General features: G+C 53.6%; 2 protein-coding genes across 16 annotated transcripts in view; both read right to left on the bottom strand.

Annotated features, from left to right (window-relative positions):
• Positions 1–5,928: 5,928 nt before the first annotated feature.
• On the bottom strand, positions 5,929–70,699 carry RAP1GAP (RAP1 GTPase activating protein). 12 transcript variants are annotated; one of them, XM_073903223.1, is made up of 26 exons: positions 55,126–55,165; positions 52,842–52,877; positions 33,831–33,924; positions 27,583–27,618; positions 26,541–26,588; positions 25,523–25,561; positions 24,853–25,038; positions 22,683–22,786; positions 22,324–22,402; positions 21,885–21,938; positions 20,734–20,817; positions 20,408–20,508; positions 20,146–20,275; positions 18,936–19,091; positions 18,413–18,484; positions 17,672–17,758; positions 17,090–17,227; positions 15,055–15,186; positions 13,077–13,154; positions 12,010–12,119; positions 10,931–11,044; positions 9,265–9,388; positions 8,177–8,279; positions 7,710–7,813; positions 7,394–7,435; positions 6,855–6,961 (listed from the first exon to the last, which is right to left on the bottom strand). In XM_073903223.1, the coding sequence occupies exons 4-25, from the start codon at positions 27,598–27,600 to the stop codon at positions 7,427–7,429; spliced, it is 2,070 nt and encodes a 689-aa protein (XP_073759324.1). In that variant the 5' UTR covers positions 27,601–27,618; positions 33,831–33,924; positions 52,842–52,877; positions 55,126–55,165; the 3' UTR covers positions 6,855–6,961; positions 7,394–7,426. The 12 variants fall into 12 exon arrangements, 11 of the variants coding, with proteins under 11 accessions (XP_073759321.1, XP_073759314.1, XP_073759322.1 ...); XR_012381353.1 differs by having other exon boundaries at positions 6,866–6,961; positions 7,710–7,844; positions 55,126–55,166; XM_073903220.1 differs by lacking the exons at positions 7,394–7,435; positions 55,126–55,165 and adding an exon at positions 70,553–70,699 and having other exon boundaries at positions 5,929–6,961.
• Positions 70,700–80,182: 9,483 nt separating this feature from the next.
• USP48 (ubiquitin specific peptidase 48) overlaps positions 80,183–102,866 on the bottom strand; it is a 93,528-nt gene continuing 70,844 nt past the window's right edge. For all 4 annotated transcript variants that reach the window (XM_025855974.2, XM_025855973.2, XM_025855976.2 and 1 more), the window contains 6 exons: positions 95,515–95,619; positions 91,249–91,404; positions 86,045–86,170; positions 84,482–84,530; positions 81,808–81,834; positions 80,183–80,724 (listed from right to left, as the gene is read on the bottom strand). In XM_025855974.2, the coding sequence (XP_025711759.1) occupies positions 80,702–80,724; positions 81,808–81,834; positions 84,482–84,530; positions 86,045–86,170; positions 91,249–91,404; positions 95,515–95,619 (486 nt within the window). In that variant the 3' untranslated portion in view covers positions 80,183–80,701. The remainder of the gene's footprint in view (positions 80,725–81,807; positions 81,835–84,481; positions 84,531–86,044; positions 86,171–91,248; positions 91,405–95,514; positions 95,620–102,866) is intronic.

The raw sequence follows: 102,866 nt of genomic DNA, 5'->3' as shown, positions 1-102,866 counted from the left end.
GACGGAGCTGGGGGGGTGGCGTGGCTCCTCAGCTTCAGGCTGAGACAACACCCTGGGATCAAACAGATCTGGGTTCAAATCTGGACCCTGCCGCAACCTAGCTGAGCAGCCTTGGGTAAGTGACTACACTTCTCCGCGCTCCAGTTTCCTCTCTGAAAAGTGGTTTCAGTGGCCCCTGCCTCCCACAGACGTAATGAGATGACCCAGAGTCCTCCAGGTGGAAAGTGCCCAGCTCAGGGCCCGACACACAGTAGGTTCTTGGGAGACATCAGTTCCTGACCCGTCACCGGCTCCGTGACCGCTAGAACAATCCCGGGGGATTCCTGGGCCTGGCAGGGCAGGTCGAGACAACCTCCCTGATTCAGCCCGGCTGCGGGATGGGGAGCATCCGACTCCACTAAAAGCCGCAATTAGAGCCCAATTTAAAGAAACGCTGTGTTAGTTCTTCCCAGGGCAGATGTGATTATAAGCTGGGAGCTAAACCGTTACTAACAGGATGACGCAGAGAAAGGCCCCTTCCAGGGCATGGAAGATGTCCGGCCCCACCCCCTCGCCATCCAACTGGGGAAACTGAGACCCAGGGCAGGAAGAGACAAGCTCCAGCTCACACTGCAGGTTAGAGGGGGCCGGGCCCAAGCCCTGCCTTCCTTCCCATGGCCACTCCAAGCTCCAACCCCACCTCGTGCTTTTCCCCAGAGGCTTCATTGCTGCATCTGGAGGCCAGAGGCACCTTGAAAGAGATGACATTCCCTGAGAAGGAGGGATGGGGGCTGAGTTGATGACATCTCGGTGTGACTCTGGCCATGAAGCCAGGGCCTCGGGGCCAGTGGCGGCTCCCTGCCCGGTACGCAGGGACCTCACAAGGAAGACACTGATAATAATAATGCTGATCAGGATGGCCCCCTGCATCCTGCAGCACTCACTGTGGGCAGGCACCATCTTCCGTCTTCAGCTTCCCCAGCAGGGAGCTGGGGGCCTCATCCCCACTGCAGGGATGGCAAAGCCCAGGTCCTCAGGTGCCTGCTGGCACCTGGCCTGTCCAGATGGCCCACGTCGTGCCTGGACATGGCCCAGCATTGGAACAGGTCTGCTCCTGTTGAGCCCAGACAAGTTGCTGAGGTCCTTTAGCACAAGACCCCAAGCGAGGTCATCTCAGCAAATGGTGACCGTGGGTGAGTCAGCAAGTGAATGAATGAATGAATGAATGAATGAATGAATGAATGAATCAGGGAATGAAAAGGCTATTTAAGGGACTCTGTTCTTGGGGAGGTGTGGGAGAGCATCGTCATCGCCTCCAGGGAGTCCCCTGAGATTAATAACCCACAGGAAAAGGCCCATTTCAGCTCTCCAGAAACAAGGGTCCCCCAACTACCTGGGTCCCAGGAATCCCCCCTGGCTGTCCACGTGCCCCCACTAAGGAGCCCTGAGAACACCTCTGCCCTAGTCTCCATCCCCCAGCACACTCTTGCCTAGGCTGAGCCCCGAGTTGAGAGTGGAGTCTGGGGCGGGGGTGCCATAGGGGAAAACCAGTCTCCTCTCTCCATCCCCTCTGCACTTCACCCCCTTTCTGTGCTCACTTTGGGGAGCCCCCAGGATGGGGGCTCGGCACACACGGGTTAGCTCCAAGGAGCTTGCAAGCTAGGCTGCTGGAGCCCCCTGCTGGCCAAGCATCACCATTCCCCATGGGGGTTGGGAGGAGTCTTCATTCATTCAGCAAATATTTATGAAGCCCCTACTACGTGCCAGGCCCTGGGTTAGGCCCTGCAGCTCAGCAGGGAACGTCCACAGACCCTCCCTTCTGATGCCTGTGGCTCAATATGTGGTGCCTGGTGTCAGGGTCACAGCCCCCCGCCCCCAGGCTCCCCAGGACGGTCCCCACCCCCAGAAAATTGAAATCTCCCTGTGTGCAGGAGGTGTTCCCCCACCATGAGACAGAGCATGGTTGCGCTATCCCCCCCAGGCTGGGGCTCCCACGGGCTATAAAACCTGCCATTCCTGAGAAACCTCTGGACTCACTCCTGGAGCCTCTCAAGGCTAGGGCTGCCAGATAAAATATAGGATGCCCAGTTAAACTTGAATTTCAAATAAACAAGGAATGATTTTTTAGTATAAGTATGTCCCAAATATTGCATGAGGTATACTTAAACTAAAAATTATTTCTTGTTTATCTGAAATTCAAGTTTAACTGGGCTCTGTGTTTCTACTTGCTAAATCTGGGAACCCTACCCCTGGAGCTCATTCCTTCTGCTGGCACCTGGCCTGTCCAGATGGCCCACGTCGTGCCTGGACACGGCCCCTGCCTGCCCCATTATAGCTCCTGTCCGCCTCCAGGACGGCTGTCCTCCCCAACAGGCCCCGAGTTCCCGGGTGGACACCCACTCCCACCTGGTATGCATGCTCCAGCCTATGGCCTGTCAGGAATGCTGTCTGACCTCCTTCAGGATGGCTCCAGAGAGAGGGGGACAGAGCCGCCCCTGCAAAGAGGGACCTCGAGTGTCAGAGACAGACAGAGGCAGAGATCCAGAGATAAAGGGGCATAGAGAGTGAACAATGGAGACAGTGGGAGAGAGCCGAGACAGAGCCAGAGAGCTGAAGGCCCCCTGCCCAGCACTGCTTCATGGAGACCAGCTCAGAGGCTGGAGGGTCCTGAGAGCCCACCAGGGCTTTCCCTGAGTGGATCGGGGTAGAGGCTGGGCCCCTGAGCCCCAACATTGGACTTGGGACTCTGGGTCCTGGATGGGCAGGCCCTGAGAGGCAGCTCGGGGTCTCCCGCCCTAACAGTCAGGGGTGGGAGTCCATCCCCAGTCCCCAGCCCCTGCTGCTCTCCCCTCACCCTGCTTCCTAGGGGCAACACAGGGACATTCAAGGCTTCCCAGAAGGGCCCATGGGGCAGCCAGAGTGGCTTTTAAAATTAGCCTCACTAACCAGATCTGGTTATTTCAGGAGGCTCCATCCCTGGCTGTCCCCTTGGCAGGGCGGGTACAGGGAGGGAGGGAGGGACCTCTACATTCCAGGGTCCCTGGCTAAGTACCCCCTGTGGCCTAAGCAGTAGAGAACATCCAGGTCCCAGTCCCCTGGCACTGGGTGGGCCTGGGCCTGTGGCCGTCTCTTTGGCAAAGTCACCTCAGGGTTAGGCATGGATGTCCATGGACACCCCAGCTGCTACGGGACAGGGGAGAACCCCTCTTGTGGGCATGGGTCTTATGCCAGGCACCTTAGAAGCCGTGACAGCCTCTTCACAGCAATAGGTAAGGCTTTGTCCCCCTTTTATAGGCAATGAACCTGAGACCTGGAGGACAGGTACCAGCTCTAAGGCAGGGAAGTTGGGGGTCGGGTCAGCCAGGCGCCCAAGTCCCTCCACAGGAGGCCTCTTGCCTCCTGCGTCTGGAAAAACCTCTGGCTGCCATTTCCACCACCAGAGTTATTTCTACGTAGCGTCCACCGCTTCCCGGAGCCCGGTGCCCCCCACCCAAGCCCTAATTCCAGCCTCGGGTCAGTGTCCTGGCCCGCCCTCCCCACCTCAGAACCCAGAGTGAGCACGGAGCTGGCGCGGACACAAGAGAAACAGTGTTGGGCACTTTGATCCCGGAGGCCAGATTCGTCCTCGGCCCCACCTTGGAGCCTGGGGAGGTGGGGATGGGCTGGGGCCCAGCCTGAAAGAGCCCAGACGCCGGCCCTGGCCACAGAGAGGGGCTGGCCCAGGCTGGGCAGGCAGAGGGCAAGGGCAGGGTCCGCGTCTGCTGGGCTCAGCTGTGGTGCGCAGTGCACGCGCAGTGCCTGGGGAAGCGCACAGGTGAGGATGCCCAAACCCCTTTATAAAAGGATCATCAGTGCCAGCAAAGCCCAGGAGCTGAGGCTCAGGGGAGCAACCGGCGATCACACGTTCCCAAGGTCTGAACATCTGTGGCAGGGCAGCACCAGCTACTCCATCTTCTACACCGAAAGCCGACCCCACACCCTCTGACGTGGCTTATGGATATGGTCCCCGTTAATGACTAATCACTGCCCCTGCCCCCCAACACGCACACTGTTTTTAGAGCACACCACGTGCTGGAGCCGCACCCCTGAATCCTCACGGCAGGGTACCCAAGTCAGAACTATTAGCCCTCCCACTGTGTGGATGAGGAAACTGAGGCCCAGAGAGCCAAAAGCATGCGCCCCAAGTCACACAGAGAGGAGGTAAAGGCACTCAGAGCTAAGCTCTTGACCTTGGTGCTGAACTGTGGCTGCTGGCCCTTCGGTGGTGCGATGGGAGGAGACAGGGCAAGAGACTGAGGGGAAGATGGAAGATGGGAGGGGGGCGTTTGGGCTAGCGGACTGGGGTGAGGCTGTGCAGGGGAGGGGGGGGGCTCGTAGGGGACCCATGGAGCCCAGGGCAGCCCAGAGCCAAACCAGGCGGGTGGGGTTAGGGACTGGGTGTGAGTCACAGCCCCTGGGTGGCCCCAGACATCCTAGCGCCACTGTCAGGAAAAGCATGGCAGCCCCTGGGGGGTGCTCTCACCACTGTCCTGCGGAGGTCGTGGGGGTTGTGGTAGGCAGTGAGGAGGCCACCAAGCTGTCGAGAAGGCCAAGGCATGTGCCCACCCCAAGCTACTCTTCCTCCTGCACTCCTACCTCAGAGGGGACCCCCTCACCCAGTACCCGGGCTGGACTCCCCCGCCTCAGACCCATATCCCATCATGCTCCTGATGCTCATGATGCTCATGCCCCACAGTCCTTCCAGGCCTGCCCACTGTCCCCAACGACTGCCTCCTCGACCCTCCTTTCCCTCTCTGACACTGCCAGCTGGTCTCCACCAGCAACCCCAGCTTCTCTCTATGGCAATCCGGGTTTCAAATCCTCGATGGCTCCCCGCTGCCCTGAGCACAGACCCCTGACCCCTTGGTCTGGTATTCAAGGCCACATGGCCTCTGGCCTCATCTCTACCCCATCACCTTCCCATCACTCAGAACTGTTTGCGGGGCGCCTGGGTGGCCCAGATGGTTGAACACCCACCTCTTGATTTCGGCTCGGGTCATGATCTCAGGGTTGTGAGATGGAGCCCCATGTTGGGCTCCATGCTCAGTTCAGAGTCTGCTTAAGATTCTCTCCCCGCCCTCTGCCCCCGACCCCTTCTCGTGAACACTAAGTAAATAAATACAATCTTAAAAAAAAAAAAAAAAAAAAAGAACTGTTTGTTACCTTCCCAATTCCAGGCACTCCCCTCCACACATTTGCACCTGCAGTTCCCTGCCCCAGCGACACTTTCCTAGGCCTTTCCAGGATGCTTGGCCACCACTGCTGCTGAGTCTTCTCCATGTCTCCCTCACCCAGGCTGGGCCCCTGGTTTGTGCACACCGGGTCACTCAGTACCCTTTATTGTAACTGGCCAGCACAGGGAACCCTTCTCTGGCCCCGTCGGTCCTGGTAAGCAATCCCTTGGCGCCCCCTGGTGGCCACATCGAGGAAATTCTTGGGCTTCATTGAGCAACAGGAGAGCAGAAGTTGATCCTGGAGCACCCACTGGGCACCAGACATTGTGCCAGGTGTTGGATATACACCAGCTCGAGGAACCCCCATCACAAGCCCTTGGGAGAGATACTACTGCTCCTATTTCACAGAAGTGGAAACTGGCTCAAGTTTCTCAAGGCCACCCAGCTAGTAAGTGATGGCGTCAGGACCCCAACCAAGGTCCGCCTGACTGCAGAGCTGTCTTCCCCCCCCGCCCCTGCAGACGGGGAACGGGGTGGAGGGAAGGGCAGCACGATGGGGAGGAAGCACCCTGGTGGTCACAGAACCCGTGGTTTGGCCGTGGAGATACCACTGGAGCCTAGCAGCAGCTCTGAAGAGTCGGGTGAGGCGGACGGACGGGCTGGTACCTCGGTACCACTGGGATCTGTCTGGAGTCAGTCCGGGCAGAGTGCACACAAAGCCAGGTCCAACCCGGGGTACAATAGCGATAAATAGAATTTATTTTGTACAACTGTTACTGACATACACACAGCCACGGGGGCTTCCAAAATGGGTGTAGGGGCTGGAAGGCTGGCCTTTGGCGTGGTGCCTAAAAAGTGTGGACAGACACACACAAGGATGTGGACTCACAGCAGCTGTGCCTGGCCGCCCCTCCGTGGGAGTTGGGGGGGGCGCAAAGGCGAGGCCCATAACTCTAGGCCAGCTGAGACCCCTCAACCTGGAGTGCCCAGAGCATGGGATGGCAGGGGTTAAGCTGGGTGCTGGCTGAGAAGCCAGGTAGGTCCCTCTTCCCCCTAAGGGGGTCACTTGTCAGGTGGAGGCAGTGGACAGGGCATCGGCAGATCTGTGGGAGAGCTTGAGGGTCCAGGAGGGGCAACAGGCATAGGCAGCTCCCAGTCCCTCAGCCCACCTGGGGTCCCAGGGGACCCAAGAAGCAAGGTAGGGCGATGGGGGACCCCTAGGAGGGTAAGCCCCCATTCTGGGGCAGGTGCATGGAATCGCAGTCTTCAATGACCTCTGAAATAATCTCGTCCATGTGCAACAGAGGTACCCAGAGAGGCACAGTGACTTGCCCAAAAGTCACACAGCAGAACCCAAATTGGAAGCCAGGACTCAGGACTCCCAGCCCAGTGCTCATTCCACCATATTTCACATCCCGCTGCCTCCACGGTAGGCTCTGTATGCACTGAGATTTCTCAATCCGCTCCTCCCAATTTGCTCCCCGAGTCCAGAGGGGTACCCAGGTGTGATGAAGGGCCCGGAGTGGGGACAAGCCAGGCCCAGCGTTCTGCTTCAACTGACGATGGCCTGCCCCAGCTTCAGGGATGGGGATGATGCCAGCAGCTTCCCGCTCCCAGGTCTGGATGGCTCCGCCCCGCAGAGACAGCCCAGACGGGTGGCCAAGGTGGGGGCAGGGGGCAACCCATAGGCTGGTGCTGGCCTTGGGGGCAGAGGTCCTATCCACCTGGACTCGACACAGCATCTTCACCTTGTGCTTCTGCAGCCTCATCTGCAGGGTAAAGGGAGATGAAGACACCATGAAGCAGGGAGACAGAAGTGGGAGGGGCCCGCCCCTGGAGTCCCAGGCTCTCTCTGGGTCTTTTGGGCCCACTGGGAATCAATCCCCCAGGCCCCTCCCTCCCAGCAATTCCCAAGTCCTTGGCAGGCTCCCACCAAATCCTCCCAGCAATTTGTGGGTGGGGGTGAGGCAGCATGTATTGGCCCCACTGCACAGATAAGGAAATGGAGTCACAGAGAGGGGCCAGGGACCTCCCCAAGTCCTACCCAGCATCTGAGTGGCAGAGGATTCGAATCCAGGTACATAGAGGTCTCAGGCCGAGGAGATGGCAGAGGACCAGGAAGGCGTCATCCCCGCTTCCCGCCCACCCGCGCCCTCTCCTGCCCTCTCCCCACCAAACAGGAGCCGAGGACTGGGTCTGACCTGCTCAGTTTCACCTTCAGAGCGGGAGCCTGGCTAACAGCCCTGCACAGACAGAGCGCCGGCGAGGCAGGTGACAGGACAGATGAAGACACGGGAGGAGACACAGACAAGCAGAAGACACGGGTTGTGCCCAGGCCAGACGAACCCAGCCCCTCCTGGCCTCGGGGACCTCTTGGTCTGGCACCCACCCCCGGTCCCCTTGGACACCTGTCCCCTCTCCCCGAGAGCTGACGCCCTCCTGGGGGAGCGTTCCCACCAGGCGGCTTCTAAGGCTGGCCGCACCGGCCCTGGCCAGCCCCCTGGTGGCGGCACGTACCAGCTGGGGTGTGTGCTGCTCAGATGCTTCCAGCTGGATCTTGATCTCGGGACACGCAGGGTCCCCCGACTTGCCGGCGTCGGGATGGGGTGACCGCGAGGGGCCTGGGGAGGGGGGCAGGAGGGAGCCACCTCACTGGCCGCGGGGAGGCACCAGGGAGATGGATGCATGGATGGGCGGGAGGCACCAGGGCTCCGCGGCCCCGCCAAGTCCCTCCGTCAGGGAACCCAACCCTTACCTCCCTTCTTTACTCCTCCTCCATCATCCTCCAAGACCCTTCCAGAAGCCAGCAGCCCTCAACCATCTTAGGCTAGATAATGACCCATCCACTATCCCCTCTGTCAGGGGCAGGCCCATCACACACCCACCACCTGGGGCGTGAGGATGGTCTCGGCCCTCTGGGCCTCTCCCTGCCCCCTCCTGCCACCAGAGGAGCTTGGCAGGGGAAGCCGCCTGTGGCCTGGTACCTGGGGAGCTGCCCCCGCTCGTGGTGCTGACACTATCCTCCAGCCACGTGCTGTAGACGAAGGAGTCCCGTTTGTGAGGCGTCCCTGAGGACGAGACGCTCTCCTGAGGATGGGGGAAGAGAAAAAGGAAGGTCAGCCCTCATCCATGGCACTGGCTGGGCTCCCCTCCCGTCTCCCAGCTTCCTCTGCTTGCAGCAACCCACGACCCCTCACCCTCGCCCCCCCTGCAAAGAGGAAGGGGGCCCAGCAATGTCTGCCCCAGGGAGACCAGAGGAGGACAGAGTGGGAGGCATACACCACACACTCCCATTCATTCATTCGGCAAACATTCACTGATGTTTATCCTGGGCCAAGCTGATGAGAGAAGGCAGGCAGGGTCCCTGCCCTCAGACAGTGAAGTCTAGGAGGCAAGACAGGCTGTGAAGAGGCTATCAAAATCTTAGACTCTGAGCTCCATCGGGCGGGGCCTTGGTCTGCACTGTTCCCTGCTGCGTCTGCACTTGGAACTGGGCCTGGCAAAGAAGAGGGGGCCACTAAAGCTTTGCTGAATGAAGAATGACACAAGGGTGCTAAGGGCAAAGCCCCGGGGGGCCTGTGAGAGCATGAAGAGGGGGATTCCCAACCTACCCTAGGACTAGAAAATCAGGGAAGGCTTTCAGGAGGAGGTGATGTGAGGCTGAGTCGAGAAGGATGAATAGGAGTCAGTCAGACAAAGGGGGAAAGAGGAGGCAGGGAGAGTGCTCCAGACCGAGAAGATGGCAAGCGCCAAGGCCCAGAGGTGGGGTAAGCCTCGTACGCTGGGGGGACTGCAAAGGAGCACAGAATGGCTAAAGTGGTAAGAGATGAGGCTGGGGAGGGCCCGGCTCTTCAATGGAGCCCTCAGAGATGGGGCTCTCTGGGGGCAACACTGGGGAGCCATGGAAGGCTTCCGAGTAAGGGACGGTGAGTCTGCATGACTCCTTTGGGCTGGGTGCCCCCCTCTCATCTCAGCCACACCCAGGCTCATGCTTCTGCCCGGAGTATCTACAGGGACCAAAGGGCCATCCTCCGGGCCGCCGGAGAGCACCACGGCTCCCTGGGCCCCTCACCAGGCCTGTGTCGTCCGCGTCCACGCCCTCGGCCTCCTCCACCACGCTGGCGAAGCTGCTGGCGCTGGACGAGGAGCGGGAGAAGTCCTTCAGCACTTCCGCTCTCTGGGCCGCCGTCTCCGCTCTGCCACAGACAGCACCCCGTCAGCCTGCGTCTGCTCCAGGCACCACACCCCGCTTCCCTGCCCTGGGAGCCCAGCCTGCAGCCACCCAGGCACCTCTGTGGCCCCCACCACAGCTGCCCAGGCCTCGGAGCCTCCCCCCACCACTGTCCTTCCTAATTCATGGATCGGAGCACACCCCTCCACTGAGCAAAACCCTCTTGTGGCTCCCCATCGTCGCAAATAAAATCTATTTCCTTGGCGAGGTATTCAGTAATAACAGTAACTATTAACAGAAAAACTATGGTCCAGCGTATGTTTGCTCTGTGCCAGGCACTGTTTCAAGTGCTTTTACTGGAGTTATCTCACTGTTATCATTAATAGACCCATCTCACAGACGAGGAAGCACCAAGGCTCAGAGAGGGTAGGCACATAGCCCAAGGTCACCCAGCCAGAGGCGGGAGAACAGGGTTTAGGACCCAGGCCTTCCAACTCCACCGTCTACTCTCAAGCCTCTTGGTTTTGTTCCCTGCCCAGGACTCTGCGTCTCCTGCAGTCCCATTCCTTCCCTCAAATCCCCAAAAGCAGATTCATCTTTCAAAACTCAGCCGAGGGTCTCCTCCTCCCTGATTTCCTCCTCTCAAGGTGGGAATGGACCTCCCCACTCTGGGTCTGCAAGCCCTGTCTCTCCCTGTTCCTGTCGTCCATCCCTGGCCCTTCAGGAGAGCACAGTCTGGGAGTCTAGGCTCCCAGAGCCAGCACAGAGGGGGCTGAGCTGCAGCGCTGAAGGGAGGGGTGGCCTCCCCCTACTTCCATTCTTCCCCACGCCACCTCTTCATGTGGCGACCACGGTCAGGTCTGAAAGCATCACTCCTCTTAACTAAAACCCCAAAGGCTCCTGCCTGGCCCCACTCAGGGTAAAATGCAAAGTTCTCATATGGCTTCCAAAGCTGGGATCTAGCCCCTGCCCACCTCCCTGACCTTATCCTCAGCAACACCCAGCACAGCGTCCGCCTGGGCCTAGCCCCTCACTCGCGCAGCTCCAACCATACCACTCTTCTTTCTATCCTTCAAGCACGCCTCAGGGCCTCTGCACTTGCTGTCTTTTTCACCTGGAGCCATCTTCCCTCTGCCATGCCAGTCTTAGCAGGGCTGGCTCCTCACCTGTCTCTCAACTTAAGCCTCCCCCAGTTCTAGATGTCTTTCTTGAGCACCAACTACCCCCCCACCACCCCCCCAGTAAGTCCTCATTGCATCCCCTGCTGTATTGTCCTCTTGCATCACCATCTAGAAATAGCTCATCAGGTCCCGCTGCTCTGGACTGTCAGCTCCACGGGGCAGGGGACATGGACGCCCAGCTCACTGTTGGATTTGGAGCTTGGCCTGGGGCCTGGCATGAATGAAGCTCTCCGTGGGTGTGTGTCAAAGGAGGACCTGTGAGGGTGCCGGGGCCTCCCTGGCGCCCTGGGGTGGCAGGGCCAAAGCTCCCGGGCAGTCCCAGGCCCACAGCGGGACTGGAAAGGGTGAGTCCAAGCCCCCTGGCTCGGCGTGCCCCGAACCCCAACCTGTTCTTGGTCGTGGGCATCTCTGGGGAGCTCTGAGTGGATGAGTTCTCCGACTTGGGCTCCTGTGAGGCGTGCCCGCTGTCTGGGGTCTTCTGGCCGGCGGGGGGACTCTCCCTGCGGGGCACATGGGGGCAGTGGGGGGATTCAGCACCGGGCCTGGCATCAAGGGTAGAACGAGGCCCAGGTGGTGAGGTCACGGGCGCCTCCTGCCTTGTCCCCATACCCTATATTCTCAGGGGCCAACCCCAGAGCTGTCCCTGCAGCGACCCGGCCGGCCTGGCCGAGGGAAGGAGCAGGCGTGCGGGAGCACCTACAGAAGACAGGACACTCCTCCTCCCCTCCTTATCCCTGTCATGCGTAAGGAGACTGCAGTCCAGAGATGGGAAGGAAGCTGCCCCGGGATGCACAGCTCGGTCCATGGCAAAGCTGAGATCCGAACCCAGGCTTTGTAGGATTCTGGGCTCTCGTGGCCAGGAGGAGAGTACCACCTCCACTCCTGAGGACCCAGAGGACCTGCCCTGCATCACGTGCCCCCACCGCACCTCTACAGCCGCCCTGTGTTGTTGGTTGTGTTCTTAGCCTCATTTTCCAGATTGGGACAGTGAGGCTCAGAGAGGTACAGTGACTTTTCCAGGGTCACCCAGCCCCAGGTGGTAGAGACAGGATTCGCTTTCGGGAACTATCCTCCGCTTCCCAGGGGCCGTCCTGCTGCGACTGAGCCGAGCTGCCTGCACCCTGCCCACACAGACGCACCTGTGCAGACCCCCACGGGCCAGGCCGCCCATCCCAGCTCCGCCTCTCCCTGGCTGTGTGACCTGGGCAGGCCCCTGCACCCTCTCACCTACAGCATCTTGCCATGCAAGGTGTGACCCCCGGGGAGCCAGCAGAACCGCAGACAGATGAAGGCGTCCCACGGTAGGTGACGAGCTGGCCCTGGTGCCTGGCACACAGCAGGAGCTTGACTGTCCCCGCAGAGGGACGGGGGCAGAGGAGCGGGCACTCCCTCCTGCTCGCTTAACTCTGCCACTGCATGGGGGCCAGGGAAGGGGCCGGAGGAGACAGGGGAGCCGCCCACCCACCTTTTCTCCTGCACCTCCTGGATATTCTCGATCCCGATGGCACTGCTACGGCGTGAGCCAAACGGGCCCGACTTCTTCCTCGTGGGGCTCTTTCCAGGGACGATCAGTGACTGCAGGGAAAGGCCCCAACTCAGTGCCCACCTGCCCTGGGAGACCCACTGCCCCCCCACATTGCCACCTGGGGCCCTGCTGCCCCGGGTCCTGAAGCAGAGGCAATGGAGCAAGAAAGGACGAGAGAAATGTCCATCTCCAGAAACAGCCCTCCAAGTTCACAGACAGGGAAAGAGGCTTGGTGAGGGCCAGCACCTCCGAGATCACACAGCAGCCTGGGGCCTGGAATCTTAGTCCAGGAGAAGGGCAGGAGCGGAGGGGGCTGGACAGCCACTCTGGGCCGGGATAGGAAGAGGCCAAGACCTCAGAATGGCTCCCAGCCCCCTGCCCCCACGTTGTCATGGGACCTGGGCTCAGGGCCACGGGGAGAGAGTGGACATCGCAACGCAAGCCCCCGCCCCAGCTTGGAACCTCCAAACTGGCTAGGGGAGATTCCGGCCCAGCTGTTGTTCCTTAACACACTAGGGTGGGAGGCCCCAGGCGCCAGAAGCAGGCCCCAGCTTCTCTGGGGAAGCAGGAAGGTGGGCCCCAGGGAGACATGGAGGGGCAGGAAGCCCCAGGCCGGTTCATGGTGTGGGGGTGAGGGGGGTGGGAATCAGGATAGAGGAGAGAGGTGGCGTTCCATGCAGAACTGGCGATATTGGGGGACGTGCAGCTGGGCATAGGGTCTTTGGGTACCAGGTCCTGGCAGGGACTCGGCCGGGGTCCCAAGGGCCAGGGCAGGGCCAGAAGCCCCCTGGCTGGGGTGGGGGGGGGCACTGGCTCTGGCACAGGTACCAGGCCCCAAAGCAGGTGCCAAGTGCCCTCAGAGCTGCCGGCATTCCACCCTGCAGAGCCCCGAGCCCGGCCCAGGGGAAAGAGGGGGCAACGTCCCCAATATGGCCTCCGTCCTGGGAGCGAGCAGAGAACAGCACGTGCAGGCAGCCTCCAGAGCCGGCGGCCCCGCGGACGACAACCTCTTCCACCGTTCCTATGCCTATGGCACTGCCCCGGCGTCCGAATCTACTCGCGCTTTTCCCAGGAATAAGCAATGACTGGCAAGCAAGCAGAGGGCAGGGGCAGAGAGAGACAGACAGACGTGGAGAGAGACAGCGAGAGATGGAGGGGGCGGGAGGGGCGGGACAGGGAAAGGGGGGAAGGACGGACGGACAGAGAGAAACAAAGTCGACAGTGAGGCCGGGGGTTGACAGAGAGGCACGGCCAGGAAAGGGCGGCACAGCGGACGGAGGAGAGAAGTTGGCCAACGGACGGTGACAGGGACAGACACAGGTGGGGGAGCATACGCGAGGTCACGGAGAGAAACACAGACAGACAGAGCCAGGAAGAACAGGGAGGCGGGAAGGAGAAAGCAGGGAGAGAAGAGGGCGGGCCGGGGTGGGAGGAGGGAAGAGACAGGTGTCGGTGGGGGCGGGCAGCAGGGGGAGAGAGGGAAGGTAGAGCAGGGAAAATGCAGATGCAGAAGGAAAAGGAATAACAGCAGAAGAGAGAGGTGTACAAAAACAAAAACAGAAATGGGTCTGGTTACTGCCACGGCAGGTGCTGCTGGCCTGGCCCGGCCCCGGGGCCCCTCGACAGCACCCACAGGAGGCTGGGCCACTCGGTGGGAAGGGAGGGGGTGGGCCTGCTTCTCCAGTGACAGTGGGCTTGGTGACTGCAGGCCAGCAGAGGCCCCGCCTTGTTCCCCAGACCAGGCCAGACCATGGGGCAGGGGTGACTGGGGGGGGGGGACCTCCTGCCCTGTGACACAGCCTCACGGCACTGAGCACAGGGCTTGGCATGCAGCATGTAGTCAGTGAAGGACAGAAGGATGGTGGGACAGTTGGATGGAAGACGGATGGCGGGGTGGGGAGAAGCAGAGTGGCAGGTGCAGTGCCAGGGTGGACACTGGGCGGCGGAAAGCAGATGGGCCCACAGCTGAAGGCCTCATCTGCCCTGTGTGCCCAGCACACGCCACCCCCCCCCCCCGGTCTTAGCAGCAGAATCCCAGAGGCGGGCAGACAGGAAGTAATCACACAGTAGGTATGCACTCAGGAGATGCTCACACAGAAGCCCCGTTCCTGACACACAATAGGCAGCCACGACCACAGAGGCCCCAACACACAGTAGGTGCTCACACAGCAGCCTAGGGCCAGGCCCACAGAAGAAGGGGCTCACAGAGAACACGCTCACACCACAGCTTGCTTCCTGACACACAGTGAAGATTCACCAGGGTCCAGGGCTTAGCACATACATGCACTCAGTCAGGAATCCATCTCCTGACACATGGTAGGTTCTCGCACAAGAGCCCAGGGCTGGGCATACAGTGGATACTTACAGAGCTGATGCCCACACAGCAGCCCAGGACCTGACACCCAGTGGGTGCTCACAGAAACTCGGGGTCAGGCCCACGGTAGATGCTCACACAGTACACGTCCACACAGCAACTGGGTCCTGACCCAGCAGGTGCTCGCATAGCAGCCCGAGTCCTGACACACAGTAGGCGCCCACCAGCATCTCAGGGCCAGGCACACAGCAGGCGCTCACACAGAAACCCAGGTCCTGACACACAGTGCGTGCCTGCAGCCTGACACACAGTAGATGCTCCCAGCAACTCAAGGCTTGACAGTAGGTGCCCACAAAGCAGCCCAATTCCCAGCACATGATAGACATTATGTGTTCAATAAGGAATGTCAAATGGAGGCAGCCCCAGAGCTGACCCGCAGAAAGTCACCTGAATAAGGGACCAGGAAGAGGGACGGGCTGAGGAGCTGGAAGGGGGCTGCAGGCTCTCAGCACCCCACCCACTGTCGTGGCCTGGACATTGGACCCCCAGGGAGAACAGTGGCTAGATTGAGTCTAGAACCCAGGATGGGCACTCAGACGGCAGGGCAATGGGAGGGGGGCAGGCCTCGGAGGTGGGGGAGAGCCGAGGCCTGCTTGCGGGGGGGCACTCACTATTCCAGTGGCCTTGGCCAGGTCGGGGTTGTTGGGGGCAAAGCTGCCGCTGTGGCTGGTGGACACGGTATTGGGCTTCTTGTTGCTTAGTCCCATGGCGTCCATGGACTGGCTGCGGCTCCGGATGACCCGCTGTGAAGGTGGGGTGGGAGTGGAGGAGGCACAGACTTTATGAGGTCCCCCTCCCCCGGGGAAACCCAGGAGCCCAGGCATCTGGTCCCTCCCCACCAATGCCACTCTCAGTAACCCCAGGAAGTCCCTGCCTGCGAGGCCACAGGAGGGGCAAGTCCACATGGTGCCTAAGGGTAGTTTGGGCCTTGGCTCTGCCACCAACTTGCTGGGTGAGGCTGGACAAGCTACCGCACCTCTCTGGGCCTCCTAGGACTCTCAGGTGGCTGTTGTAAGGATTGCAGAAGATGCTGGGGCATGACCCAGAGCACGCACAGAGAGCCCTCCAGAAACCTCAGTTTCTTGATCTTAGGGTCCTGTAGGGCTTTCTCTCCTACTTTCTTCTCTCTCCTCCCTCTCGCCTTTTCTTCCTTGCTTTTCTAGGCCAATCTGTACTGAACATTTCCTATGGGGCCAGATACTTCATGTGCACTCGTTCAATCCACCCTACGAGGTGGGCACTATTATCATGCCCATTTTACACATACGAGACAAGCCTGGAACCCATACACCAAATCACGTGCCCTTAACTGTGGGCTCTGCTGCCTCGGAGAAATTCTTTGACTTAATCCAGGTCTACTGTCCAGCACCTACCAGAGATGTGGGGCCACTGGACCCCCACTCCCCTCAAGGCACCCCAGACCCATGTTCATTCCCCCCCCCCCATTCCCTGTCTCCAGTGGGCAGAGGCAGGGCTCTCCTCAGGCCCCTTTCTCAAAGACGATCTGTTCACCTAAGTCCAGGGCAGGCCCCGGCAGCTGGGCCAATCCCCTTACGCAAACCCACTACAAACCCACATCTCCAGTGTTGCTGCCTGCCCTGGGGTGAGGGTGAGGCCCAGACAGCCTGGCAGGGCCCCTGGAGGATGGGCAGTTCCCCTCCTGTGGGAAGAGGAGAAGGTGGCAAGGAAGCCACGGCCTGGGGACCTGCAGCTTAGGGGAGTCCAGGACCTGTGCGGCAAAGAGGAACTCCCCCTCCTCTGCCTCTTACTTTGGACAGCAACTGCTGAGGTAGATGGGCAGGGTTTTTTATTTTGCTTTTGAACTTATATTGCACTAATCGAACTCCTTTACAAATAATTCTCAACAGTTGTAGGAGGTAAACTGCCATTGCCCTACCCAGTAGATAAAGAAACCGAGGCTCAGGGGTGCTTGGCTGGCTCAGTGGGAAGAGCATGCGACTTCTGATCACGGGCCATGAGTTTGAGCCCCAAGTTGAGTGTAGAGATTATTTAAATAAATAAAACTTAAAAAAAAAAAAAAAGAAAGAAAGAAACTGAGGCTCAGAGCATGCTAAAGCTGGTAAGTGGCAGAACTGGGATTTGAACCCAGGGCGTCATTAAACCAGAGACAGCCAGGTCACAGGGTCACACAGGCCAGGTCCCTCTCCTATGGCCACTCAATTCACATACCGCACCTCAGACTTCTGTTTCTTTCCCTCTGAGGACAGAAACCTCCTCTCTTTTCTGCCTGCTTACCTGGTAGCCACCACCAGAGGAACCTGGTTGCCACCTAGAATGCTCCAACCTTCGCAGAACCCCGATGTAGACTCCACCCCCAAGCCCAGGCCCCGCCTCCAACCATTAACTCCTCCCAAGTCAGAGCCCCACCCTAAAGCCTAGGTCCTCCCTGAGGCTCGCCATCATCCAGACTCTACTTCAGATACTTGCCACCCAGCTCCTAGCTCATCTCACGCCTGTTTATTAACCCCGCCCCTGACTCCACCCCTAGCTCCGCCCCCACTCGACTCCCCCCCCCATGAGAGCCCGCCTCCGGCCACACCCCCAAGCCTTGCCCATAACCCCGCCCCCGAGTCCACCCCAGACAGGCCCCGGCCCCTCCGCCCCAGGTAGACCCCGGCTCTTCACCTTAAAAGACTCGAAGAAGCCGCCGCCACCGCCGCCATTCTCCATCTTGTCCTCGTCACCGCCCAGGCCCATCATGGACTGACTGTGGATGTGCAGTTCCTCATAGAGCGTCTCCAAGAGGGCGGCCCGGGTCCGCTCCTGTGGGCCAGGGGGAGGCCATCAGGAGAGAGCCCGGTGATGGGCCCTTCGTTCCACAATTAGAATCCCGGCCACCTTCTCTGAGTGAGTAGGGAGTGGGCCTGGGCCCCGGGAGCCTACGCTGGCTTCCCCTGGGCTCCTCCGCAGCTCCAGCAGCCCCCAGGGTTCCTCCTGTCCCCGATCACCAGGTATCCCCCTCCCGCGCGCTGTCCTCTGTGCCAGCCTGCCCACCTGCGGGCGCCTCCTGGGACATTCCTCACATATTCCTGGAAATGCCCTACTTCCCCTCCCCTGACCCTAGCCCTGCTCACGCGTAAAGCCGCCCCCACCCCAGACAGTTCTCCCTCAGGCCAAAGTCTGAACATGGCATTTCCCTCCCCAAGGGCAGGGCTGAAATCCTAGGTTGCGGGGAGGGGTTGGTTCAGCCCAACAGCCCATCCTCACCTCCAGTTTGGCAAACTTCTCTGCCTTGTAGCAGGCATATTCCGCATTGATCAGCTTTGTCAGCAAAAATTCCTGGAACTCAGGCCCCTGGGAGCCCCCAGTGTGGAGAGGAGAAAGGGGCTCAGATGAACACAGAGGCAAGGGGCTGAGCCCCAGTGACTCAGGGGCTGGAGTCCCTGAGCCGTGCCCTGCTGGGGCCCTGGGGTCGTCCTCTTCACTCCCAGAAGGGTGCCTCCTTGGCCTCAGCTCCCAGCCTAGGTACCTGTGAGGGCCCCCGTGCCCTTCATGGTTGCCCACCCCTCAAGAGAGCAAACCTCACAGATGTAAGGGGCTGACTGGGGTCTCCTACTGCCTCGGTCTGGGGGAGAAGTGAGGGGTCCGAAGCCAAGGCTCAAAGTGTGGCTTCTGACAGGTGACAGAAACGTGTGCCCCTTTCCAAACATTTTAGGAGAAAGAAGACTGTAATTGTCAAAAGATAATAGCAGTTAGGAAAGGCCACAGAGTCTGCTATGAGAAAGCTAAAACAATGGCGCGGTTTGTTCCGCGACTTTGTAAGTAAAGATCACAGTTTTTATCAATTTGGACTAAAAGCCAGGCCCCAGTTACGTGGTCCGGGGAGCCCAGCTGCCCTGGCACACAGTGGGGCTTTAGGACTTCTTACGGCAGAGTGTGTGCCCCCCTCAGCCCCCACCCATTTCGTCCTGCTCTGTCCATGACTGGGGCTGGGGGCTGCCCCCTCACCTTCCTGAACACAGCGGGGTCCGGGAGGGGGGGCCCGAAGAAGGGCACGTCGTCTCTAGCAGTGACAGAGACCTGGAAGGGAGAGCAGCATTTCCTCTGGAGTCCCCACCCCAGCCAGAGAGCCCTAATTCATCCCAGGCCTGCCCCTTGCTGGGGAAGGTTCCATAACTGCTGACTGGGTGAGCGAACCCCAGGATTTCAGCTCCTCCATCCTTGGTCCTGAATTTGAGTGGTGAGAAGAGGTGGAGGATCTCAGGGGTCATGGAGCATAGTGAAGGGCAAGGAAGCTAAAGGATGGAGGAGGGTAACCAGCTCCATTGAGGGGGATAATCTGGGGGGCGGGCAGAGAAGGCAGGATGGGAATGCTCCATCCACAGAGCAGGAGGGGGACTCAGGGTCCTCTGGACAGTCCCCTTATCTACAGGTGGGAAAACCGAGGCTCAGAGACGTCGCATAGTGACTCAGGGCAGGGCAGGGCCTGGGGTTGCGGCTGATACCCCTGGGAGGCTCCATGATCACCCACCTTGTAGAGCGGGCCGTCAGGCCCCCCGCCCTCGGCCTGCACCACCACATAGGCATGCAGGAAGTTGGATGCGATCATGTCAGGCACAAAGGGTGTGTTCTCGTCCTGGAAGACTACAGCGACAATGTCGTTCCCGATGTGCCGCTTTCGCTGCAACTGAGCACAGGGGCCACAGGCCTTCACCACCTGGCCAGAGAGGGGCTCGCTGGGTGCAGGGGAGGGTGCCCGCAAGAGGGTGGGAGGGTTTGGGGTAGGCAGAGGGCACGTCTAAGGATTTGCTTCCACCCCCAAGAAATGTCAGGAGAAACTTGTCTTCAAATTATTTTCGTTTTCTTGAAATCCTGTGGCAGATGAGGAAGTGGAGGCCGAGAGAGAAGAGGCTTGCAAGGCCCTGCTGTGAGTGAGAGGATCTGAACCCAGGGCTCCCGGGCCCCAGGCTCTACCTCTCAGCCCTCCTTCTGTCTCAATTCCCCAAACACAGCCCCTCGTGAACAGAGAGGTTCCACCGAGCATATACATTCATGTTGCTGAGATAAACAGAGGATCCTCTTAGGAGAAACTTAAAGGACACTAAACACAAATATTTCCATTTTTCTCACACTGCCCTTTTATTCCCCCAGGGCTGGGGGGCACGGGGTCAAATGGACAGCCCTTCAGGAAGCTTGGGATAGGTGACAAATTTCGGAGTTCAGCCCCCAGAATATGCCCTGCACTTTCTCGCCTCCAGGCCTCTGCGGAAGGTGGAAGCCATTTTCTCCACCTGGAATATTCCCTCTCCTTCTCCCAGCTCCTTTGTGGCCTAGAAATCACTTTACCTTAAAAGCTTTTCTTGACTCCTACCTCTGCCAAGTTTAAGTGCCCCCATGTGACCCCACAATGCCTCTCCCTGTAAAAACACTAACTCCCATTTATTGAGCTCTTGTTATGTACCAGATACTGTTCTAGCCACTCAGTATGCATTCCCGCATGTACGCTCACCTATGAGGTCAGTGCCATTATCATCCCCATTGCATGGATGTGGAAACAGGCTTTCCCGACACTATAGCAGCATGTCACCCTGCCCCCACTAGAGCCCACAAGTGGGGGGAATGGATCGTTGCCATGTCTATATCCCAGGGCCCCTTGAACCTGGTGTGGTGAACACTGAACGGACAGGTAGATGGGGGGACGGAGGACAGGTGGGAAGCAGGTGGGTGGGTGCCCAGGCTACCTGCTGGGCGTCCCCTTCTGTGTAGGGCAGCTTGGTGGACACGTGAAACATGATCTCCTTGTTGCGGAAGTTGCAGTACACAGACTCGGTCCCCGTCTGCCCGTGGGTCACGTCCAGGCCTCCTCGGAACCTGCCCCGGGCCCCCCAGGCCACGGCTCAGTCTCCAGCCCCAGCCAGGCCTCCATGGGGCCAGGACAGGGGCTCCCTCCCTGCCCGAGGGCACGGGTCCAATTAAGCGATGCTTTTCCCACCTAATGCTCACCCTTTAAAGTCCTGCAGTTTGACCTTCTGGCCCAGAAATTCGAGAAACTCCACGAAGGCTGGGCTTTCCTCATTGGTGCTGAAGAGCTCTTCCTCGGAGGTCTGGGGACACAAGGAGGGCAGAGGTCACCGAGCTGGCGCCCCGGAGCAGCCGCCGCCCCCCACCCCCCGCTCACATCCAGAGCAGGCTGGGAGGAGGACCTCCGGGCACCAGCCCACCAAGCTCCTGGGAAGCACAGTCCCTGGGCAGGTGCCCTCACTGGCAAAAGTCTGAGGCCCCAGATTCATGGCCAGGCGGGTGGGGGAGGTGGGAAGAGGTGAGCGCACCTGTCCCAGCTTCTGATATATGACTCCAAACTTGAAGTTATTGCTGATAACATGCTCGTCAAAGGTGACGATGAGGCGGGAAGCCTGGGGGAGAGGACCAGGGATGAAATGGGCCGCTTTCACAAGCCGCTGTTTATTGCTCTGACTCCGTGCTAAGCTCCGTACCGGGTACTCTACCCGTGTCCTCTCATTTCATCTTCACGACAAGCCCGTGAGGGAGACACTGCTGCTGTCCCCATTTTACAAATGAAGAAACCAAGGTTCAGAGAGCTTAAGTAACTTGTGACTTGCCTCAGGTCACCTGCCTGTGAGTGGCAGAGCTGGGACTTGAACTCACGACCAAAGCTGAAGCTCACTACCCTTGAGTCTTGCCCACAGGCCCTCACCTGAGTCCACTCTGTAATACCCAACTTGTTCCGTGGCTCCTCTGTAAACCCACAGCATCATTCTCGAATGAGTCAAGTCCCACCAACTTGCTGTGGCGCCTGGAGGCATTCCCCTTACCTTGGGCCTCAGTTGCCTCTTTTGTACCTGAGAGGTAACATCTGATTTCGGAGGCCCCTTCCTTTGGGGGACCCTTCCTGGACCACAGCATCCCCTTGTTCCAGGACTCAGTCAGAGCCACGAGGGCTGACATGTCTTCCAGGAAGCACCCCTGACTCACTCAAGACAAGCCCCGCTGCTTTTCCCCACAAGGCCACAGGGCGTCAAAGCCATCGCCGGAGCTGGGAGCACAGCCGCTGTCTGGGGGGCGGCATTTGTGGAGGCAGGCCCCTGCTTGTTCCCTCTCCCCATGTCCCCTCGGGCCAGAAGGCAGGGCCAAGTGGAGTCCCCTGGCTCAGGAGCACTGAGTGCCCTTGGGAGGGTCCCCAAATGGCATTGAGAGTTCCCGGAAGCAAGGCCTGCCTCCAAGGCGGACGACACTACAGGCAAAGGCGGAACTCCTTCATCTGCTGTGTGTCGCCAGATAAGGCACAGGGCCATTTTGGCCCTCTGCTTCCTCTTCTGCAAAAGTAGACTTTGCACAGTTGTTGTGTGGATTAAATGAGAGAACTTGGGGGGAATACCCTGTGCACAACAGGTGCCCCATAAATGCTCAGTTCCCCAGTTAGCCACCCAGCCCAGGGTGCGGGGCCCAGATGCAGCCATACCTTGGGGTAGAGCACAGGGTAAAATCGATCCACATTCACATCTTCACACACCAGCTGCAGGGAGAAGGGAGGGGCTGAGGGGAGGGCCTCTGGGCCTCTGGGCCTCCCCGGTCATCGTCTGGGGACGACAGCAGCAGAAAGGAGAGGGAGCCGCTGAGTCTGCAGCAGGACTGGGGGCTCACTGCTGCTTAGGAGGTGGTGAAGAGAACTGGGGTCCCCTTATCCGAAGGTGCTCTAAAGTGACCGAAAAGCACACGGGCCGGGGACAGGAGCCCAGAACACACAGCTGCATGCCAGTGTCATGGGACACAGGAGAGGTGGGACCTCAGAGGCAGGGCTGCAGCAGGCAGGGCTAGGACCTGGGGCTCAGGGGGACAGTGTGCACAGGCAAAGCTGCGCCCGGCTGTGTGCCCACCTGGGGTGCCCAAACAGGCCTCACCTTTGCCATCTGGACCACATTGGGGAACTCAGTGAGGCAGGAGATGGGGATGACATCATGGTGTGTCCGGCACTTGGTCCTGGGAGGAGAAAGGCCACGCTGAGGGGCTAGGCAGCGGGAGAGAGAGATGGAAGCCCCTCCGCACAAAGTAAGCCCAGAGGGGACACATCCCAGGGAGAGGGAGGACCAGGGGTGGTAATGGGGCCAGGCCTGGCTTGGGGCAAACTCACTGAGCAACTCAGGCAAATCCCTGCCCTCATTGGGCCTCGATGAGAAGAGTGGGTACAATGAGCTGGGCTTTTAGACTGTTAAGACCTCAGCCCTCCCTACTGTCGCAGGGTCCCCTCAGCCCCCCTCACCTGAGCAGCAGCCGGAGGTGTTCCTGGTCCCCGATGACATCATACTTGAGTGAGAAGACAAGGTGGCCCAGGGCAGTGTCCAGTGAGTAGTAATTGAAATGCTCCTGTGGTGGGAGGCGGGGGCCCGGAGAGAGGGCGGAGCTGAGCGTGGGGCTTCCAGAAACCAGACCAGAAAGCCAACTCACTCCCAGATGGGGGTCCTTCACCAAGCAGCAGGTGCCATGGCTAATGGCAAACTCTGCATCAGATAGACCTGCATTCAAATCCCTGCTCTGCCACTTGCCAGCTGGGTAGCCTCACCTCTCTGCCTCAGTTTCCTACTCTGTAAAATGGGAGGCTAACTACCTTGTGGGATGGTGGCAGGGACTGAAGGACATAAACAGCCTAGCAGAGAGTAGGTGTTCAGTGAATGTTTGTCCTCATCAAAGACAGGACCACACTTGTACCTGCATACCTATCTCCCAGACCCTGCCCTTCTCAGAGCTGGGCACACAGTAGGTGCTCAGTAAAAATCATCTGACTGATGGCTCAGCTTGTGGCTCTGTGGCCCCTGAAGCCAGGGTCCGTGAGAAACAGGAAGTGAAACATCTCATGAACACATGGGGCGCCTGACCGGGTGGGTTCCCACCCTCCTTCCTCACCTGGAGGAGCCACAGGGCTGGGAAGAAAAACTGCAGCAGGCCCAAGGGGGAGCTGCGGCAGGAATCATCCCCCAGAGAGGAGCCCAGGGCTGGCACCTCCGGATGGGGAAGTCCTGAAGTCAACAGCAGACTGGCAGTGCCAAGATATCCCACCCCAGCCTGGCCCCGACTTCCACTGCTGGCCCCGGCCCTGGGAGTGGGGCTGGCTCCTGGCCACACCCGTCCCAGGAGTCATACTGGAAGTTAACACCTGTTAAAATGCGAACACCTGTGCTCAGAAGGCAGGTGGAGAAAGGGGCAGGGGATGTGCCCCACAAATCTGCAGCTCTGGGACACTCTGAGCCGACCTGGAGCCGAGAGTCCCCCCAAGCCCTGCCTCGGCACAGTGATGGAAACCCCCAAATGCTTGGTGCCGACTGCAGATAGGGAGTGGCAGGCGCTTGGTGCTGAGGTCTTCAAGTCCCTTGAGCTAGGAGTTTGAGCCCTCCCAGCGCATCTTAATGGAACGTCAGCCAGAGCTAGGTCCAGTTCCTAGCTCGGTAATTGTGTGACCTTCACCAAGACACTTGATCTCTATGAGCCTCAGTTTCCTCTTCTGTAAAAACTAGGACGATCTTGATCTCATACAGTAATTATGAAGATGTGATAACAGCCACCACTAATTAAGTGCTCACTATATGCCTAGCATGGGTTCTCATGTTTTACACGTGCTTTTATGATCCACGTTTTTACAGATGAGGAAACAGGTTCAGGAAGGTTAAATAACTTGCCCAAGGTCACACCATCAAAAAATGGAAGAGCCCAGATGCACACCCAGGCCATGAGACTCCAGAGCCCACACCACTCCCCACCACCTGGGCTGTAAAATGGCATAGACACCGCACCTGGTACGGGGCCCGACACACCCCGGATCCCAGCATGTGACCTCCCCTCCAGCTCCCACAGTCTCACCCGCTGACCGACAAGTTTTCACAGGGCAGGACCTCTGCTCTGGAGCTGGAGATGGGGCAGGGGTTTGCATCGGTCCACTGCACTGTTCTCCCAACCCTGACCTAAGGGCAGGGCTGGGTCTCTTCTGTTTGCTGCTGCATACCTGGTGCCTAGAACAGGGCTGAGCACACAGCTGGTGCCCATTGCTTGCCAACCTTGACTGAGCACTCGATTTATGCCAGACACCATTCTAAACACCTTACAAGCATTGCTCTCGTTAAAGCTTTGCAGCAACCCCATGAGGTGGGTGTCATCACCATCTCAGTTTTTATGGATGAGGAGACAGAGGCACAGGGAGGGTAAGTGACTTGTCCAGTGTCTCATGTAGCAAGTGAAAGAGCCAGGGTCACGCCATGGTGGAGCCTCTGCTGTTAACCACTATGGCATAATACTGCCTTTTGCAATAAATGTTTGTTGAATGAATGCGTGAATCCACCACAAATGTTTTGAGACCCGGGACTCGGGGACTATCACCCAGCCCCAACCCATGGGTTTGGCTGCCTCCCAGGCCCGGCCCCCATCACTAGTGGACTACCCACCTTGCCAAGAAAATGCTTCCGGTAGATGCGGGCGGTGGGGTTACACTCGAGCTTCACCTTGGTCGTGGGTGATTGCAGTGGCTCTGTCTCCGGGATGCTGGTGATTTCGTGGTTGGTGCCTTCAATCCAGTAGCCCCCGAACTGGGGCAGCAGGATGAGGGGGAAAGGTCCTTCTCGCCCTAGGACCTGAAAGAGGACTCAGCTGAAAGCCACCCACTCTGCACCCTACCAGGGCCCCGGGACACCCCCCCAACTCAGACTGGGCCACTTCTGCCATGGCTCAGGAGTGCCAGGGAACGAGCCAGAGCCTACGTGGGCCTCAGGGCTTGCATCCCCCCCTCTAGCAGACTTGCTCCAGCCCCTCTCCTCCTACCGCAAGCACAGACCCAGGCTGCACGGAACCCCATGTTACAGTCTTCAAGGATGAGGACTTGGGGGAAGGTAGAGTTGGTAGCATGACCTTGGCCAAGAGGCTGGAAGGTTTGGATTAGGGGTCTAAAGGTTCACAGGGGCTCTGAAGACTTGGGCCAGTAAGCTGAGGCTCCGGTGCCCACAGCCAAGGCCTGCGATCAGGCTCCTGGCAGGGAGGAGGACCTGAGAATCCAGGCTCCCTTTGTGGGCACCTCTGGGTCTCAGGGCGGGGATGGGCTCAGGGGGTCCAGCCAGTTACCTCATGGACGCTCGGGTAGGGAATGTAGTCCTCCTCCGTCTACAAAACACAAACAGGGCAGAGACCCAGCTGGGGTGGGGTCTTCACCCTTTACTTACTTCCAGCCTCCCCAGAATGCTCCATCGTTCAGCCAGCCATCTGGGCTGGGAGTGTGGGTGGGGCTGGGTCATCTCCCCAGGGCTTGCCTTGGGGTGACCCCTCAAGGCAGAGGCTGAGGCAAACTTAGCTCCCGGAGTGCTGGCAGCCTCCTCCGGGGCTCTTTCTGCCTTGGGAAAAAGGCTCACTGCCTCCCCAGAAGAAACCTCGGGACCAGTGGTTCTCAGTGCATCAGAATGGCCTCCAGGGCTCCTTAACTACATGGCTGTGCCCCACCCCATTTCCCAGGGTCTGAGTGGGGCCCAAAATTTTACTTTTTTTTTTTTTTTTTTTTTTAAGAATTTACATTCTAACAAGCTCCCAGGTAATGCTGATGCTCCTGGTTTGAGAACCCCTGCTCTGGACAAAGTATCAGGCATATGTCCATGGACTCCCCCTTCAACCCTCACCTTGAAGCCCTGGGCCCACCTCACCCCACCCCATGCCCAGCTGCCAGTCTTCTTGGATTGTTGAGGTCCCAAATAAACCACAGAACCATATGCCTATCTGGAGGGGAGGTGGGACTCCCACCCCAAGAAAATTCTGAGTCTAAGAGCCTCCTCCCAACTCCTTCCATCCCCGGCCTCCTGTCTGTCTCCTCACAGTAGGCATGGGGGAAGGTAGCTGGGAGGGTAGGGGGGCCGGGGGGGGGCAACGAGGCCACCCCTCCCATCTCCTCCTCTCCTCCCCTCCCCATCAGCCTTCCCAGGCAGAAGCCTCCTGGGTCCTGGCTTTGAGTTTTCCTGCAATGGCTGATCATGCCTGGGGAGGGAGTCTCCCCGCCCCTTCCAGGTCCCAAGCCCTTTGGAGAGGCTGCTCAAGAAGCAAACAGCACAGGCAGACAGCCACAGAAAGGTGGGGTGGGGCCATGGTTCCAACCTACTTTGAGGGGTGGTGGGAAGGAGCATCGCTGTTCATCCATCCTGCTTCCCTGCAGAGAGAAGGTACATCCTGTTATACCCCTCCCACGCCTGCTACCAGCACTACCACCCCACAGGAGGCCCACACCCCTGTGAAGGGGAAAGCCCGGCCATGTGGGGGTACTCCAGGGTGCTGGGCGCTTGGTTATCCAGGCCTCTGCAGGGAGAGCTGGGGGCTGTGTGTGGGAATGTGTGCCACTGGGACTGGGGGCAGGGGTGGCCTGCATGCACTAGTGTGTGAGCGTGGGGTGGAGGCCATTGCATCTACAAAGATGTGTGTTTTGAGAGAGAGAGGAAAGGGACAGAGGGGGGGAGAGAGAGCGAGAGAAGGAGGGGAGAGGTAGAGATGGAAAAAGAGAGAGAGGCAGAGAAACAGGAAGGCGCAGAAGAGAGGGTTTGGAGGGCGAACTGACATCGCGGGGAGGGGAAGCTCCTGAGGTTTGTTCAAGTTGCCCCACCCCCCTGCCCACCTCCCAACAGGTACCCATGCATCAGACAGAGGTCTGGAAGACCAGGGCTGGGAGTGGAAGGTAGGCAGGGGTCAGGTAGAGGGGGTGGGGCACATCCCCTTGCCTGTGGCACAGCCTCGGGTTGCCCTGTGCCCTGGCATCTGTCCCTCCTCCCATTCGACACCGGGGTCCTGCGGAGCCTGGGATGCCTCTTGGGGGATGGGAAATGCGTGTGAATGCGTGCGGGTGGGTTAGGATGAGCCACTGATCCCAGCCCTGCTGGGGACCTACACAGGGGTGGGAGCAGGGGAGACACAAGTGGGGCCTGGGCCCATGGGTCAGACAGGGAATTAGCACCCCTAGTCCCCATCCTCTACTCAGACCCCCAGCCCAAGGGCTCAGAACAATGCACTGCCACCACCTCCTCCCAGAACAGTCTGCTGAGGGCCCCTGGCCCATCCTCAGAGAGGAACAGGGCTGGAGATACAGCAAGGGCCCCCACTCCAGCCCAGCCCCCTCTGCGGCTCCCCAAAATGGGCAACAGAGCCAACCTCACCTGCATCTTCTCAATCATCTCAAACAGATCTGTGTTCTGCAACAGAGATGGAGGAGGGCAGGTCAGTCCTCAGGACCGGCCCAGCTGACCTTGCTAAGCCCCTGAAGAGTCTCCACCCACCCCCAGCCCTCCTGGTCCCTCCAACTCTAACCAACCCCCATGGGCCTGTCTGAGAAGCAAGGGGGAGTGGAGAAGGCACTGCCGGAGGGAGCTCAGGGCAGGTGACCGGCAGGGCTTGACCAACTGCTTAGTGAAGTCAGCCCAGGGCCCAGGGCCCTCCCCCAGCCGCCCACCCCACTCAGTCCCCTTCCCAGTGTAAGGAGGCTGCTGCCTCAGACCCGGATGGATGTGACCCTCGGGGAGAGACACATCTCCCCCACGTCACTGTAAGTTTGGCAGTGCCAGGACGGGCCAAGTACCCCAGGTCCCAGCGCCAGAGAGGAGACAGCGGGGATCCTCAGGAGGGTCTGTGGTTCTACCCGCCTCTCCTGGAAGAGGGCCCCACCCTCACTGCCCCTGCAAGCAGTATGAGTCGGGGGTGGGTTGGTATCTGTCGGGGGAGACAGCGCTGGGATGTCCCACTGGCTCAACCGCTGTGTGTGAGTCCACGCGCATCCCCCTGCCCCTCCCACTGCAGCCACTCTCTGCCAAGGGCAGCCAGGGCACACACAGGGTTACTCGGGGCATCTGCCAGCTCGGCTCAGCAGCTCCCGCCTCTCCAGCGCCAACTCCCCGCGAGCCTTCCTGGAAGGCGGCTTCCTAGCCCAACAGAGCGGCTGGGGGCTGGGCCTGGGATGCCCCCCCCCCCCCCCCCCCCCCGGGTCTCCACGATAGTGCCCCTCCCCCAGCACTTCCAAGGCCTCCTACTCATTTGGCTCCTGCCGCCCAGTGGGGGCCCCGCCTGAGCTCACACACATGTGCTATGGGCTTGCGCACCAGGAAACACATACTCTCTCTTTCTCTCCCTCTTGCTTGAACACACACAGCCTTGTGCACCAATATTTAAACACACCCTCACCGTACCAAAGAAAGCAAACACACACATAAACCCCCCCCCACAAACCCAGGGGGTCTGTGCACACCAATTCTGAGCCTCAGAGCCATACGCTAACACACAAATACACATGTCAGTGTCCTAAATTACACAAGAGCTCACCCACTCACAGACACATAGGTCCATGTCCCACAAAGCCAAACACACAGATACCAACCCACCCCTGTGCAGATGTGCACATCAGTAATTGAACACGAAGCTACACAAACACCACAAAACCACTCTCACATCTGTGCGCCGAGAGACACAATAACATGCACTCGCAGATGTCGGCAGCTGTGTTCACAGAAACTGAGCCACGGAGCCCCACTCCCACATAGAAGCTCACCTTTCCCTAACAGAGTCACGCACCCTGGTGACACACATGACAGACCTGACCCCAAAACACTCAGTGAGTTTTGAGGGGGAAAAACGTGCGCAGCCACTGTGGAAGTGGTTCATCAGCAAGAGTGAGGAGCACAGGTCTGACCCTCACACACACCCCCTCACGCCCACTGGAGTACACACTACCCATCACACGCACACACACAGCGTGAGGATCACCGGACACAAACACCCCAGGTGCACACTCAGAGGCCTGCCCCCAGAGGCAAAACCCACCCTGTAAATGCACTCCAAGAGTCCACGGGAGACACTGACCCATGGTCACCTATGGCCACACCCAACACCCTGAGCTTGGAAGAGACAATTCCCCAGGCACCTACAGCAGAAACCACTGACACACCTGCAGTCCAGGTAGACAAACACAACTGTTAACTCAACATCCTGTACAACAGCAACATGGGCATCTGTGCCTGGGTCACACAATCTGAGCCCAGCACAGTCCCAGTAGTGATGTGGGCGCATTACTGGCCTCCAGAGCACCCCACTCAGGGTGACCCGAGGGCCAGGAACAATGCACAGGGAGTCACAGCCACATAAACACTGACACATGGGACTGTCACCCAGAGAGCACACACAGCAACAAGTGACACCCACAGTTACAGCCTCACAGGCGCAGCAGACACCCCGACACATGGCAGACGGTGAGCGAAGTGGCCCAGAGCACCACGCAAAGTTACACGGTGACATTCAGACCCCTCCTAAAGGGGGCAGGGGACGCTGAAGTGGTCCCGAGGCTAACAGACATACGGACTCACGCACGCACACACAGCGCCACGGTAGCCCGGAGCCACGGTGCCACCACGGGCACTCCGATCCGGGGGCGGCTCGAGAAAGAGCCCAAGGCCCGGGACCCCAGGGCAGGGCTGCGCCCTGTGACCCGCCGTGCCCGGGTGTCAGCCCAGAAGCTAACACACCCTCCATGACGGAGCCTCGCACACCGCCCTGGCTAGGGCAGAGCCTGCCCGGCTTCGAGCAAGTCGGGCTGAGCCGGCTCCCGCAGACCCCCCTCGGCCAGGCCGCCCTCGCCCTGGTCCTCACCTGCCAGCCGGCCCCAGCGGGCAGCGAGCCCCTCCGCGGACGGCCGGGGGGCGCCAGGGGCCGCGGCTGCGCCATCCCGAGCCTGGCCCGGCCGGGCCCCCGCCCCGGCGGCGCTTCAGCTGGCCCGGCCGGCTCCCGCCCGCGCGCGCCCCGGCCCGGGCCCCGCAGCGCCGAGCTCCGCGCTCTCGCCTCCGGGCTCCCGGGGGCACACTGCCTGAGCTGGGCTCGCCCGGCTGCCGGGCCCGGAGGGGGCGGGGCGCCAGGTACGGGCGGCGCGGGGGCGTGGCTTCGGAATTCCGGGGTGGGAACACCGGAGGCCCCGCCCCCCGCGCGGCTCGGCCCGCGGTCCCCGGACACTGCGCCTGCGCCCTCGCCCGCCCGCTCTATGCTTTTTCCCCCTGGAGCCCCCAGGCTGTATTCAGCGGGCCCCTACCCTGCCTTTTTCTATCTTCCCAGACTCTGGCTATCCCGCCTCAGGACCGGGGTTCTTGGGACAGGCTGTGAAGCTGGGCAGGAAGAGGAGAGGATTACCTCGTAGACAGAGGGCTCTCCTTGAGCATCTACTTAACGTTGCCCTCCTAGCAAGGATGACCTCTCCCCACAATCCAGGAGGTACGAGCGTCATCCTCATTTTACGGAATAGAAAACTGATTCAAGAGGTGAAATATCATGCTCAGGTTCACACAGCTAGGAAAAGACAGAAACTGGGAATCCAGGGCAAGGCCTGGAGCCGCTCTCCCCTACCTCCTCATCTCCCCCCACCTCCTAATGCCTGCCAGTGACTGGCCTGTTCCCTCCCTTCCCCAGGTGCTATGCCCACACAGGACCCTAACTGCCCTGATCCCGGGAGAGGGCGGGAATAGGGACTGCCAAGACTTCAGGACATGAGGGTTCTAGCACTGGCCTTGCTACAACTTGCTGAGTGGCCCTGAGTGAGCCCCTGCCACCTGCATAGGCTTCAGTTTCCCCATCTGTAAAATATAAGGCCCTCAGTTTTGCCACCTCTGCAGGCCCTTCCAGCTGGCCCTGCATTGTGTCTGCCACTGTACAGTAGGGGCAGGGCCAGGCCCTCAGCATCCTTTCCCCAGACAGGTACTGGAAAGCAGCAATTGCTTCCTGAGCTGTGGCCAAGTCGACACCAGCTGCTGTGGACCGTGCAGGGGCAGGGCTGCCCACCAGCTCAGTGCACAACCTCTCGTCAGCTTCTTGGAGAAGCTGTCAGCGCCTGCCCACCACCCTCCATCTCCAGGGCTAAGGGCTCCTGGAAGGAAGGCAGACCTGGCTCTGGGTCAGGTTGGAGCCTGGGGAACCGGCGGGAACTCTGGAGATGTGTGTTCCAGACACGGTGTAGCTTTGTTTTTAATAATTAACAGGAGCAAATATTGATTTATGCAGGCACTTCCAGGCCTGAGCGCTTCCGGGCACCCATCGAAATGCAGCCAGAGAAGATATCCACTCCCACACCGGGAGGAGGTGAGACCTGCCTGCATCACTGGAGACGTCTGTGTGACAGGCAGAGTGGAGGGTGTAGACACACGTGCATATGTAGCTGTATGTGTGTGACCCTGGGGCCAGGTGTGGCTGTATGTGCATGGACATCCCGGGTATTTGTGTTTGCACATGTGTGTCTGTGTACACATGCTTATGTACACGTGCAAGTCTCTTAATACATTTGCAGACGTGTGAACGTGTCCAGGGACAGAGGTGTGGAGAGACTGTGATGTACACATGTGCCGATGTCTGAATTCCCGAGTGGAGAAAGCCCTATGGCGGGGGGTGGGGTGCGGGGGGGTGGTGTCAGAGTGGAAGGGCCCTGAAGAGCTCAGTGTCTGTACAAATGTGGTTTTCCAATGAGAGGGGAATGTCCCTTCTGGGAGTTCCATCCCGCCCTGGGAACATAACACTGCGCATACAGTTCAGCTTCCTGATTTCTTCTTTCCAAAGTTAGTTTCATAGTCATCACACAGCTGTAAGTGGGCAAGGTGGGTAGAGAAGGAACTGTCACCTCTGTTTTACAGATGAGAGAACTGAGGCCCAGAGAAGAGCAGGGACTTGCCCACTGGCACAGGGAGGTGACTTGCCCCTCAGATTGGCTGCATCCACATGATAAATGTGCACAGACTTGAGGGTACTGGAGGAGGGACGTGGAGAATGTGTCATAGGCCTGACGAAGGCTGAGTCCCCTCGGCCCCACCATGGGTTTGCTGGGCATCCAGGGGGATAACTCAATCTCTCTGTACTCTGGTTTCCCTCCTTGTCAAAGGAGGATGATCCACAGACTAGGTCTTGCTTCTGGAGTAAGGGTGGGCTGTCAGGAGGGAGCGATTTGGAGCCCGCCGTCTGAGCTGCGTTGGCAGAAATGGAAGCTTCTGTCTGACTGGGTGGAGGCCAGGAAGCCCGAGGGGAGGTGGCTTGGAGCTAATCCGTGAAAGGCAGCCTTAGGCTGTCGGAGCAGGCAGGACGTCCTCAGGATGATGGGTTGTTCCTACCCTCATTTTCCTGATAGGAAGACTGAGGCCCAGGGAAGGGAAGCTATGGTCCAAGGGCACACAGCAAGACCTCCTCCTGTATGCTTAGGGGGAGAGGGACTGGGGGCTTCATGAACTCAGGTGCCCTCGAGTGGCTCCCTTCCTGCCAAGCCCCAGGATCCACATGGCCCTGTCTTGGGCTTTTGCCCAGGCACAGGGAGCAGGCAAGGGTCTCAGGAATCCCCTGATGCTACCCTAGGACACCCACTTGGGACCCCCTTGAAGGTGGTGGTCCCCCACAAGGATTAAGGTCCCTGGCCATATGCCTTCCGGGCTGAGGAGAGCTATGTGGCCCTTGGCCGGCCCTGAGTCTGCTCTTTCCTAGCTGTGTGACCTTGGGAAAATCTCTCTGAGCATCTGGTTCCTCATCGGATGAAATGCCCAAGAGGCATGATGTCTATGGACATGCTTTAGAAACCAAAAAGTGTACTGCAGAAGTGAGGGCTTATGACCTCTTCTGTATCAGGGAGGCCACAGGGCCCGGCACTCTGGTCATATAGCCTGAGTTCCGGTCCCGGCCCCATCATATCCTAACCTGTGTGTCTTTAAGCAAGGACCTTAACTTCTCCGAGCCTTGATTTTTCTCATCTGCAAAATGGGACTAGTAACAGTAGCTATCACATAGTACTTATAGTTTGAGGATGGAATGAAATAGTGCCTGTAAAGCATTAAGTACCCACATGGCACATAGTAAATCTCAGTAAATGCTAGTGGTTGCTACGGGTATTCTGCTAAGTTGTTTAGTTACTCCTCTCTCACCTGGACTCTGGCTCCTTGAGGGCAGGGTCTGTGACAGATTGATTTCTGGCCCCGCAGCACCCAGCACAAAAATCTGACACAAATCAAGTGCCGGGCAAACGTTTGATTCTGATGATCTCATTTATAAAGCTCTTGCCCTGTGCCGGATATTGTGCATGGAATGTATTACTGGTACTTTTTCATTTAATTCTCACGATCGCTCTGTGCCGCGCGCTATCATTATGCCCGGTCTACAGATGAGAAGGCCGATGGTGATGTTGATAATGAAGGTGGTTGGCCGGTTTATTCCCAGCTGTTTTGCCCCCTCCCCAGCAGTGCTACAGACCCCGGTCCAACCCACCCAGGGGTGACAAGTGGTGTCCCCTCGGGGAGCCAAACCCTAAGCAGCATCTGCTTGAACATTTTACCCCTGTCCAGCAGTCCTTTTTAATGATCGCTCAGCCCCAGCGGTCCCCAGAGCAGGGGTAGTGGGAGGGGGCACTCACCTTGGGGTAGAGTGAAGCAGGATGGAGGGGAGCCAAGTCTGCGCGTGGCAGGTCTAATGCCTGAGGGAAGCGCTGGTTCTGCCCATCACTCCTCCTGGAAGACAGAAAAGGTCTGTGGTCAGGGAGAGCCCCAAGCTGGGAGATGGGCGAACTTTGGGAGGAAGAGTTGCTCTCAGAGTTGGGGGACAGATTTCATGGAGGAGGGGTCCTGGGTTCCCCAGGAGGAGGGAGAGGAGAAGCTTCTGGAGCAGGGTGGCCAAACAGGCTCTCCTTCCCCAGAGATCAGGGATGTGGCCAGGGTCTCTCCCCAAGTTCTATGTTAACCACCCCCCCACACACACATACTCCAGCCAAGATGATGTATGTCCACAGCCCATTCTGAAGATGGGTAGACTGAGGCAGGGGACCGTGAGGCTTGCTGTAGAGGGCTGAGTCCTCTGACCTCTGTACTAAGCAGGGTGCTCAACCTGTATAGACCTCTCCCTGAGCCTTCAGGGAGACACGGCCTTAGGACTGAGAGAACACTTGGGCTATTGCTGTTCTTAACGACAGTAACAACAGTAGACACCCACTGGGCCAAGCCCCTCTTCCCAGGCCTGAGGGCACAGACTCCTCACCACACTGGTATTCTCACTTAACAGATGAGGACCCAGAGGCAGGCAGAGGTCACACAGCTGGTCAGGGGCAGAGCCAGCATCTGTGTGAGGCCTGACTCCAAGTTCAGCCTCTCTGCCCTCACCCACACCCCTCCCTGAGGAAAGGAAGCAGGTCTGGTGAGGGTGAAGTCAGCTCCTGTCACCCTAGAAAGCCTGCTGGGGAGGCTACCTCGGGGGTCAGGGAGAGGAAGTGCCCAGTGGCTCCTGGAACCCAGGGAGCCCAGGGCCAGGTGAGCAGGCCTGGCTTCCCCTTGCCGCCTGGGGCCACCCTGACGTGGCTGCCCATCCACTGAGGCTGGTCCTGGGAGGGTGAGTCATTCAGGCCACCAAATGATCCTACCTCCTCGGCCCACAGCGGAGGGCTTGGGTCAGGGGGGGCCGGGACTGCCACACCCTGAAAGGGGAAGGGCCTGCAGGAACCTGGCCCAGGAAGGAGGCCCCGCAGCCTCTGAGCCCCGCCTGCTGACTCCTCTCAGCCCAGCCTCTCTGGTAGGAGAACCAGCCCAGAGGAGTGGTCCACAGCCCCGCAGCATGCACCAGATGCCTCTCTGCCTCCCAGGACTGCTAGCATCTTTAAAGCGGGGCCTACACTAAGCAGGGCTTGACCCAGAAAAATAGATATGGTGGCAGTGGCATTTCAAGCAGTGGCATCAGTGTGAGGAAGGTATTCCCAGGCACTTACCTGTTGTGTGACCTTGAGTCAGTGACACACCCCTCCCAGCGTCTGCTTCCAAAAAAATTCATAGAACCTGGACAGCTAGTAGGTTGTTACTCAATCAAGTCTTTGGTATACATTCATTCATGGTAAACTCTGGGTCCCCAAGTTAGGGTCTCATTCGGTATTTGTTGAATGGATAAATAATTGAATGAATCAATGAATGAGTGGAGGTTGGCAGCAGGGAGGCACTGGAGGTTTGTGAGCAAGGAAAGAGCCTGAACTTAGGTCCCTGAAGGTTGCAAGGCATGCTGACCTGGGGAGAGACTGGAGCCGGGGGAGTAGAGAGAAGGCCCACAGAAATGGTCCAGGCAAATTCCACTGAGGTTGCCCTGAGGACTCTTTGTCGAGACCTGGGTCATGTGCCTGGAACTGTGTCAAGCATTTTTACACCCTCATTACACTGCTGGGAGATTGGCCTTATTTATCTCCCTTTTTATAGATGGAGACCCTGAAGCTCAGAGAGATGAAGCCATTTCCCCTAGCAGGTGGGTGACAGAGTCCTGAATGTAAAGCCCACGCCCTTGACTGAGCAAGGCCAGTGCTGGTGGGATGGGGGGCAGAGGCTGCCCGGGGGGCCAGGAAGTGCTGGGGTCGCAACCCCGGGGAAGCTGGCTCCCCTAGTGGTGGGGACATGGGGACAGTGGCCTCGGCGTGGCCCTGGCTGCCCAGTGGAGGTTGTGGCCCATGATCGAGCTATTCAGGCTCAAACAGTGGCTGCTACTGGTCAGTCGTCTGGCAACAGCTCCCTAACACACTCCCCTTCCAGAACCCTCTCACTCTGAGCTTCCCCATGTCCAGGTACCCGTCCTACACAAGACTGCTCATGCTGGCATAGGACTAGGGAGGTCTCTCAAGACAAGGGGGAGTGGGGTCTGACTTCCATCCGGGACCCAGCCCCAAGGCTCTCAACTCTCTAGTTCCTGGCTGGCTAGAGTAGGCCCCTCCCAGTAGCCCCCCACCCCTGCCAGGCAACTCCTCCACCTACAAGGTCACTGCTGAGGCCCTAAAGGGCAGGAGACGGGAGGGACTCCACAATGGGACAGAGCAGGAATTGGAGGCCCTGGGCCCTGCCTGCCCCCATCCATCCCAGCCCTGAGGGACCAGAAGGACAGTAATCACAAAAGCCACAGCCCACCTGTGCCTTGTATGATTTCACTTAATCATCACCCCAACCCACTGAGGCAGGGGCTCAAAAACCGCCTGCTTTTACACATGGGGAGACCGAAGCTCAGCAAGGTATGTTAACTTGCCCAAGGTCACACAGTGAAGGAGGCAGAGCAGGCACCGGAATGCAGGTTTGTCACTCCAGAGCCCAAGATCTGAACTTCAACGCACGGGCGGACCCAGCAGGTCGCATCAGAGGCAACGATGACAGTAATGGCAAGGACAGCTAACGCTGACACTGGACGGAGGTGCCCTGGGCAGGCTCTGCTCTAACTGCTTTGCTTGGATTCAGTCTTTCAAAGGAGGGCACTAAGCCACAGACAGGTTAAGCAACTTGTCCAAGGTCACAATGACAGTAAGTGAAACAGAGGATCTGAACCCTCAACCATCTGGGTCTAGGTGCCCTGATGCTACACTCTATTGACTCTGAATAGATGCTACTTGCTCAATAAATAATTTGGCAAGGATGAAAAAACTCAGCCTGTCTCCTCCCCTTCCCCCTCCAGGTCCCCTTGTCTCCCCTCCCCATCTCAGCCTCCCTCACCCTGTACCCATCTCACCCCCATCTTTCTAGCCCCCTCCATTCCCCTTCTGCCTCTGGCCTCTGCACACCTCCCCCAACTTGGCCGTTTCCCTCCCTCTCGTGAACTTGAACCTCCCCCACTGCGCCCCCCACACCCCGGTCTCTATCCCACCCTCCTCTCCTCCTGGTCTTCACCATTCTGTTCACATGGGGCTGCCCCTCCCCACTTCTCTGCAAACCTTCCTGACCCCATGGCCTGGCTCAGCTTAAAATGCTTTGCATCTCCCTGCACGTGCAGCAGCTGGGAGGTGCCTGGAGCGTGCTGGGCCACAGGGACCTCTCCCCTCTTTTCCCCTCCCCCTGCCATGACCAAAGTTGTATCTGCACAGCACTCTACAGTCTGTTGTCTCATCTGAGCACCCTGACAACTTTGTGAGGTTGAATATTATCCACCTTTTCTCCAGATAAGAAAACTGAGGCTCAGAGAGGTTAAGTGACAAGTCCATGGTCACACAGGGAAAGGGCAGAAGAGAGGTTGCACTCCAGCCCAAGGTTCTTCGACTACACTCATCATAGCTGCTCTCAACCCAGGACCTCAGTCCAGTCACCCAGGCTTGGCTCCCAGTGGCTTCCCTAGGACAGCCCTCCCTGGCTCCCACAGCCACCACCAAGCATCTTCCCTAGGTCCAGATCCGGTCCTGCCCTGTCTGGTCTGGACACCTGCCTCCAGGTACAGGACACCTGGCCATAGGCAAAGGTGGCAGCCAGAGAGGAGGTGACTTGCCCAAGGTCACACAGAAAGCCTAAGCCAAGCTGGCATCTAGGCCAGGCACATTCCAGGGTCACCTTCAGGCCCTAGAGGTGCGTGGCCGTCAGCCAGCTGGCCCCAGCTCCCTACCCTGTTGGAGCACCCATCTCTCCCAGGGAAAGGGCGCAGCGGGGGGGGGGGGGGGGGGGGGGAGGGGCCCAGTGGCCCAGCTCCTGAGTGGGAAGGATGGGCCAGGCCGGAAGCCACCGCTGACAGCTCCTGGGTTTCTTGGCAACTGTCACTGCACCTCCTCCCATCCCTTATCTCCTCATCAAGGTAACAATAATAATCTCACTGTCGTGAGTACAGCTCTTTGTACTTTTCCAAAAGTGCTCTTTATCTGCTCACTCCTGGGAGTCTCACCGGAACTGGAGCGGGAGATAAGGCAGTCGCTAGGATCTCCAATTTCCAGAAGGATAAACCGAGGCTCAGAGTGGTTAAACCACCACCTCGAGGTCACCCAGCAAAGCAGAAGCCAACTGGGGACAAGAACCCAGGCCTTCTGTCAGTCCAGGGCTCCAGGCGCCGCACTGGGGTCGGGGGGCATCTCAGGGGGGTTCCGTCCACTGCCAAACTGCAGGTCAGATCGAGGCACAGTGGAGGGAGTTAGGTTAGGCTGAGGAAGCTGGCCAGATGCCTTCCTGGGTTGCTTCTCCCCTGTTAGCCAGCTGGAGAGTTGGTGGGAGGGTCCTGTCTTTCTCCCCCTCTGCAAAATGAGGGATAATATCCCCCCTTAGAAGGCTGCTGTGAACCGCAGAGTAGAGTAAGCCCTAGAGAAGCATTTGCTATTATTATTATTATTATTAGCCACTCTCCCGGAGAGCTCCACCCTTTCAAGGCCCTAGAGCTGTGGCTGGGCTTTCCCGTGGGTATGACTTGGCCCTGGGGCCACCCAAAGATAGCTGCTGGATGGAGGTCCCCAGGTGGGTGTGGCCCCTGCTGACTCTCCTAGCCTCATCTCCACACACGCCCTTCTTCCTGTCCTGCCCGAGTGGCCTTGTCCTATAGCCTGGCTGGGCGGCAAGCAGTTTTGCAAATAAGACACACTGTTTCACTGCTGAGCCTCTACACAGGCTGTTCCCTCTGCTGGGGGCTCCCTTTTCCTTCTTTGGGGCCTGGTGAACTATTCATGCTTTAAAGTTCATCTTAAACGGGTGAAACTCTGGTGGCCAGAGCAGGTGACATGTGACCATCAAGGCAGGAAGCCTGTGACAGGGAGCAGGGGAGCTGGACAGGTGCTGGACAACACACATACAAGTTGGGAAACCAGAGGGCAGAGCAGGTACTCAGCTAGCCAGAGAACATCAGGCCGAGAAGGACTTGTCGGGGGTTAGCCCAGGACAGGGCCTGAGGGGTCCAGCCCAGCCCAGGGCTGGTCACGAGAGGCCGGGGTCCTTTGAGTCTCCCTGGTCTCCATGAAACCAACTGGTTCTACCAAGCTGACAACTCACATGGGGGACAGCAGAGGGCACAGACCTCAAGGGGAAAAGCGGGTGTGGAGGGCTACTCCTGTGGGCCCTCACCCCCAAGAGAGGCCCTCTGGATGGGGCGTGGGGGCTGCCTATGTCTCCCAGCCGTGGTATCGGGTCTGAGGGGACTCTAATCTCCTGAAACCGGAGACTAGAGACTCCCTGGAACTGCCCCCTCCCCTGTGGGCCACAGAGGCCCATTGTCTCCAGTGCTCAACACACACACCCCCCACCCCCACCCCCCGCCTCATCCCTGGCCTTGCCAAGGTCCCAGGGAAGGTGGCCAGGGGCAGCTTGGTAAGCAAGTTTCTGAAGCCAAGCCCAGGCAGCCTGGCCCCCTCCCCCCAAGGCCCACAGGGAGCGGAGGGACACAGACATGGCCACTCTTGGCTCTCCTTTCCCCGGGCACTTTTGACCTCTACCGGGACTCAGAAGGGAGCGTGTGGGTCGGGGGCCGAGTGCGGTGATGTCACGTAGTCCTTACAACAACAACCCTGATGGAGGGCTGTTGTTACCATCACGGCATCTCAGAAATAAGCTCCAAGCAGAGGCTCAGCGAGGTTGCAAGATGGGCCAGGGGCCCCACAACCACCAAAATAGTAGCGTTGGTGGGGCGCCCCCCAGGGAGTGGGGGGAGCAGGCCTCAGTCTCCAGGCTGGGCAGAGGGGTGATCAGAAAGGCGGCACTTGGGGCCCCCACCCTCACTCCACGTTGGCTGAGCGCCAAGACACCCGGATGCCGGAGCCGGGCCAGGAGGTGGCCTCCTGAGCAAACAACAGGTTGGCAGCCCCGAGAGGAGGTCATGGGACCGGCCCCCACCCGGGGGCACGGCACCTAGGGCCTGGGCCTCCAATCCACCTGCTGCATACCAGCACCTCCTCTGCCCAGGTGGCCAGAGCTCCGCTGTGGCCTGGGCATGACCCCCTCCCCCCCCCACCCCCCCCCACCCCCCTGCACCTCCCTGGGACGGACTCCTCCCTGCACGCGGGGCAGGGGGGAGGAGTGACCCTGAGGTGACCTAGCCCAGGGGCCTCTTCCTGCTGGGATAATGACAACAGCCGCTGACCCAGCCTGGTACTTTGCAGTTTGCAAAACTGCCTCCTTCGCGCTAGACCTTTGTCAACAGCCTCACAAGGCACCTGAGGCAGATAGCGCTATCTCCTCCGTCCCACGGTTGGAAACCTGAAGCCAAGATGGCGGTGGCGGCTTGCCTGAGGTGCCGCGCCTGAAGCTCCAACGCGCTGCTCCACTCTCGGCCCGTGTGCACAGGACGGGCCCCACTGACGGGCCTGCCACAGACTGCCACCCTCAGCACCCAGGGAGGCTGTGAGCAGGGCCCGGCCCGGCGCCCATGGACTGGGGCCCAATGCCACCTACAGCCCCCCTCCCTCATTAACCTCAGTGTCTTTCCCCGCCTCTGCGGCCCGGGCGGTCGGTCTCCCTCTTCTGCACTCCACGCATCTCCCCACTCCCCCACTGGCCCTTCACTCCTACGCTCAGTCACTCATTCAGGATTCACGTCCTGCCCCCTGCTCTGGGCCGGACAGCGGTGTGGGGTGTTGGCATCCGAGCAGGGTGATCCGGGCCTCCCCCGCCTCCAAGCAAAGCCCCAGGGACGCCCACCCGACTGTTCTCTAGCTGTTCTCAGTATTCCTTGGGCCCCAACGCCCAGACACAGCCTTCCCATGCCGAGGCCTAGTTTAATCCATCCCTCTCCCTCCCTAGCTGGTAGGCAGAAATCCCTGCCAGGCCAAGGCGAAACCCCCTCAGAGAGGGACAGGGTTGCCATCTCCTAACCACAGGTGACAAGGAGGAGCCCTGGCTCTGCCTCTAAATCAGCAAGTGGACAGGATTAAGTCACCACGACCTCTCCAAGCAGATTCTATGGGGAACGGGGACTCCGATTAGACGGTGCTCAGGCCCAGCCCTGACATCCTCCAGGAGGATGGACGGGAGGATGAGACACTACGAGCTGAGTCTGCTGAGAACTGGGTGCACCAGGACCCTGGCGGCCTTACTCCGCCTGGAGGGGGGCTGGGGAGGGGGCCTCCGCCTCCTCTGAGCTTCTCTTCTCTGAGCCTGCTTCCTCATCTACAACATGAGATAGTAAGACCTACTTTGCCGGGTGGTTGTGTAGAATAAATTAGAGGCTACGTGTACAATCTGACTAGCCTAGAGCTGAGTATATAGTAAGGGCTCAATAAACCACAGGCTCCTGCCTGGAGGGACAGTGTAGCATCACAGGTGTGGGCTCTGGAACCAGACTGCCTAAGTTTGTATTCTAGCTCTGCCACTTAATGGCTGTGTGACCTTGGGCAAGTTACTTAATGTCTCTGAGCCTCAGTTTCCTTATCTATACAATGGGGATAACAACAGTGCCTGCCTCCAAAGGGTTGTCATGAAAATGGAATAAGTTCATCCATGCAAAGATTATCAACATTAACCCTGAACATTTCCTGGCCTTCCCTTCTTTCCTCCTTTCTTCCTTTTTCTCTTCCTCTGTGGGCTGCTGAGGACTGAGGCAGGATCCCTGGGTGGAAGTTGGGAAAAGGTAGACCGGAACTGCCCAAGAGTAAAACAACCAGCTCGTAAGGTACTGAGCAAAGACAGGCAGAGCCACACGGGGATGTAGTGGGGAGATTTCTAAGGTGCGGGGATGACCTCCCAGTTACGTCCCGCGTTTGGGATCTATGACTCTTGATGGCTCTAGGGTCCCTGTGGCAGGTGGCAGAGGCAGTGGGTAAATCTGCATGATTTTGAGGAAGTAGACTTTTCCAGGTCTGGGGGGGCACATCGGTCGCTACCACTTCTCCGCAGGGGTTTGGGCCGCTCCTGTTACAGATGAAAATGTGTATACTCTTTAGCCCAGCCACTGCATTTCTAGACATTTATACACAAATGCACAAAAATATATGAACAAATGACATTCACTGCAGCAGAGTTTACAACGGCCAACATCTGGAAGCCACCCCCAACATCCATTCAAAGGAGTCTGGACAAATGCATCAAGGCCCACGCAAAGCGTGGACTGCCACACAGTGATCGCAAAGGAGGTCTCTTGTCCAGATGGGAAAAAGGGTTTGAGGCATATTGTTAGGTTAAAAAAAGCAACTTGCCCAACAAAAAACCTCACTTATAAAAATTAAAGATGAAATGTAGAAGTTCACATGGGTTATCTCTGGGAAGCTGGATCACTAGGCACTCCTGCCTTCTACAGGATATATTTTTCTGCATTGTTTTGATTTTTACAATGAACATTTATTATTTTCTGTAATCGGGGGGGGATTTCTTTAAGAAAATCTGAGTACTTACTATGAGTCGGCTCTCCGAGCAGCTGACTCTTACCTTTTTCAGCCATCTTGAGAAGGAGATACTCTTCCCTCATTCCAAGGAGGAGAAGCTGACACGGAGGAAGGTTAAGGACTATGTCCAAAGTCCCCTAGCCAGGAGTGACAGAGCTGGGCTACATCCCCAGTTGTGACTGATTCTGAAGCTTACACTGTTTCCCCTACATTAAGCATTAGGCAGCCTTCTCTGTGGGTCAGGGAAGGGAGAAGGGAGAAGGCAGGAGAAAAGCAGCCCAGGCAGCTGGGCACAGGGCCGTGCCCCGGGACCTCAGCTGTCATGTCCTGGGAGCCAGGTCAGCTGGGGTTAGCCTGTTGGGGGCGGGGAGGGCGGGCAGGGCTGTCTGCCTCATTTGCAAATGCAAATGCAGACTCCACTCTGGGCTTCAGCTCTCGGCCCTGAGCTGCCCCAGGCTGGCAGGAAGGCAGGTGCTCAGCCCCACCACTGACCTTACCCCCCCACCGCCAGGCTTCAGGGTCACTGGGCAGGTGGGCACGCACTGGGGCCCTAAATAACTTTCCATGTTGATCGACCTATTTCTGGAAGAATTTGCCATTGAAGGTTACCTGCTACATTCTCTGCAAGAGCCTGGAAAGGTGACACACACATCCACATGTGCCTGAGTTTGGATGGGCCGCTGAACACATCTAGAAGTTAGATGGACCTGCGTTCAAATTCCGACAATGTCAAACTCTAGCTGCGTGGCCTGGGGCAAGTCACTTGACCTCTCTGGAGCCTGCTTCCCCCGGCTGTAAAATGGTGTTGATGACTGTTTCCTGCAGGGTTGCTGGGAGAATTCAATGAGAGGATACATGCAGAAGTACTCCCTAAGCCAGAAGCCACCTTCCACGTGCAGGGGAGGGTGACGCTCCTGCTGTGTGTGCAGGGGGCAGGCACACGGCCGTGCAGATGTGGAATGGACAAAGGTCCATCCCGGGTGGCTCAGAGGCCCTGCCGCACAAACTCAGCAAGCCAGCAGGGCAAACGTCTGACGCTTTTGCTAGAAGCTAGCTCAGGGTTTTCTGCAGCTCTGCCTGGTGATGCGAAAGGGTGTGTATCTCTGTGGGGGAGGATGTCGATGGAGGCCTGGCAGGAACGCGAAAGGTGGGCGGGAGAGAAAGCGTTCGTGTCTGGGCCAAGTGGAGGTTCGCATCTGAGCGCATCTGTATATGTCCCGTCATCCGCCGGCCTATAAGCCCTCCGCGGCTCCTCACGGCCTGCGGGCCTCTGCGTGTCTGGCCCACCTCTGGGCCTCTGCACACACCACCCCCTCCACCTGTTACACGCTCCCGTCTTCCCCCATCTCACCGCATGTGCTACCCTCTTTTCCAGGCTTTCTGGGACCCCCGCCTCACACTGGGTCAGGCCACCCCCCACCCCCCGACCGGCTTCTCCAGAAGCCTGTCCTCGGCCCTCATGGACTGACCAGTTTGCATTGCACATGTCCCGCTGTGACCTAGATCACTGGCCAATCTCTCCTTCTAGAAATGGAGCTTCCTCAGGTGAGGACCAGATCTGTCTGGAGGCCTAGCACACGGTCGATATTCAATAATGCTCTGCACCAGGAGTGGCCGTGTATGCATATAACTCTAGGTCATGACGAAGCTATCTGGACAAGAGTCAAGTCCATGAGTGTAAGTATGGAAACTGTGTGTGTATGTGTGTGTGTGTGTGTGTGTGTGTGTGTGTGTGTGCGCGCGCGCACGTGCATGTGCATATGAGGGGGTCATCTCGAAGAACCTCTGGCCCCGTGGGTGGGCCAGACCTGGCCAAGGCATCCAGACCCAGGCTGGCTGGGGTGAGAGAGGAAATAAGCATAAGTTCCCTTGCCCCCCTGCTGCAAGCCCCTCCCCAAAGAGCCAGGCCCAGGGCCTCTGTGCCAGATCCCAGAATACTTCTGGGCAGGAGGGCAGCCAGGTGGGCCCAGGGCTCCACCCCTGCCAGCTCAGAGGACGTTCTGCTCACTTGGGGCCCAACCCAAGCCTGGTCTTGCATGCCTGCCCACAATGCCCACCCCCTCCCGCAGACCTGCCCTGTGAGCAGCAGTTCTTGATCTGAGAGAAGGTAGGCCTCCAACGCCCCTGGCTGCTCAGCTGTCTTCCACCTGCTGCCAGGAGAGCATCTGGAATGTTCCAGATTTGGGGTGGGGCAAGGAATCTTGCTCCTGCCTCAAAGCCTTTACACTCACTCACTCTGCCCTCTTTCTGGACTACCCTTCCCATGGCCAGCTCCTTCCCACTCAGGCCTCGAGAGGCCCTCCCTCATAATCTTAGCCAAGGGGGACCCCTTCCCACTCAACCTTGTCCGTCACTCATTACCCATTACCCATCTGAAATTACCTAATTTGTCTGTTAGCTCATTTTGTTTTTTTTTTTAAAGATTTTATTTATTTATTCATTTGAGAGAGCGAGAATGAGAAAGAGAGAGAGCATATGAGAGGGGGGAGGGTCAGAGGGAGAAGCAGACTCCCTGCTGAGCAGGGAGTCCGATGCAGGACTCGATCCTGGGACTCCAGGATCATGACCTGAGCCGAAGGCAGTCGCTTAACCAACTGAGCCACCCAGGCACCCCTGTTAGCTCATTTTGTATCTGTCTTCTACACTGGAAGGTAATCTGCATGAAGTCGGACATCATGTCCGTCAGACTTGCTGCTGTATCCCCCATTCTTAGAGACTACCTGGCACATGGTAGGGACTCAATAGGTATTTGTTGAATGAACAAATGGCTAATGGAAGCCATGAAAGAATCCTGTGAGGTGAAGATTGTCCCTATTTATAAGTGTGGGAACTAAGGTTCAGAGAGGTTAAGTCTCTAGTCCAGGATCACACAGCAAGACAGTCAGACACGGTCAAGGCTGGGGACTCTCTGACTCTGCTAGAAACCCAGCACATCAGAGTGTTTTTGTAGCCCATCTTCCCATTTTATAGGCAGGAAAACAAGCCTCAGAGAATGAGGGTTATGTTTCTCCAGGTTACCTGGGCCCAGAATGTTTCATCCCCCCTAAAGCATGCAGCTTGAAGCAGACGCCCTGGCCAGCCCTTCCAAAGTACCTTGTCATTGTTCTCACTGTCGCTGAGGTAGGGACTATGAACAGCCCCACTGAACAAAGGAAGAAACCACGGATCAGTGGGGGCAGGCACTGTACAAGGTCACCCAGCCTGGACTCAGGGCAGGCCTGTCTGGCTGCATCAGCCAATGCGCTTGGGGCCAGTTCGGGTTGACGCCCACGGCCGGAGAGCATGCTCCTGTGTATGCAGCTCTCCCCCCCAGCAGCTAGTGAGCTTCCAGAGGGCGGAGTTCACACAATTTGCCCCCTCTGCAGGGCCTAGCACATAAGGACGACGTGGCAGTACCCACGATCGCTGACATCGCTCCGGGCCAGGCCCTGGCTTTCCACCTTGGCACACATGATCTCATTTCATCCCCACAATAATCTTTGAAGGAGGTGCTTTTGTTCATTTTACAGGTGAAAAAAAATGAGCCCCAGAGAAGTGAAACTATGCTGCATGCAGCACAGCATGTTCCAGGAGCAGGAAGACAAATGGGTGGTGGGAGCCCTGGCAGGCATCTATCCAGTGATGGCTTGGGGGTTCAGACCCTCTGGAGTACCCATAAGAAGTCCCTCCTGATGGCTACCCCTCCCACCTTCAGCTGCCAGGTCCAGCTCTGTCCTGTGTCCGGCGCAAGCCATCACATGCTTTTCTCCCTCCACAGTGCTGCTGGGCCACTTCCTCCAGGACGCCTCCCCTGATTCCTAGGTGTGGGGGAGGAGTCCTTCTCAGAACTCCCCATATCTTCCCAATCAACGCTTACCACCCCTAGGAGAACCACCTCTTTCCTCATGTCCTGCTCTGGACTGGGAACTCTATAAGGAGGGTGGCCTTGCCTGTCATCTCTGATACCACATTCCCTAGTGTCTGGTTGGCCCTCAGAGGGCATCCCCACACTAAATATTTGTTGAATTAATTTGCTGAATGAATGAATGAATGACTGCCTTGGGGGAGACCCTGAGCAGAGGAAAGCCTTTAGGGGACTTGGGAATATTAGAAAAGTCTCCTTTACAACCACTGCTTCTCAACCAAACCACCTCAATAGTGCCTCAAATTCTAGTACTAAAATCTTAATGAGTCTCTCTTTGGTGTAATGAGGCTTCTCTCTCAAAATGCAAATGCCCAGCAAGAGGAAAAACATCCACTGAGTATACACACTGGACTTATTTCATTCTAAGACTCCTGTGGGGTAAGCAATACAGTTCTCACTGTTATGGACAATCTGAGATTCAGAGAGGCAGACTGGTGTCTGCAAGGCCACACAGCAAGTAAGAAAAACTGAAGTTGGAATCTGACCTCGGGGCTGCCTAAAAACAGAACCCAAACCTTCCCATGCACCACCTACACTACACAGGGACCTGAGGCTGAGCATTGCTGGGATGTAGAGGTGAGCAGGGCCCACCAGACTGAGAACCTTAGACTTGCAAGAGTCCTTATGGACGTCCTCTGTCTCTTCACTGTGCCCAAGGTAGGCATGGGGAAACTAGCCTGAGATGGGGACTCACTGCCCAAGATCACACAGAAAAACAGCAGGAGTCCCTGGACCAAAACCCATCTGGAGGGGATCTTCTCCTGTCTCCTAAGCTAGAGGGGCTCTTTCTTGGAAGAAGGGGTCTCTCCAGTCTGGACTCTCTCCCAGGAGCTCCCCCCATCCCGGGAAGGAAATGGCCTTCTCTAGAAGGGGGCATTGCCTGGCCCCAGAGGACGATAAAGGGCTTCAAGGCCTGCAAGAGTTGAGATGAACAGAGGATGGAAATGAGAAAGGGCTGGGACAAGTAGCTGTTGAGTCCAGAATCAACAGACTTGGAGAGATATGATCCCCGTCCTTAACTCATTAATGGGCCACTGTGGGCAATGGGAGGTCCCAGAGGCTACATCTAGGCTCAGGCAACTGGTTGTAAGTACGGAAGAATTTTTGATATCCAGCAATGGAATGGGCTACTTCGAGGATAGTGAGCCTCCTGTCACTAGGAGTGAACAAGGAAGGGCTAGTCAAGGAGCTGCTCAGAGGTCATCCATGGTCTCAATGAGGGATGGTGGGCTTCAGGAGGTCTTGAAAAATAAAAGTGCCTTTTTCTCAGGAGACCCCCAAAGCCTCATTTTAATCCTCAAAGGGGTCATGAACCAAAGCAAGGGCTTCTTGTTAAGTGGGAGGTCATAGGAGGGTACTTCAAAGGTCTCTTCCATCTCCAAATATTCCAGAAGGCCCAAATTCTCTGATTCTAAGATTTTACAAAGCCAGGAATCTGAGACTCAATCGTTCTACATGTCAGTCACTGACATTATGTCCAAACTTCTAGCAGGACCTGCTCGATCTACCTCCTCCTCTCTCTCCAAACCCACCCCTGACCTCATTTTCCCTCATCTTTCCAGCCATACTGGCTTCCTCCCTGTTTCCAAGACACCCTAAGCTTGTTCCTGCCTTAGGGCCTTTGCACCTGCTGTTCCCGCTGTCAAGAATGCCTCCTTCCCCCGGCTAACTCTTCCCACATCCAGCTCCTCTTATTCTTCAGGTTTTGGTTCAAATGCTACCCGCCCCCCCGAGGAAGGCCTTCCACGCCTCCCTGAATCATCCTCCAGCCGTACAGCACAGGGTGATATGCAAACTGGAGCCCGGCTGCTTAGGTTCAAATCTCAGTCTTGCCAAGAGACCTTGAACATGCTACTTAACCCCTTTACTGCTTCAGTTTCCTCGGCCCTAAACCGGGGGTAATAACAGTAGCTGCCTCATGGGACGGTTGTGAGGATTAAATCCACGAATCTATGGAAAGTGTTTTGGAATACAGCCCCTCATCCAGTGAAGATCTGGGTAAGGATCAGCTCTTGGTAGCAGGAACCCTTGCTTTAAAATTCAGCATAGCCAGGACACCTGGCTGGCTCAGTTGGTGAGCATGTGACTCTTGATCTCAGGGTTGTGGGTTTGAGCCCCACGTTGGGTGTAGAGACTGCTTAAGTATAAAATCCTTAAAATTCAGCACAACCATCGTAGTTCGTTTCTGGTCTATTTATAGACTTTCTCCTCTAGTCCCCATTTTATGGATGAGGAAATTGAGGCTCCAAGAGAGGTGAAGTTCTGGCTGAACCAAGCTCTCTGAAGACCAGGACTGGGCCTGTCTCATTTTCTGCAGTCCCTAGAAATGTGCCTGGCATACAGTAGTTGCTCACTCGTTCCTTGTGGCTGAATTTGAATAAATGAGCACAACTTTATTGCTCTGAGGTCTTGTGCAGCCAGGAGCCTGTGCACCCAAGATTCTGTTTCAGCCTATCTCTGCCCACCCTAGCCCTAAGTGACTCCCAGCACAGTCAAGGTCCCAGCCTCTCTCAGAAGTGGCTGCTGGGATGGGCAGGCTAATGAGTGGGGGATCAACATCCATGCCTCTGTCCACAGTGGGACTCCCTTCCCCAAGCTGGGCCAGGGGGGATGAGGCAGGAACTGCCTTGGCATGCCTTGGGGGGAATCCCTGCCCAGAGGTATGGTGGCAGGTGTGGGCTCAGGAAGCAGCTGCTGGCTCCCCCGTCCTGTGCTCCGCCAGCTGCCCGCCGGGGGCCTGCCCACCAGATGCATAATAGATGAGGAGGCCCAGCAGGCTGTGCCTGCCTGGCATTTCAGAGGCACTAATGAGGCCAGCCTCATGCTTCCTGCAGCAGCACACAGGCCCCCAGGGCTTCCAGCTCAGTGATTACAGAGAGGAGCCACCTGAGGACAGGGGCCACCCACCCCAGCCCCGCACTCAGCACACGCAGCATCCAGGAGAGCATGGGCTAAAGGTACGGGCTCAGGCTGACCACACTGCCAGTCTTGGTTCATCACTCACTATGCGCCCCTGGGCCAGCCCCCTCCCCTCCCTGAACTTCAGGTTCCTCATCTGTAACATGGGGAATGGATGGTAATAGTCTCTCATAGGCTCCACTGTGTAAAGCCAGTACAAGGATGGAATGAAATAATTCAGCTGAAGTGCTTGGCCCAGGGTCTGAGACCCAGGAAAGCATCATATATGGGAGCAGCTGGTACCATTACTGTCAATGGGAGACATGTGGGCAACCAGATGGGCTCTCCCGGTGGGACACATGGGGCTGGGCGGTGACCCCTGTTTTGGGGGTGCTCAGGGTCATCTCGTTCTCCTCCCCTCCCTCGCCCTGTAATCAGAACTTCCCTCATTTCTGTGGCTCCTTCGTCTGGCCAAGGCCCCTTCCTTGGCAGGAGAAAAGGTGGATTCGAACCCAGCCCTTGCCAGTTCCCAGTCTTGGTTTTGGCCTCCAAAATGGGGACACTAAAGGCCAACCTGCAAGACTGTCATCACAACTGAGACCACCTGAGACAGTGCCTGACATGCCACTGGCACTTAATCCTTGCTGGGTCCTGCCCCCCGCCCCAGGCTCCCAGCCTTAAGGTCCTCTTCCAGAACCCCTCCCTTGCACAAGTCTATCTAGCCATCCCCCTGCCCTGACACTCCTCCACCTCCTTCCTTGCCCCACCATTTGAATCCATCTTGAATGTCCAATCCCCACGCGGTCTGCAGAACCAGAGTGACCCCCTGTCCCAATGGCTCCTAATCCTGCCACTGGGCCTCATCCTTTTTTCATACTTGTTCTGAGTTTCTCCGCTGCAGATAACCTGCTGCTGAGGGGCAGGGGGCAGGGGAATCCAGCCAGGGTCACATCTGACCTATACCAGGCCTTGCTGCTCCCTGATCTAAGTCCCAACTTCTTAATCCTTTTTTTACAAGGGGTGGAGGAAACCACATCTCCTCCAGGAAGCTCTCCCAGCCTACCTGACAAAGTTCCAACTCTTCCACTGACTCTGACACATTTAATTCAACTCCACAGACATTTATTAAAGCATTTCCTGGGTTCGGGCTGCTGTATAAGACTGTGTGGAGGACAGAGATGAGAAGAAGAGAGCCCAGCTTTTTGGTGACTCGTGCTAGAAAATGGGCCTACGTCAAAAGTAACTCAAGGAACCCCTGCATTCAAGGACCTCAGAGCCTGCCTTGTACCACAGCGTTATATGGACACATTCAACTCACTGAGAGATCCAGTTTCACACTTACTGAGCAGCAAGTGGGGCTCAGAGAGGGGAAGAGACCTGCCCAAAGTCACACCACTAACATGTGGCAGAGGCAGATTCAAGTCCACATCTGTCAGACTCTGAAGGCCATGCTCTTTCCACTACCCCAGAAATGAGCACTAATGTGGGCTCTACAGGCATGATACGCAGAGGGAGGTATTTTAAGGAGAGAAAGCGCATGGGGATCGGGAAAGAAAACACACAATGCACAGTGATAAAGTTAGGCTGGAGGTGTGGTGAAGGCTTGTGGAAATGGTAAGGGCTTGGTGGAGGGCTCGTGGTGAGGGCTTGTGGAAATGGGAGGGGAGGACATGCCAAGGGGATGGGAAAATGGGAGCAAAGGTACAGAGGTGGTGCTCTCAGGGGCCATGTTCCCACTGATCAGAAATGAAGGTCACGAGAGAAGTGACTGGAAAGGGGAGGTGGATATAGGTCTCGAATCACAGGCTAGGAAGTCGTAATTCATAATCAAAATGACCCCCATTTACAGAGCTGTAACTAAACGCCAGGCACAGGCTGGGAGCTAAGCAATTGGCTTAGAAGGGAGGGCCTTAGGGGTTAGCACCTTGGACAGCATCTCCAAGGAGGAGGGTGTAGGGCAAGGCACTGCGGGCAATGGCCAAATCCCGGTGATTCCAAAATCCTATTTCAGAAGTTTGTCAACTGTGGCCCACAGAGGGGAAGGGATCTGCCCAAAGTCACAGAGCTAGTCAGTTACCATCAGTCCTGGGCCCTCATCTCTGACGCTTCATTCAGGGCTCCCTAGAGTAGGTGTTCCGGGTCACCTCTCCATCTTCAAGTCCTCCCTCAAGTGCTCAGACCCACCGTGTGGTCTCGAGGCCCTGGGACAGAGGGCATGAGATTCTGGGCTCTGCAGTGTCTGGGAGATGAAGGCTCAAATCCCAGCTCTGCCCCTGAATAGCTGTGTGACCTTGGGCAAGTCATTTCCCCCACTCTGTGCATCACTGTTCTCATCTGTAGAGATAACAGTCCCTAACTCAGGGATGTGGTAAAGATGCTGTGAGGTGATACAGTTCAAGCACCTAACGGTACCTGGTACGCTGCAGGTGCTTGACAAGCGGCAGTTGCTAGGATATTATTAATGAAGTCCTTGAAGAAAAGGATGGTATCTTCCTCACTTTATCTGTATGTCCCCTCACCCTGTCCCTGCTCTGGGCTTAGCATATGGTCTTGCACTAGTGGAGGCTCAAATTGACTGGGCACAGCAGCAGGAGATAAAGCCCAGAGAGGGGGAGTGACTGGCCCTAGGTTGCACAGCGAGCATTAAAGGAAGATAAAAGGGCAGGCCCTGGAGCTCAGCTGGGCACCTGTGTGCCTCCCACCCCAGGTGTGGCTTCCTGGGGGGCGCTTTGCAGCAGGTGGGGCAACGGTGCCAGACAGGAGTCATCTAGTAGCTGGGGGCGGCACAATGCTGGGCCTGGGGACCCCGGGAAGCCCCCAGCAGGGGCAGGAAGCACGAACTCTCCCGCTGGAGTTGAAGTGGTAGCAGGAGAAGCCAGCTGGGCCCATGTGATGCTGGTGCCAGGGAAGCTGGGAGGCACCCGCCTGCTGGGCGTCGGGGGTGCTGTGAATCCCGAGGTGAGGTTGCACCTCTGCCCACTGCTCTCACTGCTGGAGAAGCTGCAGACACAGCTGCCCCCTCTTCCTCCAAAGAGAGGGCAGCCTCAGATTTGGGCAATGGGCTGCAGGAGGGGGTTCTGAAGGCTATGTATGGGGTGGAATTAGAGGATGTGGGGCTAAGGGCACCCACAACCCCCTAGGAGCCATGAGGTGGAAAGGAATAGAGAAGAGAAGGAAGAAAGCTCTTTCAGTGAGGGCCTACGGTATGTCAGGCTTTATTTTTTTTTTTTTAGGTGTTTGTTTGTTTTTTACAATTTTACGCTCTGTTAAGTGGGCATTTTAATCCCCATTTCACAGGTGAGAACACTGAGGGTCAGAGAGGTTAGTGAGTCACTGAGGTCACACAGAACTAAGACTTAACCTGATTTGCTGGACTCGAAGTTGGAGCTCGAGGGGAAAACAGGTGGGGGAAGAACTGGTAAGAGGGTCTGTGCACTCCATCACTGGGAGAGGGCAGCTGCAGGGTTGGTGGGGTCTGGTCTGTCATTATAGGGAGTGGAAAGGGTTTGGGGGTGTCCCCAAGGTTCAGCCAAGCAGCGCAGCCCCTCCTGAGAGCTCCCAGTACTCACCACACACTCCGGCGAGGGGTGAAGGACTTGTCCACTCTGAAACACAGCAAGATGGGCAGCAAATGAGGGCGCAGCTCCTTCTCACCCAGCCTTGGCTTGCACACCAGGCCAACCCCAACTCACCCGCCACCCTGCCTGTGGGGCCTGGAGGAGGCATTGTGTCTTGGGTGCCTGATGCACTGTCACCATCCCCCATAGGTTGCAGGGGCCCCAATGTTAGGTTAGGGACGTGGGAAGGTGTGGGTGAAAGAATAAGGGGAAAAGGCAGGATTGGGGCCACAGGGGTAGGGGAGCAGGGGCCCAGGACCAGACTATGGGCTGGCGGCAGAGGTGGGGGTCCGTGTGGGAGGCTGTGGGACAGTGACTACGGCAGTTTGGGGTCAGAGCAGGGATGCAGGGGTACAGCAGAGGCCAGCTTAGAGTGTTTCCAGACAGGATTGAAGGATGTGGGTGTTTATAGTTTATGGGGGGCAGGAAGAACCACTCCCCCCTTTCCTGGTGGCCTGCCTCCATCCCAGAGCTGGAGCTCACTCATATCGACCCAGGAGACACATGCCTGGGGTCTGGGAGCAGGAGATCATGAGGGGCTTCCTCTCCCACCCCACCCCCCAACACACACGCGCACACACACACACACACCCTGCCCGCCCCTCATAGCAGAACCAGAGGAAGAACGTAAGTAAGCCCCTGCGTTCAGGGGCTACCCCCAGGCTTTGTTTTCCCCCAAATCCCTCCAAGTCTAGCGTCAGAGAGAGGTTGCCCTCTGAGGGCACCCTGAGGCTGGGGAGGGCTGGAGAGAGCTCCACCCTCCCGCCCAGTGGGGGGCCAAGAGGCTGGGCAGCTGTTGTGACAACAAACTCTTGCCTCCTGCCCCAAGGCCAGAGGAGAATAGGGAAGGGGCCCCAAACCAGACTCTGCCAGAGGGGGAGGCAGGGCTGGGGTCTCCTGGGGATCAGCTCACGTGGACTCTGCAGACAAGGAAAGGGAGGCCCGAGAGGCCAGGGCTTGCCCCAGCTCCCACAGCAGACCCCAGCCCCACTCCCTGGGCTGCCTCTCTGTGTCAGTGACCAGGAGTCTCGGGACTTCCCCAGCTTCCTCTCATCACCTGGCGGCTAGCAGGGCCCCAGCCAGGGAGGGAAGCCTGTCTCCCACCCCACCTGGCCCCTCTGCCAGGTCCCTTGGGAGGGTGGGCATTCAGCGAGGGGTGGTACCTCCCCAGACACTATCCCCACAGCTCAAAGAGCACCTGCTCCTCACCAGCAGCTTTACATGTGTGCACTTCGATCGCTCCACACTCCAAGGTGGATCCTGTGTGTTTCCCTGACCACAAGGAGGCAGGGCCTGGTGGAAGGTCATCCAGCTACTTGGCTGGCCAGGGAAGGGGCTTGGCCCCCGTCTCTCTACCCAGTCTTCCTTCCAATTTACCAAATCTCTGCCTAAGGCAAAAATCTCGCCAGCCCGGGGCACCTGGGTGGCTCAGTTGGTTAAGCGACTGCCTTCTGCTCAGGTCATGATCCTGGAGTCCCTGGATCAAGTCCCACATTGGGCTCCCTGCTCAGCAAGGAGTCTGCTTCTCCCTCTGACCCTCCCCCCTCTTATGCTTTCTCTGTCTCTCTAGCTCTCTCTCTCAAATAAATAAATATTTAAAAAAAAAAGAATCCCCTTAGCCCTCCTCTGCACTCCTCTGAGGTGGACACTTTGGGGTCAGAAGGGACAGTGACCCCAAGATGGACCAGCCACCACTCTGCCTCGCGGGTCCTAGGTCTCCAAGCCCAGGCAGCCAGTAGCCCTAGGAGGAGGAGGTTTCTGAGAGCCAGGTGGCAGGAGACAGGGGCAGCTCGGATGCCCCGGAGTCGGAGGGGGACCGGGGGAGGTGGGCATGGGCCTGCTGATGGCTTCTGGGTTCTCTCCTTCCAAAGCCTCACTGAAGGGGCCCAGCAACTTCAGAGGCCAAGTAGAGGTTCCTGCAGGGTCTCCCCCTGACCCGGGAGCGCACACACACCGGCTCCGCACGCCAGCCATGTGCAGAGGCGCTGTCACGCACGGAGCAGCCCACCGTGCACTCGTGTGCCCCCCGGTGTCCACGGACAGCCGGCCGGGACCCACAGGCGCGCACGCAAACACCCGGACTCACCACCAAGGCGCTCCGCTCACACGCAAACCCCAACTCGCAAGTACGGAGGCCCCACCCCCACCCCCACCCCCGACTCCGACCCCGACCCCCAGGCGGGCGCGAGCCCGCTGCCTCCGCGCGCACACGGGCGCCCCCGACCGGCGCACCTACCCGCCGTAGGCCCCGAAGGTGAAGCTGCGCTTCCGGCCGCTCATGGTGCCGCCGCCCGCCCGCCCGCCCGCGCCGCGCCGCGCCGGGGCCGCCTTCCCCGCGCCCGGGTCACCTTGGCAACTCGGGCCGCCCCGCCCTGGCCACAAGCCCCGGGATTGTCCGCGCCCCCGCCGGCCGCGGGCCAGCTGCCGGGGGCCGCCGCGCGCAGAAAGGGCCGCTTGTTCGCGCCGCCCGCGGGCCGGGGGCGGGGGCTTCGCGGGACTTTCCGAGCGGGGACCTCGGAGGGGGCAGGGGGGATGCGGGGCGGACGGGGCCTCCGTGCGAAAGGGCGGCGCTGGCCGAGGGCGATCCTCCACCCCAGACCAGGGGCGCACGGGGCTACAGCCCTCTTCTGCAGGCGACACCCCGTTCCAGCCCCCGCTCCCCGGAGCCGTTGGGCGGTGCCGGCGGATCTGTTTTCCGCCCCGCCCCCATCGCGAGGGTGAAGCTCGCAGCGGGCCAGGTCAAGAACTTGGAATCCAGGGTCAAAATGGTCTACACTGTGAGCAAGTCCTTGCCCTCGCTGTACCTCAATATGCTCATTTGTAAAATGGAACTACCGCACCAACACACACACATGGTGATGGAAGGAGTTAATTCATGCAGAGTGCTCAGCCCAGGCTTGGAACACAGTAAGTGCTCAATATATGGCTGCAACATGACTCTTGCACTGTAGGTCAAAAGCTCTGCTTTTCCGGCAAATGGATGAGTCAAGGAAGGAACACAGTCTCCAGAAAGCCCTTCTACTGCCCACTCTCATCCCCCTCTTCCTAGGTGCCCCCCACTGCCCGGTGAGGAGGAGGAGCAAAGGGGCAGGAATGGAGATGCCCCACTAGGTTCCCTCACTCAGCAACCTTCTGCGGAGGAACTGGGCTCTGAGTCCTAGAGCAGGTCACTCACTCACTCAACAAACGCTGTGATGGTCTCCTCTGCATGCTGCTCACCCAGAGCTCCCTGTCCTGTGTTCCACCCTACAGGAAGCTGTCTCTCCCTCCCCCAGCTAAAGATGTGTCAGGAGACACAGGACACTTGTCCTGCCCCCAGGACTCACCCACCCCTTCCAGAATGCCCACTCTGGCCCCCAAAGAGGAAGGGATTACCCCAGGGCGGCCCTTAGAAGCCTTGAGGTTTTCTATGGGGTTTTCTGACTAAGGGAATGCATGGAGAACAGAAGACAGGGGAGGGAGGAGGAAGGACGACCAAGGATACAAGAGGGCAGGGCAATAGGGTGGCAGGGATTCTTCAGAAGGCTTTCAGGCTGTTAGCCCCAGCTTCCCCCGGGGAAATGACTGGTCCGGGTACCGACCTTCACAGTTTGCCTCGCATGAGCAGAGGGAGGTGGTGCACTGGTCTCATTTCAGACATGAAGAAACTGAGAACTTGGTTCACTGCAATTGCTTCTCTCTTGGAGGGTCGGCTCCCAGCTCCCCTCCCTGCCTGCACTCCAGACCACTTCTCTCTCACACACTCTGATGGGCAAAGGAGCCCTCAAGAGCCCCTTGTTCAAAGGCGGGGCAGGGCAAGGGTGATTGCCTTGGGCCTAGAACTATCTGCTCCATTTGTTTAGAGGCGCGTCTGGCTCCCTCTTGGCAGGGTGCTCCAGAACCAGGGCTGGGCCCTTCTCCTCTGGGCAGGGCCTCAGATTCCTGGGTGGAGGGAACAGCCAGGCCAGTGTAGGAAGCCCACTCCTCACAGGGCAATCCAGGAGGCCCTCCGAGGGGCAAGCCCTAGGAGCACGCAGGCTGGCCTGAGGAGGGGGAAGTCTTCCCTTCTTGAGTGATATCAGCACATGGGTGCCCAGAGAGCTGGGGGAGATGGGGGACCAGGAGCTGGGCCTGGGTCATGGTGGGGTATACACAGTGCCAGGACTGGGACCCAAGACCCCAGCCCTCTCCAGGCTGCTGCACCCCCTTGGACATGGCCCTCAGCCTCATCAGTCTGTCTTTTCAGTGAAAATGATTCCTGAGTGGATTCTGCATGTCCACTTGGCAGTGTGGCCAAGTAGTCTCCAATGTTCCAAGTTTCCCAGCCGGGCCTGGCCCCCAGGAGGCCCTCCTGGTGCTAGGACAGTGGGCCCTTGAGAGGGGCTGTGGGGGCTGCAGGATTCCCACCAAAGACAAAGAACCCAGTGTGGGCTCCAGCCTCTTGGGTTCTGACCAGCTGCAGCTGCCTCGTTGGCAAGAGCTGGGGGTGGGGTGGGGGTGGGGGTCACGTTCCCCCAGCGAGGGATGCACAGGACACTCCCCAGCCAGCTTCTGGTCCCTCAAGCAACAGCAGAATTTAAATGTGCTTTCTTAACCTGCAAGACCTCTTCCAAGAATGTACCCTCTGCCACATCACAGCATGTAAGCCTGAAGATGGATGGCCGACGACAAAGGGACAGGGAGGTAGGTGCTTATATCTTCATCCTTCAACTCTCCCAGGGTTCAAATCCCAGCTCGCCCACTTGTCAGCTGCATGACCTTGGGCAAGTCACTTAATCTTTCTGTGCCTCCATTTCTTCATCTGCAAAATGGGGTTGATGACAAAAATAACAGTACCTACCTCAGAGGGTTTTGCCAAGGATTAATCAAGTTCATAGTTATAAAGCGCTGAGAAAATAGTCTTTGAAGAGCTTGTGCCTGTTAAGTATAACACTTGCTGCAGCATCAGTTTTCATTAGTCTGAAGGACATGAAGTCACCATTTTTGTAGAGGTAGGGAAGATTTATTAGTAGGGATTCCAAAACAAACTAATGGCCATCCAGAGGGAACTGGATAAGTAAATTAAGGTCCATTTATACCATGCAGTACCATGCAGCTGTTGGAAAGAATGGGGCAGATCTATGCGTGGGCAAGTGGCACAACTTCCAAGACACACACACACACACACACACACACACACACACATACACACACAAGCAGTGCAGTAAGGGTGTTGATGCTGGACCAGGCTCTGACACTTCTTAGCTGTGTAACCTCAAACACACTATTTAAAGCCCCCCAAACATCTGGCCTCCACTGGGAACTCAATAGTCTCGGGTCAGCACAGAGCCCGTGCTCCCTAACTGGTACTGGGAAGTCCTTGCCACCTCTGGGGTGGGACAGAGCTCCCTTCCTCCCTTCCCTCCAGCCTCTCACCTAGAAACCAGAGCCAGGCTTCCTCCCTCCACAGTTCAGGACCTCCCTCGAGGAGGAAGCTTCCTCTTCTGGGCCTCCTAGATTTGTACCCAAGTTGTTCCAACAGGTGCCAGACTGTGCAAAGGAGGAGGGAAGGGTGCAGGGGTGGAGGGTTGCAGAGCTCCCTTCCCAAGTTCACCCTGGGTTGAACTCTGGGAGTTCCACCCACCTGCCTCCAACACCCCCTCCTCAGCCCTCAGCAGGGAAATGTAAGGGAATAGGGAGGGGCAGACTCCTGGGAAGATCTCTTTCCCGGGCTCCAGATGGAGCTGGTGGGGTCAGTTCTTGTTTCCCATTGAGGATATCTGCCTGGAACCTCCCGGGCAGGAGACAGGACGGTCCTGGGCTTCCTGCCCAGCCAGGCAGCCTCCTGCGTGTCTCTGCATTAATCAGTTTTCCTCCCTGGGCCTCAGTTTGCTCATCTGTTAAAACACCCACTCTCACTTTGATGGGTTAAAGACATAATAATGGAAAAATGCATTTGCCTTGAGAGAATTCCATGGACTCAAGGCATCATTATCCTTAGCTCGTGGTTTTTCTAGCCAAGCCACACCCACCCAATCCCAAGATGCTATAAACCCTGAACTCCCAGAAGAGTCTCCTGGGGGGTCCCCAGGCCCTGGGAAAAGAGGGAAGAGGGTGTGGGACTTGGCTCACACCCTTTCTCCAAGCAGCTTCCCAGTGAGGTTACTGACCCAGCCACCCCCTGTCCTGGCTCTGAGACCCCAGTCTCATTCAGTGGGTTCCTGAGACCTCTGCCTACTCAAAGTATCCTCATCCGAGACCAGGACCATCTGGCCTGGCCAGAATGACCAGAATGAATGCCTCCACTCAGACCCCCACCATTGAGGATGTGTCTCTGTTCACCCTATGGACCATGTGCCTCGAGGGGCCTTGAGAACAAAGCCCTTCTGGAAACATAGACACACATGAAGGTGCTTCTTCCTTCCTTCCTTTAATCATTCAGCAAATACATACTGAGTATCTACTGTGTGACTGACACTGTTCAGGCACCAGTGATAAAGGATGAACAAGACAGATAAGGTCTGGGGTAAATCTGCATGCACACCCGCGCAGAACCTTCACCAGGTCACACATGCCCTTGCCCTTGTACTATGCACAGAGGCAACTAGCTCGCACCTAGAGAGATCATATCAAGATCAAATGCATGCAATCGTGCTTACATAAACATCAGGCTCTACATTGCAAAGCCTCCCCCCCAACACACACACAAAGGTCGAAACACACATACAGGCCCCAAATCAGTGTGCACTCACCTATTGACTATGGCTGCATTTGCATACACATGCATGTGTTTGTGAATACACACCAATGACAACAGATTCATGCACAGACATCACAGGCCCACACACCCCTAGATCACATTATGCTCACACAATATACACACAGACACAGATGCGTGCGTGCGCGTGCACGCGCGCGCGCACACACACACACACACACACACACAGCGTGCCCGGCTAACTACTGGGAAGAAATAGAGGTTGGAGCGAGGATGGCTTCTTGGGGGGAGCAGAAGTGTGCAGTTGCTGCATCCCCAAGGAGAGGGGAGGCCAAGGCCCCTGTCACACATTATAGGCTGGAATCCAGCCAGCCTCCATCTCCTATCCCCCTGCTAAGGGCATTTTCAGGGGCAGGGAGGCTGAACTGGAAGGGAGATTGCTTGATGCCCAGAGCTCCACCCAGGGCAGCTGGGCTGACTGAACCCTGTACCAGGAGGAGACTTGGTTTGTGGTCCCCCAGCCCTGCCTAGCACAACCCCTTCCCAGTTGGGACCTCCGCTGGTCCATCTTTAAGACGGGGGATAGGATGCCCTGATAATTCCTTTAAGTGCCAGCCTTTCCCACCCAACCAGTCTGGGATTCTCTGAACCCCTCTTCACCTGGCTAACGTCCCCACCATGATGGTGGTTTCAACAGGGGTGGCTCTTCCCCCAAAAGGGCATTAGAGAAATACATGAGGATGGTCTTGATCTTTAGCAATTACTAGGGATCACCACTGCCATTCAGTGGGTAAGAGCCAGGAGAGCTTTGTCAGGAGAGTCCCACCTAAAGAAGACCTGTCGTCCATCAAATATCCTTCCAGACATTCATGTGGGTGAAAAGCCTGTTTATCCCATCCTAGAACCTAAGTCTGGTTTACATATGAGATGTTTTTGTTTTTGTTTTAAGTAGGCTCTATGCCCAGCGTAGAGCCCAATGCAGGGCTTGAACTCATGACCCTGAGATCAAGACCTTAGCCGAGATCGAGTCGGACTAATCAACCCAACCACCCAGGTGCCCCTACATTCGAGTATTTTTTAGTGTGGGTTTAATACATACTGAGTCTTCCAAAGATGAAACTACTGAAGCCATTCTGAAGTAGAAATCAGGTATAGCAATAATATTTTCTGCCCTTAAGTGTAAAGGATATATAGACAGTTGCAAGTATTTGGTTACTTCATTAGGTCCTGTGGTGTGATCATGCCAGAGTATTTATCTATGGAAGTAGAGGGCTTTCATTTCTCTTAGGCAGTATATTGTCTGGCTTTTGAAATCAGCTGTGTAGATAGGCTTATCACCTAGGAATACCATTACAAAAAAATAAAGAACGCATTTTTAAATCGTGTTCTGAACGGGGCCTGAGGAGTCCGCCGCGGTCCCGGGCGCCCTCAGCTGGCCATCGTGGGAACTGCAGAGCGAGGGCTAGGCGGGCTCCAGCACCAGGGACAGCGCCCCGGGACAGCGCCCTGGGCGTCTCTCCTGGGGCGAGCGGGGGCCCTGAGAGCGCCCGGAGGAAGCGTCTTGTGTTCTCGGCTGCGCACTCGCCAGCCCCCGCACTCCTCACTCCTCCCCCGGTGCGGAGGTGGCCCGCAGAGACTGCCCTCTCCCTTCTCCCTAGCGCGAACTGCCGCGCCTCTCCCGGCCCACAATGGCACACCTGCGCGCCACAATGGCGGCACCTGTGCCGCCGCCCACCGTGTTCCCGCCGCCCCCTCTCCCCCGGGACCCGTTCTCTCGGTGTGCAGATCACAGGGCCGCACCTACGCGCCCCAGATCATGCAAAAGTTATATGTCAGCCATGACTGATGGGGAAACTGAGGCTTGTAAACAGAGCAGAGCCAGCTTCTGACGCCCCCTCAAGACCTCAGCCCCCATCACATATGCAGGCACCCCAGCTCAGGAGGAACAGCGACGAATTCTCGAGGCCCTGTACCAAGCTCTTTTGTTGGTTCAGTCCTCCTGACCACCCTGTAAATTAGGTGCAATTATCACCCCCTGTTCACAGACCAGGAAACTGAGGCCCTGAGGGGTTTGCCCCAAGGTTAGTAGAAGTAGAAGTGACTGTAAAGGTCCTCTGAGGTCTTTACTCTGAGTCCCGCTCAGGGACTCCTGCCAAGAAAAAAGCCCTTCGAACAGCACTAGATGCTCTGGCATGACACCCTTGGAGACCTGAAAGCCTCCTGAACTCAGGGGCTGGGTGGGGTGGTTGCACAGGAGCTTCCCCCGCCATCCCTCACAGAGGAGCTCCTATCTCCCCATCCTCACAAAATGTAGCCTCACAAAGCACTTCTCCAAGGCACACAGTAGGTGCTTAATAAATACTTGCTGCTTGGCTGAAGCCCTGACTTCCAGGAACCAGGTTTCTAAATGCAAAGCCACACAGCCTGGGCACAGAGCCTGGACACGGAGCAGGGCAGGGTGAGCCATGGGGGATGGGCACAGACATGGGAGCCAGACAGTGGGGCTCCATCCCAGTCCGGAGCTGTGCGACTCTAAGCCTCAGTTCCCACATCCAAAGAATGGAGATACACTAGCCGGTAGCTCAGACAGCGATGATGCTCAGTAGAAGAGGTGATGCCCACAGAGTGGGCTTAGCCCAGTGGCTTGTGCCCACAGAGGGCTTGCACGGTGGTGGATGCTAATGGCATTGTCAGCAGGGTCTTCTTGGGGATGTACAAAGTCCAGAAGCCTCTGCTGAGTCATGCCCCCATTCCCACAGGGTAAATCAGCTGCAACGTACCCCACGGGCAAGCTGGAGAGCAAAGAAAGAGGTTGGAAAATGCACAGTCTGTGGCTGGGTTGGGGACAAGAGCAGGCGCGAAAGGTGGCCATCATGCATGGAGACGGGGAGTTTAGGAATGTCTGGAGACCCACAGCCTCACGCCTCATCTCTGACCCTCAGCTCTCGGCCTTGGACTCCAGATCAGCTCCCTGGTCTCCTCAGCGTGGTAGGTACTCCATAAATGTTCAGTGAATGAATGAATGATGTCCTAGGCTGGCTATTGAACAAAAAGAAAGATAAAATCGATTTTATTCCTATCATATTACATCTGGGGGTTGACATCGGCATGGGTTGGAGTCAGATGGACCTGTGTTTGAACCCTCGCCTCTGTCACTTTCTGGTTTGTGACTCTGGGCCATTTTCACAACCTCCAGAAACCTCAATTTCTTCATCTGTAAAAGGGATTGTAATGATAATAAAAGTACTTACCCTCACAGGGTTGTTTTTTTGGGAATTCAATGTAAAGTGCTCAGCCCTGGAATGCAGTAGGCGTTCAGTAAGTAGGGATTTTATCTTTGGTACAGTTACTGGACGTGTTTTGGCACAGCCTTACACTGAGTCATGGGACCCAGGACTCAGGCCCAGCTCTGCCACTGGCTCAGTGTGACTATGGGCAGGTCCCTACCCCTCTGGGCCCAGTTTCCTTCTCTGTATAATGAGGGCTCTCCAAGGCACCTTCTGTCTGATTTTCTGGGGCAGCCAGGCACGTCGGGCGGGAGGCCTCTAGGAAAGAGCTCTGCCCCTCGGCTCGGAGAAGGAAAGTGTGTTCCCATAACACGGAGGAAGGTGGGCATCACTGATACCTGTCCTGTCCCACGTCCACACATGTCGGAACAGAACCAACCCCCCTAGACACTGCCCCCTGGCCTGCCCCTAATGCAGAACTAGTCCTGCAGCCACACCCCGTGGGCTCTGAGCCTTGGGGGTTCCAGGAGGGTACAAGGGGCCCAGGGGGAGGAGAGATCTGGGTTTGGAGCCCAGGACCAAAGCTCGCTGTGTGCTCTGGGGCCCATCTCTTGGCCTCTCTAAGCCTCAGTTTTTCTCGGCTGCCAAGTGGGGAGGTGAATAACAAGCACCCCCGCCCGAATTCTGCCAGCCCCAAGGGCTCTGGCGTGCTTAAGAGGCAACCCAGATGTGAAAGCCCTTTGTGAATTGCTACCATCGGGTGTAATCATAATAATTATTATCTGTAAAACAAGGGGGTTGGACCAGCTGATCCCATGGGCTCCTCTCCAGCTCTGATGCTGAGGATTTCTCGGTTTCCAAGCTGGGAATTTATGCAGACACAGGCCAGGAGAAGCCAAGGTCTGTGGGATTGTACATCCCCGGGAACCTCTGCAGAAAAACAAAAATCTCTTCATTCATCCTCTTTTCTCAACCCAGCCTGGGCACGGAGCCCCAGGGACAGGCCACAGGGAAGGGGGAAAGGAGAGAGGAGGACCTGGGAGTTTCAGGGCCATGGCCTCAAGGTGTGGGGACAGCCCCAGAGTGTGAACCCCCTCCCTACCCCTGCCCAGAACTACCACCATTCCCTAAGGGCTCAGCCTGTTCCTCTGTATAGCACCCTTCCCCTAACCTCATCTAATTCTGCATGCAGTAGGCCAAAGTGGTTAAAAGTGGAGTCAGACAGACCATAATTCAAATCTCAGCTCCGGCCACACACCAGCTGGGTGACCTTGGGCAGGCCATTTAACCTCTCTGAGCCTCAGTGGGTCTAATAACCGCTCTGAGGATTAAATAAGATCCATGAAAAGTGCTTAGCACAGAGGCCCACATACTCTAAGGACTCAATTCATGCCCCCTACTTGTGTTCTATCACTCAGCCTCTATTCTGCTTCTCCCTTGCCAGAACCTTCCTGGTGGTTGTTATGTCATCCCCGAGCTAGCCAGCTAGTTCCCACCCCAACAATGTGGCACGGGGGCAGGGGCAGGGCACAGGTCCCAGGTTTCTCCTGCCCATCAGACGACGGCAGAAGGCCATACCTCCCCAGCCAGGGAAGTCTGGGGGCCTGCCTGGTGGCTGGGACAGGTGACGGCTCTACCCTAAAGACTCTGTCCAGTCCTGTGTCTGGGGGCTTGGGGTCCTGGGGGGGGGTACTGAAAGGACACCCGTATGCATGTGGAAGTCTCAGGTGGAAGCAGGTGGTGAATGGGGCAAGGCTGGAGCCCACACACACACAGCTTTCAGCCCAGGGTATCCACAGCCTGCTGCCAGGGCTGGCACAAGCTGTCTGCCAGGGGTGGATGGCCTCTCTTTGGACCTCCGAGATCAGGAAGAGGCAGGAAGGTGGGAGGCTTGCCCATCAGCAGGGGGCCTTGTCCTGGCAGACCCTTGCAGGGAGATGACACACCCTACTCTTGAGAAGGGAGGACTCAGGGCTGCCCCAGCAGTTCCCACACGGAGCATGCACGTGGCAGAAGAGAAAAGTTCCCAAGGTCACCTTCCATCAGCCGCCTCCACCCCGCCCCGAAAGCCCTCACTTAGAGGAGTGGGACCTTGAAGAAGGCTGTCCTCTGAGCTGGGGGTCAGGGTGTCTTTCCCCCACAGACTTGCAGCCGAGAACTCAGGAGCAGAGCAGAGAGCTGGACCCACGTGGCTCCCCCTTCCATCTCCCACAACGGCCTGGCTGTGGCAGGCGGTGGCCCCTATGGCCTTGAGCAGGTCACGGCCTCTCTGGCGGCTCAGGAGTCTGTCCTCTCCCGCTATCCACCCCAAATCTCAGCAGCCCCAAATTCTCAGGGGAGCCTGGGGAACAGGTAGTTACAAGAAACGGCGGGATTCCCCCAGAGACACAACACAGCTGAGCCACAGGTAGCTCTGTCTCCCCAGTGAAGTCTCGCACGAGCCACCCTATAAAGGCAGAAACCGCATCCGCCCATTTCACAGATGGAAAGGGGGGCTTGACTTGCCTGAGATCACCCAACTAGTGGGGTGGGGTGAGAGGGGGAACATGGGTCTCCTGATTTCCAGCACAGATGGCAGTCCCCTGCTTCCCCGAGCATTTGGTGCCTCGGTCCTCTCGCTTGTCCCAGAGATAGAAAGATGCTCCTTTGCACACACGAGGAAAACGAGACTCAGGGAAACAGGCAATGGGGCCATTCTTACACAGCAGGGCAGGGCAGAGAACTGTGCCGGGCTAGCTTCTCCTTCTGGACCCAAGGCCTGCCCACAGAAGGTTCAGCCGGTCCCTCGAGGGTCTCCACACTGGCTTTCAGAGAAATGCAAACTCCTTAGTCTGGCATTCAAGGCCCTCCATGAGCTGACTCCAGCTCGTCCCTACACACACCCTCCACTGGAACCAAGCCAGTGTCCCGATGTCCACCTCTCACGCTGAAGCCAGTCACGCCACCAGAAACCCCCTGTCCCTGTGCAGCTCGTAATTCCACGAACAGACCCCATTACCACTTATGACTTCCTGCCATGTGCCAGGCCCTGACCCCTCACGGGGGAAACCACCCATCTCCTGTGATTGCAATGCCAACTGAATTGGAAATGTGAAGTCCTGGGGAAAAGTCCCCACTACTCCAAAACCTTGAAGAAAAGGCTTATTTTTTTTCTCGCCGTAATAAAATATTTGACTTTTTTAAAATAGATTGTTCTTCATGTTTTTCTGGTGTTTGTTTTTCCTTCTGTGCATTCCTCTCTCTGAGTGCAGCTCTGTGTTTTTCAAAGCAGCTCCCAGCCATCATGTCTGATCCGCACAAACAATACTCCCAGGTAGGAAGGCGAACAAGGGCTCATCATCCCTGGTCTATGGAGAAGGAAGGAGGCAGACGGAGCCTAAGTGGCTGGTCCAAAATCACACAGCACAGACTGGACTTGGATCCCTGAGGACTCCCAGCCCATCTCCTTTTAGTCCCCAACAAATCCCTACCATGAGCAGCAGATGGGTGCTGCCTTGGGTACCGGCCTCCATTAGGCTCCTTAACCTTTCACATAGCCCCGTCAGCAAATAAAGTGGGTGATCTGCATTTTATAGATAAAGAAACGGAGGCTCGGGGGGTGCCTGGGTGGCTCAGTTGGTTGGGCGACTGCCTTCAGCTCAGGTCATGATCTCAGGGTCCCGGGATCGAGCCCCACATCGGGCTCCCTGCTCAGTGGGGAGTCTGCTTCTCCCTCTCCCTCTGTCCCTGCTCGTGCTCTCTCTCTCTCAAATAAATAAATAAAATCTTAAAAAAAAAAAAGAAAAGAAAAGAAACAGAGGCTCAGAGAGATGGAATAACTTGCTTAAGTCATATAGCTATTCAGTAGCAAAGTCAGAATTTGAACTCAAGTCTTCCGCTTCCAAAAGGCTGCCCAGGGGTGGGTGGCTCCTGTTGGCAGAGGTATTTACTAGTGGGGTGGGCACATCACTCTACCTCGTTGAGCCTTACTTCCTCCTCTGAGACGTGGTCACAGTAACATCACACTGGGCTGTGGAAGGGGCCAAATGATGCCACACCCAGCTCATCTCTGTTGTCCCCAGTGCCTGCCACAGTGCCTGGGACACACTACAGCTCAGTAAATGCTTACCAAGTGTGTCAACGAGATCCCTGTCATTGTACCAGCTCACAGCACGAGCATCATAGGTTTGGCTCCTTTCTTCCAGTGGGACTCCCCTGTTTTGGGGTGTTTCCACTAGCACCCCTCTGCCTCTTCTCCCTTCCTCCTCTCTGAGTCACTGCCTGTAAGTGTTAGTCTTCAGCCCTAAAAATAGAGCACTTTGGGGGCATAAAAATGCCTACAGATGAGCCCTGCCCTCGAGTCCCCCTCTGTTGGCCCTGGGGTGGCCATCACAGGAAGTCCCAGGGCTGATGGCCCCTGCTCAACCTAGTGTGGACCTAGAGTTCTCAGTCTGCTGGGAGTCCTTAGCCAGCACCCCCCCACTCCCGCCCCATGATGTCCAGCAGAGCCAAACTTCCTTTCCTCCTTGGCAGAAGGGCTGCCACCTCACACCTCACACTCGTGGGCCACGCTGAGCTGCCTCCCAGAGCTGGAGATGGGCCCAGAGACAGGAGATGATTTGCCTGGGCCGCACAGCCAGCAAGAGTGAGGGCCAGGCCCGGACTCAGAACCAACACTCTGGCAAGCCAAGGCTGAGTGCCCGAGTGAGAATGGCAAAGCCCCCTCACTGACCCCACGTAGCATCTGTCTGCCCTGGGGACTTTATCAGAGCCCACAGAAGCATCTCTCGGCAGCTGCTCCCCAGCAACACTAGCCTCTCAGGGGGTACAGCCAGGGTGCTGGGGCACAGCCTGGCAGAGGATCTCAGAGGATTCCCTTCCCTTCACACCAGCTGGCCCCCAGCCTTGCTTGGAGGGCAAAGCAGAAGCCAGGACTTGGCGAGGCCTCCTGGCAAAGTGGCAAAGGAAAGGGAACCCCAGGGCCGCTTGGGCTGGGGGGGTGTCCTGTCTTAGGAGGGGCCCGTGGAGCAGCACCTTCAGGGACAGCAGGGTGGAGAGGCTCCTGTGGCACCCTGGCGGGTGGGGAGGGGGAAGGGGCAGGAGAGGAGGGTACACGGAGGGGGAAACACCAGGCACTTTCCCAGTATTCTCAGGGTCAGCCGAGCGGGGTTCATGTGAGGCAGAAAAGGAAGATGAGGCTTTGCTGGGGCAGTCGGGGGGTCAGAGGGGTCCCTGCCACCCCCTCCCAGGGTGACGAGGAGTTCACGTCCCCCACGCAGGAAGCTGATGTAATGCGCACGTGTGTGCACCCGTGGTGGCCTGGGTGTGGGTGGGTGCGTATCTGCCAGGGTGATTTTTCAGGGCGTGGGGCTTTCTCGTGCTCTTTCCTGTGTGTGTGTGTGTAGGGCTCACGCGTGTGCCCGGGAGGGGTTCACATTAGCAGTTGTCAGTCCGATGAGGGCTTCTGAGGAGGCTCTTCTCGTGACAACCCCCTCCATCTCTGTGTGTCCGCGTGCTGCGTGGGGTATCTCCTGGTGTCTGTAGCGTCGGCCAGCGCTGGAGGCGGGAGTCTTGACCTTTGCATGTGCCTGTGTGTTGCTGTGTCTGGGTCTCAGGGTATTTGTGAGTCGGGGCGTGTTTTCTTCTGTGTCTGGCTGTGCACAGGTCTCGGCTGCTTCTGCATTATGTGTGGCTGCTCGGCAGGACAAAGGCCTCCGTAGACAGACAGGTGGTGTGGAAGACAGACCTGGTCCAGGAGTCCTCAAAGGGCCTCTCAGCTCCGGAACGTGGGGCCGGCTGAGGGGGAGCTAAAGCAGGGGCTTGGGGCTCCCTTACTCCAGGCCTGAGCAGACGCTGCAGGGTCCTGAGGCCTGAGCAGTAGAGACCCCACCCCCAGCCCTCGGGGGCCAAGGAGACCTTCTGCAGTACAAGAGGGTCTCATAGGGGTGGAGGGTGAATAGAGCCAGGAGAAGGGTCTCCTGAGACCCCTGCCGGGTAGGCAACACAGAGAAGACCAAGGAAAGCTGGGAGTCCCAGGCTGGCATGGACTATCGTGGCTGTGGGAAGGGCCAGCAAAGCAAGCACCGGGCTCTGGGAGAGGAAGAAGGTCTGAGTTCTGGCCCCTGAAGAAAGGTGGAGGGGTTCTCCTTAACCTGAGCCAGCTTCCCCACATCCCTCCAGATGCAGCCTCACCTCCCCAAGCGGCACCACTCCACTCGTCACAGACCCCACCCCTCCACCCCCCAAAGATCCACCTAGATCAGGAGTCAGAGAACTGACGCTAGCCCTGACAGAGGCGACTCCGTGACCTTGGGCAGGTTATTTAGCCTCTCTAAGCCTCGGTTTCCTCATCTGTGCAATGGAGAGCTCAGTGTGCATGCACGCACTCACACACCCCACCTGACACACTGCTGTGCATGGGGATGGTGCTCATGCCACCTGGGGACTAATCCTTACCTAGAATCCTTTCTGAGGCCATTAAGTCACCCCTCCACTTCTCTAGACCTCCAACTGCGAGAGGGGAGCTCAGAGGGTGGCTGACGCCTGGATGGAGAAATAGGGGGATTTCTGGGGCCAGCTGGGCAAGACCACCCCCACCCCCACTCCGCTGCTGCCCTCTCCCCATTCAGGAGCAACTTGGCTGATGTTTCCTCCCATTGCTAGAAAACAGACCTTCCCCCCACCCCCAGCTTCTTCTTCCAGACACGATCAGGAAGGAGGGACCACTGCCCCCTTGGCAGGGTGGGCTAAGAGCCTGGGACCCAGTTCCCTTTTGGAAAGAAATGACACCTCCTACTTCATTTTCCCTCTGCCTTTCTCTCTGGCTCTGTCCCGACCCAGCTTCTCTCCGTGGCCCTTCCTGCTGGCCTCTGACTACCGCCAGGGAGGGAATGAAGCACGGGGACAGATGTCAATGTGCCATGTGTGAGGGGTGGGGTGTCCTTCGTGATTCCCACCCCCCGCCCCCGCCCAGGCCTGTGCTATGGCCCCAACAAGGACTTGGGGGTCACGCACAGGTTGGGGTCCGTTCACCTCCTGAGCGGGGGTGTGTGTGTGTGCGCGCGCGCGTGTGTGCGCGCGCGCGTGTGCGCGCCCCCGCGCGCCCGCGCCCAGGAACCCCAAGGCCGGCACCAAAGCGTTTGCGGGGCGCGGGGACCGCCCTGTGGATTCCCACCGAGCCCTCAGATCCTGCGGAGCCAGGGGAGGGAGGCGGCGAGGGGGCGCCCGACTGCGTGACGCGGGTGCCCTGCTCCGCGGCGGGCCAGAGACAGGGGCGGCGGGGGGAGTGCGCTCCGTCCCCGGGGAAGCAAGGACATCACCGCCCTCTCGGCTTAGGGTCGTTGCCCCTGCGGACCCCCACTTCCGTCCTCTGAGGACCGGAGCGCCTCCTCTTGAGGGGGCGTTAAGGCCCGGGGCCCCTGCCCAGGGATCGAGGGAACGCGCCCACTTCTCCGCCGTTCCCTCCTCTGCACCCAAGGCGCCCCCTCCCCAGGCCGAGGGCAAGAGGGACTCCCACCCACGCAGGGGGGTGGGACCCGCGCCCCCTCAGCGGCCGCCTGGACCAAACCCCGCAAGCGGGGAGGGGGTGCTCAGCCGGCTCAGCCCAGGCCTGCCCCCCACGCCCGCCTCCGGCCGCGGCCAACCCTGCCCGCGCCCCCTCCCGCCGACCCTCGGACCCCGGGTCCCCGCCTGCGCGGGGTCCTGGCGGCCGGCCGAGGGGAGCCCGCAGCACTGCCGTCCCTTCCCCGTCCCCGGGCCGCACCCAGGCGGTGCGGACTCACCCGCGGGCCTGGGCCGGGCGTCCTGGGCTCGGCACTCCGGTGCCCGCGGCAGCCGCTGCAGCTCTGCTCGGAAGCGGCTTCGCGTTCGCCGCCGCCGCCGCCGCCGCCGCCGCCGCAGTTCGGGGAGGAAGGGGGGGGGGCGTCACGTGACCGCGGAGCGCTCCTTCCCCGGCGCCGCTCCCCCCGTCACTGCGGAGCCCGAGCCGCGGGCGAGGGAGCGGGAGCGGCGGAGGCCCCCGCCCTGCCGGTCCCCGCGCGCCCGTCGCCCCTCACGGCGGTCCCGGCGGCGGGTGCTCTGTGCCATTTCTCAGGTGGAGAAACTGAGGACCAGAGAGCGCAAAGACTGGCTCAAGATTACGTGGCTAGACTGTGACAGGGCCCGGGAGAGGACCCAGCGATCCGGCCAATAGCGGGGGCTCCAAGGGGAGGGGTCAGCTTCTGGGGCAAGTGGGGGCGACGGGAAAGGTGGGGGACACGCCCTAGGCCCCCATGGGCTCCGCGTGTCTGCAGGGGCGGGGAGGAAGGAAAAAGCGCTGGGTTAGGTGGGCCGGGAGCCTGTGCCCCAACATCGCGTCCTCCGCACAGGGAAGCTTGGTGTGAGTCCTCAAAGCAGCCGCGTCGTGACCACTCCACCCCCAGCCAGGTAGCGGCTCCTGGACATCCTCCCTGGACTGGGCAGCTGGCTCCTCCACTCCCAGCCTAACCCGGGATGGCGGAGGAGTGAGCCCTGGCCTCTAACGAAGAAGTGGAGGGACAGCAGCAGGAGGCAGGAAGGGTCAGGTCCAGAGTTGAAAAGCCGGGCAGAAAGGGACCACAGGGATCACTTTTAGTCTACCTGCTGAGGCCCAGAGAGGGGAAGAGATTTGCCCAAGGTCACGTGCAAGTCCGCAGCAGCAGTTCCTGGGCCTCCCTGAGGGGAACACCATTTGTGTCGCACATCTCCCTTTCTTCTCCCCTGGGCTCCTCTTCCAGGAGCAACGCTGGATGAATGGAGAGGACAGGCAGTGTGTCTTCAGGGCCAGAGCTCTGGGGGACAATGGGTGACAGCGACCCGATGATCATGCCCCGAGTCACATACAACACTGATGTCAGAGGGGATCCTTGAGACTTCTGGATCTCACTCCCTTGCTCTAATAACTGGGGAAACTGAGTCTGCAAAAGGGGTAGAGACAAAGGTCCGTCTCACCAACCATTTAGAATTAGCGGACCAAGCCAAAGGGACCCTCTGAGGTCAGAGGCCAACAGGCCCACTTCACAGACAAGTTAGGGAGGACTCAAGCCTTGTATTCACTTATTCAACTTATTTATCGAGCACCTGCTGTACTTAAGGGATTGTCAGTCCCACCTTCCCCCCACCACCCGCTCCCCATCTTTCCAGCCACAGGCACCGCATTTCATTAAGGAAAAGAACTGGGACCACAGCAACCCTTACATCAGCCTCTGCACTGAGACATGCAGGCCCCGGAGTTTTCAGTCCCCTGGCCCCTGGGACCAGGGCCACGTTTCTCCAAGACTCTCACCCAACCGAGAAGAGATTCGAATTAATAATGAGGACATGCCTCATCCTCATTCCACCTCCAACCCCACCTGCAGATGCAAAAAGGCAGAGGGGAAGTGTGGATCAGCCACCAGTTCTTCCCAGGCCTTGCGTCAAGTTCTCCCTCCGGCAAGCCCTCGCCAGCCATGGGTGGGAAAGAGGCCCCAGCCCAGGGCTTCTCAAATTCTGAACAGCATTGGAGTGGCCTGATCCTGGTGCGGAGGGTCTGGAGCTTGAGCTCCTGCGTTTCTAAGGAATCTCTGCCGTGTGGCTGGTGCTGCTGGACCACAGACAACTCGTCTAGCAGCGCTGGTAGAACGATGTTGTCAGGGCAGGAGGAAGACAACTGCTGGCCCTGGGACTGGGGACAGAGGCCTGGAACATCGCCTGCTTACTCTGTGCCCCCTTCCCCCTCCCCGGAGGACCCTTTGGTTTCCTGCCCAGCACTGGGCCTGGGCCTGGATCCTCCTCAGGATGCACCAGGGCTATATAGCTGGTTCAAAGCTGTAAGGAGACAGAAGTTAAATGAGGTTGGTCGAGGCACTTCTGGGGGATGGTGGCGCAGCAGGGATTTTGTGGCATACCAACTGCCCCAGACAGGTATGTTCATTAGGGCACTGGTCCCGGGAGATGCTTGGTGGAATAAAATCCCATTTGAGACAGGCTGGCTGAACGCCTAAAGGCCTTCCAGGGTAGCATGCGCTGGGCTGGCTGGCTGGCCTACAGCAGGGCTGGGCTTACACATCTCAGGAAGGACACACAAATTCCAGAGTTCTCGGAACTCAGCACCACATCGCCTCCCATCCTCCCGCTCTTTGGACCCTGGGCCAGATGGATCCTTGAATTCGATTCAGATCAGTCCCAGTGTCTTTTCCTGCTTCGACTACTCCCCCAGAAATCCCTCTCCCCCTCCCTGTTGTGAGACAGAGAGGCCACGGGCTCCCAACTCTGGCTAATGGTAATTAGCTAATGGCCAATGGTACCACTCCAGACCGTGAGTGGAGACCAAGGCGCCCCACCTGAGCCAGCACAAGGGGGGCAGGCAGAGGCAGCAGTGGCACAGAAACGCACGAGGTGAGCAGTTGCAGCTGTGACCTTTCATGCTCTGGACTGGCAGACTCCAAGTTCCCCAAGGGCCTAAGGTCCTACTGGCACTGGGGGACTGCATGTGCCCGACCCTGGCTGAGTAGGCCAAGGAACGAAGGCTCTTCTATGCCAAGCCTCTCTATTCCTTCTTTATAATCAAGGAGCTTTCGATTACAGCATTTTCCTCTTTAGAGAAAACCTCAATGCAAGAGGCTTATAATCTCCACTGTGTTCTGGGGGGCACCATTCTGAGACTGTCAGGGCCCCTGGGTTGAAGGCAACACGTGCTGTAGGGGGCTGGGCATGCAGCCTGGCATGGAGCCTGGGGACCGGAGGGAAGATTGGACAAAGACCCCAGAGCCTTACTTTCCCTGGCCTATTTCAATCCAAACCACTCAGGACTGACCGCTCACACACAGCTGCCTCTGGGCACAAGCCTTTTCTTTTTCAAACACTTAATACACTGCAACCTAGCCACCACCCCTGCCCTCCCAACCGCTGAAAAATGAAAGCTGGCTTCAAAACATCTGACATCTAAGAAGGCTGGAGAATGAAAACGTGGGTGGCACAACAGTAAACTCCGAATAAGGCACGAGGGAGTCCTAAAGGAGGCAACTGCCTCCTGGCAAGAACTCCTCTCTCTGTCCCCCCTCCCCGCACCGGATCAAAGGGGAGAAAAGTGGGGACAGGGGCCGCCCAGCAGAAAAAGCAGGGGAAGAAACCTCAAAAGCAGTGGGTCTCCAAGGTGTGCTATCCACAGAGCATGAGTAAGGTCTAGGAGGGGCTGGGAAACCAGAGCTGCAGGGGTGGCTGGGAGGACAGTTCCACCCCAGTGAGAACAAGACAGGATGGCTGGGCGGCTCATGCTGGTGCTGGCTGGGGGGCCCCCACTGTTGTGTTACAGAAGTCTTTGGCTCATGAATGCAAACACAGCTAGGAGTCCCTATTTTGAGGACAAAAGAGACAAGCCCAAAGGTGGGGGGAGCCCTGGTCACATGAAAGCAATAGAAAGCTCTCTGCTGGGATCTTACTGGCACAGAAGAGCTTCTAGCGGATCCTGAGGTGTTCATTCATTTTTCCCAGCTGAGAACATATCATGTGGCTACTGGGGCAACAGTGGAGAGAATAAGGTGGCCAGAGCCCCTACACTCAGGGAGCTAGAACAGTCTAGCACCAAATATGTTGATTCCTTTTCTGGGACGGAGCAGTTTCTGCTGCAGACCTAAGTAAGACCCAGTCCAGCCCTAACTCCCCAAACTCTGGCTCCCAGGAAGACAAATATAAACATTTCCCTTGAGTTCCAGAATCCTGGGTAGTCTAGCACTGCTTGGATGCTCTTTCATCCAGAGAAGCAGTGCACGTTGCGGATGGGAGAATTTGCAGCAAAAACGGCAGCATAAACTAACCAAAGAGACAACTTGCAGGCTGATAAAAGGAGACAAGTCCTTAGAGGCCGCCTAGTTGGGTGGTTTCCCAAATGCACTGCCTAGTGCTTCCTCAAGGGGGTAGGTGGGTGTGGGAGTGGAGCCGAAGAGAGGAGGCCCCCGTTGTCTCTTTCCTAGTTCATGTCTGACAACTTCTACACGTCCAACTTCCTTTCAGAGAGAACACTTGGGCCCGAAGGGGAACACATTTGTCCAGGAACATAAAAAGAGCCGGGAGCAGTTAAGTGATCCCTTAGTTAGAAACACAAATCAGCCAGAGAATAATGGAGGGGAGGAGGGGAACCAAGATACGAGTGTGCAGACTAGCAATGATTTAACCCAGGCAGTGGCTGCCTAGGCCTTCCGGTTTCCCCGGGATGTGCCCCCCACTTCCTGTGGCCCGGGACCTGCCTCCCCTGGCAAAGACTAACACAGATCTGGGACTCAAGCTGCCATTCTGGGTGCTGAGAGAAGCCTGGCTCCTGCTCTGGCTGAGACAGTCTCTCCACAGGCCCTGGCCTAGGGCAGTCTGAGCCAAGTCCTTGAAAACAGGGATTTTTTTTTTTTTTTTTTCTTTTCCTTAAGTGTGCTGGGGGGAGGGGTGGGAGCAGACGAAGGCCTCTCTGTGAGATCAATACAGTAATTATGTTGGACAAGCTCTTCGGACTAACTTCAGGGAAAATTCAGGCCAGCATCATGAATGAGAAAGTGTGAAGACACAGCATGGGAAGAGCCAACATGTCACTTCTGCTTGTGGGATGGAGGCCATTTGGCAGTAGGATCTGCTTCTTCGGGGATCATGCTCTTGCCTCTCCTGGGAGGGATACAGCAAAGGCTTGGGGCAGTAATGGCGGGTCCTGGTACTGAAGGCAGACCAGTGTTACCTAGAAGGTGACATACCACTCCTGGCAAGTCACTATGAGATGAATTCTGCAACCTCCTTCTTCCCCAAATCTCATGAGGCTCAGAAAAGATACTTAAATCTTACCATATGAAGAAATGTCACCAATTCGTCTGAAACGCATGCATTTTTGGAAAAGTGATGTGCTTTGGTTAGCACTATGCTATACTCATTCGATAAAACTGGTCCTGTGGTTTATCTGCTGGGGAAGGGGAAACAGAAATGCCGGCTCCATGTACTTCGACTCGTGAATAATATTTTTCACTAAAGTCTCAAGAGGTAAATAAAAAATGAAAAACACGTGATTCTTCTGCATTGCATCGTGCTCCCTGGTGCCCCCACAGCCCTGCCTCTGAAGCTCACGGCACCTGTTCCTGATGATCTTGGCAATGACAATCAAAACATCGGAAGCTCCCCTCTAGAGCAGGACCTGCCCATCACAAAGACATAAATCTTCAACACACATTCTAAACGTGTTTCAAATACCTTTCAACATGACCCTGCAAACAAACAGAATCGAGGCAGCTTACGGCTTGGCCATTAGCTTCTTTTTCCTTACCGGCCAAGAGGAAAGATTTATGTAACAGGATGATTGAACACCTGTCCAGTCATGATTTTAGCTCTAAGGGCTTCCAGCATAAGGTGCACGCTGAAGTTCTGAGAGAGGGGGTGCGGGGCAGCTTGGCTATGTGGCTGCATGATGCCTTTTATTATTATTTTTTTAAAGATTTTTTAATTTACTTGACAGAGAGACACAGCGAGAGAGGGAACACAGCAGGGGGAGTGGGAGAGGGAGAAGCAGGCTTTCCACTGAACAGGGAGCCTGATGCGGGGCTCGATCCCAGGACCCTGGGATCATGACCTGAGCTGAAGGCAGACGCTTAACGACTGAGCCACCCAGGCGCCCCTCCATGACCCCTTTTAGAAGACTTGTGGAAAAGATTCCATGGCATTCACTCACATAGAGTTTTTTTTCTAATTACAAAGAATACTACAAAGCATTTTACCCCAGTGACGTTTATTACTGCTTGATCTTCAGTGTGGGAGGGTAAACAAGGCAGCAAATACTGCCCCCTTCTAAGAGACGGGGAAACTAAGACAAAGCAAAGTAACTTTGCTTAGTTTCAAGGTAAATGGTAGAATCATCTGGAACCAGGTGACACGACTTCTCAAACTTGCCATTTCAACACCTACCTACACATGTATGTGCTGTACCGACCAGCTGGCAGACTCCTTGGCCCAATTAACAGCCAGACCTAAAAACAAAAGGTCTGGCGTGTAGGAGATGGAGAGGCAGTTTTGTGTGTGTACTAGACTCTTGACCTGGCACGGAGTCCGTGAAATATCTAAGTGCTAAGATGTATGAATGTTTACAGTTTGTATTTTAACGAACAAAGCATCCCAATAATGCTGATGATCAAATCCCCAGCAATACTGGGGTCCACACGATGTCTGGGGCTTGGGGCGGTGAACCGTTAGCCTTCAGAATCAGAGATGTAGCTGGTGACACAACCCTGTGCCTTGGAGGTGGGCGTGGGACACAAGGCGTTGGCAAAGGGGTGATAATCTCCTTAAAATGAAAATGCTGGCTTTTCATCACACTGAACTCTGTTCACAGTCCGCTTTAACACTGAGCAAACAGAACATTACAATGCCAGAGAGAAAGGATGTGATACTCCTCCATGATTCAGTAACAGGAAGGACAGGCTTTAATGCTCATTTCACTTCAGTAGCTTGTTTAGACAGAGATAAATCATCCCTCGGGCATTTGAAAAGGGTTCTTCAGTACCAGAATCAGCTTCAAATATTAACCAGGATCTGATCAACAAGTCCCTGACTGCACAGACCACTCACTGGAGAGTTAAAGTAACAAACAAATTCACTCTGGATTAGGATTTCACGGAAATAAAGGGACACTCATTTCTTTTTAATTTTGCAGAAAGGTAAGAGTAATTCTAAACAAGGCTCATTAATACACAGGAAGATGTCCCCAGGGACTGAAGATGTCCAAATGGCAACTGTATTTCAGGTAATGTCAACAAACTGTCCCAGTGTGGTCTGTAGTACACAGTAGTTTGGGCTTAACGAGTGGTCAGAAATATAAGGGGGACAATCTCAGGCTTCATAATACCTTCTACCAAGAACTGCTTTGATGCACGGCATAAAAAAGCTGATGGAGAGTCTCTGCGCTTTAGTGTGGTCACAGCCCATAAGACAACTGGTCTCCACATATTTGTAAATACAAAGCCAAGAACTGGGTTTTAGATTATACCTTGTACCTGTTTTCTCTGCACAAAGTGTGAGGGTGGCAGTGCAATGACACTAAACACATGCATACATCTCTTTGTAACTCTACCCACTGGGGGTGGGAAAGAGGTCTGAGGTCCCAGGCCCCAGGTCCAGGCTTCTCAACCTCTAAGAGCATAGGAGTGGCCTGTGGGTGCAGATCTCGTCTGTCTGGGGCCCACGCTCCTGCATTTAAGTAATCTCTACACCCAACGTGGGCCTCAAAATCACGACCGTGAGGTCGAGTCACACAATCTACCAGCTGAGCCAGCTAGGTACCCTACCCTGCCTGACCTCCTGCATTTTTTTTTCGCCCCTAAGATTTGAAAGCGAGTGAGCGAGCAGGGAGCCCAACATGGGGCTCAGATCCCGGGACTCCAGAATCACGACCCGAGCTGAAGGCAGATAAGCTTCACTGCCTGAGCCACCCAGGCGCCCGTCCTGCATTTCTTTTTTTTTTTTTTTTTAAAGATTTTATTTATTTATTTGAGAGAGAGAGAATGAGAGATAGAGAGCACGAGAGGGAAGAGGGTCAGAGGGAGAAGCAGACTCCCCGCTGAGCAGGGAGCCCAATGCGGGACTCGATCCCGGGACTCCAGGATCATGACCTGAGCCGAAGGCAGTCGCTTAACCAACTGAGCCACCCAGGCGCCCCCATCCTGCATTTCTAATAAAGCTTCGCAGCACCGCAGCTGATGTGTAGCGCTGGTCGGACAGGGAAGTTGTTGGGGCAAGAGGAAGACCGCTGCCTCCTACTGGACCCAGCCCACTCCCACCCCTGGGCAGTTAATAAGGGAGCCACTACAGAGACTGGCTTGTCATCCTGAAGACTTCCAAAAGGCTGTTATTTTGTATCACTGCGTAAGGGGAAAAGACTCAAGTAATACGTTTTAAAACTGTCATAAACAGCAAATTGGAAAAAAGAAACCAGATTTCTGGGGGCTACAGACATGTCTGTGTCAGTCCCCAGAAAGAACAACTTTCAGCCGAACAGCTTCTTTGTAGGGAAAGGGAAGCTGCTCCGCTGAGCACTAAGTGAACTTGTTCACAAGTCTTTACCTTAGGAAAGAGTAAGTTGCTTGGTGTGTTAATACTTTTATGTTCCAGCTTCATTTCTTTGGAGGGAAATAAAAGACTGGGACTTAAAACTCAGTATTCGCTATCTGCGATCTCAACTCCAAGTCCACTCCCTATGCTGACGGACCTCAAGGCGGGAACAGCTGGTTCCTAGGATGGCTTTCAAGGGTCCTGTGTGCAGCTCTCACTCTCCCACAAAGGCTCATTAAACACCCCCCCCCCACCTTGTCAGGGGGCAGACTGGAGACATTGCAAACACAGAGGGGAAACACAAGCAAGAAGTCATAATTTTACCAAACAGCCATAATTATTCAGATAAAAATAGCCATTCAAAACGGATCTGCCAAGGTTACCAATCCCTACATTGAAACCTGCCTCCCCCATCCATTATTTAGTTTAAATTTTCAGCGAGGAAAGAGGAGAGGGTGGAGCGTAGCACAAACCAAGGATTTAAAAAAAATGTTTGCAATAAAGATGCCTGAGTCAGCATCTCTGCCCCAAACATGTACATACACTCAGCAGAAAACAGTGGAACCCACCCCCCAATATTCTTAAGAATGTTGTTTTGGTTATGTTCTACTAATAATGATAATCCTGAGTTGGATAAAACAACACACCCCAGGGGCGCCTGGGTGGCTCAGTCGTTAAGCGTCTGCCTTCGGCTCAGGTCATGATCCCAGGCTCCTGGGATTAAGCCCGGCATCGGGCTCCCTGCTCAGCGGGGAGCCTGCTTCTCCCTCTCCCACTCCCCCCCCGCTTGTGTTCCATCTCTCGCTGTGTCTCTGTCAAATAAATAAATAAAATCTTTAAAAAAAAAACCAAAAAACACACCCCATCCATGCACTTTTCTTCCCTTGTTTAAACAAAGTGATTTAAAAGCTCCTTTCTGGGCATTTCAGAAGAACGCTTTCAAAAAGAGAAGCAAGATCCAAGAAACGGTAGACTTGGGAGAATGGGAAGAATAAATTTTTATAAAAAACGTTGTTATCCAAACATACTTAGTCCACCATACTCTTCTTCTAAGATGGTCAGATTTGTGAGAAGTGCAAGGTGTACTTGATGTCCCAATTCTGAATGAAGAGCCAAACTGGAGGAAGGTGCTATTGCAGGTACTACACATTCGTCATCCTTTCTGAATGCAGGAAGCCAAGGCACTGAAGCCCAGACACCATCCCTCGCTCCCTGCAGGGGACAGGCAGGTGCCTCGTCCTTGACCCAACACTAAGAGAGGGACCGGTGGACTGTGTGTAGGGTGGGTGTGCTGGAGCCGACGCAGAGAGGAGGCTAATCTGAAGACAATGTTCCACAGTTACAGCAAGTTCTTCACTTTCATGCTTTATTGAAAGTAAAATATGAATCAAAGACAGGTATTGGTAAGCAGGTTATGTCTCTAAAGAATTACTTTTTAGTTCAGAGCAGAATGTTGTCCCATCTACTGTGATACAAATCCTTTATGGACCAATGCATCTGGTATGAAACTCGAGCAAGGAAATATAACAGAACTTTATTCCCTCCCGTGACTATAAATCTCATATGTAAACATGATTTACTGTTACTGCTACTAAACTGGTTCGATCTGTACTTGTCCCCTCCCACCCACCACCCTCCCTTAAATATAAAATTTGAAACATTTCCTTCAAGTCTGATGTCCTTCAGTGCAATCTGCTTTATTTGACATAAGGCATTTGGGACAGTCACTTCGGAATAGTTCTCTGCCTTTTGGAAGAGTCACAGAATGGTTTAATTCTTAAATCCACCTTTTCGGTAATGCCCTAACATGCCAAACTTCTCTCTTCCCTCCTGGTCATTTCTTTAGAAGTCAGCAAGTATTCAAAAGATTAATGTCCAAGAAGACCAGTACCTGGGAAAAGAAACACACGTGGAGGTACAGTTGTGAACTGAAAATTAAGAGTTCATGTATTCCATTTGCCAAGAACGCATCATCAACAGGGAATATCCAATTTAACAAATGAACACAGCAGCCCCTTGACGTTGAAGGCAAGGAAAAATATCAGCAGACTCCAGGCTTTCAGCTAAATCACATTTCTGCTGAAAGCCATGTGTTTCCTACGCGGTATCTTCACACACGTTAATCAGATTTTACTGATGCTTTCATTTGATGGCCGTTTCTCATAAAGAAATTTTTTGCTTTGTTTTGTTTTAACCACATCAGGAGTTTCTTTGTAGTGGTAACGTGTAGACAACAAAGCTGCACTGACAGGAAGGCTTTATTTAGGCCAGTAGCTGCGCTCACTCATTTGCTTTAGCAAAGAACCCCTGGTATCTGATTCAAATTCATTCCTTGGCAGAATCACAAGCTGCCACGGACCTCTGGAGTAAGCCAAAAAGATTCAAGATGGCAACAGTTAAATCTGTAAATATCAAAGGTCTGTATTTGACAAATTAACAAATGTTATTGGCATACACAACTATAGTGGCCATGAGGGGACAACACACCACTGTGTCTCCAACCAAAGTAATAATCCAAGAAATGCCTGGATTCTCAACAGATTGACGAAACCTTTTCACTGAACCGGATATAATGCAGCAAATTCCTTTCCTCTAATTCTTACCAGTGATACACAAACTGTTTTCCTCTAAGACGAGACTGGTAGAAGGAACTGGGAACAGGCAAATATAAATGTCGAAATGCCAGTAGCTAATCCCCCAACCTTGCCACCGGCCCTGCCCCTCCAAATGAGAAAGGGAAAGCAAAATGGACATCTGGCAGGAGATACTGTGAACACACAGGCCCTATCTCAGGCCTGAGTGCTGAAAAAGATAATGAAGCTGCTTGAATAAAAAATGCATTTAACTAAAATTAATTTCAGTCATGAGACTCAGATTGAATTAAATTTTAAAATCAAATTATGGCCTTCGCTTTAAGAGAAAATTACAGTAGGACTCTGACATTCATGAACAAAACATGACAAATGTAACTTACCTTTAAACCCTTCTTCCGGCATACATACTAGAAAAAAAGAAAGAGACAGAGAAAAAAATAATTCCAAAATGAAAAAACTGCTGGGACAGACAACAGTAAGGTCACTTCGATGCCTAAAGACAAAAAGTTTAAAATAACTTCTAATTACCTTACTCACCCATAATGATTACCTTTGAAGTTTTGGGTGAGAATAAAGTCTTTCTGTTTTGTTTTATTTTCAAAGCAATACAGGTCCATCATTTGAAAAGTCAAATATAGTAGAGGAATGGTTGTAACTGGAGAGAGCTTTTGTAGGACACCAGGGGAGGTAGGCCTGGAGAAAGCCATGTGATGCCCTCTGGAGCTGCTCTCCCCCGCCTCCCTCCATTCCCACACTCTGGAACGAACCACCTCAGACTCGGGCAGCGCTTTCTTCTGCACTTTACTTCCAGATAATATGCTTACTCAGTTCACCCTTGGAACAACTCGGGGTTGGAGGCACTGGCTCACTGCATGGTCAAAAATCTACATTTAGCTTTGGACTCCCCCAAAAGTTGCCTGGAAGCTTTCCTGAGAACAGTCATGCAACACAAATTTTGTATCTTGTATGTATTATAGACTGTATTCTTACAATCCAGTAAGCTAATGAAAAAAAAATGTTACTATTCTTTTTTAAACATTGAAGAGAGAAGAGGGCAACTGGGGGAGGGACAGAGGAAGAGGGAGAGAGAGAACCCTAAAGCAGACTCAGCCTTGATCCCAGAGCCCTGAGATCACGACCCGAGCCGAAGTCAAGACAAGCTTAACCAATGGAGCCACCCAGGCGCCCTGAGAAAAATGTAAAAAAAAAAAAAATCTTAAGAGAAAATACATTTACAGTGCTGTACGTACACTTACTGAAAAACAAAAACCATGTATGAGTGGACCTTCACAGTTCAAAGCCATGTTGTTCAAGGGTCAACTATATTGTTACTTCCTAACTTTAGATGATATCTACTAACTTCCTCAACAAAAGATAAACATTTAGTTTGTCTACCAGCTCTTACGTGTCACTGGCCCCCTAACCCATCTGTCATACAGAGAGAGATAATTTTCAAGCCAGTGGGTCTCCGGTATGCAACTCCATGAACAGGGCCCACAGTCGAACCCCTTCATGTACCTTGGTTATATTTACTGTTTTGTAGGACTTTTTTTTTTTTTTTTTTTTGGTCTTGGTAACTGCTACCTTATTTATGACTTCCATTTTCTCTGTACCATCTCCAATTCAAGCAGAAGCTCTTTTAAAAATGTGTAAACCTCGAGACAGCCACCCATCACTTCCATGTTGCCCCACGGACACCCTCCGCCCCTGGCTGTGATCTGGACTGGGGATACTCACGCCACCTGCCACACAGCTTCTCTTCCAGGATTTCCCTTCACCATCTTCTAGGGCATTTTTCCTATGTTGGATCCCTACTTTTTTGTTCCACCACTCAAGTCTTTCTTGACTTACACTCTTGCTTCAGAGGAACACACCCTTCCATAGGATCTTGGCCAACGGTGCACGGGAGAGAAGTGTTTTGAGGCCTCACATGTGTTCACAAAGAGCCATCACATGTGAGGGCAGAATCAAGTCTGTCTAGTTGTAGAATTCTGACTGGAATTCAATTTTCCTCAGAAGCCTGTGGGCACAGCTCCATGCACCTGTCTTCCTGACTCTTTATCCTATGAATGTGACTCATTTTCCTTTGCATCTCTGGATGTTTTTAGGATCCTCCCAACCCTAGATTTTTCTCTTATGGTACCACGCCCTTGGTGCAATCATTTTTTAATTTCATGAATCCCTTTCTGTTCTCTGAATGTTCCTTCTATCTAGCCCCCTGGCTATGTGGTCTCTCTGTATTACGTATACTTAATTTTTAAGCTTCCTTATGCTTTCTGCATCAACTGCTTCCTCTGGGTTCCTTTTTTTTTTTTTTTAGTCTGCTGACAGACAACTTTCGGTTCCATGCTCTCAATCCTCTACTGCATGGTGGTCTGGAGCTGCCCCTCCTACCTACTGAAGTGTGAGGACTCTGTTCAGGGGGTGCTGGGGGGGCTTCCCTGAAGGGTACCTGGAAGATGGACCACTTTATAAAAATAGACATCTGTAGGTGACTTCCTTGAATTGGCCACTATCCCCCGAGTGGGATCGCCTCCCTCCTGTGTGGGAGGTAGAGGTAGCTGCCAGCTTCTGAACAAAAAGCTAGGGGTACTCTCCCTATGTGCTACGAACAGCCTCACTCTCACCTCTGTGGTTTAAGTCGTTCGAAGAGCTGAGACGCACACCCTCGGTGGGCGCATGAGGCACAGGTGGGGGAAGGAGCAGTGACGGGTTGTCAAGGAGGGGCTGTTGAGCGGTCGCCCTCCTTCTGGTCACAGGCTCTGCAATCTGAATCAACTTTGCTTCTTGGCAGACCTCTTCCATCTGCAGACTTACCTGTGAGCCGGTTTCCTCAGGTCAGCTAAATAATTACTACTCTTCTCGGCTTTCCATTTCCCCAATTTTTGTACGCACCTTTCTCTTTCTCTGAGCTTCTAAGATAAACGCTGTAAGATCCCACCCTATCAACACACAGAACTTTTTTCAAAGTTAAAAGTAAAAGCTGCATTAGGTATAATGCCCCCTCATTCTAACAAGTTAAGCAAGAAATTCCTCCAACAAGTTTGTCTTTACCTTGCATGACGTCATCCATTGCGGCATAATCCGCAATTGGCTCATCAGCCTAGGAAGACAAAGAAAAACAATTCAAAACCTCGGGGACCGATAGCCTGGAGCAGGAGCAGGCCAGAACCTCGTCACAAGGGTCGGGCCCAGGAGGCGACGAGTGTCTGGCTACAGACAAAGATGCAAAGCACTAGTAGAGAACAGGCTTCGGGCACAGCCAGCGATGTCCAGGACTAACAGAGGATGCCGCTGCCAACAATGTAGGTCTAGACCCATCACCATCAACACTGTACATTATCTGTGTCACTGTTTTCCTGCTCCTAAAAACACTTTTCGAAATGGAAATGTTTAGATCCCCTGAGATTTCTAAACGCAGATTGAAATGATATGAGCTAGGAAGCCAGCGGTGACGGTGACAGAGTGAGTTAGGTGGAAACCAAGTCAGACTGGTTCCCCAAAAATAGGTTAGCTGAAAAAGACATTTGTATCCATCCTCACACCAGGAACAAAGCACCCCTTGCCTTTTCTGGATGGAAGCCAACACAGAGTGCAAGCCTGCGGCAGGATGAGCTGCACGGGTGGAGGCCAATGACCAGCGTGGACTCTAGCTGCCCGCCTGAAGTGCAAGCCCTTTGATTAAAATGGGCTGTTTCGAGAATTTTGGACCTAGGAGGGTCCTTAAGGACTTGGCAACTTTAGGTTTTCAAAATAATTCCACAGAACCTACAGTTGCAAGACAAGCAAAAGGGGAACAGAAGGAGGGGTGGGCGGTAGGAGGGGGGTGCGCGGATATGTGAAGGAGTGGGGATGGATGTGCCTCCCCGTTTCAGGGCCTAACTGGATCTCCACAGAACTAAGGCTTCAGGGTATGAAAAGCATGCATTTCACAGTTCAAAAACCTGACAAAGCTTCTACCACAGTGGTGTCTGGCACAGTGGGGGTACTTCTAGCTGAGAAACCAAAGAGGCAAAGGGAAGTGATGAAACCCAGCCCGTAGGGAGGGAGTAAGGCAAGAACTGGGCTAAGCGAGGCTGGCTCAATGGCTTTTTTTCTTTGACAACCTCTCGGATAGCCCTCCTTTCTAAAACACTTTCTACCTCTCCTAAATCTACTCCACCCAAAGTCAATCTCCATGGCCTGAACAAGACTCCCATTAAGACAACCAAAAGTATTTTGACTGTTGTGGCCAAACCTCGTGTCTTATATTTGTTTCCTAGCTTGACTGGCTGGTACTTCTAAGATGAAGGAAAAGAGAGGATGCTTTCACAGAAGTATGGTTAAGTAATTCTGCTGATCCCGAAGTTTTGGCAGAGCCTGAATCTGTATCTATTATTTTTAACAAAAATTATGAAAACCCCACAAGAACCAACGACGTCTGGACCTCCTCTCAGTCTCTTGTGGCTCAGCCAGAGCTGGAGAATCCAGAAGCCAGCAAAAACTCACGGCACTCGCTTATTACCACACCCTGCTGAGGCCCAGAGGCAACCTTAACCATTGTCACTAGTAGGTTACACATGGGTGCAGGTCATCAAAACCTTCTAGAATTTCCTCAGGTAAGGAGCCGTTACCTACCTTTAACAAAATAACAGATTCGGGAATGACGCCAAGGGTGCCGAGGGTGGCACAGTCGTCACTTAAAATCTTTCCATCGATTGACAGATTCTGGTCAAAAGGAGCAACTGAAAACGCATGCATGATCTGTGCCAATACAAAAGAAAGTCTGTATAAGGCAAAATACTGAGACTTACACCCTATTTGAATAAATGAACACATGAATTCTTTAAAAAAAACAAACAAACAAGTCTTCAGACTACAAAAGATACTACTCTTTACAGTCAGCCCACTGGCTACACGCCCACTAAGACTATAATCCTAGCATATCTGGGAACACCCTTAGGAGATCTGCTAGAGAACACTTATACCCACAGATCCTTTTGTGTTTTTTTTTTTTAAGATTTTTTTATTTATTCACTTGAGACACAAGAGATACAGAGAGGGCATGAGGAGGGAGAGAAGCAGACTCCCCACTGAGCAGGGAGCCTGATGCGGGGCTCGATTCCAGGACCCTGGGATCATGACCTGAGCCGAAGGCAGACGCCCAACCATCTGAGCCACCCAGGCGCACCCCACAGATCCTTTTGTTGGGCACCTTGCCGCCTCCCCCAGAGGGGGGTGTGGGCAAACTGAAGGAGCAGAGGGTGAAGCACGCTGACAGTTCCTCTGGTTTTAAGTCCTGGGCAAGGAAATCACGGTCACTCTCATCCTGCCCCCAGGTACCACATTCTTTTGTCAAGTCAAGTCCAAATTCTTTCATAAGACCATCTTTAAATTAACCAGCAGGCCATTTGGATTCTTCTTTCGGTTTTAATTCCTTTAGCAAGCCTAGACTGTATAATTCAGCCCTTGAGATTGCTGTATATTCTTAAACAGTCTTGTCTCTGTTTTGGAATCAAAATAGGCATTTCTTAAGGGACCATATACCCCGTCCTACTTCAAGCCAATTGTTAAAAATGAAATACATTCAGAAAAAAAAAAGTAAATACATTAAGAAACACTGTTATGCATAATACACATTTTTTCAACATCACAAAAATGTCTTATTTTCATCATTTCTGGATAGTAATTACCAGTGGGCGGGCAAGGACGAGTTGGCCTTGGACAGGAGCACACAGGCACCTTCAATGAGAGGTTCTAATTTGTAAACTTCGGAGGGTGAGTTCAAGAATATTCATTTTAGGGGCACATGGGTGGCATAGTCTGTTGAGTGACTCTTGGTTTCAGCACACATTTGAGATCTCAGGGTTGTGAGATCGAGCCCTGCATCGGGCTCTGCGCTAAGTGTGGAGTCGACTTAAGACTCTTGTTCTGGGGCGCCTGGGTGGCTCAGTCGTTAAGCGTCTGCCTTTAGCTCGGGTCATGGTCCCAGGGTCCTGGGATCGAGACCCGCATCGGGCTCCCTGCTCAGCGGGAAGCCTGCCTCTCCCTCTCCCACTCCCCCGCTTGTGCTCCCTCTCTCGCTGTGTCTCTGTCAAATAAATAAATAAATCTTAAAAAAAAAAAAAGACTCTCTTGCTCTGCCCATCCCCCCTCTAAATCAGAGTATTCATTTTATGCTTCATAACTTATTCAATGCTTCATATATCTTATGACATGTATGTTTTATTGCTCCAATATCTATGATGTTGTGGGAAAACTATTCCACCTTTATACGCACTCTACTCCTCTACTCTCTGATTCTGGAAAGACAAAGCAGATCTGAGCCAACTGTGTGTATAATAGAGCCCAAGAGCTTTCCAAGCCAAGAAGATCATGACCAGAAATGTGATTTTAATAACGGCATACAGAAAAATAGGAACAAGGACAACAACGCTGGCCTCCTCTCTGTTAGGTCAGAATTTTAACTGGACTTAGCAAAAGGATAACAGCTCCTGGAAAACAGATAGAGATGGATCGGGATATGCCTGGGTGGCTCAGTCGGTTAAGTGTCTGCCTTCGGCTCAAGGTCATGATCCCAGGGTTCTGGGATCAAGACCCGCACCGGGCTCCTTGCTCCGTGGGAAGCCTACTTCTCCCTCTGCCTGCTGCTCCCCCTGCTTGTGTGTGCGCTCGCGCGCTCTGTCAAGTAAATAAATAAAATCTTAAAAAAAAAAACCACACACACACAACACAAAAGCCAGAGATGGATCTGTGGTTCATGTGCACTGATATCATCAATGATCTGCCTGTGCATCAATACACGTTATTTCTGGTGAGTAAGAAGTACTACCAGGACACTTCTACCAAAGCCAGCCCAGCACACAGGCAGAAGTAACCAGCCCCGGGTTAACAAAGGAGACCCAGGAGGAAGAAGGAGTTTCAATGGAGGTGTCCAGGGCCAATTTAATGTGGGCAATGTCACAGCTGCTGGACTGCAGGAACACCTGCTCACATCCCAAAACCCCGTGAGGGTGGACAAAGCAAATACCTCCGGCCACGAGCACACTCACTGAGGGGCTGATGCTCAGTACTTTATGTTTTGAGGACACAGACAAGGACATTTAATGAACTTCATTCAACAACTAATGACGCTTTTGTTAAGAAGCCACATGAGTTGAATGCTTTGCTCCATGCTGGAAATGTAAAAGTGAGTGAGTAATCCCACCCTGGAGGGGTTCAGAGAGCGAGGGCAGAACGATGTAGCCTAGATGGTGGCAGAAAGCACATGTCAGATCTGGGGAGGACAGAGGAAAGAGTCAGTTGGACAGCTGGAGGCATAGACAGGTCTGTAGAAGGGGGCCTATGGGAGATAAACAAGTACTCACTAGTAAGGAGAAAATGCTCTTTCAGAATGAGGGAATGGGACAATCAAAGGCATGGATGGAGGCCTTCGGTACAGTAATTCACAAAACATAAAAACGCCTGAGTATAATCACTCTTATATGGGCCTGTTTATCAAGCAGGTGCAGCATCCCTGATCTACGGAGCACAGGAGGAACAACGAGAGCCCTGTTCCCTAGCGGGGAGTGGCTCTGGACTGCTTGCTATAGGGCTGGGGTGGTTGGGGTGGGGGTTGCTAAAATAAGGAAACCCAGGGACAGTGGTTTCAGCTGCCAGCCATTTAACCTCTGGGCCAACATTTCCTCCTCTCTATGGCAGGCAACATCACCCGCTCAAAACCTATCTTTGGGAAGATGAAATAATACAATTAAACACCAAACATCTTCTGTGAAAGGAGATGAATCAATTGTACTTCCATTTACTTTACGGTATCAGAGGTGGATGAATTAATAATCAGGGAAAGCAAGCTTCTTAAGGTTTTAAGCAACTGTAAATGGGCTTGTCCAGAATAAAACATTTACAATTTTACAAAGGTTGTCCTCCTATTAACTTGGAAATGTAATATCCCTCAGAGGAAAGGCTCCATGAAATATATATATAAAAAAAAAGGGCATTACATACTTAAAAAAACAACTCACGACCACCACTATTGGAAATGTAATATCCCTCAGAGGAAAGGCTCCATGAAATAAAAAAAAAAAAAAAAAAAAAAAAAAAAAACAACAACTCACGACCACCACTAACCAAGGGTCACACTCATGCCCACTACAAATCCTAATGCTGGCCAGACTGCCAGGCAAAACGTCAGGTCTAGTGGAAGGATTCAAAGCCACTACCACTGAGCAGCGAGGAAAAATTACATTTCACTGCCCTTTGTTTTGACTCCGGATCACAGTGCCTTCAAAGCCCAGGTGGGGGGCGCGGGAGGAAGGACACTGCAAAGGACCCATCCAGGAAGAGAATATCGGGGGTTTCATTTGAACTGTGGCTCACTTCAAACAGCAGCTTGGTGCAGGTAACATGCTCCTCTACAGAGGATATTTCTGCTGACTTTTGATTTGTTCTTCAAAAAATGGTAGTCCATAATAAAAGCAGAAAGCAGCACAGGCTTTTTGAATGTCTTTATCCACAGGGGCTCTTTTTGTAATTTAAAGGTTTTGAATGTTCGAGGTTTACCACTGACAGGCAAAAAGCCGGTGACAGAAACAAGTTTTCTTAGATGTAAAAGGTACAATAACAGAGTAAAGATATTATGCCAATACTTTATTTTCAGAGCCGTGGGTTCAACCAAGGGAAATACTGTTCCCAGGACAATCTGGAACATATAACACCCTCAAAGGAAGCCTGTATTTTTGCCTCAATTACAATGATAAATATCAGCAGCAAGAAAAAATGCAGAACCAGTAAACTATGCCACATGAAAGTAGCAAAGAGGGAAGTTTGGTCAACTTTTTGGATATGTATCAGTGCCTGAAACAGATTAGCGGCCAGATTTTCTTCATGTACATCTTGAACTTATCAGCCCCCCTTGCCTAGGTTTTGGGACACACCATTGCCATGCTCATTTATACTACTTTTGTATTGATACCAAGAAATAACAAAATCAAGAAGTATTTTCATAATGCCTACTTGAATTCACTGAACTGATGTGCAAACCAATGCTTGTTTGGGAGAGGGCAGGGGAAGGGATGGGGAGGAGAAGATCTAAAATGAATCTTCAAAAACCAATTTGGAAAACACCACCCCATAAAGAGGTGGTAAAGAAAGGTAACTTTAAAATTTTAGCAAGGAGACTTCTCTAACACCAAAAATATTGTGAGAGAATTCCTGACTCTTTGGAGTGAATCAACAATCAAGTAACTGCCTTTTAATTCCCTTTACGTTTCACAGCACATTCTTGGTAATAGGCTCGAATACCTATCAAGGGGTCAAAGGAAAACACAAGGCATGATAAGGCGAGGGAACGATGATTCTGGAACAACCTCAGCATGCAACAAGTTAAATGGCTCTGTTTCTCATTATGGAAAGCTACTCAGAGCCTGCTCAAGTTTTCACAATCCGAACCACTCTCACCTTCACAGAAATATTCTTGGTTATTCTATCTGGTTTAAAAAACTTTTTAATTTATTTTTCAATTACATGGTCTCTATGCTCAGCAAAGGGCTTGAACTCATGACCCTGAGGAGTCACATGCTCTACCAACTACTGCCAGCCAGGTGCCCCTGATTCCCGGCTATTTTGAAAACTTTATGTCTTTCTAAAAGAAAGAGTTATTTCAATTTAGGCATTATTGTGAAATCAAAAGAATCCCCTCTCAATGCATTGATACTATGAGCATATAGAGGTTAAAATGGCCGATGATGAAAGAAAACAGATGTATATAAACATAGGGGAAAGCAGGAATTCATGAAAGTCGAGGTCCAGAGCATACTTAAACAAAAGTTGTTAATTTTCCTCACCTGAATTTTCAATTCTTTTAATGTTTGATTAGCAGAAACAAGAAGTGCTTTCTCACCACGGACTTTTCTATGTCGCATACTGCGCCGAATGACTTGCTTTTGATAGGCTATATAATTTTGATGGGTTATCTTTTGCCGCTTTGTTCCTCCGTTGCTCTATAATAAAGATCCAAAACAAACAAAGCGCTGAAATTATCCATTCTGTGACCCATGCTCTTAAGTACATCAAGTAGGCAAAACTGGTTTATTTATTGGTTCCTTAACCATTTGAAATTCAGTGTCAACAGTGAGTAGAAACTCCCGGGAGGTCCTTACATAGCAGGCTCACAGAAAACGGGGGGGGGGGGGGGGAATAAGCGAGCTATACCTCTCTCACTGCATGCAAGCTCCAGGATTTAAAAAGAAAAAAATTTTATAGAAAGGACATTTAAGAGCAAAATGGTATGTTTGACCTTAAATCAGAAAAACACACATATGATAAACTAAAGAACTTTAAGATTGCTAAATTTAATTCATAAACAACTGAATTCTAACGTTTGTATTAAACATTTTCTTCCCTTGAGAATGGCATGGAAGCTAAGTAGAAGCAGCTGAGAACTTTAAAACATATTAATAAAGACATCAAACTTCGTTTAACTAAAAACAGGATGACACATTGTGCTTGACAGGATCACGAAATAGCTTTGACTGTGAAATATTCTTGCAATACTGTTACCCCTGAATCTAATCAAACATTTAGATCCTATTTCCAATGGACAGAAAATATAGAGAACAGAGTAACAAAGGAACATCAGTAATATAAGGAGGCAATCAGCTGAATCCAGGATATGGGACAATCTGTAAGAAATCAAATTGGTGTCTAGTCAATGTCAAAGACAAAAAGAAAGGGGGTGAGGAGGTGGGACCAATGTTCTAGATACAGTAAATGTATACCCTGATGGCATGCCAGTTTGAGGGGAAAACATCATTTTGGACATATTTGGGGTACCTTGAAAAATTTGAGTCCGGGTAATAGGACACTGTCTTATTTATGTTGGTTTAAGTATTTAGAGGTGAAAAGTCATGATGGACACCATCTACCTGAACAGAATTTGGCAAAATGTACAGGCATACATATGGGTACAGAATTCATAATGCAGCAGTCTTCAAAAAAAATGACAGATAAGGACCAAATGTCTTTCTACAACACTCCTGTAAAAACCTCATTGAGGAGGTTAACCATCAGGAGTCTTCTGTGAACCAGGCCAAGGAATGAGAGAAACAAGATTCCTTAAACAATTTTTTCCCCTGCTTTAATTAAATCTGGATGAGGTAACCCCCAGGCCCTGGCTCTGGTTTCGGCAGTTGTCACTGAGTGTTAGCTGTGCAAGGGCAGAGCGGTTTAGGGGTCATTATGGACACAGATGCCACATACTCATTACTAACAGAGTTCCAGAGATTTACGAAGCAGGGGAAGATCAGGATGCAAGCCCAGAAAAGCACTGGTTCAGGGGGACACCCGCTGACTAGGTGCCACGCAAAGCGAGGTTCAGCTCTAGCCCCGAGTCTACAGAGATACACAGGTGATTAGTTCTAAGATTCGTGAACAGTAAGTTACGTGGGAAGGGGAGTTAAAAATAAATAAATAAAAAGTTAATCATTTTACCCAATCTCAAATATTCAAAGGAAAGGTCAAGCTGCACCTAAGTCCCACAACTAGGAATAAAAATACCTACAACGAAATAAAATTTTACTTTAGAAATACAAAACACAACCAGATAACAAATCCCTACACACTGAGCAAGATACATATTTTTTTTAATGGCTCTGATTTTAAATGGGTCTAAAAGCTTCTCCCAGAATTTAAAAAAATAAAAATACACATAATTTAAATCCAACTTATCTGACAAAAAACAGCCCACTGCTTTTAGACGGCTTTCCATTACCTAAGTGATATCCAACACTGGGTGCATCATTAACCTGAATTGTAGAAAAGGTCAAAGTCAAAGAGACCGGGTTGATCTAGCTTAGAGGAAAAAGGGGGATTTGTTCCTCCCCATTAAGGACAAGCAGAGATGCATCATTTCCTATTATGGGGATTTAAATCAGCAATTGCAGATGCTCTCCATGTACTGAGATACCGTAACACGTTACAAAGAAAATGTCAAGATGCTGAACTTCTGAAAGGCATGACATTCTTCCCGGACCATCTACTCTTCTAAAGGAAGGTCACATGAGATTTTTTTGAGGGATAAAATATTTAAAACACTCTAGAGTATTACAATATCCAAACAAGGAGAGGGAAGACAGGAGAAAATTATAATGTACATATAAAAGAAATCACAGCATAAAAGGCAATGTTTCCCATCATTCTCTATCATATTTGTAAATATGAAATCTGTTGTCCTCCACAACTGAGAAGAGTAATTCTACATCAACTCTTTAAAAACTGCTGTGGTTATAACCACAATGAATAAAACTAGACATTCAAAAAAAACTGGCTTCCCCAAAATCTAAATCACTTGTAAATATAAAAAGTTTTCTAAATAACTCAGGCTGAATAGCAAAGCTTGAAACAGAAGCTAAGGACAGACAATATAAAGATACTTATCAAGCTTTACAAAGTAATTTACAAAGTTTACCAGAAGAACAAAAAATGAGTGACAACTGACTTGAAAAAAGATGAGATTTCCAACTGATTATTAAACTATACTTCCAAGACATAATCATTAAAACAGTATTGTACTGCCAGCCAAGCAATGCAAGAGAATAGTGTCGTAAGTCTGGTGGATATGTTCACCGCCCAATACTCAGGAGATTTTAATGTAGCAACCAAAATGAGCAAACAAACTAGTTTGTGGATCTCTGCCTTGCCAAGATAGATGGTCTGAGGCGATGGGGACATGAGAAGAGTTGATGACAAAAACGGTTAGAAACTGGCCACAAAGATATGTCTGCAAACTCCAATCAAGGGACCATCTCAAAAACCATCCCAAGAAACATTAAGACCTGTATCTACAAAGGTCTGAATAAGCACAGTATTTATAATGTCCCGTCAAAATTCAGTCTGCATTCCTGTAAAATGTGTAAGTTTGGCTATTTCTGAACCAAGGAGGCTCTCCAGTGCTGGCTGACTGAAGCACAAATTTGAATGAGTGGTGGATCATGGTCAGCAGGGTGGTGCACAAAGTGTGCAATTTTATCCTTTTTCACAGGTATTCACAGTGATCGTTTTAGGAGATCCAACAAGCCATGGAAAACAAATGGGGCTATCTCTCTGTACCAGTTGGAAAACTACAAGTAACATTTACCTCTGGGAGACCAAGATTGTAGTCAAGAGGGCTTTTCAAACTTTCTTAATGTTGAAAATGAAGTAACAGTATCAGTGTGTACAGACAGCCCAACAAGCCCAGATAGCTCTGCTCTGTAACAGATTCAGATACAGCAGATGGCCATTTTAACACTTTTATTCCTTCAAGGAGAAGGTTAACCATAATTTAACTACTGTATTTTAGCAGTAAAGAAAGAAAATACATGTCTCATCTGTGAAACCTAAACTCTAATAGAGTAGAAATTCCATGAATTTAAGGTATCCATAAAATACCCTGAAACACAGTGGTCTGAGTTTTTCAGGTGAAACTTACCGACACCCTGTATCAACCATATTCCCATGTTATTTCCTGTTCTTAAGTTACTTTTCTCCAATAACACTATGAATATGCAGAATATAATCAAGCAACCAAATAAGTGGGATAGAAAACCATAACAAAATACACAGAAAACAGATAATTTTAGGAGAAAAAGATTAAATTTATCATAATGAAATACAAAAGACGAATGCCGACTGGTCATTTGAGTAACACTTTAAGAAATGCAGAAATCTCTTCTATAAACTCCATTAGTAAGACCATAGTATATTTTGTTTGTAATGAAGGAAACTGAGTCAATGTTTTCATACTTAAATAATCCATGATTAAACAATAAACCAAGATATGGATCTCGTTTTAGTCTTCTTTTCCAGCAAAAGATTTCATCATTGTATTGTATTTTAACCTTTCTTACTCACTAGCAACAAATATATTAATTCTGGAATAATGCAGTTCATGGCTTTTTGAGAGAAATCAGGGTTGCCACTGCAAGCCATGAAAACTAAGCCAAGAGGGCAAACAAAGAAGGGAGCTGAGAACCAATGTCCCATGGAAGGGATGGAGCAATTTCCAGGGACCTGGAGTGGCTGCTTTCAGAACGACGGAAGGTAAGACAATAAAAAGCAGCTTCGACACATACTTGATTAAAATCTGGATCTTTTTCTCCATCTGGTTTAGCTTCTTCCTTATCCTCCTCTGTTTCAGAACTACTCACATTCAGCTCCGGAGCTGAATCCTTCATCACCTGAATGCAAACACAGACAAGAAGATGGTTGGACCTGTGCAGGGCAGGCTATGGAGGGTGTGGGCGCTTTCTCACTGGGGGATAACAGACCCGGCAGAGGATGGAGACTCAAGGGCTGGTTCCTGTACTCTTTTAACATACCAGTTTTTATCCTAGGATTTACTCATGTCTAATGTGGTCACCATAAACATAAGCATTATCTGCAGAAGAATTATTATTACTGGGCTTTTACAATGATGTTATTTTGCAGAAGTTCAAAGATGCTCTAAATTTTAGCTAGCATGGGGACTGTCAAACCATGCAGACAGCAGGAGCCACAATACTTCCTTAAGACCGAGACAAGGAAGGATGGAGGAAATGCTTTTACATTATGAAATACTGTTATAAAACTCAAAATAAATACTAAAACCTTAGATAAGCTGGATACTATTTTAGATACCAAAGTATACATGGACTAATAGGCACAAAAGACAAACTTTTAGAGGAAACACAGAAATTGATACTGGTTAACTGCACTTTCTCAGCAAATGAGGAAATAAAGGCCTTAGTTCAGCTTGTGAAGCAGAACCCAAAACCTTAAGAGCATAATCTGTAAATTATCTTCCTAAAACCATGTGTTTGGTAACGGTTGTGAAATAAAATGTAGTTTAGTCTCTAATTCCAAAAATCCTGGAATCAAATTAATGACATGCCCAGAGATCTAGGTCAGGATCTACCTAAGAGCCATTCCTAATATGATAGAAATGCTCCAAATCTAATCCACAGCACACCCCTGCTCCCAAAATACACCCAAATCTGTCTCCTTCATCTACTCTTAGAGATCAGGGCAAGAGACTCTATACTGGCCATCCTTATTCCCGTTCTGTCCCTGCCAATTCCAAACAGAATGGCCAGGGTCACCTCTTTAAAGCATGCATCTATTCACACCATGACCTTGCTTGCCCCTCTCCAATGGCTTACATCTATACTCTGAATAAAAGCCCAAATCCTTGGTATGATGTATAAAATGTGATAGGATTTGTCCCTTGCTCCCTTATCACTATCCTTCATTGGAAGAGAACTCACGTTAGAGTACTGCTGTCCCCCTATGGTAGTCGGTGTGTGTATGTGGCTGTTTAAATTGAAATGAATTAAAAATTCAGTTCCTGGGTGCCTGGGTGGCTCAGTTGATTAAGCGACTGCCTTCGGCTCAGGTCATGATCCTGGAGTTCCAGGATCGAGTTCCGCATTGGACTCCCTGCTCAGCAGGGAGTCTGCTTCTCCCTCTGACCCTCCCTCCTCTCATGTGCTCTCTCTCAATAAATAAAATCTTAAAAAAAAAATTCAGTTCCTTAGTCACCATAGCCACAGTCACATGTGGCTATTGGCTACTACAGCATACAGTGAAAATAAAGAACAGTTCTATCACTACAGGAAGCTCTACTGGACAGAGCTGCTCTACACATGAGGGACTCTACTGCTTAAGCATATGAGGCTTATCCCTCTGCCTGAAGTACCCTTCACAGGCTGGCCCTCTGCAGTGGACACTCAGGTAAACAACTCCAAGACCTGTTTCTTGTCCATTTCCCATCTGACACTGCTACCTACCTCCACTTGTCAGTCTCCGACTTTACCCTGCCAGATTTTCTTCAAAAACACTCATTCCTGTGTAATCATCTTATGAATTTATGGGTTTATTCCTGTTTTTTTTGACTGGGTGTTCTAGATCTTTTTTAAAAATAGAAATATAGGGCGCCTAGGTGGCTCAGGTGGTTAACTGACTGCCTTCGGCTCGGGTCATGATCCCAAGGTCCTGGGATGGAGTCCCACGTTAGGCTCCCTGCTCAGCGGGGAGCCTGCTTCTCCCTCTCTCCCTCTGCCTGCCACTGCCCCTGGTTGTGCTCTCTCTCCGACAAATAAATAAAAATAGAAATATAATTAATATACAATACTACATCAGTTTCAGGTGTACAAAGCAATGATTTGACATTTGTATATGTTGTGAAATGATCACAAAAATAACGCTGGTTCCCATCTGCCACCCATATAAAGTTACAAAAATTGTTTTCTGGTAATGAGAACTTTTAAGATTACTTTTTAAGCAACTTTCAATCTTGCGATATAATTATTGTTGACTATAACCACTATATACATACATTACACACTCTATAAAGCCATGACTTATTTTATAACTGGTAGTTGTGTCTCTTGATCTCTTCACTCCTTTCACTCACCCTCCCACACCAACCCTGGCAACCACAAATCTATTCTCCATATCGATGAGTTTTATTTGTTTTGTTTATTAGATTCTATATACAAGTAAAATCATATGGTATTTACTTTCTGTCTGACTTACTTCATGTGCACAGTACCCTCAAGGTCCATCCATGTGGTCACAAATGACAAGATTTCACTATTTTTTTTGACTGAATAGTATTCCACTGGGCAAACACAATTTCATTTTCCATTCATCTATCAACAAACACCTTGGTTATTTCCATCTTGGCTATCGCAAAGAATGGTGCAGGGAACACAGGGGCACATATCTTTTAGATTTAGCATTTTTGTTTTCTTTGGATAAATACCCAGAAACAGAATTGCTGGATCATATGGTAATTCAAGGAACCTCCATCCAGTTTTCCATAGTGGCTGCACTAATTTACATTCCCACCAATAGTGCACAAAAGTTCCCTTTTTCTCGACATGCTCCCAAAATGTTTTTGTTTTTAAGACTTTATTTGACAGTGCCCAGGAGAGGGAACTCAAGCAGGGGGAGTGGGCCAGGGAGAAGCAGGCTTCCCGCTGAGTGGGGAGCCCGATGCAGGGCTCACCCAGGACCCTGAGATCATGACCTGAGCCAAAGGCAGACATTTAACGACTGAGCCACCCAGGCGTCCCTCCTCTCCTTTTAATAGACATTTTGACTGGTGTGACGTGATCGTTCATTGTTGTTTAGATTTGCATTTCCCTGTTCATTAGTGATGCTACACTTCTTTCCACGAGGATGTTAGCCATCTGTATTTCTTCTTTGGAAAAATGTCTCTTCAGATTCTCTGCCAATTTTTGATCCAATTTTGTGCTGCATGAATTCTTTGTATATTTTGGATTATAACCCTTTATGGTATATGATCTACAAATACCTCCTCCCATGCAGTACATTGCTGACGGTTTCCTTCACTGTGCAGATTTCAGACTGCTGTGGTCCCATTTATTTTTTTTTTTTTTTGCTTTTGTTGCCTTTGGAATCAATCGAAAAAAGTATCATTACAAGGGATATCAAGGAGCTTGTTGTTTATTTTCTTCTAGGAGTTTTATGCTATCTGTTCTTACATTCAGGTCTTTAATCCATTTTGAGTTGATTTTTGTGTGAGATGTGAGCTGGTGGTCCAGTTTCATACTTTTGCATGTGGCTGTCCACTTTTCCCAGCACCGTTTATTGAAGAGACTGTTCCTACCCCAGTGTATATTCTAGCCTCCTTTGTGGCAAAATACTTGACCATATATGCTTCAGTTTATGCCACTTGATTAATGTGCCTGATTTTATGCCCATACCATACTGTTTTGATTAGTGTAGATTTGCAATACAGTTTGAAATCAGAGTGCTGCCTCTAACTTTTTTCTTCTATCTCAAGACTACTTGGGTATTTAAGATCTATTGTGGTTCCATACAAATTTTAGGGTTGTTTTTGTTCTATTTGTTTAAAAAAAATGCCATTGCGATTTTCATAGGGATTACACTGAATCTGTAGATTGCTTTAGGTAATATTGACATTTTTATAGTATTAATTTTTTCAATTCATTAGCAAGGAGTATCTTTTTTTAAAAGATTTTATTTATTTGACAGAGACACAGCAAGAGAGGGAACACAAGCAGGCGGAGTAGGAGAGGGAGAAGCAGGTTTCCCGCTGAGCAGGGAGCCTGATGTGGGGATCCTGGGATCATGATCTAAGCCAAAGGCAGCCGCTTAACTGACTGAGCCACCCAGGTGCCCAGCAAGGAATATCTTTCCATTTATCTGTGTCTTCAATCTTATCAGTCTCATAGTTTTAATGTATAGACCTTTTACCTCCCTGGTTAAATTTATTTATTTATTTTTTTAAGGATTTACTTATGAGAGCTAGAGAACAAGCAGGGGGAGGGGCAGAGGGAGGAGCAGCCAGATGCAGGGCTCAATCTCAAAACCCTGAGATCCTGACCTGAGCCGAAGGGAGAGACTTAACCAACTGAACGACCCAGGCCCCCCATATTTTATTCTTTTTGATGGCATTGTAAAGGAGATTATTTCCTTAATTTCTATGATAGGTCGTTGCTAGATGTATAAAAATTCAACTAATTTTTTTTTTAAGTAAGCAATATGCCCAAGGTTGGGTCTGAACTCACAACTCTGAAATCAAGAGTCACATGCTCTAGGACTGAGCTAGGCAGGCGCTCTGCCACTGGTTTTTTATATATTAATTTCTGTGCTCTCCAATGTCATTAAATAAATGGATATTGAATTTTATCAAATCCTTTTCTGCAGCTACAGAGAGGATCATGATTTTATCCATTTTATTAATGTGGTGTATCATGCTGACTGATCTGCAAATGAGCCATCCTTGCATCCCTGGAATAATTCCAACTTGATCAGTGTTTTATTGTTTTTTTTTTTTTTTAAGATTTATTTGACAGAGAGAGAGCCAAGCACATGCACACAAGCAGGGGGAGTGGGAGAGGGAGAAGTAGGCTCCCCACTGAGCAAGGAGCCCGATGTGGGGCTTGATCCCAGGACCCTGGGATCATGACCTGAGCCAAAGGCAGACACTTAACCAACTGAGCCACCCAGCCACCCCTGTATGTTCCTTTTAACATACTGTTAAATTCGGTTTGCTATATTTTGTTGAGGTTTTCCGCACCTATGTTCACAAGGGGTAATGGCCTGTAATTTCTTTATGCAGTATCCTTGATGGCCCCATAAAGTAAGTTTGGGAGCATTCCTTCATCCTCAATTTTTTGGAAGAGTTTGAGAAGGACTGGTATTAAATCTTCATTGAATGTTTGGTAGAATTCACCAGTAAAGCTATCTGGTCCTGGACTTTTGTTTTGATTAATGTTTAAATCTCCTTATGAGTAATCGGTCCATTCAGATTTTCTATTTCTTCATGATTCAGTCTTAGAAAATTGTGTATTTCCAGAAGTACATCCATTTCATCTAGGTTTTTATCCAGTTTTCTTCTTGTAATTGATTTCCAGTTTCATACCAATGTGGTTGGAAAAGATGCTCGATATGATTTCAGTCTTCTTCAATTTATTGAGACTTGTTTTGTGGACCAGTGTATTACCTATCCCAGAGAATGGCCCATGTCCACTTGAGAAGAATGTGTAATCTGCTGTTTTTAGATGGAATGCTCTGTATATATCTATTCAGTTCATGTGGTCCAATGTGTAATTTAAGGCTGATGTTTCCTTATTGATTTTTCTATCTGGATGATCTATTCATTGATGAAAGTGGGATATGAAAGGCCACCAGTAGTACTGCATTGCTGTCAACTTCTCCCTTCACCTCTGTTAACATCTGTCTTAAGTATTTAGGTACTCCTCTGTTGGATCCATATTTACAAATGCTTTAAGTTCTTGGTGGATTGACTCCTTTATGTAATGCCCATCCTTGTCTTTTAGTAGTCTTTTTTAAAATCTCTTTTCTCTGATATACATAGCTTTCTATTGGTTTCCATTTGCACGAAAGCTTTTTGCATCCCTTTATTTTCAGTCTGTGTGTGTCTTTACCAACATGAGTCTCATAGGCAACATATAGATGGAAGATGTGTCTTGTGTTTTCATTTTTTTTTAATCCATTCAGCTACTCTGTCCTTTGATTGGAGAATTTTAGTCCATTTACATTTAAAGTATACTTTCTGTTTCTTCTCTTGCTTTCCTCCCTTGTGGTTTGACGACTTTGTTTAGTTCTTTCTCATTATTTTTTGTGTATATATGATAGGGTTTTGCTTTTGGTTAATGTTAAGACTCACACTAACAACTTATATATAATACCAGTATATTTTTAAGTTGATAGCAAGTTAATCACTTTCTATAATTGTCTTTTTAATCCTCCAATGTTTTGTTTTTGATGTCATTCCTACATCTTTTTATCTTTTTAATCCCTTAATTATTACAGTTATACCATTACTATGCCTTTTAACCTTCAGACTTGCTTTATAAGTGATTAAATCCACTTTACTATCTATTTACCTTTACCAGTGAGATTTTTACTGTCACATGTTTTCTTATTACTAATTGGTACCCTTTCTGTTCACCTGAAAGAAGTACCATTAATATTTCCCGGAGGGCTGGTTTAGTGGGGATGAACTCCTTTAGCTTTTGCTTGTCAGGAAAACTGTTTATTGTTCCTTTAATTCTGAATAATATCCTTGCCAGGTAGTGTTCTTGGATAGAAATGTTCTTTCAGCCCTTCAGATATGTCATTATCACTCCCTTCTGGCATGAAAAGTTCTTGTTGGTTTAACTCTTACAGAGGTCCCCTTAAATGAAACAAGTTGTTTTTCTCTTGCTACATTTAAGAATCTCTACATTTGACATTTTAATTATAATGTGTCGTGGTGTGGGACTTTTTGGGTTCGTTTTGTTTGGAACCTTTCTAGGTGTCCTGGGTCCAGGTGTCCGTTTCCATCCCAGATTAGGGAAATTTTCAGCTCACTTAGCTCTTCCCTCTTCTGGGACCTCTTATTATAAGATGAATGTTGTTGGATGTTGTGCCATAGGTCCCTTAAGCTAGCTTCATTTTTTTAAATTCTTTTTCCTTTCGGGTGCCTGGCTAACTCAGTAGGTTAAACGTCCAACTCTAAATCTCAGCTCACCTCTTGATCTCAGGGTCGTGAGTTCAAGCCCCATGATGGGCTCCACACTGGGCATACAGCCTACTTTACAAAAATTCTTTTCTTTTTACTGCTCTGGGCGAGTTCTACTGCTGTCTTCCAGACCACTTATCTTCCTTCTGCTCAATCTGGTTTCCTGTTGAAACCCTACAGTGGGGCGGCTGGGTGATAGACACTGGGGAGGTTATGTGCTATGGTGAGTGCTGTGAATTGTGCCAGACTGTTGAAACACAGATCTGTACCTCTGAAACAAATAATGCAATATATGTTAAAAGAAGAAGAAGAAGACGATGATGATGATGATGATAGCAGGAGGGCAAGAATGAAGGGCGGGGAATCGGAGAGGGAGACGAACCATGAGAGACGATGGACTCTGAGAAACAAACTGAGGGTTCTAGT

This window comes from Callorhinus ursinus, unplaced genomic scaffold (assembly GCF_003265705.2).
Source record: "Callorhinus ursinus isolate GAN/ISIS: 27379988/994484 unplaced genomic scaffold, GSC_fseal_2.0 scaffold18, whole genome shotgun sequence".
NCBI lineage: Eukaryota > Metazoa > Chordata > Mammalia > Carnivora > Otariidae > Callorhinus > Callorhinus ursinus.
The sequence above is the reverse complement of the archived record's forward strand: the minus strand, read 5'-3'. Positions and strand labels throughout refer to the sequence as shown.

Excerpts from the sequence above, each read along its gene's own strand:
- RAP1GAP (XM_073903216.1), bottom strand. The coding sequence starts at position 30,133 with ATGGCGCAGCCGCGGCCCCTGGCGCCCCCCGGCCGTCCGCGGAGGGGC. Across the intron at positions 22,787-24,852 it reads GGAAGCATTTTCTTGGCAAG|GAGCATTTCAATTACTACTC; the intron begins GTGGGTAGTCCA and ends CTCCCACCACAG. Across the intron at positions 7,814-8,176 it reads GAGCGGGGGCAGCTCCCCAG|GCCCCTCGCGGTCACCCCAT; the intron begins GTACCAGGCCAC and ends CCCCCTCCCCAG.